Source organism: Abrus precatorius, unplaced genomic scaffold (assembly GCF_003935025.1).
Source record: "Abrus precatorius isolate BTA unplaced genomic scaffold, Abrus_2018 Scaffold10, whole genome shotgun sequence".
In the NCBI taxonomy this organism is placed as follows: Eukaryota; Viridiplantae; Streptophyta; class Magnoliopsida; order Fabales; family Fabaceae; genus Abrus; species Abrus precatorius.
Window position 1 is genome coordinate 3,464,057 of NW_020874292.1, and position 114,747 is coordinate 3,578,803.

The 114,747-nt window shown below is 30.6% G+C and overlaps 12 protein-coding genes and 2 non-coding genes across 23 annotated transcripts; 5 read left to right on the top strand and 9 right to left on the bottom strand.

The window, feature by feature from the left end:
- Nucleotides 1-1,470: 1,470 nt before the first annotated feature.
- LOC113849372 (TITAN-like protein) lies at nucleotides 1,471-4,949 on the top strand. 2 transcript variants are annotated; one of them, XM_027479257.1, is made up of 8 exons: nucleotides 1,471-1,780; nucleotides 1,861-1,987; nucleotides 2,107-2,188; nucleotides 2,318-2,422; nucleotides 2,543-2,616; nucleotides 2,980-3,025; nucleotides 3,303-3,721; nucleotides 4,521-4,949. In XM_027479257.1, exons 1-8 carry the CDS (start codon nucleotides 1,482-1,484, stop codon nucleotides 4,554-4,556), a joined length of 1,188 nt encoding a protein of 395 aa, XP_027335058.1. In that variant the 5' UTR covers nucleotides 1,471-1,481; the 3' UTR covers nucleotides 4,557-4,949. The 2 variants fall into 2 exon arrangements, with proteins under 2 accessions (XP_027335058.1, XP_027335049.1); XM_027479248.1 differs by having other exon boundaries at nucleotides 2,107-2,422.
- A 259-nt stretch (nucleotides 4,950-5,208) lies between these two features.
- Nucleotides 5,209-6,090, bottom strand: LOC113868417 (glucuronoxylan 4-O-methyltransferase 1). The gene has a single exon (XM_027503981.1). The coding sequence runs from the start codon at nucleotides 6,088-6,090 to the stop codon at nucleotides 5,209-5,211; it is 882 nt and encodes a 293-aa protein (XP_027359782.1).
- Nucleotides 6,091-15,961: 9,871 nt separating this feature from the next.
- Nucleotides 15,962-17,769, top strand: LOC113853174. Its single transcript, XM_027483672.1, has 3 exons — nucleotides 15,962-16,225; nucleotides 16,335-16,439; nucleotides 16,538-17,769. Exons 1-3 carry the CDS (start codon nucleotides 16,178-16,180, stop codon nucleotides 17,468-17,470), a joined length of 1,086 nt encoding a protein of 361 aa, XP_027339473.1. The 5' UTR covers nucleotides 15,962-16,177; the 3' UTR covers nucleotides 17,471-17,769.
- An 8,219-nt stretch (nucleotides 17,770-25,988) lies between these two features.
- LOC113871555 (acetolactate synthase 3, chloroplastic-like) lies at nucleotides 25,989-28,697 on the bottom strand. The gene has a single exon (XM_027508649.1). It carries the CDS (start codon nucleotides 28,409-28,411, stop codon nucleotides 26,450-26,452), a length of 1,962 nt encoding a protein of 653 aa, XP_027364450.1. The 5' UTR covers nucleotides 28,412-28,697; the 3' UTR covers nucleotides 25,989-26,449.
- Nucleotides 28,698-38,787: 10,090 nt separating this feature from the next.
- LOC113868429 (acetolactate synthase 2, chloroplastic-like) lies at nucleotides 38,788-40,746 on the bottom strand. Its single transcript, XM_027504006.1, has one exon. It carries the CDS (start codon nucleotides 40,744-40,746, stop codon nucleotides 38,788-38,790), a length of 1,959 nt encoding a protein of 652 aa, XP_027359807.1.
- A 3,922-nt stretch (nucleotides 40,747-44,668) lies between these two features.
- LOC113871566 (nuclear transcription factor Y subunit C-1-like) lies at nucleotides 44,669-49,069 on the bottom strand. Of its 5 annotated transcripts, none has more exons than XR_003505807.1 (3): nucleotides 48,209-49,003; nucleotides 47,858-48,031; nucleotides 44,847-45,153 (listed from the first exon to the last, which is right to left on the bottom strand). XR_003505807.1 is itself a non-coding variant. In XM_027508664.1 (2 exons), the coding sequence occupies exons 1-2, from the start codon at nucleotides 48,880-48,882 to the stop codon at nucleotides 45,150-45,152; spliced, it is 678 nt and encodes a 225-aa protein (XP_027364465.1). In that variant the 5' UTR covers nucleotides 48,883-49,069; the 3' UTR covers nucleotides 44,669-45,149. The 5 variants fall into 5 exon arrangements, 3 of the variants coding, with proteins under 3 accessions (XP_027364465.1, XP_027364474.1, XP_027364471.1); XR_003505808.1 differs by lacking the exon at nucleotides 47,858-48,031 and adding an exon at nucleotides 45,291-45,440 and having other exon boundaries at nucleotides 44,939-45,153; nucleotides 48,209-49,023; XM_027508664.1 differs by lacking the exon at nucleotides 47,858-48,031 and having other exon boundaries at nucleotides 44,669-45,153; nucleotides 48,209-49,069.
- A 2,026-nt stretch (nucleotides 49,070-51,095) lies between these two features.
- On the bottom strand, nucleotides 51,096-55,150 carry LOC113852399. Its single transcript, XM_027482624.1, has 2 exons — nucleotides 55,011-55,150; nucleotides 51,096-54,088 (listed from the first exon to the last, which is right to left on the bottom strand). The coding sequence occupies exon 2, from the start codon at nucleotides 53,913-53,915 to the stop codon at nucleotides 51,513-51,515; it is 2,403 nt and encodes an 800-aa protein (XP_027338425.1). The 5' UTR covers nucleotides 53,916-54,088; nucleotides 55,011-55,150; the 3' UTR covers nucleotides 51,096-51,512.
- A 10,908-nt stretch (nucleotides 55,151-66,058) lies between these two features.
- On the top strand, nucleotides 66,059-66,132 carry TRNAR-UCG. Its single transcript has one exon. It is a non-coding gene; the product is annotated as a tRNA-Arg (tRNA).
- Nucleotides 66,133-71,633: 5,501 nt separating this feature from the next.
- Nucleotides 71,634-75,582, bottom strand: LOC113872181 (protein NUCLEAR FUSION DEFECTIVE 4-like). 4 transcript variants are annotated; one of them, XM_027509526.1, is made up of 4 exons: nucleotides 75,012-75,430; nucleotides 73,249-73,726; nucleotides 72,786-73,104; nucleotides 71,758-72,526 (listed from the first exon to the last, which is right to left on the bottom strand). In XM_027509526.1, the coding sequence occupies exons 1-4, from the start codon at nucleotides 75,345-75,347 to the stop codon at nucleotides 72,013-72,015; spliced, it is 1,647 nt and encodes a 548-aa protein (XP_027365327.1). In that variant the 5' UTR covers nucleotides 75,348-75,430; the 3' UTR covers nucleotides 71,758-72,012. The 4 variants fall into 4 exon arrangements, with proteins under 4 accessions (XP_027365319.1, XP_027365344.1, XP_027365335.1 ...); XM_027509518.1 differs by having other exon boundaries at nucleotides 71,634-72,526; nucleotides 72,786-73,726; nucleotides 75,012-75,582; XM_027509543.1 differs by having other exon boundaries at nucleotides 71,746-72,526; nucleotides 72,786-73,740; nucleotides 75,015-75,424.
- A 4,733-nt stretch (nucleotides 75,583-80,315) lies between these two features.
- Nucleotides 80,316-82,297, bottom strand: LOC113852685 (thylakoid lumenal 17.9 kDa protein, chloroplastic). Its single transcript, XM_027483029.1, has 4 exons — nucleotides 81,965-82,297; nucleotides 81,622-81,736; nucleotides 81,377-81,446; nucleotides 80,316-80,986 (listed from the first exon to the last, which is right to left on the bottom strand). Exons 1-4 carry the CDS (start codon nucleotides 82,219-82,221, stop codon nucleotides 80,766-80,768), a joined length of 663 nt encoding a protein of 220 aa, XP_027338830.1. The 5' UTR covers nucleotides 82,222-82,297; the 3' UTR covers nucleotides 80,316-80,765.
- A 698-nt stretch (nucleotides 82,298-82,995) lies between these two features.
- Nucleotides 82,996-83,077, top strand: TRNAS-UGA. The gene has a single exon. It is a non-coding gene; the product is annotated as a tRNA-Ser (tRNA).
- Nucleotides 83,078-83,132: 55 nt separating this feature from the next.
- On the top strand, nucleotides 83,133-86,972 carry LOC113852746 (mediator of RNA polymerase II transcription subunit 30). The gene is made up of 3 exons (XM_027483106.1): nucleotides 83,133-83,623; nucleotides 85,731-85,820; nucleotides 86,260-86,972. Exons 1-3 carry the CDS (start codon nucleotides 83,246-83,248, stop codon nucleotides 86,356-86,358), a joined length of 567 nt encoding a protein of 188 aa, XP_027338907.1. The 5' UTR covers nucleotides 83,133-83,245; the 3' UTR covers nucleotides 86,359-86,972.
- Nucleotides 86,973-94,776: 7,804 nt separating this feature from the next.
- Nucleotides 94,777-97,549, bottom strand: LOC113852855 (non-specific phospholipase C6). Its single transcript, XM_027483242.1, has 3 exons — nucleotides 96,252-97,549; nucleotides 95,625-95,801; nucleotides 94,777-95,404 (listed from the first exon to the last, which is right to left on the bottom strand). The coding sequence occupies exons 1-3, from the start codon at nucleotides 97,336-97,338 to the stop codon at nucleotides 95,106-95,108; spliced, it is 1,563 nt and encodes a 520-aa protein (XP_027339043.1). The 5' UTR covers nucleotides 97,339-97,549; the 3' UTR covers nucleotides 94,777-95,105.
- Nucleotides 97,550-101,985: 4,436 nt separating this feature from the next.
- Nucleotides 101,986-108,129, bottom strand: LOC113865613 (CBS domain-containing protein CBSCBSPB1). Of its 2 annotated transcripts, none has more exons than XM_027500300.1 (15): nucleotides 107,873-108,129; nucleotides 107,650-107,789; nucleotides 106,477-106,645; nucleotides 106,225-106,357; nucleotides 105,967-106,137; nucleotides 105,749-105,830; nucleotides 105,524-105,637; nucleotides 105,311-105,377; nucleotides 104,998-105,103; nucleotides 104,849-104,916; nucleotides 103,860-103,954; nucleotides 103,648-103,781; nucleotides 103,079-103,164; nucleotides 102,895-102,984; nucleotides 101,986-102,548 (listed from the first exon to the last, which is right to left on the bottom strand). In XM_027500300.1, exons 2-15 carry the CDS (start codon nucleotides 107,760-107,762, stop codon nucleotides 102,381-102,383), a joined length of 1,596 nt encoding a protein of 531 aa, XP_027356101.1. In that variant the 5' UTR covers nucleotides 107,763-107,789; nucleotides 107,873-108,129; the 3' UTR covers nucleotides 101,986-102,380. The 2 variants fall into 2 exon arrangements, with proteins under 2 accessions (XP_027356101.1, XP_027356109.1); XM_027500308.1 differs by having other exon boundaries at nucleotides 102,100-102,548; nucleotides 105,982-106,137; nucleotides 107,873-108,083.
- Nucleotides 108,130-114,747: the final 6,618 nt, after the last annotated feature.

A 114,747-nucleotide genomic window follows, 5' to 3' on the forward strand; every position in this document is an offset into this window, starting at 1 on the left:
ATAAAAAAATTATAATCAAATTTAAATATCAAGAGGACAAAAAATACATTAATCAATCTTATAAAATAAAATAAAAACATTTTTTGTTTAGTCTTTACATAAATAAATTTTTTTATTAGTCCACTTAAAAAAATTAAATTAAAATGTTTATGTTAAGCTACATATATAGTTTGAGCCTAATATTATACAAAGAAATTTTTTTTAGTTGCAAATCCTATAGTAGTTATTATGGTATTTTAACTTTTGAGATGATAGTAATACTCTTCTTGTATGAACCAATAATATAGAATTATGCTTGTTATCACTAAACATATTATTTATGATTTTAAATATAGTAAAGAGGTCCTTTAGTACATTTTACTCTACAAAGTTATATCTTATATTACAAAGTTTGTTGAGCTTTTTAAGGGAAAAATCCAAATACAAGATTAAAAGGGGCATACATTTTTCATATCCCATAATTGATGGCCTATATTCTATCATTAGTGCTAATTAGTTTTGAGGAGGGACTTTCAAATGATTAGACTAAAAATATTATTAGTGACTGTTCTAGGGTGACTGTTGATTTAAAGCATAAAAATTATTACTGTTAGTGTCACTATCACTTTCTCCTTCCCTAGTATTTTTACCGTCTTCATCTTCTTTTATATCGTTGAATTCACAAGGTATTTCTATTGTTTCCATCTTTTTTTTGTATCGTTGAACCACTTATAGTATAATAACAATCGCATTTAACATGTCCTTTCACTCACATTTTTAGTCACATACACTATTTATGTTGATATACTTTATATACAGTACACTTGCTCACATTCATTCACATTACACTGCTCATATTTATTCGCGTTAACACAACAATTCCATACACACCACATTTTCAACATAATTCATATTCATCAATTTGTTCCATCATACACACTATTTAACATTCATTACTCTATACTTTATTCAATCTTTCTACCATAATCCCACTACAATTAACCAATTCCATTATAACATACATCTTCCTACATTTGAATTACTCATATCATAATACAAAATAAATTAACGAAGTTTTGTTCTTCAATCTTTTTTAACTATTGCATCTAATTCTTCACAATAAGCATCAATCTTTTCAAAATCACTTTTCCTCTGCCCCACTTTAAATATTTTACCTTAGTTTAACTCAAATTTTAGTTTGGTACATTTAACAAAATAACATTGTTTTGATGCTATATTATACAATAAACATTTTTCAATTATACGTGAATTTAAAGACCTAAGTCTGGTATTATAGATTAGTGGAACAATTAAAAAGGTAAAAAATTAATAATATCAACCATAACGGACTAATTTATTATTTTACTCTTAATAATTTGATCTAAAATTCTTTTTAATCAAAATAAATCCATTGAATCGAAATATTTTTTTTTAATAATTTGAAATTTTAATTACTGAATAAATTACCAGCATTGTATTGAAGGCATTGTTAATTGAGAAGGATGATGGGAGAGCAATCCGAAAGCGAGAGTAGGAGAACGGAAAGAAGGAAGCAGAAGAGTGAGTTCGAGTTCTGCAAGGCATGCAACATAAACCACAACCAAGGCCTCCGCCACAAGTACTTCCCTAACCACAAGAAATCCCTCTCCACCTTCCTCTCTCGCTTCCGAAACAAGCTCTCCGATGTTCGCTTCTTCCTCAACGCCCCTATCCCTCTCACTCCCCAACTCGCTTCTCGCAATCGCTTCTGGTGTGTTTTCTGTGACCAAGACATCAACGAGCTCTCTAGTTCCTTCGCCTGGTATCATTCCCCCCAAATTGAATATTTGTTTATTATTCTAGGTTTCCTTTATCTAAATCTCGTGTTGGTTCACGTGGCAGCGCTAACGCGATTCGTCACCTAGCCAGCGCTGATCATGTCAAGAATTTGAAGCACTTCTTCTGGAAATATGGCGGTGCTGTGGATCAGTTGGATGCGTTTATGGTTTCTGATGATGATGTAGCTAAGGTGCTTTATAAATTATATTTTGTATGCTTTGTGAAATTAAAGAAAAAAGGGAAAAGAAAAGGAAATCTCGTGATTTAGAATGTAATTGTTCATCGGTTGTTGTTTCTTCGCGAGTGCAGTGGGAGAAGCGATGCTTGGCTCGAAATGATGAAGCTGTGTTGCCTAGTGCAGGGCGTCGCCGAACGGTGTTTGGTCCTTCAAGTGATATCCATAATCAACTCGACAATGGAAATATTGATAGTTTTCAAAATGTTTATTCCCATTCTGTGAAATCAAATGCTGTTTTGCCTTTACAATGCTATACAAATGAGTATCAGGTATCGTGTTCAGGACTCTCAGGAGTTGGCAATACTGGCCTGTTAGAAATTGATACTACTTCTTTAGCTTCGGAAGAGTGCTATGGTGCTAATCCTCTTGCTTTGCAGGATTTTGCAGGTATGCTTATTGCATCTTTCAAAAATGTCTTTTCTTATTCTGTACAAGTATAGTGCACATGTGGGATTTGTCAATTTGATAATTTTCAGTCTTATTTTCAATGCTTTTGTTGTGTCTCAGTTGAAAGGAGAAGCCACTCTCTCCTACATGAAGGTAGACAATGTTCAACTGATGGTTATTCCTCTAATAAGCAGGTAAGTTTTGTGCTAACACACAGGTCTGTGTGTGTGTTTGGTCGCAGGCCTTAACTGTTTTTATTTAGTCATTAGAATCTAACTATTTTGAGTTTCAGACTTTCAGCAGTCATTGGTTGGTAACTCACTGATTAGCAAGACAATACATCCAGAATTTTTCCTAAATTTTATGTCACCTAAATTTCATGTCTCGGTGATCAAGGATTAGTTGGCTGCCTGCACTTTGTTCTTATACATTTTACAATATCTAATTTATTTTTTAACATTTTTCTGATTGTTATTCTCTTCCTGCATTGTAGTTGTCTAATCTAATGTGTAGTTCGGTACTGATAGAAAGTTTTGCATGTTGTATGAATGTCCCAGGTGCGTGACAATGGTAGAATAGTTAGCAGAGAGAGCAGTCATCAGGGTATTCATTTGTAATTATGAAAGTTTTGTTTTGCTTCTGTTCTTGTAATACTGTAAAGCTGCAAAGGATATGCCAATTCAATATGTTCACTTGGTCGCTTTGTTGCATTTCTACAGGCATGCAAAATATTTAAAATTAATGTGAATGCAAAAACGATTTTAAAATTTTACTATGCCTTTATAACTCATTCATGGATACATTAGCATATGGACGTTGAGTGTGGTGCTATACAAGTATGTTGATGCATTTTCTACTTATTATCCTTTTGCATTTTCAGGTCTACAGATGCTCACCCAGATCACTTCCGTGCCTACTGAAAGTGCTGGTGGAAATGTTCATTCTGGAGCACCTCCACCATGGTTGGAAGCAATTGAAGGAATTGAGATACATTGTAAGCCTGTTTTGGGAAGCCTTGTCTCCCATTCAAACAATTCAGGAAAATCCAAAAAGTTGAATCCAAAACGGGTGGGAGCAGCTTGGGCTGAAAAGAGAAAGATTGAAATGGAGATGGAAAAGAGGGGAGAGATTGTAAGGAATGAGTGTGATGCCAACTGGCTTCCTAATTTTGGCAGAGTCTGGCAATCTGGTAGCAGAAGAGAATCCAGAAAAGAATTTGAGAGGGAGAAAAAGAAGTTGAATGCTGAAACTCAGTCTGAGATGCCAATCAAGATACAGCCTTATGTCAGCAAGAGAATGGTGAGTTTTATTCTAAAACGTTTATTATAACTGGTCTAAAACTGTCAGCCAAAATCGGCTCTATCTGGACCCAGACTTATATTGCCAAACCCAACTGGCTTGTTTGATAATTGGGTTGCAAAAATAGGCTATGCCATGCCCAGTGTACCAATCTAGCTAAAATAGTGGGATGTACACATAAATGGACGGCAAATTTTCTTTTCTTTTGGGGACTCAAATGGTTTGTACATTTTTGTTGGGATTGACTTGTAAATGGATAGCACAGTTTTTGTAAATGAGGTTTCTGGCTAACGCATTGGCCACCCTACCAAGCTAACAAAAGCAAACTACATTTTTGTTTAAGAAATAAAAATTGGCAGTAAGGCAGGTAACAGTTTAAGTGGGCCTGGCATATAGCTTGTTTAACCCTCCAATTAACTATAAATTTAATTTTTCCCCTGCAAATTTTAAACTTAAATTAGTTTGTATTTATTTATTGAATAAAGATTTCTATGGATTTTTTAAAATCCATCCTTAAAAAATGTCTAAATATACTGGATGTTCAGATATTTACAAACTACTCTCAGTTTGTTGCTCATCTTTAGTGTGGCTTTTTGACCATAGAAAATAGTGTCCTAGCCCTGCCGAGGGTGAAATTCAAAGCAAATTGGCAAACTGAATGTATGATGTCATAGCACTAAGTTGAGTTGTTAATTTAGGCTTTTCCTTCTGCGATATACTTTAGAGCTATTGTCATATTGATATATCAGTCATCCATTTGTAAATGTTTAGATCTTTTCCTGTTGTTTGCTCTTTGCAGCGGATGGATAGCGGTGATGATTATTCAAATGGGTGAAATTTCTGGTGGCAAACATGTTCGGGGAGTCATCAGTATTGTAGATAAGCATGCTTTCGCTTTGGAGATGGAATGGAATTAACAAAATGTAACATGGTGCATGTGATAGCAATTTTTGTGCAAATATGGGTGCTTATTTTTGCCAACCGGCTTGCTTTTGCACATTGGGATGGTTACTATATTTTGGTGGGCTTCGCCTTCCAACATGTTGCTCTTTTCCACTGGAATGTGAAGAACTTATGCATTGTATTGTACAGAATACTGAGATTATTCTCGCTAGTTAGATAAGAGATCTTTTTATAATGTGTTTTTCTTTTATGTAACTTGTCAGCACGAGTGCAATTTTTGTGTACATTTGAATCTACTCAAGAAAGGCTCTCATAATCCACTTTAATGCTGTAAAGTCGTTTTTGCAGAGTTTGTTTGAATTATCAACAGACGGTTTAAAAATATAATTTGTTTGAGAATATCAATCTTTATCTGGCAGTTACTATCATATAAGCCACTTTGATGTAGTGTAGTTTGTGCAGAATTAACAGCGTTTGAACTATAGTTGTACGATGACACTTGTTTAGGTGAAAATTGCTAATCGACTAACATTTGCTGAGCTCTCTTACATATAATATCTGTAACCATAATGATGCTGCTCTATTCAGTCAGGGCAGAATATCGTAGAATTGGAGTGGCCTCTGATCCTGAAGTGCCATAATTTCCCTTTAGAATTCATCAAGTTCTCATGGCAGAGGAACTCCCAGGAATACCACTTCTCTATCGTACGATCTACATCATGTACCAGTACATCAGAAACATCTCCTGCTCTAGCTAGAACACTAGCAGTGTATATAGGAGCCATCTTGCCCGGTGACTCTGGTGAATCCCCGCTGGGCCCGTCTACCACAATTACATCCCAATTCTTTTCATACACTTCTTCCGGTAAACTTTTCAATGCCAGCTTGCATTTTGATCTTTGAAGCAATCTGTGGTTTGGTGCACAAGCTTGGCTCTGCCTTGCATGCCGGAGCTGATTGTAAGCTTCTTTTGCTGGCACATTATACCCGAGTTTGTATGTCCGAGTGCTGTTGGAGTTTATTGATGCTTTGCTAATCATATCATGGTCATCCTCAAGAAAGATAGTGGTTCCAGCTGCATTCATTGAAGAGAGGACAAGGTACTGGGGTTGAAACCCAAATATGAGGAGATTGCAAGGGGATTTAAGAGCAATGAGATTTGACAGAACTTTGAATTCTTTTCTTGTTAGGGTGGAATTTGGAGGCCTTCTAGGCTGCTTTGAGGACTCAGGTGCATGTTGGGCAACTTTGTTGTGTGTAGTCGATGGTGGAGAGCTGTGTTGGGGAGCTGGAGACAGAACAAATAGCCTAGGGGAAGAAGATGAAATACGGACAGTGATTCTCAGAAGCCTGAGTATTGATATGATTGATAGGATCAAAACAAGGATAGAAATTAGTTTCTTTTTGTTGAGATTCATTCCTTTGGGTCCTTGGCAATATTTGTGGCTAGAACGTTGTTTTTTCATGTGCCCGAAATCTTAATGGAGGAGAAAATTGAACTACAGGTGCTAAGGGAGGACGAAAATGAATTGCATCGGGGGGCATCTTTGTTTCCTTAATTTATCCCCCCACTATTATTATTCAACTGCCTTACTCCATCCTCTGTGCAAAACTGCTGTTACATTACATCCTTCTAATAGATGCTGTGGGCATATGATGATAACGTGCATCTTGTTGAGTAGGGAAGAAGGGATAATTTTACTTTTGTTACAGGTGTTACCTTTCTTTTCGTCGAGCCACAGCTTGTTACCTAATTGTTGTGGTTGCCTGGTTGAGCTGGAGAAATTAAATTGCATGTCTCTCTTTGAAGTTGTTCCTTTATTTAATGCTTTCCGGGGTGCTGACATGGGTCTAAAAGATTGGTTGATTGTCAAAATTTAATTGGGTCCCTGTGTGGTGATTGAGTAAGCTTGAAGAAGGTTTGTGGGCGGTTATTGTGTCTTTTTCAAATTTCAATCCATGTAACTCTCATTTCATATAGGTGTGCTTTTTGATTGATGATGAGCAATGATTGATGATTCGTTTTACTATTTCCCTTTCTAATATCAGATGTTTCATTTGCTAGCTGAATGCTAAACTGGCCACCCAGTTTGCAATGGAAAGTGACCTGGATACTGTAGATGCATTTTGCTTGTATAATGATAGACGTGTTATATATAATAAACGGAGTTAAAGTTTCGTTTGAATAATAATAATAATAATAATAATAATAATACCCTTGATGGGATTTTGTTTCCGCATTAAGCGGAGGAAAATAAAAAAAAACAGTATTGATGATTTTATTAAGAATTAACCAATGATTGATTCCAATGATAATTTTTCAGGTTATGAACAGAATGGTATGTATTTTAAACAATAGAAACATGAAACACCTCTGAACACCAGATAACTTAAGTCTAAGTCATTGGCAATCCACGATGTAAGAAATAATGCCATCTTCAATTAAAGATAGTACTCATGGAGTGATCAGCAGCTTTCAGAAATCTGAAAAGGGAGGATGTAGGTATTTATACAGTAGATTCTTCCATCCTCTCTTAAATTTAAAAAAGTAAGGTAAAAATATCTATTAGAAAAACTTGCAAACATTGTAAACCGTTGCTAGGAATTATATGATTAAAAATACAAGATAAAAAACTAAATTTATTAAAGGACATATTGATAATTTGATGTATATTTTCTTCTTCTTTTTCCTCTTCTTTCTTGTTCTCATTTACACGACATAAATTTATTCATTCTTTATCCTTCACTAGTGACTACACAAGCACTATTACTTTCTATTTCATTCCATGACTATAAATTTTGATTCACACCCTTTTCACACACACAAAAACACTAAAAAAATAAAATAGAAAACGTTGGAATTTTGAAGAAAAAAAAAAAGTTTGTCCAAACCACCTACAACTTCTTAAAAAATTGATTAGTCCCTCATCATACTTGACTCACTTGAGACTTAATCTAAATATTTACCTGTTATTATCCAAATATTTATCTAAAAATTATTAAATCATATTCATTCATTTAACATGAAATTAGATCAACAATTGATAATCAATTACATTTGCTGTAACATCCTCATTTCTATTACTACATATTTATTTTATTTTGATTTTTTTAATAGAAAATTTTGAAATTATGAAAACTTCAAGATGTCTCACTCAAGTAAGACTAGTCATTTTGGACCACTCACTACAGGGTATTCTTACTCATGCGAGATTGGATATTATTGTCCCATTTATCCTATCACCTAGACAAGAAGGTATTTCGCTCAAGCAAAATTATAAAAAAATTAGGTAACCTTCTGTCTGGTGTTCTTGCCTAGGTAAGAGGGGTCTCGCCCAGGTGAGAATACATCTCGCTCAAGCACGAATGCACGAGTTTAAAGAGGTATTTGAGGAACTTTCATTTTAAAAATTTGTATTAGAAGTCAAACAACATTTTCTCTCATTTCTCTTTGTTTTCTCATCTTTCCTTCTCAGAGAAACTTTTCTTAAACCCTGACTCTTTCTTGAATTTAGACTTGAATGTTCGTTCCAATCGACTCCAAGTAAGTTTCTTGGAGCTTAGTACTCCTATCTCTTTTCTATTTTCTCCATTCTCTTCTCTTCTCAAAGTGCTTTATTTTAAATATATAGAAAGATCTTGGTCTTTTTACGATATCTTCCATCAAAACGTTGCACCTTGTTTTAGATCTTGAGGAGGACTCAGCCATAGAGACATCGTCTCTCATCTCTTTAGTTTTAAGAAAACTATTTCCAGGTAAGAGAGGTTAATTTTGAACCATAAGCCTTATTTATGTGTTATAGTTTAAAAAACTCAAAATACCCCATTGAAAATAGTAGATCTGTACATTTTCTTGAAATTATAATGTCAAAAATAGATTCTTTAGGTACAAAAACCTATGGTTGAGTTTAAGATTCACCTAAAGTAGAATTTTGTAGAGAAGGCTATGAGTAAACCAATGTTTTAAGAATGTTTTCATGATTTATGTTATTGATTATAATAGATTTGAAATTGAGTGATGATTTATCTGTATTTGAATAATATGTTATAGTGATTGTGTAATTTTGAAAGTTTATGCATGTTGAAAATAATGAATTCATGTTATGACGAGAGAAAATTATAGAATGAGAATTGATATAATGGATGTGAATGAGATTTAAAGTTGTTTATGTTATCAAAGTGGAAAGAAAAATGTTAAGAAAATGCGTGTCATGAAAAAATGGCAAAAATGTGTATAAATAGTTGTAAAGATATATAGAGTTTGAAAACGATTTGAGAAATATGAAAGAAATGAAGGTAGTGAATGTTGTTTGTATTGGGTGCACATGAATTGCTAAAAGCGAAAGCATCACAGGCTTCACACCTATTTTTTTACTAGACTCCTAACTATACCTTTGTTAAAAAGAGTCATATGTGCACATGTTGTATCCGTGTTGTTCCGATTAACTAGCGACTATCTATACTTGTAGAACACCTCAGGGATCCCAAGAGCAATAGTAATAGAACTGTAATATATGTAATCATAATAAGTGAGTTATAATAGATTGATTGGTATGATAATATACATGTATTGTAATATATCGACGGGTGTAATTATAATAAATGTATTGTAATGTATTGATTAATGAGTATGATGCACATATTATGGTATGTTGATCGATGTAAGAATATATGAAATGACATGGTCTTAGTGTATGTTTTAGAATAGTAATGAAATGATTGTTATGATATTTGATCTACTGAAAACTCATTAATATAATATGCAAGCTAGCATTATTTTGTTGTATATTGTATGTTATGATGTTTCTATATTAATTGTTTCATACATAAAATAGAGGATTTAGTGGGACGATGAATACTAATCCTTATAATCATTTTTTAGGAATTGAAATGAAGAATGATTCGTTCTAGAATCATATTCTCATTGGTGTTGCAAGAAAGAATTTGCTCTTTTAGATTTAAGTGATATTAATGTTGAAATAAATTTTGATTAGGTTCTATTTAGAAATTGATTTTGGTATTTAAACCATTTTGTGTCGATCTTTTAAAAAATCTAAAAGATTGATAAAGTTTAATATGATTAATGATTTAGAAGTTTATTTGTAATATTTAGAAGTTAATTCTCTCGACCTACTTTTTACTTTAATGTTCAATTTAAATTGCAAAAATATTTCTATGATATGAGTGGGACTTATATGTAAAGTTTTAAAAGTTTGATAACTTCTATTATTTTAAATTTTAAATCAACGTAAACTTTTTTTAATTCATCTAAAATGTTACCTATTTTAATTAAGTTTTATCAAAATTATTGATAAAAAAGAATAGAAATATTGCATTTGCTTATCAAAAAACATTAATTTGTTAAAACCCTTTCTTATAGAGGACATAGGAATTCACCTGGAAGAAGAAGAGACATAAGAAATGAATAAGCATTACTTAAAATAACACATGACTTTTCGTCTTTCATTCTTTCTTCTTTTTTTTTATAATTTTTATACTCTTTTACTTAAATGCCATTTGGAATTCCCTTATTTTTTATTTTTTAAAAAATATTTTAATTTATGAATTCATTTAAATTTCTTAAAATATTATTGATTTCATCCTTATACTTCTAAACCTTTTAGTTTATTTTTCTTATTATTCTAGGTACTGAATAAATAATTTAATATTTTTTTAAGTAAGTTTTAATAATTTTTATCAAATATGTATGCAATATATACACTAACTTTGAAATTGGGCTAAAAGATTAGTTTATTCTTTAATTTACTAGGGCTGTGGTTATTGATAGTTTTAAATGCCTTAATTTATTGGATGATGACCGGAAAAAATGCTAGTATGCTAAAATGTATATATATTTGTAGTAGTATTTGTTATTTTTGTTAGTAATGTGTTTTTCAAATTATCTTTAATTATTTTTTATTGTTTCACTTTGTAATATTAGTATCATAGTTAACAGTAATTTTTATATTTTAGGAATATTTTAGTTTTTTTTTTCAAATTTATTATTAATCTTTCAGTTACATAATTAGTTTCTGTTTCTATGAATAATTATAAATATACTATTACTATTTTAAAAAGTTGAGTTTTTCCCGTTCATTCTTTCACAATTTTGCACATTTGTGATTCTTTATTTTTTTTTTGTCATAAAAAATCAACAACTGGTATATGTGAAAATAGATGTTGAATCAAATTTCTCATAATTTGTTCCACTTATCTTTGATGGAGAAACTATGAAATTTGGACTATCAAAATGGAGACTTACCAAAAGGTTTTGGATCTTTGAGAAGCTATTAAAGAGAATTACAAGCTTTTTTGCTGTCGCACAATCTTACCATGACCTAAATAAAAAATCACAAGGAGATAAAAATACGAAAGGTAAAGGAAAAATCATATCTTTTGGTTGGTGTTTCAACAAATTTGTTCACCATAATCATGACTTTAAAAATAGTAAAGACAATTTGAAATTATCTTAGGAAATAATATGCTGAAAATGAAAGAATTTAAGACATGCAAGTGCTAATTTATGTTAAAGCTTGTTTTGTACATTATGTATCAATTTTGCTTAGTCATTTAGTATGTAAATATCATGAAGTTTTTTTTAGCTCTTTAACAAACAAAACAAATGAAAGAAAAAGAGAAATCCTAACGACAAACTTTCTCTAGCTCACTCTACTATTAAAATTTATTAAAAATTATAAAAGTATAAGTGAGAAACATTAATTTAAAATTTAAAAATAAAAAAAATGAGTCACATAATTTTTATAGTTTTTAATAAATTTTAGTTAATAATAAAGAATGTGTCGTTGGCATTTTTTGTAAAAAAAATTATAAATAAATCATAACTTTTCAAAATAGAGGACCAAATAAAATAAAATATTATTATTTAAAGAAACAAAAATACATTTAAGATTGTTATTATTATTATTATATTTTAAAATTATATAATTATTGATTTTTTAAAAAATTTGAATTTATTATCTTTTTTAGTCAATATTACATGTATCTTTCATGAAAAATAATTATGTTCGAGTAAATATTGTTAACTATATTTATTGATAAGTCGTATTTTGACATACTTTTCTAGCATGTTCATATGCATTTATTATTGATTTGAACGGATTTTTATACTAATTACTCCATTAATTGTTGTAGATGAACATGTGTGAAGATTCAAAAGACTTATGGACATTTTGGATGCAAGTTCAAGAGAATTAGGCTATTAAGGATAAATTACGCTCAATCCCCAATTATCAGCACACTCATGCTTTGTTAGCATACACGACCGTTCTGTGAATCCAGTATAAGCACGGTCGTGCATTCATCTAGCATGGCCGTATTCACCTACACAAATCACACATTCAACATGATTTAGGGGCTTATAAACATATAAAAGAAGGCATGGGAGCAACGACTCAACATCCAATTTTTACACTTCACTTTTGAGTTTTTAAGTGACTCTCTCATCTCTTTCGCACGGGATCTGTGACACAGATTTGGAGTTTCAAGCGACCAGACTTGAAGAACGAGATTTTTCTTCTAGTTTACTTTTCATCTTTATTTATAGCATTGTTTACACTTGCTTTAGTTTCTTTCTTCAGCATGAGTAGTTAAATTCATAACTAGGGCTATGAGAATTATTGTTCATGAATTTATGAAATTTGAATGATTAAATCTAGGTTTAATTTTCATTTGTGATTAGTATTTACCTTAGTGTGTTTGATTATGTGTTGTGAAATGATCACTCGTAACATAACTTTAATTAATTACATTGTCAAGCGACCGTACCTCAATTAGTTAATGGATCTGTAGGATAAAATGAGATAAAGAATTAGGTGGATCAAATCAATCTTTTTCTTCGAGTCATTATTAGATTAACAAGTTTATAGGTTCTTCATGTTTTCTTTAATTGATATCTTACATGACCATTAGAGATGCTAATTTAAAGAAAAAATATTAATATTGCATGACCATTGAGTATTAATAATAATTGTATAAATGGTTAGTAATCACAAAAAAATCGAATTTAGAGTTAATTAGAAAAAGAATGTAAAGGATTAAATGAGAAAACTCCTTTACTCTAGGTTCCTCTTCTATAATTTCTAACAAGACGTGTATTGTGATACTTGTTTTAAGATCTGATGATAATTATTTTAAATCTTGAATTCTATAGTTTAATTTTGTATTTATTAAGTTCAAACAATTAAATAAGAAAATTCTTAGTAATTAGAAACCAGTCCTTGTGGGGCGACAATTTAAGAACTTAATTTAAGAATCTTTTATTACTTTTTGACAGATACACTTACTCACTGAACATTAATTTAAGTGAAAAATGGACATCTAAGATGTAATGAAAACAAACAAAAGTTTAATCAATTTTTGGCTTTTTTAAATAATAAATAAAATAAAAGTAAAATTATGTAAATGTTCTATTTTTAAAAAATTACATAAATGTATTTTTTAGCCTTGAAAAGAAGACAATTTAAGTTGATTATTTTTCAAAATAAAAAATAATTTGAATTGACTTCAGTATGCCCCATTTTGCTCCTACGAAAGTCAATTATAATAGGTTTTGGCTGTAGTTTCTGTTGTGTGGAAGTTGATTTCAATCAACTTTGGTAGAAGGGTGAGAGTTGGTTTGAATAAACTTTGGAAGATTTTAGGATTTGATTTTATTCGACTTCGGCATGCATATATCCACTGCAATGGCTAACTTGAAAGGAAGAAAAAGGCCCTCTCAGAAGAATTCCTTGAGGGAAAGGAAGAGAAAGAAGTTCAATGTTACTACAATGGAGATGAATAATGATCTAAACCAATTTAATTTTTTTAATTATATATATTGTAAGTAAATTGTTCATACAAATAAATGTTTAAAAATATTATTTAATTTTATTTGATTTTTTTATGTTAATCTTTTTTAAGTGTCTATTAACAGGAATTATAAAAATTAATTTAATTATTGTACATTTAATTATTTATCTGTTATATATTTATTTTTTATGGTAATGTATTATATGATGTATATTATATTTATAACACATAATGTCTGTTACGTACTTAATCAATTGTTGGTTAAAAAATTATTAGTATATTTTATATTAGAATTTTTACTATTTGTTAAAATAAATTAAATAATTATAGTTTTAGGCAAGTAAATATTTAGATTATATCTTGGTGAATTAGAATAAATTATTGTTTTTCTTTTACTTTTTCAATATTCAACTCTTCAACTATAGCAAAATAATTAGTGGACAGATAATCAATCAAACTTAATTGTTATTACAAAATGTCTCTCTCTAATGTGTGTACAATCTTATCATTATAATATTTAAGTACATGAACGTTATTATTTGTCATTTCATTAGAATTTTTACACTTAATCTCATGATTTTTTTAACAAAATCATGCAAAGTCAAAAAGTTGTGTATGTCTATTTATAGCATACGGATAACTTAATTTATATTAAAATATACTTTAATCGACTTATATTTTAAAATAAAATCTATTTAAATTAACTTCAAGAGTATGAAACAGACGAAAGTCAATTTAAATTAATTTTTATATAAAAAAATAAAAAGCTTTATTGTCAACTTTAGTATAAAGAAAAATTAAAGCATAAAGAAAATTAATTTAAATTAACTTCTTTATAAATAAAAATATTAAATGAAAGAAAGTTCACTGTAATCGAATTTTATTTTATTTGAATGTAAAATTTTAAGAAAAATCAATTAAAGTTTACTTCCATTATCATCAATTCAGGACACAATAGTAAACATATTATTAAATAAGGACATGTAAGTAATAAACATTTTAAATTAATTTATTTACGGAAAAAAATCTCAATTCTCACACTAATTTGCGCAATTACCTGTTGAAGCATTCAAGTCATTTCAGCATGGAACTTCAACAATTCCAACTAATGTCATTCCATTAAATTTATGTTAATGTTTGTTTAACTATATTAAATGCTTTATTGTGATCCCCTTGTCCTTGTCCATATCTACTATTCTTTTGAAGGCATCTCTAAACGGTATAATGCCCTCTTTCTCCCAATTAACAAATATTAATAATATATAATTGTATTGGTAGATTTCTTTGTTTAATTAGTTTTGAAAGACTCGTTGGTGTTTTCTACAGAAGGGAAACAAATAAAGGTCAAATCCCCTATAAGATACCATCATTAACTTAATATTTTCGTCTTTGTCATGGGTATGCGCAACCTGTAGCGTGACAGATGCAAGACTACCAAATTTTTCTTCCATTTTCCCATAAATCTTTCTGCCCCTTTATTAAATAGTTTTGGTTTTTCTTTGGTAAAGAATCTAAAATCCCATCTACTACATCACGGTGCTTGTTATTGCCAATTTTTTGTTTTTATTTCTCTTACTTGCATCAAATAACGATTGTCCAATCCTTCTTACCTGTGACACCAAAAATTTCTTCTTCTTTTTTTTTTATATTGAGTTTTCCTATTTCTTACAAATATATATACTATTTTTTAATTCTTAGCAAGCATGCAGCGAGTGTCACATTTTCTCGAGAATATTAGTAGCAATTGCATGAAATTTATCTGTTAATTTGATTCAGTTCTCTGTTGAAGTTAATTTCATGATGCATCTATGTTTTACCTGACCAAATTTCGGTCAGAGTCAATTCTGTGCAGGTTTTAGGGATCTCTTTTGAAGTCTTTAAAAGTAGCTATTAAAACTATTGCCTTTTCAAGAAGCTAATTCAACTAACTTACCCAGTGATTTGAAAAAAATGAGATGTTCACTCTGAAACCATGCTAGGAAAAAAAATATTCAAAATGATGCCATGGTTATTGTTGACATTCCACCAAGGTTCTCTAATGGTCATTTTCCATAAATAATATAAAATTCCCATAGTGACGTTGCATTAGCAATTAACAAATATGGTGATGTTACTGCCATTCGAAAGCTGCACCTCAAAAATCTCCTCCTAACGTGCTTGCTACCTCAATTAATAGAGTTAACAATAAAAGCTAGGTTCAGATTTTAATTAAGGTTCAGTTTGTGAATTTTGAAACCAATAATAATAGGTACAAGCGAATAATTCTGGGGAATATTGTGTAAACCATGGTTAACTTAAGGCAAGAGGAACATGTCACCAATTTCATCATCACCTCCTATTTTAAAGCCTTGCTATTGTCTTTGTTCGTGTAATCATCTGACTTTATTTGATTTCTTAATTACTTTGCCATAATAAGATTCACAGCTTCAACAAGAAATGTCGTCTTAGTAAGTTTGGCTATGCCAATTGCCAAGTCTTCTTTTCTAACATGCTTCCTTTCCTCTTTTTTTCCTTTCAATCTTCATTTTCCAAGTGACTTCTTTTAGTTCAAGATACCCCTTCTTAATTAGCCTGATACATCTCTAACCTAAGTCTTTCTCAACCTTCTGCTAGGGAATATTTCAGCATAACTTTTATACATAGAAACCTCTTTTTTTTTTCTGTGCCTTTTACCTAAGATTTTCTCAGGTATTGGACACTGAAATACAACAATCTTATGTTTCTGTAAGTGAGACAAATATTACTATGGGAACAAACAGACAGGAGCATGAAATTTCAGACGGAGGATCTGAGGTAAAGTTTCACAAATCAAAGCTATATTCAGTTCATATTTGTCCTTACATGTGATTTTTAGTTCAAATGCTAAAGCTTCAAAAATTCTAAAGTCTAGACCCTATGGCAGGTAACATATCAAGAGATGGTGGAAAATGAGGTGAAAGACACTCAGAAAAATCCAACGCACAGATTAATTGCAGAAAGCTGCAAATCAAACAGCATGGTCTTAAAGGTAATTTTAGTATTCCAAGTTTTACTTCTTTGTTTGTAGAGATTGTATATATCACATCCATTGAAGCCGAATAAATGGTTTGAATCGGTACAAAACAGAAACGGCACACGTTGATTCCTCCTCACATCATAGCTGAAGCCATATCAAATATCCGTGACATCGATCTTAGATGGTCAGGTCCAATCACACAGAAAGAAATGGAATATGTTGAACAGTATGTGCTTGCAAAGTATCCAGAATATGCAGGGCTAATTGAAGGAGATGGGAATGGAATTGACTTATCTAGCTTTATCATCAATGAGGAGCCTTCAGAACCTTTGTCAGATGATAGAGGCAAGTCACCTAGAGATTCTTCTGGATACTTGTTTGGTAGTAATCTCCCTGAAATGGATAGAGCCAAGATCCAGTTGGAGCCATCAAGATTACTAGACATTCTCAACAAGAAATCCTCATTCCCAGGAAGTTTCATTTCAATCCCAGAAATCCAAGCTAGAAATAAGGTTTTGAAGCATTATGGGTTACCTGATGATGAGTACCTTGTTCTCTTCACTCCAAGCTACAAGGATGCTATGATGTTGGTGGGAGAAAGTTACCCTTTTGTTAAGGGAAACTACTACATGACAATTCTAGATCAAGAAGAAGACTATATCAGGGAATTTGCTTCTTTTAAGGAGTCCAAGGTGATCTCAGCACCCAAGACTTGGCTAGATTTAAGGATCAGAGGGTCGCAGCTTAGCCAAAACTTTAGGAGGAGGTGTAAGATCAGTTCAAAAGGCTTGTTCTCTTATCCAGCAGATGCAAATGGAACAATGCATTGGATTTCTGAGGCTCATAGGAACAACTGGCATGTTCTACTTGATGCATCTGCTTTGGTAGTGGGAAAGGATAGGCTACCTCTCGCGCTTCACCGGCCAGACTTCGTGATATGTAGCCTTGACAACACTCATTCCAATCCTTCAAGAATCACTTGCCTGTTAGTAAGAAAGAAATCATTTGAGATCTCAGCTGCTTCATCCCAGGTAGTTGAATGAGTGACACGGGGTACTTGCCCATTATTTTAGACGACATTTAAACTGCAGAGCAATTAGTAAATTTGGTATCATGGACTCTGAGAAGCCATGAGTTTTTCCTGGCCCTACTTTGTAGATTGAATAAATTAACACATACATATAAAAGACTACTGAATACTGTTTTGGATGCATCTGCAATGGATTCCAAATCATGTGGGCTATTTGTATTTGTAAGTTATAATTAATTATCTTAGTTTGGTAAATTATTTTTGCCAAATCCATTTTTTTCATGACAATTAATTGGTTTTGGAGAATTTTGTCTTACTATAACTTCCAACATCAATTCGGAGAGTAACAAATGCATGTTCCCCTTGTTGCCTTAGCCAAAATCAATGACAGCATCTTCAATTACTGCCACAAAATCTCTTATCCCGTTTTGACATGCTTGCTAGATAGTCATTAAACCTTAGATTCCAAGAACTAGAAGTTGTCCAAGTAGCAAATCCTGGCCATTTTATACTTTATCTAGCAACATACAAAAGCAAATATCCAAGTGGTCATGGGCGTGCAAATTTTAGTTAATTGAGTGCTGTCACGAAATTCTGTGCTTGCATTTGGTAATATCTATATTTAGGGACATGTAGACCAAGACAATTCATTGGTATGTTTATGCAAACAGCTTAATTAATATCTTATTCAATTCATTCGTATTACAAAAGAACTTATGACATAAATGGAGCTTATTTTGATAAACAACATTAAAAAACTTATTGAAATAAGCTAAAAAGAGCTTATGAAAATTACAAATTATTTTCATATACTCTCCATAAAATTTTCGAAACGCTCCCTAAATAATTGAGTGGAAGCATGTCGAATGTCGAATCATGTTAGCAAGTTGTCTGTAGTGCAACGTCAAAAGGTTTGTTTTGTCCTTCCCCCGTTACTGCAAGACTTGCACTGTAGTTCGTTCTATGTTAGACATCAACATAAATGTCTTAAAACCATGTTCTACAATTCAGAAGGGCACCGAGGATATTGGACATTAGGATGGGAGTGGAGACTTGAAGTTATCTTGAAACATGATGCTGGTTGTTGAATTGGTCTTTCTTGATATCTATTGTGTTTCCATTTTCATACACAGTTTTTACTTGTGAAAACTATCCCTTGATTTCTTAATCACCCAATGAAGAAGAATGTTTTGTCATTGAAACTGTTAAGCTGAGAATATTTGTGACAAGTCCCAGTAACTGAAAACGGAGAGTTGGAAATGGAATGAGTTTACCATGATATCTACATCTCATTTTCAAAGTGCTTCATTACTTCTGATTCAGTTAAACATTGAAAACAATTGCATAGTTCATTCCAGCCAACAATACTTTGCCTCTAGATCTGTTATAAACCTTTTTATTTCGGTTCTAAGTTTGCTTTCCACGAGAGCCTTAAACTGCAGAAACTTGTAGAAAACTCGTGACTTGTGTAGTCTTGAACACCAACAAATTCTATGTATAAAGAAAACAAGAATATGAAAGATTTCAAGTTGGATCCATCAAATCCTACTGACTAATTTCAGTTCTGCTTTGCACCTTGAAATCTATCAATTGTGATAGTGTGACATACCACATTGGCAACCTTAAATAATCACTCAACCTCCTAAATTAGTTATTTTAGACACCTTTTACTTAATTCTTCTCCACCATAACTTTCAATTTTGGCATGTCAAGATTGTTCATGTCAAATAGATTAGAAGCTGATATGCCAATAAATCTAACCTTGATTTAACTTTTCTCATCTTAATATTTGAAGAATTTTAAAACAATGAATAGTTGTTTGCATTACCATCATTTAATACTGGAAAGGATTCCTTTGTACATAGGGAACATGGGAAACATTCTTATGTGTGCTGATTAGGTCATCTCACTTGCTCTTGATCTTCATACTCCCTCTTGTAGTTCCATTGAATGATTTGTGTTTATAGTTAAAATAATGCCACTATTTCAATAAGGAGAAAGACAAGTATCTTGGTTTTTATTGATTTGTTCGAAAACATATAGGTTTCTTAAACAACTCTAGACTCTAGACTTTATGCAAGACTTAAAATTAATAACAAATAAATGTTAGGTGATATATTGAAAATATTAAAAAAATGCATTTTATTAGTGAAATTAAAAAGCAACTTCGCCACTTACCGTATGAAGTTATCTAAAATCATGAAGCCTGTTAGTTAAGAGGTTTATTAATTTAAATATGGGATATAAAAATGATAATTATGATAATATGTTATTTGTGACAATTTTATGGAAGTATGAATTTTTAAAACTCGTAGGTGGCGATTTTTGAAGAATCAACAATAGTTAAATTCTCTAAATGTAATGAATAGTAGCTTTGAAATATTGACAAGAGCATAGCCTTATAGCGCTGAGTTTTGACAAATTTGCATTAAGAACGTGGCCTTAATGAAAAACCGCTAGCGGCGAGTTTTGACATATTGGCATGTTCAGCCTGGCTATTTGTCAGAAAAAGTAAAGCGTGAATGCTGAATACAAATTTTGCAGAATAAAAAATTGCCAATGGCAATTTTTGAAAGAATCTCTGCCACTGCCAGTTGCATTAGAGTGTAAATGGATTTTTTTCAAAGCGAGAAACTCGTCCCTGGAGAACCAAGATGGCAAAACTCATGCACAAAGAGAGCTCGTACCTATATAATGACCCTTTCAGTCATAAACTCATACGCAAAGAGAACGTAGAAGAGAGAATTAAGGTGGAAGACAAAAGATAGAATCGAAGATGAAGAAAAAGAAGAAGAGTGAAAATAAAAGAAAAAAAGAGTAAAAAAATAAGTAGTTGAAATTTTTTCAAAAATATTGTAGATTAACAAATTTCTTTAATATAGTTCGTGATACAACTATGGATTCGCAGAAGCACATCTCAGAATTAGTACGAGCTCAAAATGTAAGTAATTTTTATGATTTATGTTATTAAAAATATAATTTTCTAATTATGGCTAGTTATTAAATATTAGTATTTAGTGATTAAATATCTAATATGATTAAATAATATTTTAAAATATAATAATTTAAATAATGTATTTAATGATTAATTATTTTTTTATGTCAAGTAATGAAACTATTACGACCTCGTCACTTAGCCATATCACCGCCTAAACCTGAGATATATGACATTTTACAAAATGCTGGACTTTATCGTGTTGCACAAATATGTCAAATGCATATAAATGGTGGGCTTGTAAATGCACTTGTTGAAAGTTGGAGACCAGAAACACATATATTTTATCTTTCTTGTGGAGAATGCACAGTAATATTATAAGATGTTGCTATGTTGCTTGGACTGCAAATCAATGGTCTACCTGTTACTGGTTCTACTAATCCGAATACTATAGCATTGTAGGATATGTGTGAGCAATTACTAGGTAGTCGGCCTGGATTTCATGATGTTGAAGGTTCAGAAATAAGATTAAAGTGGATCACGCGACATTTTGGTTGGCTTCCTACTAATTCTGACCATAGGATAGCACAACATGCTCGTGGATACATACTTTCTTTGTTGGGACATGTTCTAATGTCAAATAAAAGTAATTCAGTAGTCCATGAAAAATTCATACAGTTGTTGGTGAATGTTGATGAAATTGGAATATACAGTTGGGGTTCGGCATGCCTTGCCTTTTTGTATAGAGGTCTAGATCGTGGTTCACGACAAGATGCTAAAGAAATTTATGGATGCCTAATACTGCTACAGGTATGGGCATAGCACCGGCTCCTGTGGTTTGCTCTAATACCTAGTGAACCAATAATATTTCCACTTGCACTTAGATGGTGACACATTCGATATCCAACCAACACTCCATATAGAGACCTTGGAAATGTTAGAGTGTCATTAGATAAAATGGGACTTCGTGAGGTATCAGTTCATATATGTTAACTGTTGTTAAATAATTTTGTACCTCTTTCACATTACTAAGGTATATATAATGTATTTTGTGTTAATGTAGTTTTTATGGCGACCATATGAGGATGAAGCTATTGACACAGTTATTCCAGATGACGTGAGAGGCGAACGTCTATTGTGGTCAACTATAAGTCCATTGATATGCTTTGAGGTTGTAGAGTGGCATGCAGCTGACCGTGTAATGCGTCAATATGGATTTGCTCAGTCTATTCCTCTTCCGCCCCAAAGTCTTGAGGGAGTCCATAACAAAGACTTGCGTGGTTTAAGAGAACCAAAGAATTGGAGATTAATACATGATGATTGGGTGACAATGTGGGAAAATCGACATCAACGTACATTAGAAGGAATGTCAATTGACAACTATAACCCTTCAAATGAGTATTGGAGTTGGTACACAATCTATGCAATTAATTGGTTTTGGTTGTCCCTACAAATGGAGCAGCCACAATCTCAACAATAACAGTGCCTGTTAGAGTAAAATTCCATGTCTCCACTCACGCAGCAACAAGGGATTCCCCCATCCTCTGTTCAACCAAATGAGGAATTTTATTGGTCACCGCATACGAACCAGTGGCATCCGTTTCAATGGGATGAACAACCCCAACCTTCAAGCATGTTTATGGATAGAAGAGATATTCGTCGTGGCTCCAAAAGTAGAGGATCACATGGAAGGAGATTTGTTGATTGTAGCACTGGAAGTGTCATGTCTCATGGGTTTCTATCCACATATGACTTTATCATTGATGATGACACACATTGTCAAGACATTCCTCACATTGGAATTGACCTTAATGAGAACGCAACCGTGGAAGAAGCAGCTATTGATGAAGAAGTTTATCGACCAGAACTAGTTACTCCAAGTGAACAATGCTCCATACCAATCATGTCTTGGGAGATGACACAACAGACATTTACAGGTGCATCTGAAAATGCTTTGGATGTAGAACCTACATCACATGAAGAAGAGACAAGCGAGGCCACAGATGAGCAGGGTGTGGAGGATGATGGACCTAGAGGAGGCAGACAAAGGGGCTTTTTTTCATGCATGTTACGTTCGTTTACTCATGCCCCTGATAGATATATCCCATCACTAATTAAGAAGAAAAAGGGAAAATGAGCATCAATACCAATAATTTAGGCTTATAATTAGTATCTATAGTTTGAATGTATTTTAAATTCCAAGTTTGTTAATCAATGTTATGTTTGTTATCAATGAAATTTCTATCTATATGTATAGTTATTATTTTCACTTTGATTTACTTCCATTTCCATGTTCCTTAATCAATGTTATGTTCTTCATCATTCGTCAAATAAATAGTTAATATTTTTAATGAAGTATTAATAATTTAAAAGTACCTAAATATAAGAATTAATAAAGGAACAACAACATTAATAAGAACATGAACATCAATAATAATAACACTACGAACATGAAGATCAACATTGAGTATATTAACTTTAACAACATCAACACTACCTTTGTAAAAATCAATACTGTGAACTAGACCCAGGAGCATTTGGACATCTCCTTCGACTGTGACTTTCACCTCGGCAAAGACTACACCTTCGTGGTCTTCTCATCTCACGCATGTCCATCTCATTAAGAAAATGTGTTGATTTCAGACGACTTTTAATTGTGCACTTTAAGGTCGGGTTTGGACAAAGTTTTGGACCTCTATATTTTCGCCATGTGTTTTCATTTCCAATCACCCCAAACTCCATTTTGTAAACTTTGCATATCTCATTGATCTTGTAAATATCATCAACATAAGCACGCCAATCAATATTTTGACTAGAGCAAGCAGCAATCACATGACAACATGGATATCGATCAGTTTGTATGTCACCATAGTCACAATACCTTTGCCTCAAATCGACTTTATATTCTTGACTGTTGGATACATCTTGAACGAGAAAAGTCTCATTCCTTCTGTCGAATACAGTCACACAAAGATTTCTAGAGGCCTATTCACATGATTGAACTCGAGTCATGACTGCTTCAGAGAAAATATGTCCAGCCTCTTTCCGTGCATGTGCCTCACGCCCTTTACGTGCAAATAGCTCAGCCAATCGAAAGTATGTTGCTCTAATCAGTGCTGTTACTGGAAGATTGTGAGCACTCTTTAACACTGAATTAATGCACTTAACAAGGTTAGTGGTCATATGACTCCATCGATGCCCACTGTCATATGCAAGAATCCACTTCTCTCGTGGAATTTCATCAAGCCAGTCTGTATAAATCTCTCCACGTTTCCGTAATTGCTCATAATGAATATTAAATTTATGTTCCTTTCTCAAATAACCTGCAAAACACCAACCCATCTATATAACCATTGCTAAATCCAAACAATATTTGCATATAATTTTAAAAGTACTGAAATAATATCAATTACCCATATAGACGACAAGTTTTTGCAAGTAAGATATCTTGAATTTTTGCAAAAAATTGGCAGCAATGTGGCTGATACAATACATATGGAATGCTTTTGGAGATTCCCACTGTCCATTGCTTCGTCTTATTACTGCATTAATTGACTCGTAACGATCAGAAATAATACCAACGTCATCTTACGTCACGACATATTTGCGTAAATTATCAAGAAAAAATTGTCAACCATCTGCAGTTTCTCCCTCAACAATAGCAAAGACAATTGGTAATATATTTTGATTGTCATCTTGTGCAACTGCCACTAATAGAGCTCCTTTGTATTTTCCATATAAATGTGTCCCATCGACCTGCACAAGTGGTTTGCAATGTCTAAATGCTCTAATGCAAAGACCAAAACTCTACGAAATATTTGAACATCAGGAACCTGGTTATCATTATGTTAAGCTTGAACAACATCCAACTGAACAACTGATCCTTGAACAACATCACACATTGCTATACACCATTGCAGTAGGGCTTCATATGAGGCTTCCCACTGACCAAATACATTTTCAATTGCTTTGTGCTTTGTCATCCATGCTTTTAGATATGTTGTTGAGTATCCATATCGAGCTTGAACTTTACTAATCACTAATTTTATCTTAAAAAAAGAGTCAGATTCAATCATTGGCTTAATACATTCTGCAATTGTCTCTACATCTAACTTTCTATGATCTTGTGAAATCCTTGCACAAGTACAACTATGTGGCCCATTATACTTTCTAATTTCTCAAAAATACTTGTTCTTCCTCAAACTAGCTCGAACAAGCCACTCACAATCTCTGTCATAACTGACACATTTACAATAAAACGTATTTGATTCAGACTCGAAAACTTTACAGTCTACTCCTTTTAATATACTATAACTCTTAATTTTTCGTACAACTTCTCTGTCATTGAATTGCATTCCAAAATACAATTCTCCGTCTATGTCACAATGACCTATAAAACACAAAAAAAAAAAAAAAAAAAAACTAACTAACTAAATATCATTCACACAACTAAAGATAAATTTATTACTACAAATATAATAAAACATGTCAACATACCTAAGTTAGCATACTCTGAAAATTTAGGAACTTGCATAGCATTAAGATCTAAAGCACGCATGAATGATGGAACCCCAGACATATGTTGGTCATTCACTGAGTTTGATAAATGAGAGTCCTCATCATCTGCATCGTCATCCAAACTATCATCATCACTATCCTCACTACTTTCATAATCTCCTTCAAAGTCGTCATCGTTGCTTTCGACAATGTTTTGTTCCCATTCAACATCTTTGTTAGGAACAACACTAGCATATGCAGCAATTGTAATTTGTTTAAAGATAACATATAACTCAATTGAAGGATTTTGGTCATGACGCTCGTAATAAATCTGAAACATTTGTTGAATATCATCATCATTGCTTATTGTCATCACTTGGTATTGCATGAAACCTCCAAAAATAGAGATTGGACACCTGTAAATTACTTTCTACTGTTTTTGGAGTCTCTACTTTAATATATTGATAAAGCCAATATTTAAGTGCTTCAAATGATATATTGTAAGGAATATAAATGTAAGTTAGCTTCTCACACGTAAATCTCACACCTTCACTCGTATTTGAAATAATCTCACCATTAAAGTAAACTATTGTATTTGCACTCATTTCAACTATAAAATATAAGGAAGAAGAATTCAGAAATATAGAATAAAAGATTTTCAAGATGCAATTCACTAAAAATACAAATAAATTATATATAGACAAATTTTTTGAAAACTCGCCAATGATAATTTTTTTTTTAAGATCGCAAATGGCAATTTTTGAATATATAAAAGCACTTTTCTGCTTTAAAATCGCCAATAGTAAAGTGTTTTTTACGTTAAACAAATTTTCATTCTTTAAAAATCACCGCATGCGATTTTTCAAATCCCATATACATGTAATATTCATTACAAGTCCATATTCAGGAACTTTCGTGATAAAAATGCCATAAACAAAAAAATGACCCTAGTTAAGAAGTCGTTTTCGGTATATATCTTACCATTTCTGACTTTTTAAAACCATCTCTGGATTTCGGATTCACTCGGTGAAGAACGAAGATACTGACGTTTTGTCAACAAAATGTCTCAAATCGTAACTACGCCAGCATAGTAGTCTCAATTTCCATTAAATGGAAATGGTGAGTTAAAATACGAACGTGCTTATAATGATTGCCTACACGAGTTCAAGATTCTGTTGAACCTGCTGCTATACATTAATCAATTGCTCAAAAAGGAAAAGAAACAGCTTGAATATGTAACCTGATATCTTCATCTCATTTTCAAGATGCTTCATTACATTAACTCTTGACTTCTTTAATAGATTCTATTTAGATGTCTAAGAACAGAAACATTACTTAACTTCATCTTCAGTCTCACTACTGCAAAAAGCGAAGGTACAAGCAACAGGTATAGGTGCCACTGGATAATATTAGTTAATAAAAGGAAACTACAAAGTCGTTCTACCAAAACTACTACAAACTAAGATTCTCACCACAGGTCTAATGCAGCAACTACGACAACATCATACTATATTGTACAAAAACAAAGCACCAAGGAATAAATATAATTGGCTTAGCCAATCAGTACCTCGTTCTACCATCACCCTCAGTTATGACATCCTTGAAACATCCATTACTTGGAATCATTGGCAAGACATGCTCCTGATGGGGTACAATGACGTCAAGAAGGTAAGGGCCGGGGGTGTCCAACATTTTCTGTATTGCTGCTCTTAAGTCTCCTTTGTGGGTCACACGTTCAGCAGGTATCCCACAAGCATCAGCAAACTTAAGCATGTTTGGGAATATCTCTGTCTCCCTAGAAGGGTCTCCCAGATAAGTGTGAGCTCTATTGGACTTATAGAACCGATCCTCCCACTGAACCACCATACCCAAATGCTGATTATTCAGCAACAATATCTTTACAGGGAGATTCTCCACTCTAATAGTTGCCAACTCCTGAACATTCATAATGAAACTACCATCTCCGTCAATATCAACCACAATTGCATCAGGGTTAGCAACAGCAGCACCAATAGCAGCAGGCAATCCAAACCCCATAGCACCAAGACCCCCTGATGTTAACCACTGCCTAGGCCTCTTGTACTTGTAAAACTGTGCAGCCCACATTTGATGCTGTCCAACACCAGTACTAATAATAGCATCTCCATTTGTCAACTCATCAAGAACCTCAATTGCATACTGAGGACAAATAACACCATCCTCAAACGTCTTATAACTCAATGGAAACTTTCGTTTCTGCACACTAATCTCCTCTCTCCAAGCTTCAAGGTCAAGCTTACCCTTCACACCCTTACTCTCCAAAATCCTATTGATACCCTCCAAAGCCATTTTCAAATCCGCACAAACCGACACGTGTGGCAGCTTATTCTTCCCAATCTCAGCAGAATCAATATCAATGTGAACAATCTTAGCCCTGCTGGCAAAAGCCTCTAGTTTCCCAGTGACGCGGTCATCAAACCTTACCCCAAAGGCAAGCAACAAATCACTGTTATCAACAGCATAGTTAGCAAAGACAGTGCCATGCATACCCAACATTTGAAGGGAATGTTCATCTCCAATAGGGTAAACCCCAAGACCCATCAACGTACTCGCAACAGGGATCCCAGTGAGTTCCACAAACCTCCTCAACTCAACGCTCGAGTTCAAACAACCACCCCCAACGTACAAAACCGGTTTCTTGGCCTCCATTATTAACCTCAGAATCTGATCCAATTGGGCCTCGCTGGGAACCTTGGGCAGCCTGGAAATATAGCCGGTGAGCTTAATGGGCTGGTCCCAGTTAGGAACAGCAAGCTGTTGTTGGATGTCTTTGGGGACGTCGATGAGAACTGGGCCGGGCCGTCCAGAAGTGGCCACGAAGAAGGCCTCGCTAACGACCTTAGGGATGTCATCCACGTCCAGAACGAGATAGTTATGTTTGGTGATGGATCTGGTAACTTCCACGATTGGGGTCTCTTGGAACGCGTCGGTGCCGATCATTCTCCGGGGAACTTGGCCGGTGATGGCGACGAGTGGGATGCTGTCCATCATGGCGTCGGCGAGGCCGCTAACGAGGTTGGTGGCACCGGGCCCGGAGGTTGCGATGCACACACCGGGAAGCCCGGTGGAGCGCGCGTAGCCCTCGGCGGCGAAGGCACCGCCCTGCTCGTGCCGAGGGAGGACGTTCCGGATGCTGTGGGAGCGCGTGAGAGCTTGGTGGATCTCCATCGACGCGCCGCCGGGGTACGCGAACACCGTCGTGACGCCCTGCCGCTCCAGCGCCTCCACGAGGATATCGGAGCCCTTGCGGGGCTCGGTGGCGGAAAAGCGCGAGACAAAGGGCTCGGCGGGGGGGGCGGCGGTGGAGGTGGTGGCGGATGCGGCGGGGGGTTTGGAGAGGGAGCATGAGATTCCGAGAGGGTGTGTGGGGTTGGGTTTGTTGAAGGTTGGAGAGAGTGGGAGAGTGAATCTGACATTGCGTTTTGGGAAGTTGGGGTATGAAGAGGAAGAAGAGAATGGGGTTCTCGAAGCGGTGGCCGCCATTGCTGAATGCAGAGATTGCTGTGTGTGGGAACTGTGTATGGTTGGAGAAGGAAAGAGGGAGATTTCGTTTTGTTGGTGCTTGTTTTACCTTTTTGGCCTTGGGTGTGTTTGTTTTTGTAGTTCTTGTGGGGGGTATAATAGTAAGGGGAAAATGAAAGAAAGCTGGTGGTGGTGGTGGTGGTGTAGTATGTGGTGTGTCTGGCATGTGAATGAGATGTAAGTGAAGTGGCTGCTTTGTTCCAAATGATAGTCACATTTGTGGCTTTGTTTCTTTCTGCGGCCCACCAACCCTACCACTGGACTCTTGCAATTATCATTTTTATATGTTTACAGTAATCCAGAAAACGTTTAGCCCCCCCCATCGGAAAACGTTTTCTTTTTCCACCAAATAAAAATAAACGTTTTGTTATTTTTTAGTAATTTTCACATGCTACTCTTTTTTTAATAATAGTGTTTACCTTAAGCATCTTATATTCTTATTAAATTCATTATTATAATTCTTTTAATATTTTAAAAATTAAAAAATATTTACACTATTTTTAAGATAACTATTAGCTTCACTATTTAACTCTAACATCACATGTAAATAGTATAGAATGTCCTTTTAATCTTTGAAGCATTATTAAAGTTACATTTGATAATAACTAGATTAGAGATTTCTCAAATTTATAAAATTTTTAAAAGCTTAAAAAATTAAATCATAAATTTAATCTTTTTTATTTGTCTTTACGTAAAAATTATTATACTTTTGTTTATAAATAAATAAATAAATATTTTTAAATTAATTCTTATAATTTAATATACATTAACAATATTAGATAAAAGACCAAGATGTAAGCATTATTCTCAATTTCATTTTCTTTGGTACTAAAATTAAAAGTAAGCATTATTCTTCAATTTAAATCACTTCAAATGACTAAAATGTTATATTTTCTCTCTTTTTTTAGTTAAAACTTCATTCTACATATGGACAATTATTTTTAAAAAATTAATTTCAAATTAATAATTTAATCATTTATTTAAATGTATGTTTGAAACATTTTGATTTAGCATCATGTAGAGTTATCGAATTAAGTTTTGAAAACTTTCCTTCCTATCTCAAATTTGTCCTAATGTCCATAAAGGTACGAATTGGAAGTTTATTATTAATTATATTCTTATCTAGAGTGATTTGTCTATGAATACTGAGTTTAGAATATAAATAAATAAAAATTTTAGAAATTGAAGTGTAAACTTTTAGTCTAATTTATTGAATTTGTAAATACAAGAAGATGTGAATAATTTAATTAGGTTGTATGCTCAAAAAGTGGTAGAAAAGAAAATATGAATTAGAGGATCGTTAATTTAACTATAAAAGAAAATAAATTTTCTATACAAAAGTAATGGAAGATAAATTTAAATTAAAAAATGTAGCAGAACTATACTAGAGAGAGTCTTTATACTCTATTTAATATTTAAAATTTTATTGTAAATATAATTAAATTGTACTTTTAGGATATATATATATATATATATATATATATACATATATAAAATACTATTTAGTTGATTGATTTATATTTGCATACAAAATGAAGTATTGATATATCTTGATCGTAATTGAGTGCTAATTTGAATGACTATATAATATAATATAATATAATATGACATACTATATATATTTAAAGGAAATAAATATTTAATTTTACAAATTTACTTAAAAGAATACTATAATTTAATATTTTTGGAAAAAAAACTGATTTAATATGTAATTACATTTCAATTTAAATGGGTATGCTTCTGAACTTCAAATTTTATTTATTTTATTATTATTATTATAAGTTTAGAAATTAATGCAGTATTATAGTTTCAAATATTTCTCATCTATAGTAGTCCTATTCAATTTAAGCATGGTTGTTTCTAGTGTAAGATACATGTTATTTAGATAATATAATTTTTAAGTTTATGTATATGGAACAGAATTGTTAGATATAAGTTAAATAAAAGGCTCAGATCGAATATAAGAGTTTTTAGACTTATATTAGTATAAGAAAATTATGTGTATGTGTGTGCGGGCACGCTAATTTTCTAAAAGAAATTATAAAAATTAAAATATATTAAGGTATATTTAATTTCTCTTTTAAAAAGAGTTTTCTATTTTTTTCTAAATATAGTATAAATTTATATTATATTTAAAAAAAACTCTTTTTAAAAGAAAAATCAAACATACTCTAAGTATTTAGCTTTCAATCGAAAAATATTTTAGCAACAAATTAGAAGTGTTTTAAGAATTTTTGTTGAAATTAGAAGTGTTTTAAGAATTTCCTAATTTTGCAGGGTGAAAAAAAATTAGAAATATTAAGTTTAGATGTTATTTTTCATTAGATTGTCACAACAAAACCAACCATGCTAAACTATTCAAGTTTGGGCTACTTTGAAAAAGCTAAAATGTATATGTGTAAATCTCCATGGAAGTGGGATAGAGTCCAAGATTGCTAATTTGCCAAAGGTGGTGTGACTTTTATCATGTACCGTGCTCAAACTTTTTTATCTTAAACTTTTAAAGATTATAACATTTTTTAATTCTAATTTATAAAAATTATATATTTATTTCATATATGTTTTTTAGATCTATTCATTAAACTCATTTAAATATATATAATACAAATCATCTAGGGATGGTGTGAGATCTATGTTAATATAAACAAGATATTTTAAAACGACTTCCAAGATCAGTTAATTTTTTATTAATAAGAAATGTTAATTTATATGAGGTTATCACCTTTAATAACCTACTAGTTTATAATTGAACAAAATACACATTAATTGAATAGATTTTAAAAAGTTATATAAAATAAACATATAATTTGCATGAATCAAAGTTTTGTGTAAAAGTTATGTTCTTTTAAAGTTTAACACTACAAAAGTTACAAAAATTCAACATGTGTTAACATAAATTGTAAACTTATGTTATATTTAGTGATTAGTATGGTTGTGCTCATTATAAACATAGTCGTGCTAGTCTATAATTCTCACAAGGGGTGTATGATTTATATGCAAATTACATGTTGCCTTACCCTAATGCAAATTACATGTTGCCTACATTTGAGCACACGAGTGCTCAATTGCAAATCACCTAGGCCCTATGCAACTTATGTACAAGTTATAATTTGTTCCACCCTAGTATAATTTTATGTATTAAGTACGATTAGGACATATTTCAATTTTTATTTGAAAATTAAGACTTTTTAAATACATTCTTTTTTATTTTAAATAAAAAGCCTATTTTATCGATTAAAAAGAACGATAGAACCATAAAATTATGTATGAATTATCATCAATTGAATAAGGCAACCATTAAAAACAAGTATCCATTTTCAAAAATAGATAATATAATTGATTAGTTGCAAGGATCGAGCATCTCTATTCTAAAAAATAGTGAGGATTCAGAAATTAGAATTAGAATTTATTTTGAAGAGTCTTAAGTTTGGGATGTCAAAAATTACTAATCACTTTTTAGAACAAAATCCAATGACTCAATAAAGAGATAAATTTATACAAAATACGAAAACATTAATGACTTAGGGAAAAGAAAAAGATTTTCAAGAAAGCACTTATGAGATTTTAATATTTTAAAGTACAATATGTATTTCACAAAATGAAGAACTTATTAAGGTGATTTTGGAAGAAACTCACAAAAGTAATTAAATTAATTATTCATTTAGACACTCAAAAAATGTATCAAGATTTGATGAATATTTAGTGCCTTGTTTGATGTTTCAAAAGGCAAAGGTTAAGCATCAATGACTCTTTGGAATGCTGCAATCTTTAGTTGTTATAGAATAGAATTGGATAGTATTGCTATGAATTTTGTAACTAGATTATCAAGAACACCTACAAGTTATAATATAATATAGGTAATATTTAATAGATTGGCTAAATCTTCTTATTTCTTACCCATTAATCTTTACTATTCATGGGAGAAGTTAACTCAATTGTATATAAAAAAATGACAAAGTTATATGGTGTGTCTTTAAGCATTGTATCTAACAGAGACCCTTGATTCACTTCTAGATTTTGGAGAAGTTTACAACAAACCTTGAAAAAAAAGCTTAGATTTAGTTCAATATATCATCCACAAATTAACAAATAATTGGAAAGAATAATTGAAGGATATTTTGAGAGCCTATGAGTTGAAATACAAAAGCAATTAGAATCAATTTTTGTATATGATTGAGTTCATATATATAAAAAATTTTCATTCAAGTATCAATAAGACACTGTTTGAAGCTCTGGATAAAAGAAAATGTAATTCTCTTATGTTGGTATGAAACAAAAAAAATTTAATTTTAGGACAAAAATGGTTAATGATAGACTACAGAAAAAGTTAAAATGATTCAAGAAAAAATGAAAGTAACACATAGTCACATACTACATGGAAAAACTATTATGATAGAAGAATGTTATTAGAATTTCAAGAATGAAATAATGTATTTTTTTAGAGTTACACCTAACACGAGTTGCTAGAGTCATAAAATCTCCAAATCTCGCACCTGAATTCATTAGTTCTTACTAAATTTTTTTTAAAAAAATTATCCTTTTAGCCTATCAAGTTACCTTACTCTTATTTTTTTTTCTAATTTTTGTCTTTCAAATCTTACAATTTAGAAAGTATATTCTTATTTCATCTTATATTATTGAACCTAAAATAATATAACAGAAGGATAATCTGATTTATGAAGTAGTATCTATCTATATTGTTGATCAATGAATTAAACAACTATTTAATAAAAATATTTCTTTAGTTAAAATAAAGTGGAGTAAAACTCAAGATAAAAATGCTACATGGAAGTTAGAGAGAAAAATAAAGAAATATTACCTCCAGTCTTTTCTCATAAGGTGGACAAATTTTCTTTAAAAAAAATGTTATAATGTCATATAAATAAATAGTAAAATGAATAATAAATTATTAATGAAAGAATCAAACGAAAATAATTTTTGAGAAATTAAATTAAAAATAATTATGAATTTTAAAAGGATCAAAATCTTATTTAAAAAATTAAATAAACAAATTTACTTCAATATTTAACAAATCGAATTTGAGTGGTTTAAGAGTAGTTGGACTTAGATACCTTTGTTCTAAATGTATTTGAATTTATGTGTTTCCTGTCACCTCCCATTAACATTTTCCCAACACATCTACAAGAACAAAAAGGGGTTACTTTTTGTCGATTTGACTTCCACCAACGACATTAAGTTCCAAATCATGCTTAAAATCGTGATTTGTGAAGGACAGGTTGAAATCAATCTTCATTGGTATCCCAAGACAAACGATAGACTCGTTGGAGTGGGACTCTCATGCTTTCAATTATCATCACGAAGAGCAAGTTGAGGTTACGATATATCATAAAGCACCTAATTTCTGAAGAAAAATAAAATCATGGGATCGGAGAAAAAGAAACAAATTATAATGACAGCCATAACTTCTGCCAAATAAAATTAAAAAAATTATCGTTGTTAATGAAACTCATCACAAGAATATAATGGCAATATCAGCTTTGATTACAATTGTCATAGGCATTATTATTAGCTATGTATGTATTCGTAGCTACTTGACGTTGTTGATATTGACTGAGATGATCACGAGTGGTCGTGCTCTTAGGATGAAATTCTTAGTTGGGATTAATAAAAAGATGATAGGGATGCATAAGGGGCAATAATTGGAGGAGGCTTAGGCTACACGGTGGCACTTTGATTTGTGCTCCCTACTCAACTTATCAAATGGTTGTCCATTTGCGAGACATGTCTAATCTCAGATGTCATGTGAAATTCACTGTGGATTGTTAAAAAAAAAAATTATAGATTGGGGCACTGATTTGTGACTCTGTGTGTATGCCAGCAACGGTGTTTTTTCTTTTTCTTAACTTCTTTTCAAAATAACTGTTGGGATAAAAAAATAAAACTGTTATAGCGAAAGTTTTAAAAGTTATAATATTTATAATTTAATTTAGAATAAATTTTGTAGATTAATTTTTTTTATATATTAGAATTTAAAATAAATTTTTTAAAAGTATTTTTTTAAATAAATATTTTCTAAAATATAATTATAATAGGTATAAAAATAAATTTTTTTCATTCACATAAAACTCAACTATATTTTTTTTAATTCACTTCTTTTTTATCTTTATTTTTTAAATTAGTTCAAATTTAAGTAATAAAAGTTTGAAATAAATATTCAAGATAAGAAATCAAATAAAATCAAGTAATGAAATAGTGTTATAGAAATTTTGTTCAGTTTTTCTTTATTTTCTACTCCTATTGACATGCCATGTCTTCCAAATCTAATAACTCTTTGCATTATCATACTTTGAATTGTATAATTTATAAATAGAATTAATTAAATTTGTAAACATCATATATTTATCCCAATTATTATAGAAATAAACAACTTGGCTAAATTGAAATAAAGATGACTAAAGAGATGTAGTTGAATACTAAAAAACGTAAGAAAATCATTTTCTATAATTTTTATACCACGTCAATATTTGTTTAAGCAATTATTTTTAACTTAAGTCAAGTTAATTTCGATTAAGCCATAATAATTTGGCTTAAGTGAAAATATGATACACAATTTTCATTTAAGTCAGACTTTATTTGCTTAAGCGAATATTAAAATATCATGTGTTATTTAAGAGAATTAATGATCACTTAAACAATATTTATTTAGTGAGCTCTTTTTTCCCCAGTAATTTTTGCTTAAATGAGGAAAATATGGCTTAAGTGAAATTTGTAGAAATTATGTGAAGCAAGTGAAATCCATATACAAAGAGGATATGAAGAAGATCTAAAATGATATTGAACAAATTATTAATACAAAAGCTGATTTTTAAAATGAATTGAGATTGTGAGAGTGGATGTGAAAGTCTTAATTATGAAAAGGCTTAATTATGTTTTTGTTCGCTATAAATATAGTACATTTTGTGATAAATTCTTATAAAACTTTTTATTAGGATTTAGTCCTTGAAATGTTAAGAAATTATGATTTAGTTTCTACCATCAACTTCCTTCCATTAGATGCTAAGCTGGTTGACAGAGAGTTAGCTAAGGATATCTCCAGTAGCCATTTTGTGGACGGTCTCTTAAAATGAGATGCAGATCATTGCATTTCTTCACCATTGGAGCAATCTAACATGGCATTTGCGGTTTCTTCAACAGAAAATGCGTTTCTAATATAAGGAACAGTTTATTCTCTGTGTGATCTCATCTCCATGGTGGCACCTTCGTCTGCTGCACCCAACTCTTAGGATTTCTTATCATTAGAGTGAATTTTTTGGAGTTTCTTACCATTGGAGTAAATTTGAGTGAGTTGCTTAATATTGACGTGACCGTATAGAGACTAAAAAACATATATTTCAATACAAAAAGAAATATTTTTAAAAAGTTTTCATTAGAAATATTCTAAGCAATCTCAGGTAACATGCCACATCATTTAATTTTATATTATTTTATTATTTAAAATTAATATTTGTAAATAAATCTTTAAACATATTTTTAATATTTGTAAAAGAAATTCTTCCCTTTTCCCTTCCTCTTTCCCATTACCTTACCCCCACCCCAACTCATTCCCCTCCTTCTCCCTCTACCTAAAGCCCCTCCCCACATAGCCCCTGCACTGACAAACAAACCCTTTATTTTCTCTCAACATTCTAACATTTTCAACAATATAAGCTAACCATCTCTTGTTACCATGATCTATTACAATTACTCAAACACTAAAATAAGGACATATCATGACATGCAATTCAAAAACTTTATCTATATCACTTATTTCAACTAAATTTTTCTCCTTAATGTGAAGAAGGAGAAAGGAAAGGAGTTGGGAGTGAGTTGTGGGGGAGGGAAGGGGTGGTGTGGTGTGGGGAAAGGAAGGGTGAAAAGGTGATGCAAGTTGGAATGTGGGAAAAGGGAGGGGTGTGAGGAGGGGGAGGGGGAAGAGGTGGTGGGGTGTAGGGAAGGAGAAAGAGAAAAGGAGAAGGTGGTGCAGGTAGAGGTGTGGTGGGAGGGGAGAAGAGAAAGAGAAAGGAATTTTTCGGCAATTATTAAAAATGTGTTAAAAAATTTATTTATAAATATTAATTTTAAATAAAATATTATAAAATTAAATGACGTAATATGCCACATTTAAGTGTTGAGTTGACTTTCTATTAGCCAATTCAACATTTAACAAAAAGGAGTTAATTATAGAAACTAAATTTTAACTTCTTAATATTTCAAGAACTAAATATAAAATTCTTACTATAATTAAAATAATTTTTTTAATAATATATATTATTTTAAAATAAACTTGATGAAGTCCATAAGATTTTGAATACCTTTGAAGAATTGTACAAATGTATGAATTCAAACTGTTAAAAGGTCAACAAATTTTAAAACTTTGCAGATATAAAAGTCTCATTCATAATAAAGTAAAGATATATTTTTATAACTTAAATTTATAATTAAAATGAAAACTAAGATTTTATATAATATATATATATATATAATTTAATTTTATAATATAAACAATACTATTTTGTAAGAAATTAAATTTTTAGTTAAGACTGAGTATAAATTAAAATTTAAATCGACTAATTATTAAGAATTAAATAAAAAAATTATAATATCATAAATTATAAAAAATATAAAGAATTATAAATATTAACATTCACTTATATAATAATTTATAATAATTATTTATTTATTTTTATTTTAACTCAGTTTCAGTTAAATATATTAATCATATTTTATATATATATATATATAATTTTATTATTTGAAGTTTTCACGATCTTTATAATAATATAGTCAGGTTTTGCAATAAACTTTCTTACGACTGACATTATAGATAATTCATTTAGTTTTGTTGACTTTTTATTTTACTCTTAACTAAAATTTTATTTATTTTAATTTAATTTTTTATTAAACAATAATTATCAGGATTAGTAACATTGTTTTATAAAGTGTTCAAAAAAGAATTAAACTTTCTTATCTAATAGAATGCATTGCTATAATTTTCTTAGAACTTTATTTTTTGAAGAAAAATTTATCTGTCAATTATCTAATAAACTATTATTCGTTTGTGAATTATTTGAATCGTTATGTTTTTCTTTTAAAACAATAGCTTTTAGAAACTATTTTTAAAATAAAAATAAAAAATGTTATCAATAATTTTTATTTAAAAAGCAAACGACTATTTTTAAAAGTATTAATTAAATGTATAAGGGCTCGTTCTAAAACTTCTTTTAAGAATTAATTTCTTAAAAAATAAGAAAAGAAAGAAAAGACTTTGACAATAACTATTAAATAAGAATTTTTAAAAAATTATAAAATCTCTTAAATTCATGTTTTCAGATTCCTCAAATTAATTTTTTTTCTTCTTCTCTTCTCTTATTTTTCTTTACCTCTTAAATACTTTTTTTTGTCTCACTTTAAACTTTCAAACAAAATTTAACATAAATAATATTAAAAATTAAATTAAAATTAATATTTTTATAAAATTATAAATTAATAATAATTTAAAATATTAAAAATTTAAATATATAATTATTCAATTTAAATTAATATAATAATTTTTTCTGAAAATTAAGTATCTCCATCTCAAGTGGAGACGACAGTGATGTCTTATTATAGTGTCAAATCCAATTCACTTTATTTTTATGGCGCATGACTTTATTATATATATAAAAAAAACACTTTTTTCACTTAATGCATTATTTGTTTATAACCTTTTTATTTTATTTTTTCTATACTTTTGAAAATATACTAGGTTGGGGAACCAAATGATTCTCACTTTGAGGGGAGTGGTTCCTCCGTTACTTTCACGGTATCTCAAACTCTGGATCTTTATATTTTTCTCCCTTTTGAGCGACAATTGGTAAACGGGGTAATAATTTTGAATATTTTTTATATATGCGATTTATAAATTATATATAATAAAATATGATATTTTTGAAAAATTATAAAAATATAATATTTTAAAAAATATTAAAAAATTATAAAAAATTAAAACTCTTTAATAATGATTTTTCAAAAAATAATAAAAATTTTAAAAGTACATCTAACAATTTTTCAATAGTTTCCAAATTTTCATAATTTTTTTCAAAATATCATATTTTGATATTTTTTCCGTATAAAAAAAGAAAGAGCCTAAATAATTTTTCACTAGCCCCTGTCAAAGTTTTATTTTAATTATTTTAACCCTTTGAAAAAGCAATTTTCTTGACAGATACTGCTGAGAATACATTTAAATAAATTATAAAAAATATTATACAAATAGTATAATCCGTGTCTTGAAAAGGGTGATAGTAAAATGAACATTTTTCTAGTATAGAATAAACCGCGAATCATTGACAAAGGAATCAACGACTCCTTTTGTCATTTTCCTGAGTTATGACATCTTTGAAACATCCATTACTTGGAATCATTGGCAAGACATGCTCCTGATGGGGTACAATGGCGTCAAGAAGGTAAGGGCCAGGGGTGTCCAACATTTTCTGTATTGCTGCTCTTAAGTCTCCTTTGTGGGTCACACGTTCAGCAGGTATCCCACAAGCATCAGCAAACTTAAGCATGTTTGGGAATATCTCTGTCTCCCTAGAAGGGTCTCCCAGATAAGTGTGAGCTCTATTGGACTTATAGAACCGATCCTCCCACTGAACCACCATACCCAAATGCTGATTATTCAGCAACAATATCTTTACAGGGAGATTCTCCACTCTAATAGTTGCCAACTCCTGAACATTCATAATGAAACTACCATATCCATCAATATCAACCACAATTGCATCAGGGTTAGCAACAGCAGCACCAATAGCAGCAGGCAATCCAAACCCCATAGCACCAAGACCCCCTGATGTTAACCACTGCCTAGGCCTCTTGTACTTGTAAAACTGTGCAGCCCACATTTGATGCTGTCCAACCCCAGTACTAATAATAGCATCTCCATTTGTCAACTCATCAAGAACCTCAATTGCATACTGAGGACAAATAACACCATCCTCAAACGTCTTATAACTCAATGGAAACTTTCGTTTCTGCACACTAATCTCCTCTCTCCAAGCTTCAAGGTCAAGCTTACCCTTCACACCCTTACTCTCCAAAATCCTATTGATACCCTCCAAAGCCATTTTCAAATCCGCACAAACCGACACGTGTGGCAGCTTATTCTTCCCAATCTCAGCAGAATCAATATCAATGTGAACAATCTTAGCCCTGCTGGCAAAAGCCTCTAGTTTCCCAGTGACGCGGTCATCAAACCTTACCCCAAAGGCAAGCAACAAATCACTGTTATCAACAGCATAGTTAGCAAAGACAGTGCCATGCATACCCAACATTTGAAGGGAATGTTCATCTCCAATAGGGTAAACCCCAAGACCCATCAACGTACTCGCAACAGGGATCCCAGTGAGTTCCACAAACCTCCTCAACTCAACGCTCGAGTTCAAACAACCACCCCCAACGTACAAAACCGGTTTCTTGGCCTCCATTATTAACCTCAGAATCTGATCCAATTGGGCCTCGCTGGGAACCTTGGGCAGCCTGGAAATATAGCCGGTGAGCTTAATGGGCTGGTCCCAGTTAGGAACAGCAAGCTGTTGTTGGATGTCTTTGGGGACGTCGATGAGAACTGGGCCGGGCCGTCCAGAAGTGGCCACGAAGAAGGCCTCGCTAACGACCTTAGGAATATCATTAGCATCCAAAACAAGATAATTATGCTTGGTAATAGATTTTGACATCTCAACAATAGGGGTCTCTTGAAATGAATCAGTGCCAATCATTCTTCGTTGGACTTGACCCGTGATTGCTATAAGAGGCACACTATCCATCTTAGCATTGGCGAGTCCAGTGACAAGGTTGGTGGCACCGGGTCCAGAGGTGGTGACACACACTCCAGGAAGGGCAGTGGAACGTGCATAACCTTCAGCTGCAAACACCCCACCTTGTTCATGGCGTGGGAGAATGGTTCTTATGATGTTGGAGCGCTTGAGAGCTTGGTGGATATCTATGGAACAACCACCTGGGTAGGCAAAGACATCGGTGACACCGTGGCGTTCGAGAGCCTCAACGAGTATGTCAGCACCTTTTTTGAGGTTGTCGGTTTTGATTGAGGGAAGGAAAGGTTGTGTTGTTGTTGGGGTGGTGGAAGGTTTGGCTGGTTCGAAAGTGGAGCTAGAGAGGGTGCTCGAGATTTGAAGGGGTTGAGGAAGTGTGTGTTTGTTGAGAAGATGGAAGGTGGGTTTGATGGTGTGCTTTGGCAAATTATTGGAGTATGAAGAGGAGGAAGGGGAGATGGAGAGTGTGCAAGCAATGATTGCCATGGTGCTTGGTGAGCAGAGGCACTAACCTTATATATAAAGAGAAAAACTTTGACTGGGTTGGAAAACCGAGTAATACACTATTTTTGTGCTATCCTTATCAAATTTAATTTAAAATTTAAAAAAAATAATTAATTAAATTAATTAAATTTGAGTTTATTTTTTTATTATATCTAATAGAATAATTTATTTAACACTCATAAAATTTATAATAATATATTAAATAATTTTATGTAAAATATTTAATATAAATATTAAATAAATTAATTTTTAAAATAAATAAATTTTTAAATTAAAAATTTTAACTTTTTTTTTTAAATTAAAGAGTGTCCTACTACATATTTTCTAAGAGAGTGTGTTGCTTGATAGAATCTTTTATATTACTGTTATTTAATTTATCTTATATGCATAAAATTAATTTATATTTATTTTGTTATATATTTATTTTTGATAAATTAATAATTTATTTTTGTAAAAAAAAAAATCAAATAACGTATTAGTAAAATTTGCTTATTTTATATAAACAAAATTTATCTTATAGTTTTATAGTCTTTTCATTACTATTAGTTAAATAAAATTTTGTGTTACTTTGCTGATCCATGACAATATTAAATATTAATTTTTTTATCAAAATAAAAAATTAATTTTAATTAATAAAAATATATTTTTTAAAAATTACATATAAATTTTTTTCATTTTCTTATTTCTTGAACATAAAAATTATACCTTAAAATATTTTGTCTTCTCCAAATTTAAGTAAAGTTTTTTTTATTTATTTTTGTAAATTTTTTTATTTAATTTAGTCCTCTAAATTTTATTTTTATTTACTCCACTTCGTTTTTTTCATTCAATCTAGTCTTCTAATTTTTTTAGTAAAATAATCCTTTAACTTTTTTATTTCATATTTTAACTTAAATTAAGTTTTTAAAATAATATTTTGAACATAAATTTTTCTTTTTTGCTATTAATATAGATTTTTTTTTTATATTTTTATGCTTTTTATTATTAAATTATTGTTCAAAAATTTATATAATCCTAAAACTCTCTTTAATTGTTTAAAATCATTTATAATTTACTACTTATTTTTACTCTTTTTGTTCTCTGCATTATGAATGCTTAACAATCTCTTTGATCCCAACATCTCATACATCTATAATTTTTATGGTTAATCATTTTTATTATTAACTCATATTTATAGCAGATATCAAAATTCTTCGAATCAATAAATTTGAAAGGTGAAGAAAAGTTACAAGAAAATGTTAACATGAAAATATAATTAAAAAAAACTAAATCAAATTTTAAAAAAATAAAAATAAAGCTAAAATTAAATAAATAGAAAGTAAGAATAGTAAGTTAAGCTCAAACTAACCAGAACTTCCATTTCCAAGAGTCAAGAGTGAGTTTCACATTGCTCATCTCTTTGAATTTAATTAGCTCATTCACACAAGCTGTTCTGTTTGATTTGGGAGAATAGAGAGTTAGCAATTGCCCCTCCTAATTTGGTCCCTTTTCCTTTAAAATTGAATTTCCTAGAATGATTAATTTTGGGCTGTTCCACCATAGTTATTGTGAAAAACTATTAAATATTTAAACTAATATATATACAACAAATTAAACATTATTTTAAAATGTTAACATGTATATTTTCAATTATATTTATAAACAAATTTATAATACTATATATTAAATTAATTCACTTTTGTCACAGAAAATACATATTTTATTATAAATTAAAATATTTTAAAAATAAATTTTCATATAAAAATGTTCTCTCCTTAAAAAAGGAAAAATAACTTAATCCTTTTCAAAATTCATCATAGCTGAAGATTCAATTTTTTTACACTATTCTTTAATCATAAATTGTCATATTAACAAGAATAATTAATTTTTGTATTAATTAATATAAAAATCATATCAACGGCATATTCTAATTAATTAACAATGTATAAATCTTTATGCCGATAATGCACAAAAAAAAAAACTCTTAAAAAATGGTATCTATTCAACATTAATAATTAATATATAGTACCTGTTATAAATTTATATACATGTATTATAATAAAATAATAATTGAGTGATTTTGTAAAATTTTTATAGACGTTAAATTTTATTAGTCTAATTGTTAACTTGAAAATTATACATGTTAACATCAACTAATATTTTATTAATAAATTATTTTAATGGATATTGTATTCTTTAAAACACAAATAAATATTAACTATAAATAAAATATTTAGTAATATTAAAATATTAAAATAAATTACATGTATAACAATTAAAATAATATTACATAATTAAATAATTTGATTAACAATTTACTAACCATAGTCAATTATTAAATGGAATAAGTTACGAAGACATGCTCTCTTATAATAAGTGGATCCACGCCCTTGTATTTTTAATTTTATGTATAGTTATTGAATAATATTATAATTAAAAAATATTTAAAAAATAGTGGTTAAAATTATTATATTAGATATACATAATTTATAATATTATTTTTATTATACTAAAGTAATATATCATAAAATATTATTTTATTATTGATTAGATGAAATAATTTATTATATTATATCAAATATTTTTTATCATATTGTAAATAAATAACTTATAATATTATTTAGTAATTTCAATATTATAATTTTATATTAATATTATAAAAATTATATTTATATGTAGGATAATTATACAATATATATTATAATCGAAAAGAAAGAAAAGAATGAAGTATACAAATAGTAGTTAAATATATTAATTTTATAATTTTAAAATAGAGATAAAAGAATTTTGTGTTTGATGTGTAAAATATTGAGTTAAAATTTTGTTATTCAACCAAACACTTAATAAATAAAAATTAACAACATGAAGTAATTCCATGTTCACTTAATTTATTAAAAATTAAATCTTAATAAAATTTATTTAGGGACTAATTCAAAAAGTTATAATTTTTATGAAGATAAACAAATTATTTTAATTTTTATTTTAAAATGTTATTTTAATTAAGATAAGAGTCTATCGTGTGTCTAACTTTAATAGTGATTTAAAACTGTTATGTTAGTTCTAAATGACGAGTTTTTGAAATGACTCTAAATTCACATTCCACAATGTATTGTACAACAATAATTGAAGCTCTGGCATTATGAGGGTGACTCAATAATCGCTTACAAAATTCTCATTGCACCAATAATAAATCTCAAATTGAATAGTAACTAAACCACAAATACTGCAATTCAAACCTTCTTTCAATTGAATAATTACCCTTATTGGAATAAAATTAAATGCTTTAAACTCGTAACATTTGTCCGTTTAGAATGAAATGAGAGTATTTTTGGATAAGATATTATTAGCTCACACCAATATAAATTAATTCCTTTTCATATTATAAATATATTATTGCCAGTTCAACTCATGAACTATTAAATGTGCTATCACAAGTTTATGATTCGCTGGTTTGATTTTAAAAGAATTGTTAAAATGAAGTGACTGTGAATAGTCGCTTAACATATTTTGAGGACCATCCATCAACAGAAGTAAACAAATTCATCTTATCTATTTTGTGTTCGAACTGTCTTATCTATTGTTCATATCTTTACCAATAATCCTACTCAACTTCTAACAAATTCATCCACTTAGTCTTATTGGGCTGCAAGCGCCTTGAGCGGGTAATTGGACAATTTTTAACGAATGATGTGACACACTGATACATAATTTGTTAAATACGATAATTTTAGTTTCTTTGGAAAAATGATAATTTCAGCTGTCTATTAGATTTGTTAACTAATATCATACTCTCCTTGCCCTCCGAAAAATGATTGAAACAAGCAAAATCTTATAGAATTAATAATAGCGAAACATTCGCATTTTTATTGACCATTGGAAACGATCTAGTCAACAAAACAAATTGAGTTATAAATCTTTCGATGAGAAAAATAGTGCTGTATATTTCTTTATCAATTCAATTTATAAGTTCTTAATCAGCAGCATTTAATTCAAGAAAACTGGTATGGTGAAAATTGTAATTACAGATAAAAATGGAAAATAAAAACATTTACTCATAACAGATAGAATAAAAAACTGCTACAGATATCAGACACCGGATATCAAAGACTGAGCGAAGCACATAGCCAAGTATACGAGTGGTATCCGCTCATGAGGAAATAAACAGTCTATTAGCTGATGATCAAACATGTTTCACACAGAAGGATCATTGATCAGTTTCAAATTTTTGTACATAAGTAGTCAAATCATACTGTTGTCCATCAAGTTAACAGGTTCGTACTGTCATCCCGTAAAAATTTAGTTAACAAAACCATTTCTAAATTGCAAGCAATCAAAATTCCAAGCAATATTGCAGAAGTCCAGCATCTTTAAAACTCCTGACAGTTCATCATCTGCATTATTGTCACTCAGCTGCAAAGAACGAAAAGGAAACCGCAGGAGACATCAGAACCATTTCCAGAGATTAGTGTGCATGATAAACAAACACAACTATGTAGACAAAAAAAAATAAAAATAAAAAATCAGAAGGGAATAGGATAAGTAGCTACCTGCACTTATTATAATTATAAATTCACATTTCAAACTGCAGTTCAGTATGAAGGACGATACTTGCATTTGTTTCACCAGTTGGTGTCTCATATGTATCTGATACCGATGCTTTTTAGGATACTTCACCAATACATACTTAGTATCTAAGCCTTTTTGAAAAATAAAAGTTATTAAAATTTGACATGGCCAGATATAAGACATTAGCGTGAAGACAGAAGCATTGTCTTCTGATGAAAAAGATATGGAAGCTGTCCACCTTAAGAATGATGCTTGAAGTGAGCATGATATTAATACCATTCATGTTTGCAGGGACCAGGGAATAGACATTGATTTATAATTTCTATCTTGTTTATTGTAATGTTCAAGAAATATGCTATTAGCTTGGACTTGCAGACATCATACACTTATTATGATTTTATAAATTTCCTATATATATATATATATCCCATATCTTATATGTCTCGTATATTTTAGTATTCATATCTCCATGTTGGATATGAATCATATCCAATAACATCACCTGTATGTGCTGAAGTAAATGTGTATTTGGGTCAACTGTTAGCTTATAACTCTCATACAGCGCAACAGTTTATAGTTTTTGAAGGTTGTATTTAAATTTTCACATTTGCATGTGCTAATGATAGAAATAAAGAGATCTAAAGGTGTGTCTATGTTTGCACTTAATACATGACAAAAATTTATGGGACCCGATCATTTGCCGTCAGAATTCATGCAGTGATTCCTGCAGTCGGAATTCATGCAATCATTCCTGCAGTCACCATCTTATGGCTCAACGTTTTTTTCTTATATTTTATTAATTTTGTTAAATTTTAAAAATAAAATAAAGGATAGATGCCTATATTCTATTCTCTCTCCAACTGTAAAAGATCCACGTTCAATTTTATGGTATCATATGATTCATGGAGCCGGCCAACCTACCAATCTAATGGAAAAAGGCTTAGTTTATTACATGTGCTAATGAGTAATCAAATATCCAAATGTCACAAAGGACATAAGCTAGTATACTTCAGATGGATGGCAATAAAGGAAGGTAACTAAAGAAACATTAAGATAGCAACTTGATTTAAGTTGAAGCCATATTTGCAATATTAAGCAGGTAGAAATGCTAATTGGTATGATTTATATAGGAAAAACAAATCCATCAATTAAGCCCTAAAACAACAGAGAGTTACCAATGAGCTACAGCCTACAGCCTTTCTGTTCATACAATTTGAAACTTCACAAATTCTCATATCACGTGCTAATTAGGAATAAAATATCCTGAACTGAAAGTAGTAATGGCCGAGATTTCACAAAGGACATAATCTAGTGTTGCATCAGACAAATGGGATTAAAGGAAGGAAATTAATGACACATTAGCATAGCAACTTGATTTAAGTTGAAGCCAATATTTACAAGATTAGGCGGGTAGAAATGTTAACTGATATGATTTAGTACTCAGAAAACAAAAAACAAACCCATCAATAACCCCAGCAAAAGCTTATCTGTTAAAAAAATTTGACCCCCGCTCCCCCCTCCCCAGAAGAAGAAATTAACAATTTGAGTCCATCCAGTTCCTTGAGTTCAAGGGCAGAAAGGAATGACAAATTCCTGATTTATATGCTTGCTAAATTTTGACAATTTGTGGGGCCTGACTGTACCTTCGTCTAATCAACCATACCAACATGCAACAAGAATAGTATCACAACAGCCTGGGGAATTCAGTAAACTAGTTAATGACTCTAGGACCTCCAACTACAACAGTTTGTCACAGCAAAGCACATTAAAATGAATGACACCTCATGCCACCAGATTGGATTCAATCAAGCAACATTACGGCCACAAAATATTACAACAAAACAAAGTGCATCATGCACCATCTCTAATTTTCTGAATCGGAATACTAAATATCTGTTGACAAACCAAACAATCTTCATATGAACCATGGTTACCAGATATCAATTTAATTGTGGCATTGGGTCAATAGGTCAACAAAGAGGAAACCAGTTCTAAAATTCAATAATCAAGCAAACATTAAATATACATATAGAAAGAATACATGATTGAAAAATATCAAAATTTGTTTCCTTATAGGCTGTCAGTAAATCACATATTGATTAAATATTCAACTTAGAAGATATCTTAAACCAATCATCATATGGAGGACATGGTCTTCATTTCCTGCTCTAAAAATGGAACTATTTTGGCCCCACTTTATATAAGCAACCTCCCACCCTCCCCCCCCGGCTCTCTCCCCAGCTATCCCCAACAACGTAACATTATCCCCAGTCCTTACTTTGGGCTCTAAAAGACTTTATGTGGCAGTGTCTCTCTCAAGTCTCAACTCTTAAATAGCAAAATTGATTTACCAAAAGAAAAAGGCCTGAGTGAAATTAAACAGTTCAGATTAGCAAAACACTGACCCGGTTGCAAGTCTGATAAATAAATTGGGTCAGGTTGGACTTAATAATTATATGGAATAATCCTACTCTCTATCAGACTATTACCATATTACAACACCAACTTGGACACATTCAAAAACCCTAAAGAGGTAACAAAAGCAAACCTTTACAATGCTAGAAATCTGAGCTCGTCAAGTATGTCTAAGTTCATTTAATCATAGTTTTCTTCCCTAGAGGGAACGAGAGAGGTCCATCTGCATACAAAATCTATATTTTCAAAAGTTTCTTTTTAAAAAAGCACCGATATTTCTTCTTAGTTGAACGATTCCAAGCTTTCCCTAAATTCAAACACTTCCTAGTTTCAGATATCATATCCAAATAGATACTCAATAACAGCATAAAATTCTCATGCACATTAAATTTCAAGAGTCTAACGGTAGTTTGAATAAAAAAGGCTATAAATGACGGCGAAATCATTTCATTACATTAGGTATTTGAGGAAACCTCAAAGTTACCTCTGGCCGTCGAGGTTACCCTGAGCACCACTTCCGCCGGTGGCGTAGGAGGCGTCCTCGGCAGCGGACTGCCAGACGGATTGCCACGCCTGAGACGGGGGCTGAACATAAACTCCGGTGGCGGGATCGACGGCGGGACGGCCAATCATGATGCCGGCGGGCTGGCCAATGGGAGGGTAATAGTAAGGAACGCCGCTGGCGGTGGCGGCGACGAGTGCGGCGTCGTCTTTGATGTCATCGCGAGGGACGATGTCGACGAGGAAGTCGAAGATGTCGGTGCGAGTGATGGCGGCGGCGATGTCGTTTTTCTGAAGGGTTCGCCGTTTATTCTCTTCGGCGTGGAGCCAGGAGCGGATGGTGAGTTCGAGGATGAAGAGTTCGCAAGCCTTGGCGAAGAGGATTGGAGCTTCGGCTGAGATCATGCGAACGTCTTCGTCGGCTTTCATGATCTTCTTGATGCGTGCGAGAGGGAGTTGGTGGTTCTTGAAGTCGTTGACGTGGTCGATCTCTTGGCGTTGGTAGGACCAGAACATCTGAAGCTGTTGCTGTTGCTGGTGCAGAAGGTGTTGAAATGAGGGTGCACCGGTTCCTGGTGTTCCTGCACCTCCCTGATACCCTCCCCCTTGTGTTTGGTTCTGCGTTTGGGGTTGGGTTCCTTGCTGGTTGCTGTCCATTCCCACCACCACTCCCCCAAGATCGATGATCCAACGATTCTATTTGATTTTGATCTGAGGGTGTGAGTGAGAGAGAGAAAGTGTGTGTTTCTGTTTCCCTTTGGGTAAGCCTCCAATTGATTGGAAATTCAATTATGTGGTGGGATAAGGTAAGGTATGGGATTATGGCATTATGGCTATGGGATTCAACTCACGCCAACCTCCACACTCTATTTTATTTGTATACTATTTGTTTCCACAATTAAATATTTTTTATTTTTAGAAGCTCTAAAATTCAATTCTCCTTTTCTAAGGTCAGCGGCTGCAAAGTATTTTTAAATATTAGTAATTCAAAATAATTCATTATTCATATTTTATTATTTTTCAAATTTTATTTATGTAAAATTAATTTTTATATAATATACTTTTTTATATTTTTAATATTAAAATTTTAATTTGATAACTTAAAATTTTATTTTAAAATGTGAAAAATATAATTTTATTAATAAAACATCCTTTAATATATTTTAATAAATTATATAGTAAATAAATAATAAAAATAATTTTATTTATTTATTTTATATATATTAAGCGGTTTCGTTTGAACTATTTGGCTAGATCTGAATGATTCTTTACTCTTGCATGTGATATCCAAGTTGACATTTGTCACTTTGTGCATGTAGTGTACTTTGTCATGATATACTCACTTAAAAAAAATCCATTTTGTAATCCATAGTCATACAAATATATTTTTAATATTATACTTTTTTTAAGCCTATTTACAATTCATATTGTAAAATATATGACATAAAAATGTTAAATTATATTATATTCACCAAAATATCATACTTTTTATTTAATTTCTCATTTTAAATGTTATAATTTCATTTTTTTCAAATGTCTTTATTTTCCATATAGTCTTTCTGTTATTTTTTTACTTTTTTATTTTTATAAATACCACAAATTTTTAATATATTCTGTTGAAGTATAGCAACATTCTCCCTTAATCTAACTTTTTTTTAAAAATAAACATATGGTCTTAACAAATAAAATGACTGAAAGCTCAGTAGAAGTACTATATTTACATTAAAATGAAAAAGAAAATCTTGAAGACTAAGGTTACGATCGGTTATTATTAACTTATCTATTAACTTATTGATAACCATTGAAACTCTATTAACTTATCACACTAAAATTAAAAGAATTATTTAAAAAAGTTTTAATTATATAGTAAAATTGTACAACTATTTATTTTATAAATTAGAGAAGCTAAAAGAAAAGAAAGAGAAAAAGAAAATAAAATAAGTGATGTAGTAAATATACAACAACAACTAAGTTTTATTTTATTAGATGAAGTTAATTATGGACAAAATATTATTGAGTTAGGTCAAAAATTAAATTTTTAAAAATATAGTTAATTAAAATATTTTTTTTAATAATTTTGTCTAAGATTCTTTTAAGTATTTCTTGACTCCTTTTTATCGGACTAAAAATTATTTAATTTACTTTCTTTACAGGTTCTTTAAAGATTTTTTTTTTACACGTGACTAAACTAACTTTAAATTATTTTCAATCATCTCTTTTATTGTAAGTTCTATTTTAATTTTTTTTATATACTATCATTTCTTATCTTATCCTTTCTCAAGCTGATTAGTCATTTTAACATTCTTATTTATGTTTATTTTCACTTTTTTTTTTACGTTTTTTATTTATAACATGAAGATAAATACTTTTTTTTATTAAAAAAATTGTTAAAAAAATGTTAAACTCTGTTTAAAAACAAAAACTACTTCCAGCTATATGAAATTTTGAAATATAACAGTTGTAGGTACATAGTTTTACAAGTCTATAATCTATTAAATTTGTTAAATATTATCTTAATTTAACAAAAATTAATTACCATTAAAGAAGAATTTATTTGAAAGATTTTGAAATATAGACATTTGTTTAAACATTCAGTGTAAGATTTATAGAATAATTTAACCATGTGATGACTGGCGAGTACTTTAACCATGTATTATTCAACTAAAAAGCTCCATATCTCAATCTCTTTACAAATAAGATTATTCTTCTGTCATGATTTTATGAGGCATTATTCTGGAAAGAAGTCAGCTTAAGAACTGCTTCCTAACGGGCTAGTGTTAAGCGGAGGTGTCAACTTCCTAATAATGGAAAGGTTCAAGACTTGTTCTAACTTGTGGGAGGAACTGAATTCATGAGGGGGACAACGAAGGAAATAGCAAAATTAATACTTTGATTCATAAGGTGCAAGCAAAAAGTTGCAGCTATAATGTACAATTTGACCAGCTCTATAGCTATGGTTAATTACAGGATGAAGAAAAAAGAACTAGAAAATAAAGATTAATGTTTCCAGTCGAAGGAGCTGAATGATGCTGAATTTTATTTTTGCCTTGCAGAAACTAGTAACTGGCGTACATTGGCATTTCAGACAGTCTTATAGATACAAGCCGAAATCATTCTTGAGGGCAACACCAACACTAAATGCAAAACTGTAGCCCCGCCAATATACAGCAAAAACAACAGAAGATGTTCTAATTTATGTTTAAATTGGTGACTGTAAGCTATGGAGTTGTTGACTATTCAAATCTGCTATCTCTGGCTAAATGGAACACACAATTTCTTAAGAGTCACTAGTCTTCATTGCTCTCTTTGTTTTTCCTAAAACGTTTCCGCTTATATACAAACAAAATCTCGGGCCTACTTCTCTTCTCTCTCAGTGCTGCATCAGAATTTTTTTCCTTGGTTGTCTGGGAACTCTCAACCAAACCATCCTCCCTCGAATTCTCTTTGTGCCTCAATTCATCTTCCAAAGATTTTTCAGTTGTCATTACCATTTCTGGCTGTGCATCTTCAGTGAACACCTGAAGAAGTTCCATAGGCGTAGCAGCAGGATCAAGCTCCAAGCAACCTTTTGGAGCATTCTGATCCTCTTCACCTGTAAGCAAGTATGAAGGAACCTGGTGTGAGAAACGAAACATCTCTTCCCTTGAAATATTCTTGATTTTTCTTGGATCGGCATTATGGCGGAACACTGTCTTGAAACCTGCAACCTTGACAAGTGGGGCAACATTCACACCTTGTTCTTCACTGTAGTCTTCAAGCACCTCCACCATGTCATATTTCTGTATGATTTCATCGTCAGTAAATTCATTCCAGTCAGTGGACCAGTTCCGATACAGAGCCCATATATCACCTTTCTTCGGATATATGTGGACAGCCCCTCTTGAACCTTTTGTCCACTTAACCCTGTGCGAGAAGGAATTAAATGTGCTATATAATCCTCGCTTTCCTATTCTGAAATCTCCAGAGGTCTTAGGAAAGCCAGAACTGACCCACTTTATTGGGGCCAATTCATCATTGCTTTTGGCGTTCAGCCAGCTAATCCTCATTTGGAAAGGATCCTTTGAGATTACATTGTGGATTAAGCAATAGTAGCGCGGCATGCCATCCTCATTATCATATACAGCCCACACCTGGTTCTCACCAAAAGCATTTTCAATACGGTCTCCATCAAAATCATGGAAATCTGGATCTGGAACATTCATTGAGAGAGAATCAGGCATCTCTGGCTCTGGATCAGTAGAGAAACACTTTTCGCTGATGGTTTCAGAATTGGCAAATTCCTGGGTACCAGGTTTTACACCATTTGTGGCATTTTCTCTGTCCTTCTCTCTGATGTCTGTATCAGTATTCTTTGACTGGCACAAATTCTTTGATACTGAAGAAGCCTTCCATTCATCAAGCTTTTTAAGAATCTCCTTCTGAGCCTTTTCCATCAATATTGTCCTCATTTGCAGCTGTGATACGTCCCTAATACCATTGCGCTTGTAACTTCCAGCAACATTAACCCTTCCTGTATCAGAACTGTATTTCTGAGATCCAAATTCATTGGTCAAGTTTGTTCCTTCTTTTTGAGATGTTGTATTAGCTTTCATATTTCTTCTATCGCTATCAACTTTACGTTCATCAATGCGCCTTCTTTTCTTTGGCTTGTCTCCTTTCAGAATAGAATTTGAACCAAGACAAGAGGACTGAAAAGCTGAACCAGCACCAGTTCTCTCAACAGCATGAGTTTTCCCAAAATGAACCTCCTCCTTCATGACAGGTGTCAAATCTTCGTGTCTTCTTTTCAAATTCTCAGATGACATCCTAAAAGCACCAGAAGCTTCAGCAGCAGTAGAAGCTGAGATTGGTACACTGGTAATACCACTGTGCATAGAGAAAGGACCTGACCCACGTGACAAGTTGACAGCAGAAATTGGTGTCCTACCTAAACCAGTAGAGGTGAAGTTGTGTTGCTCCATCTGAGAAATTCTTGAAATGGATGAAACATTTCTGCATGCAGTTGGGGGCAAAGCCTCAAAAGCAAAAAATGGCTTATGACAGGTGGTACAGACAAGATTGCAGTTGATATAAACAGTATAGTACTCAAACTTTGTCCTGCAGAAACTGCACATGGTCCAAAATGTCTGTTTGAATGTCACAGGAGGCACTGGACTGAGTGGAGTAGAATTGAGAGGAATAGCACTCCTATGATCTCTGTCCTTCCAATTAGCAGTATTGGACATATTATATAAACCATTCTGACTAGCTGGTATTGAAGGTTTCCCACCTGAATTTCCTTGATATATGCCCCATATACTGTAGTTTTGGTCATAGATGATTTTCCTGGCTTTATCAGATAATAAACTCCAAGCCTGTGAAATAAGGTTAAATGCCCCATTTGCCCCTACCGATTTATTTTTATCAGGGTGCAAAATAAGAGCCAGCTGCCTGTAATGTCTTCGAACTGTTTCATCATCAGCCAAGGGTTGCACACCAAGGATCTTGTACCAATCAACCTCTCCATTTACTCTTTTGTCAGCAGAGATATACACCTCAATAGTCGCCAGCAACTGACGAAGGCCATCAATATCGGGATATAACTTTTGAGCCTTCATTGCAAGAATTCTTGCGCCCCCAAGGTCCCTCTGTGAAAGCATCTTCTCTGCAAGCCTTTTAGCCCTCAAAGCTTCATCTTTATTACATTCCATGCTTGCTAGTATGCTTCTGCAAACGGCCGCTAATTACTCTTCTCTATTTCCTTCCTTCCTTAGAAGTATACACCAGCATGATAGATAACTTTGACAATTAATATATACACCCAGAACCCAACAATTCCGCTCACAATAAAGATGCTTCCATCAATTACAGAAGCCCAATAAACCTATAAATCGTCCAAAATGACAATGCTACATTAAAAACAAACCAATAACGGCTTAACAAAATCATAACAAATCAACTGAAATAAGATTAACGGGACAATGGAATTCTGTCCAGTGCTTATTTCATCCCATTAATTCCCAACATTTTACCACAACAATCAGATAACTACAAATTCAATGTACATACTCAAGAACCAAATTTCCGAAATAAGCATAATAATATCATGATATTAGATTTCCAATACATTTTCACATTGTCACTCCCTTGCAACATTTCCCAACCCCAATCCAGGGAACAACCAAACCAAACCCATGCTGCTCGTGGGGGGGAGGAATCGCAAAAGGAGAACAAGAACACCAAACAGTAGTTTCATCTTTCAATCACCTCCTTCAATGTGTGGGCAAGAAAACTAAGCATGCTCTTTATAGTTCTTAAAACAAAATTATTGCCCATGCAGCTCTTCGAATGAACAAATTTAACACACATCCACCATCAACAATAAATGGGGAAAAAAACTAAATTCAGGATTCAAGACTTTCACAAAACAAATATCAAGCATGCAGCCCTTTAAACGAACAAACAACATCAGAAAGAATGAACAATAAAAGAAATAAAAATTTTGAAGACTTATAATCATGAAAAATTAAAGGTTTTAAATTATACACAGTCATGCGGTTGCAACTCCGCATCGTTGCCATCGTAACAAATCACATTGTCGGTTCAGTTACAAATAAACAAAAAAATTAAAAAATAAAATAAAATCTCCTAAACGAAACCCAAAATCCCTTCATTTTTTTTTTCCAAATAGAACGATGGAATCAACATACCACTGCAGATTATAAGAATTAAAAACGAAACCAGTCACAGAAGAATTAAACGCACATTGATTGAAATTAAGAGGAAGCAAAGAGTGAATCGGATACCTGAAAAAACACGAATGAAGGTAGCGGGAAATTGAGTTGATGAAGTTCTTTGCTTTTTCTGAATGATTTGAAAACTGGTGGCTCAAGAGGAAAGAGAATTGGGCTCCGATCAGAGTTTCAAACCTTACTCTGTGCGGTGCATGTTAGGCCATCATGTTTTGAGGTTTTTATACTGCTTTCTCATTCACTTCTCTAATTTTTACAATAAGGTAAATAAATTTTGTTTAACCTAATATAAAAAATAGAAAAACTATAGTAAAGGTATTTGTAAGATATATAAAAATCTTAAAAGATTTTAGTTATGATTATACTAATACAATCTTGAAAAAAGGCTTGATAATTTAATCAAATACTAGTGTTATGGCTTTCTTTTACCGTTACTTGATCAATGCAGAGTTATATTTTATTAACTCTTTTACATGTTGGAACTTGTAAATGAATATTTAATTATAATATTACTCTCTGCGTTTAACTTCATATTTATTAAAAGACTGAAACGTTGTGTTTTTTTGTGAAATGAGACTTCAGTGAACTAAATAGTAAAGTTTTTATATTATTAAATTTCTTATACATGGTAAGTTTATTTATAGATATTTTCTTTTTCCAAAAGATACGAAACTTACTGCTTTTATTTAGTATAGTAGCTTTATATTTTCCTTTTTCTTTATTTATATAATAAGGAGAAATTTTTTTATATCTGACACTATGGTGGTCCCAATCAATCAAATATATATATATAAAATCTTTTTGACATATAGCAAGATGTAACTGGTTAGGACAATGTAGCCCTAGACTCCCTAATAAATTTTCCTGTATAAGAGGCTACTTAATAATTTTTCCTGTATAAGATATTATACAAAACATTAGGAGAATTCCCCCTCTATCAATGTATCTTGAATTAGTAACATTGAGGGTGCAATTTCATTTAACAAAAAAAAAAAAAAAGGAAAGATAGAAAAAAAAAACTTTTTATATTTGAGAGGAGAGAAAAATGAGGCAGCATATTTAGTTAACCTTCTTCTTTGTTGGAATTTCTTATTTTAAAAATTAAAAACTGCTTTTAAAAAGTAAATTAAACATACTCTTACTCTTTTGAAGTTGTAACTATCTGCAGTCCAATTGAAATTGTCCACTCTTTTATATTTCCATACTCATACTTCCTTATTAGTCCATTTGACCAGATTACTACAGAAATGCACCTATTAATATTTGTTCCTTTTATAAATGATTGGATTCTGAGGATTCTTTTACTAATGGATATCCAACTTAAATGCTGTAATTGGATTTTCTTCCAAAATTGGAGGCTACATATATGGTATGCAAGATTCTTACAAAAATAATGTTGTTAATTTGCCAGGATAGGGTATTATATAAGAGTATTCTTTCATAGATTCCATGCCAGTTAAATTACAGTAAATGCTATCTGTTCATGCTTGCAAACGAAAGATTGTGAATAAACAATTGCACATTACTTAAAAAGTATATAGATTGGCCTTATGATGCCTGTCTATAGCTTCCTACAGATTTCCTCAGACAAAAAGCATGCCGAAACACAGCATTGTAAAATTCTAAATATGCTGATTAATTTGGTGTATGTCAAATAATTCAGATTTTGAAATTCAAAATGAATAATTCCTACGGTTGCCTAATCAAATAATAACAGGAAAAATACATAAATGATTAACATATCGCCCCAAGTCATAATAGCCAGATATATTTTTCCCCCTCAGACGAAAATTGCAAAAGAAAACATAATGATTTAAATCCTAAAGACAAAGAAAGGGCATTTTTGTTTAACATATATAGTATCCAGCTGCCTATTACCAAAACTTGGATCATCCCAATTTACGATCATATTCCCAACAAAAGTTCCTTGGAGATTTTGATTTGTATTTTCTGATCTGTAGATCTTCTTCAAGTGATTTGCCAGCATTGCTCACCCCATCAATTTTTATAGATTGCAAAGACAAGCCAGAAATAAGATTATTATATTGTATTAACCAAGATGTTTTGTGTCTCTAATCATTATTTTCCCCTAGAATGAGAAATCTACAACACGGATGCCATTGTGTTAGTACTTGGGACTGGCCACACTTTATTCTAAAATAAAAAATATTCGAGTTATGATTAAATTAACCAAGCAATCGTAGGTATTGTCATAAACAAAGTTTATTTGAATTTTGAAGCTTACCAGCAACACTTAAACTTCTGGCTTTACTATTCGTTTCCCAGCAGAGTTTTGTACACACGGTGAAAATACTGAAATTCTTGACACACACATACCCTTTTCTACAAGAACCCTAAAACCATCACTACTTAAAATGTTGAGCACAAACCCCTCAAGTCTATATATGCAATGACCAAACCTTCTTAGGTAGGGAGTAGCTTAGGTAACCTTTTAAAACTAAGTGAATACACTTTAGAACATATATGCCGCGGCTGTGACACATGAAAATGATAAACATTCATCAGGACAAACAAATGTCAGAAAAATGGGCAAAAATAAAAGCCCAGAATTCTTCAAGCCAAAAATGATTGTAGTTGAAGGTGAAATTATTGTCCTATGTCACTGGTATTGGATGATAAGCTATTTTTCTTAAAGTAGCATGAAAAACAAATCAGGAGTAAAAACATACATAAGAAAAGGATTAACCAAAAGAATTTCAAACATAGTGTTATTTCATGCTTAAATATTAATTGAAATCTTACGACAGTCACGGAGATAATCATGGAAATTACAAATGCTGATCATTACTAAATTCATGTTTGCTTGGCGTTCGTTTCTTACATACGTTTATTTCGTTCAACAATTACACAATCAACTCGTTGAACGTGAGTTGCAGGGATATTGGGTGTGAATCCAAACATATAGTTAACTACATATACCTTCGAACATATATGTAAACATAGCACTATATTGGTGATTTACATATGTAGTTTGACCAATACGTTCAGTAGTTGTAAAACTCAATGTTGAAGTACGGACACCGCACACGACAACACGAATACAGATATTCTGATACGATTAATGTCCGAAAAATTAGATATTGTGGGAAACTACAGACATATCGATTTATAATATATAATATATATTTATGAGTTTATTCAGTAAGAAGTTTAGTGAGTGTCAAGTTCTCATGAAAAGTTTTTTGACACTCTTTCTCGTCCTTTCTATGTTAATAAAGTTTTTTAACGTGTTTGAGATGTGCCGTGGAGCCAAGTTCTTGTTTTCTGGGAGAGGTACTTGGTATTTTTCTCAAGAAAATTGTAAGTAAAAAATTTGATGTTATTTTTTGGTTGTGCATGCTTCCAATTTTTCTTTTCTTTCTTGAAGGCGATTTATTGAAGTGATTTGAGCTCTTGGAATATTTTTCACCAACCAAGCCTACCAACTTCATATCGATTATCGAAGAATCACCAAACCAAATAAAATATTAAAGGTTCTTCTTTTCTTTTTTTATTACATAAATTCTCATTTTGTGAAAATTTTAATAATTTGTCAAGCTCTTTCGAAAAAAAAAATCTTTAATACTTTTCTTCACCTTTTTTATTTTAGGATAAATTTTACTATAGTTTAATTCAATTTTATGAAAAATAATTATAAATAATAAATGATAACAAGTCTAACATGTGAAGAAATGAATTATTACAGTGAAATTCCCGAAATTACTACTCGTGCTAAACAGATGGTGCAGGTCGTTGGACCCTAAATTTATGTTTCTGAAAAATTGTCTATAATTTTTAGATTTTCGCCTATTTCAATTAATGCATGTATTATTATACCTTTAATTGTTATGTATTTTAAACTATTTATTATTATCATATTTTTAATAATAATTTAATTAATTTTATATATCCAACTGTTTGGTATCATTTTAATATTCACAATCGTTACCCTTTTTCGGCGGAAATATTCATGAAACAATGACAATGAGTGAAAGAGGAGGCAACGGCTAGAAACAATGAAAAATTCCCCACTTCGCTTCAATAGAAGAGGGCACCAGTGACGAAAGCTAAGTAGAATATATATATATATATATATATATATATATATATATATATATTTATTTTTATTTTTTCTCTAGCAATGATCTTTTCTATCATTTTTTTATTTGATTGTGCGCACCCAATTCTAACATAAATAAATAAAAATTTCGGGTATATTTATTTTCAATGTCTTGCCATTTTTATTTTTAACCCCATAAATAACCATCTTTACCCCCTTCTTTTTTTTGTTGCTCATCAATTTTCCTACAAGTCCCATTTTTTTCATCTAATTTTAGCTTTCTTCACAAGTAAAAGAAGAAAACAATAAGGAGTACCGGCAATAATGACACGCTTAAATGCTTAAAAAATTGGATAACTTGTCTAAAAACTATATATTATTATTTACTTTTTTAAAAAAAGAAAAAAATTACAAAAAGACAAATTTTAAAGTACGTAAATTGTCTAGAAAATGAAAGTTAAAAATTACATATAAAAGATCATAGAAATAAATCTTTATACAGGTGTTAATTGTCAACTATTAAATTAACTTTACAAACAACATAAAATATAAGTATACGAGAGAAAATTTGTATAAAATAATAAATATTATGTAGAATAAAACATATTTCAAAAGAAACTAATTTTAATTTCTTCATAAGAAAATTCATAACTATTAAGTAATTAGATTTTAAAATCACCTTATAATAACTTTTAATAAGACTTTAAAAGATTATTTTTAATTTAGTATAGAGAACAAACTTATTATCGTAAAAAATAAGTAAATCATGTTAGTCATTTACTACAGTAGTATCATATAACATTACTATAACTCATATGGTATATCCTACAACTACCATCCACATTAATTTTGTAATATTTGGAAAATTGTGGATCTCATGGCATCTCCTGAAAAGATGTGAGTTTGAAAACTAAATTGTTTGAAATTAACAAATAACAATCATTCTTAAATTGATTAATAAAATTTAAAACATGATTGATACTTCATTTCACTTTATCAAAGAACATATTATTCCTCTAATATTAAAACCACCAAAGAATGGATAAATAGGAAATACAATCTCTATGTTGAGGTAATGTAGCAATCTAAATAGCAGTAGAGTCATGGAAATTATAATGAGAAAATGACACCCCAAGCAAAATCAAACTTTTTTTAGAATATAGACAATCTCTAAGACAATAATTAATGTCTTCAAACCTATGAGAAAACCTAAGGCAAGAGCTTGAGGAAGCAACTCATTAATGGACAAATACCTATGACAAATAAGACAAATGAAAAATATAACTTTCTCTATTATTGACAACTTCCAAACCCAATGAAAATCTGAAATTGGTAAAACGTTGAATCTAAAATTATTGAACCACACATAATTTGTTTTTGCAGAATAAGCCTCTTTTGTATATTTCCAATGCCACTAGTCTTCATTATTTTTATCTGTTGACCTAAGAAGCTAGTGTATATATAGCTTTGATGTGTTGTAGGATACACATAGCGAGTTAATCCAATTTCCAAGTGCTATGGATAAACAACTCACTAACTTTGAAATTTGTATATGAGATGTAAACAAAATCAAATAAGTTACCAATTGGATCATAATTCAGCTAGAACTTAAAACCATATCTTAAAATGCTACAGACCTTTATAATGCTCTTCCAACTAGCAAAGTCTTTTGGGTTTGGTTTAATAGCCCATAGGGAAGCTCTTTCATATATTTATCCTTTCATAATTTGGATTTATTCTACAAAATATATCACACCAATTTACCTATATTAATCATTTATATATCACAAACACCCAAGTCGCCTTGTTTCTTTGTAGTGGTAATTTTGTCCTAGCCAACTAGATGAATGTCATGGTTTGAATTATTAGAAAAACAAATAAATTTTTTAACTACCTTATTAATATAATGATAAATAGACTAAGATAGCCACTAAATTTGTTTGGGATAAATAAGAATGAAAACTAGACAGTTTTTTCAAGCAAAATTTATTAGCTCTATTAAGTAATTTCTTTTTCTAATTTGTCATCCTTTTATGGATTTTGTTAAGTAAATGAGCAAAAGTTATTCTATTTAATCTATCTTTGGTCAATGAAAAGTCAAGGTAAGTTCTCAAAGCTAAAACAAAACAATTGGAAGTAAGACCATAGAAAGTATTATACTTTTGGTGAGAGACCCCTTTCAAACACATTGCCTTAGATTTGTCAAAGTTAGTCTTAGAGTCAAAGACATCACAAAATTCTTGCATCATTGTGATAACATTTTGGACCTGTGTGTTTTCAGATTTACAAAAAGGAAAAATATTGTCAGTAAGTAAAAGATGGGTAATATTAAGGTAATTTCTAGACAAATAAATAAGCTTCCATAACCTCTCCTCCACTATTTGATTTATCAATAGGAAAAAATTTCTCCATACAAAGAACAAAAAGATAAGATGATTCTATTGTTAGGACCTCTTGTTGGTTGAAAGTCTTCAAGTTAAACACCATTACATAGAATGGATAAGAAGAAATTGTGCATACATCACATGAAAAGAGACAAAATACAACCTAATATATCAAAGTCAACAAGAGTTTGTTGAAGAAATTTTTAACTAATATTATCATAGACCTTCTTTAGATCAATCTTAATGGCTATTATTCCTTTTTCCTTTTACTTATATGCATATAGTTCAAAATTTCTTGGGTAGCTGAAGCATTCTCTGTTATTCCTATTCTTCAGATGAAATTACTATGAATGAACATATCAAATTATCTAGAAAAAATCTAAAATGATTAATAAGGACTTTAATAATGACCTTATAAGTTATATTCCAAAAACTTCTAGGTCGAAAGTCCTTAAAATGTAGTGGACTATGAACTTTGTAAATGAGAACTACAGAAATATGCACCAAACGAGAGTCCTTAAAACCAAACTGAAAATCATATATTATCAACCTTTAAAGATCATCTCCAACCACTTCCTAATCATCTGGTCCAGGGGCCTTGAAAGTGTTCATACCAAAGATAACACTTTGAACTTTCTCCTTCAAGATGGGATTCAAAATAATTATTTTATATTTCTCTTGGAGTTTAGGAAAGAAAAATAGTGAAAGACTAGTATGCTAACTATTACGAGAAGCACAAAATGAATTCTTATAAAATTTTAAAGCTTCAAATTTGATAATGTCATTATCAGTTCATTAAACATCCTTAAGATATGAAGACCTATGATCCTATTACGATTTCATCAAACTATTTTTTATGCTTGAAAGAAACGAGTGTTACGATCTCCAAATTAGACTCATTGCTCTTGAAACTTTTGTAATCATATAAGTTCTTCTGGAAGAAGAACATCATTTAATTATTTTTATAATTTACTCTTCAAATAATCTAGTCTCATTCTGGAATTGTAAAATAGTTCTATTTGGTACCATATAGTCGAGAAAGACTGTGATTATTGTGACAAAAAATATTACTAAAGACTTTATCAATAAATTGAAGTGCATCATCCTTAAAGTGTGACAAACTATTTACTAAAAATGATTACTTTAATTCTAAGCCTCATGAACTACAAAAGCAAAATCTTTGTTAAGTAGCATAGGCTGCTAGAAATGAAAAGGGCATTATCGAAGCTTTAGGGAAAGGCACAATAGTAAAGGGTGGTGGACAAAATAAACATGATAAAGCATTAGGAAAAAAATATCTTTAGTCAACATCTATCAATATTCGATGTACTTTTTGAGATTTTGTGAAAGCTATTATTAACCTTTCTACATCAAGTAAAATGTGTTCCTTGAGATCTTAGGTCTAGAAGGCCGTATTCATGCATCATAGTAAAAACATAATTGGCTTAAAAAAACGAGTGATGTAAGGGACTCACCAACACTACCTTGAAATTTTTTATTCAAAGAAGATTTTAAAATTTTTTCTTATAGGGACTCTTAACGAAATAGTGATTGAGGAAGATACCATACAAAAATATAAATCCTTTGACATTGGTTTCATGATGGGACAACAAATGTTTAATCTCTCTATCTTATCTTCCTTCCCTCTCATTTGTTCCTGTGATAGAATTCAAAGATCTTAATATTTTATCAAAAAATATTAGGAGGCAAGAAATGCCCAAGGACAATGATATACCAAAGAATTAATATCTTGTTTCAAGCTTACTATTTGTTCCTCTATGAAAGGTATATATAATTTTTCAGACTACTTAAAAATTTTGTGATAAACTTAATAGGTTCCAACTGTGGTGGAGGAGGAACAAGACCATAGGGAGGAATTTGGTGTCTTATTCAAAAACAAGAAGAATTTTTTATTTATTTAAAAATCTAAAAAAAATTAGGTTAAATTTGGAGATAAAAATATCTTCTTTTTTTCTCTATGTTCAAATTGTTGTTCGAACAAGAAAATAAAATTCACAACTAGCATTTGGCTACTAGTATTTGGTGTATTGATTATTAGTTTTTACAAACTAAAACAATTTATTTTTCAAAAACCTCTTTTGCTCTAAAGGGAAAGTTGATATATAGATGTATACTCCTATTCTGCCCAACTCTCCCAAGATGCCATTTGCTGCCTTACTAATCCAATCTCCAAAGAAGTTATGTGGTTTGCCTTTAATTTAATGAAGTCTCTAAAAGGCCCAAGTTTTAATAGTTTTTAAGATTTCTTTTTAAAAATATTTTGACATTTTATTGGTGATGACGTTTGACATTTGGTTTAGCAAGCTTTTACAAATATCGAATTTGATTTCATTCAAGGAAAAAATTTATTGGTTCTTATTATTAAAGTTGATATACCAAGCAATTTTAAAGATTTTATGCTTATCCGTCTTCGCAATGTTTTTTTTTAAATTATTGGTAAGATTATTGATATTAGATTATAACATGTATTTACTAATTTTTAGAAAAAATGAAATTGTAACATTAATTCCTTTGTCTAAGTCTAGTTTGATCTCCTTGTTAAGTACTTGAAGCAATAACACAAATTGACTTACAAAATTTCATTATAAATTTAGATTTTATTATTTCAACAATTTTTTTTATGTAATTACTAATAAATTATTAAAAGGACAATATTAAATACTATTAATAACATAATTAAAAATAAAAAAATTAATTAATAATATATTATATATATAAACTCACATTTTGGAAGAAAAAAATATCTAACTAGAATCAAAAAATTAGTAGATCTATTCTGTTCAAAATGACGTTGCCATAAATAGATAAAATAATATTTTCATTTATTTATCAAAAGTGGTGTATTCTTTGAAATCAGAGTTGATTTTTTTTTATATATATCTAACATAATGGATGAAAGGATCCTTAAAGAATGATAAAGTATATGAAAAATTGTTAGCAATGACTTGTACAAGATATTCTATTTTTGCATAGAAAAAAATTCGTTAAAAAAATGTAAAATTTTTTTAATCATAAATGAGAAGATTTATTCTGTATAAAAAAAAGATAGATTTGTGTTCCCATGTAATTTATATGCATAGAAATTGATTATATTGTATTTCTAATAAGATTACTTGCTTGCAATCATGTTATTTAACTTTAATTCATACCTACCATGGGAGATTATATTTTAAAAAAAACCACTTGATTTGGTCTATTTAAATAAAATGTTTAATATCTCTATTTAAATAGTTTAATATATAAAGAAACTTTATGACCAATCAAAGATTTCAATACAAAGTAAATCATTAAGAAGGCTAATAAGTAAAAACAAACTTTTACATCAAAAAAATTAGACTAAACTTAATAAGAAGCCAATGACAGATCATAAATCTATTTTAAAGTTATTAAATAAGTGTTATTCATATAAAGTTTAACCTAACTTATTTTCATTCCTAACAAGCACTAAAAATCTTAAAACTAATAACTTTAAAAATATAACTGTCTCTAATTCTCTTAATTTCTGCCACACTATTTATTTATTTTTTTCAAATGTTATATAGAATGATATCTATTGTGTACCAAATTTTAAAACTAATAGTATTTTGCTCTTTAACCTTATTTGTTCATTTTATATCTCATAGACATAGTGATGTTAATTTTTCTATGAATCAATGTCCACTACTTTCAACAATTTTTTTTAAAAATATCAATATTCTATGTATCAAACTTAAACTTAAACCTGTATTCTTGAATTAACTTTTTTCCTCACATTTATCTAATTACGAAGAACTTTGCTCATTTAATACTACATTCATATGCCTATACAGTTACTCTAACTCATTTAACATATAACGCATTATATCTAAGTAATGATATAACATTAATATAATACTATTGTTTGCAATCTATCTAAAGAGTAATGATAAATTTTATATTAACTCAAAAGCTTCTTACAACTCTTCTTCTTTATTCGAATTTAATACTAGTTAGAAGATATAATATATACTAAAATATAAAATTTTTGAATAAATTATAGAAATATAAGATTAAAAAATGCTAACGACAATCTTGATTGCAGTACAAAGATTTAGACATAAAACTGTTAAAAATTAGAAATTGCCAAAAATTATTTGACAAATTTTTTTTAAAAAAATATTGCAAAATTTTAAAAAGTTAAAGCCGTCAGCAATATTTTTTTAAAAAAAAACTAAAAATTTAAAAATCAAGAATCACCAATATAATTTTTTTTAAAATAATAAAAATTTAAATTACAAAAGATCGTTAATAATAAATTTTTTTTAGCTTAAAAATCGTCTATCATAATTTTTTAAAATTTCTCATATTTCTATAGTTGTTTCTAAAATCTAATATTTTGGTATTTAAATTTTTTTCATATAAATAAAAAAGTAAAGTAAAAATGTGTTAAATATTTTGTTGTTATTTTAAAAATATTTTTATTACCAATCAATATCGATGACTTTGCTGTGATAATGTCAGTGGCTGAACTCAATATAATGATAAAATATAGAATTACAAAAGGCGATCAGAAATTCGGAATATCCAATGAAGCAGGCATAAGGGTGCTAATATCACTATTATATGTTTTAATTTGATTAGAATAATAATTAATTGAGTGAAGATTCCTTGTCATATAAGACCGCATAGCGCAGTGGATTAGCGCGTCTGACTTCGGATCAGAAGGTCGTGGGTTCGACTCCCACTGTGGTCGTTAAATGTATTATATATTCTAAAAGAATAGTTTTGTTTGTTTGATTTTTTTCATATCCTTGAAGGAAAGAAAATAAAAAATAATAACAAAAGTTAATTTGATTGTTTTGCCTTCCAAAATAAATGTGTCATAAAGAGTAAATGTTAAAAATTAAAAAATTAAATATAAATTTTTAATAAAGTAATTATTTAATGTTTGTCTAGTTAATATTTTAGTAAATATATTTATGTATTGCATAAATTTTTATAAATATATTTTTATTTTTATTATTTAATTTAAAATTAATTATAATTTAAATATAAAAATAATTAATTTTAATAAGATAAAAAATATTTAATGAAATTTTTAATTATTTTTAAAAATAAATATAATAGTTAAACTTAATTTATATGTGACTTTAAATATTATAAATTTTAATAATAATAATTTAATTATAAATTAGTAAATTTATTTGTGTGTTCTACAAATAATATTAAATATAATTATATTAAAAAATATTATATACATTTTTATATATAATTTTTTTTATATATTTTTTATTCTCTTCAATAATAATAATTTTTATTTTTTTAATTGATGTAAACATAAAAATAAATTAAAGGGACGTGAAAGTGAAATTAAACAGTAAATTTTTTTAATTATTTTCAAATATAAGTAATATAAATTTATTATATTATTATCGTCATAAAATATTTTAAAATAAAAATAAAAATACATAATATATATATATATATATATATATATATATAATATACCAATGAGTAGAAATATAACAAAAAATCTTTTTTAATAAATAATGAGATTTAATATTATACTAAAATAAGATTTATTTGAATGGAGTCTAATTTTTATTTCTCAAAAATTAAAATAAATATTAACATAAATTTAACTTGTAATAAGTAAATATATACTAATAATTAATAATTCTAATTTAAAATATTTTTTAAATTTTAAATAAGTATTAATTTTAAGAATATGATATTATAGATAATTATATTAATGTAAAAATATATATTCATGTTACTTTATATTTTATTGATAATTTAATTTATAACTAGAGAATGAAATGTAAATCTATTACATGATTGAATACTCCAAATAATTTTTTTAAAGTATTTAAAATTTATTTCTAATCTCAATTTTTTTAATAATTACATAATTAGAATATGAAATGGTAATAAATAAATATAATTTAAAATATTAATATTAAAAAAATTAAAAAAATTTATAATATTTTAAAAATTAATTCACATTTTTATTTGATTATTTTTTATAATTTTAAAATAAATATTTAAAATATGAAGAAAAATTAAAAAGTTGATAACTCTGATTCACTACTGAAATAAAATTATATATATAATAAAGTAAATATAACATCAAAACTTAATTTATATTTAAAATATTATAATTTATTTATTTATTCATTTATTATAATATAAAAATATTAAAAATGCAAATCCAACAATTACAATAAAGTTTTAATAACAACTTTACATGTTACTTTTTTATTATATTAATATTTAATACTATTTAATTGATTTTGATTATTATAATTAATTGTTTTTAATTTGACATTTAAATTAATAACCATTAATGTAACATTTAAAAACAAACAACATTACTCTTAAAATTTAATTAAAAAATAATTTTAGTTAAAGGACTAATAAAAAGAACAAAATGATAACAAAATTTAAATTACCATATCATTATTTGATTTTATCATAATCAAAATTTTATATAAATTTTTTAAAATTTTTATACTTAAAAAAATTACAAATCTTATAATATCAATATTTTTAAATGTATGTACATAATTTAAATCTCAATATAAAAATGACAATAAATAATTAAAAATTTAATTAAAAAAATAAAAGTATTATCAATAGTTATTATAATAGAAAAATTAATATAATTTCTATAACGAATGAATTTATAAAATGAATAACGTTTTGCTATGTCATATTGACATAAATCTTTGTTGATCTTGATGTAAAAATAAAAACATCACCTAAAATATAATACATGATACCACTTAAAAATAATGCAGTTTTATATTTACTTAATAAATAAAAAATACCTTTATATATATATATATATATATATATATATAGGAAATTAATTTCATAACAAACTCTTAACTCTAAGTTAGAGTCTAAAAATCTATAAAGGATAAATTTATTCCCTTTGCATATTCTTACTTTATAGATAACATTATAATTTTATGGTTTAGGAACTTAAAAAGATAGAAAATTATTATTTGAACTATCGAAGGGATTATTACAATCAGAATAATATCTATTAGTTAACTTTTAAGTAATTTTAATGAGTGTCTTAACTGTGATAGACACAATATGTTATATGTATATATCCAAAGTGTTTCATTGTTGAGATGTCCAACCCCAATGCTTTTAGATTTGATCAAGTAAGTATTATTTAAGTATACAATTAAAGAAATGTAGTGTGATATAAGAGTATATAGTCCCTCAAACTATGAGATAAAATTAGCAAAATAGATTAATAGCTTAGTAAAGGAGGCCATGCAAGTCTCTAAAGCATAGGTATGCTTCTTTCTTTGGAATACCAGTATTGGGTGCAGGTACGCTTGTGTATGTACTCAAAAAATTTGCAAAAAAAAACAAAAAAACTTGGGTATAGGAAGTGGGTACGCAAGTATGGCGTAAGTACGAGAGATATTTTTAGACAAAAATTTTAGAATTTTGAGCCCAAAAGTCTGACTCATTCCCTTTCTCCCCTCATACATGCAGTCTAGCATCCATCTTCCACATACTAGCACACCAGCCTCCATCCTCCCACGGCGACGTGCAACAGCAAGCTTGCAATGGCGACGTGTAGCTCCGTCTTTGCTCTCCATCTCTGCTCTCTATCTTAGCTCCATCTCTACTCTAAGGCAAGTTTCGAATATGAGATAAATCTTGTGTGGGGTGGGAGTGTGGTTCTAGGACATACATAAACATTCAATTTTTATCTATAAAGCATATTTTCATATTTGCTCTAAACATTTGTACATTTTAGGAACACTAAACTTATCTAAATTTTAAAATAAATTAGTGATTCAAGCTTATTAATTTATTCTATAATAGATGCAATCACAACATTCTAGTAGTAGGTCTGGTAGAGATTTTGAGATATCTTTGACTAGTAAATTTGTCAAGAGATCAATTGAGGGTGAAAATTCTCTTTGAAATTAAGTAATTTTACTATAAAATAAAAAAGATGGTAGAAAAAAAATGCAAATTTGCATTGCAACTTTTGTTAAGAAACTTACAATAGTTCTTATTTTACAGTGAAATCTCATTTATTGAAAGAAAATGGACATTAGATAGTTACTTGTTTATCTGTGTCAGATGAATTTTTGCAAGAGATGAAGCAACTTGAAAGAGAGGTTAGTAAAAAATCAAAGTTTGTGCAAGTTCCTTTGCCTATTGAAACTACAAGTTCAAACCCCCTATAGTTAATGTATCTATTGATGGGAGGAAGAGAAGAAGAATTGAAGGGCCATTGGGAAGGACATTTAATAATGAGGCAAGAGACCATTTATCATATGAAATAGCCAGAATATTTTATTCTGCTAGTTTGCCATTCAATATTGCAAGAAATTCTTATTTTATTAGTATATTCACATTTGCTATAAACACTTTTATTTCGAGATTTCTTCCTCCTTCTTATAATGCTATAAGGAGTAGTATGTTGCAAAAAAAAAAAAAAACTTGCATTCTAATGTTACTTCAACCTATAAAAGTTACTTAGTCATAAAAAGGTGTAAGTATAGTAATAGATGGTTGAACTGATGCACAGAGAAGATGATTGATCAATTTTATGGCATTTTCGGACTTGGGACCTATGTTCTTGAACGTTATTGATGGTTCAGGTGAATATAAGGACAAGCATTACGTTGCTAATTTAATTTTGACTACTATTGATAAGGTTAGACCACAAAATGATGTTCAAGTCATTACTGATAATGCTTATGTTTTTTGGACACCATGTGTTGTGCACACTTTAAATCTTGCCCTAAAAAATATTTGTGCACAAAAAAATACACCAACTAATGAGGTTGTTTACGGTAAGTGTAATTGGATTTGTAATGTTGCTGATGATGCTTATTTCATTAGAAATTTTATCATTGATCACTCTATGAGGCTAGTCATGTTTATTCAGTTTGTGCAATTGAAGCTACTTGTAATTGTAGAAACTAGATTTGCCTCAACCATTATTATGTTTAAAAGATTGAGAACTATTAAGCATGGTCTCTAATATATGGTTATTAGTGAAGAATGGTTTCACTGTAAGGAGGATAATATTCAAAAGATTGCGTTTGTGAAAGAAACAATTTTAAATGATAGTTGGTTGGATAAAGTTGATTATGTTCTAAGCTTTACAAAGCTCATTTATGATATGCTTCATTCTTGTGATATTGATAAGTCAAGTCTTCACTTAATTTATCATAAACGTGATTCTATGATTGAACAAGTGAAGTTAGCAATATATCAACAAGAGGGCAAAGAGTTGAATCAACATTCATCCTTTTATGATGTAGTTTATAACATCTTAATTGATAGATGGACTAAAAGCTATGCACATCTTCATTGTTTAACTCATTCACTCAATTCTTGGTAAAATTTAATTAATTAATTCCTTTTATTTTATTTTTTCTTTCAAATTCCAATTGACTTATTTATATACTTTATAATTTGCATAATATATTATTGTAGACAATGGCTTGAGGAAGCTCTAAATTGAGTTCCATCGCATAAGAATAATGAGGTTTGCATAGGAAAAAATAAGTGTCTAATAAGTTACTTTTCAAATTCGAAGGAAAGGTTAGAAGCAATTATTAAGTTTGTTAAATTCTCAAGTATTTTTAAAGAGTATGGCCAATTTAATTTTTTGCAAGATATGTGAAACTTGAAACCAAAGAAATGGTGGATTATGTATGGAGTTGCAATTCTCAAACTTCAGTCCATTGCTTTGAAGCTTCTTTCACAACTATGTTCTTCTTCTTATTGTGAAAGAAATTGGAGCATCTATTTCTTTATTCACTCTTTGAAAAGAAATAAGGTTATTCTTAAAAGAGCTGAAGATCTAGTATTTATACACATAAAACATTGTCTTCTCTCAAAAAAAAAAATTAAACTAAAAGTATGACTAAAATGTGAGATATTAGTAGAAATGAATGAGATCCTGGCAGGATTCTTGAAGCCACTAATCTTTCCCTTGATAATCCAGATTTAGAAACAGTTATTTTCATTGATAATGAGAATAGAAATAATAAGATTAATACTATTAGAGTTTGATTTAATATTTTTAAGTATATTTTATTATGTCATATCATATTGAATAATTTAAGTATTGTAATATTGTATTATAAATATTTTGGTATCTTCATGAATAAATATACATCTCTTTTATATTATATAATATGCTAAAATTTGTGGGCATTTATTTTATATATAATTTTTTAATCGACGTATCCTATTTTTAAAAAAATGTCGTATCCTTACCCCATACTGTAGGTGGGCATACAAGAGTATGCTTAGAGTAATATAAGGGTACAAATACAAAAATAAAACTTAAGAGACCAAAGGAGAGATGGGAGAACAGTGTATATAACATTGATTCAACACAGAATATTCAAACTACATTAGACTCTCCGGTCTCTACTCCCATGATGAATAATTCTAAATCATCTTACCTATTATGCCTACAAATTCTCTTAATTACAAAACGAAGAAATTAATAAATTATTTTCATATTTTAAGATAACAAATGAATGCACTTCTTTATTTAAGTTACAAAAAGAGGATTATTATATAGCAAAGTTCTTTAATGATTACAAGTGTTTCCTCTGCTATACCCCACTCAAGTTCGAGTCTTCCCATAAAGTTGACCATAGAACCTCTTAGTCCGGTGAACTATGATCAAGCTTAAAGCAGCAGCAAATAAGCAAACAAATGCTAAGACTGCACATGTTAGGGAGAAGCAAATGTTACCCTCACAAAGAAGCAACTCATTATTTCCAGTGACATAAGGCATTGCCAAGTTGGTTGAGGCACCATAAGTTTGCATCATACGGTGTTTGGCTTGCTGCTCCGCATAATAGTCGTATATTGTGCTTGCTACCACTCCAGATAAAAATAGAGACCCAGTTGGGCTTGCCACAGTAAGAAAATTGTACAAAGTTCCGAAGTTCTTCAACCCAAATAGTTCTGAAGCTGCAGCTAAGGCAATTGACCAGTGGGCACCATATCCAAAACCCGTAGATATAGCCACTACATAAATTTGTCCAACCAAGCCCAATGCATAATAGGAGAGTCCCAAAGACATCATTGCTTGAATCACTGCCAATGCAACAATTCTCGGGTACGCAAAATTTCTGTTTGAAAAACCACACAAAATGGTACACTTGAATTACTTTATACAACATATTGGATTATGCGCCCCAACGTGTGATATTCTAAGATGATTAATCTTCACTTTAACGCATGGAATTGCAAGTTTAGTTACTTTAGTTTTAAACATCGAAGATTTTGAAAAGTAAGAATTGAAGTGACTTGCTGTTATTATCTCAAATACTAAAATGGGGCTATACTAAGATACAAAAGAATTGTTTAAATAAAGAGTATATATTGTACCTTACTATAACCTCCGAGAAGTAGCCGCCAGCAACACGACCAAGGAAGTTCGATATGCTGATAACTGATATATACACATTGACATTGTCGTCTCCCAAGGATTGACATATCTGACCCATGTTGTTTATCACTGTCAACCCGGATCCTGCACCCATGACTAGAGAGAAGAACATGATCCAAAAATCAGCCTTGGCCATTGCTTGTGATAAGGTGAAATCCTCTCCTCTATGGGGGCCATTTTTTCGCTTGATTTTCTTCACAGCTGTGGTAACTGCTTGCCAAAGTCTAGCTTGAAATCGAAATACATCCCTTGGCCCTTCTGATAATGTATGCACCTCTAGATTTGGATGCTTCTCATTTACAACATGTTTAGCACTACTAGTAGTACTAATCTCCTCAACCACATGCATAGATTTAGTTGCTGCTAGCATTGGTGGTTCCAAGAGGGCTTCCTCATCAGGACTTTTGGGATCAGAGAATAAAACCAATAGAATAGGAACTATAATTGGAAGCAAGATGAGAATGATCAAGATAACAGGAAATAATGTGATGATGCTCTGGTCCAAATCAAGCATATTCTCTAGCAGCAAAACTCCCATCAAATAAGCAGCCAACAGAAGACAAATGCTGTAGATAAACATGAATCCTGAGTCATCGGAAGATCTAGATTGTCTATAACTCTCAACAGGTCTTATGATGAACATGAGAGCAAACGAAACCATTGCGGGTCCAACTGCAATAATGAAAATCAGTGATGCCTGATCAGGGATTTTGATCATGGCTATTATTTGAGTCCAAATTGCACCGCTTAGGCCAACGAAGCCTTTCAATATTCCCACCACGGGTCCTCTTCTTTCAGGGAAACTTTGCACGCAAGAAACGAGAGCAGCTGTGTTGTAATATGTTGATCCATTTTGCCCCACAAAGATTAGAATGCATAGCTGCAAATCATCGCCTGGTTAACAAATTTTACAAGCATGAATTGGGTTGAAGTTTCTCCAAATGTGAGAACGCGCAGCACAACCCAAGATATTATCAATCATGTTGAAAACTACCAAAATCTCAACTTAAACATTCTGCACATTCTAGCTTTTATGCATATCTTCTTAAGTGAACTTCATTTTAAGATGTGAATGGTGAACAAAATGTTAGTATTCACATGTAACTGACCCAATTGATATAGAAAAATAAGTATTCTCTGAGTTGTTTTCTTCCATTTTCAATGTGGATTGTCATAAGTTCCTACGCTAACTCTTTCAATAGTATCATAAGTTTTTAATGTAGAAAAAATTTAAAATCACTATCTTCCTGAGAGGCCACCCTTTTTTCTGAAGGAAAATATTTGCAAAAGTGGTAAAATAAAACCATCAGAATTCAGAAGTTGTGTTAACTTTTAAGAGTCAATTGGTAAATGCTACCTTAAACGGTTAAACCTTTGTTTCTCCTAACCATCATGATCATACAAAACATAGCAGGTAAAATGAAAAAAATAGCACCCAACTGTTTTTTTATTTTTCTCCTACTAGTATATATAGACACACACAACAAACTTGTACACAAAAAGGGACTTATTCATTTACAGTACGAAGTCAATAGAGGAAAAATTCTCCCTTCTGTTCCTAGTCCTTTGCTTCCCCTAGCAGCAAAGCATGGGAAAGTTGAAGGATATGACATTATACTTCTTCTGATCATTTTAACAAAAAATATATACTTTTTTTATTCTAATTATAAGAAATAAAAATGTGAGATTAGGCTTAATTGTTGCTGTATAAGAAGTAAAAATATATTTTCAGATGTATTAAGTATTAAAAAATTTATACTTTGTATTAATAAAATGCTCACTCATTATCTATATAAGTTTATTTAATACACAGTATAAATGCATAATATATAATTACTTTTTATTAGTCTTGATAAAATAATTGTTTATTTCTTCTTATAAAACTAATAGGAGGAACTACTAAGCAATAGGTGGTCTGATTCGTTTGAAAAAACTTAATCCTTTGTCTGGAAAACAGAACAGGAGGGATCAGGGGGAGACAGAGTATTAATGATCCAAAATTGTTCACAATCAACTGACTAGCAACTAGTTTTGATGTAGAGAGAGACACAGATATTTTCTTCTGTTTGGATTGCAGAGTACTTGTTAAAGAAAAGAAAAAGATAAAACGAAACAGAATATATAAATTGAATGATGAGAGAGCATGGTTATTGAATTGAACTTACCACCCACAAAGGCAAAGAAGGAAACCTGTGCGTGACGATGAGCCAAACAAGGCCATAACCAACAACATTCTGGAACACCCCAACAAGTATAACACCCCAAGTGGGACATGTCTCACTGATTTTCCCAGCTAGAAGTCCAACGTTGTCACCCAAATCCTTGGCCACACTCAAGAGAGCCACCTCCTTCTGGTTGAAACCCATGTTGCTCTTTATCACCGGCGATATGCTCCCAAACATGTAAGACGTTCCCGCAAACGACATGTCCCACATTGCACACACAAACACCATCCATCTGTGCCCCACGAATTTCTTCAATCTCTCGTGCACTGAAACCATCTCTGCAACTGATCCTGTAATTTATTGCCAATTCTAGTGCATACTCTGCTTCGAGTTCAGATATAATAGTCAACTATGTGAGAGTTCGCCTGAGAGTTTTATATAGGTACAGTCAATTATCTTGAACGGGTATAGTATTCTGTAACCTCACGTTTGTTTCGTCCCGTCAATATCCCTACGTTAAGTATTAGAAAATGATATATTGCCCATTCTTTCTTTCAGCAAATCACCATTTTAGATATTAATTTTTGGCTTATTTATATACAAAGAAGAATTGATTCTTTCGAAAGTAAAAAACAATCATTATTAGTAATAAATTTTAATGTTTGACCCAAAAAAAATTATGACCCTTTATTTTATGTTGAAAATTGACTACATACCGACAAAACAAACGGATCCTTGGTAGATCCCCTATAATTTTATTTTTAATTCTTAACTTATTAAAATAATTGCTGTAATAATCTCTGTCGTTAATAAACAATAATAATATTTAATAAAAGTCAAATGTTAACTTAATATCTTAAGTTTTAATAATATCGATATTCAAAGTTAAACAGCAAACATCAATAAAATTACAGGTAAATAAGAGAGAATTGATGAATTTGAAGGAAACTAACTTTTGATAGTTTCCTTTTAAGAGTAATACAAAACTCTTTTGAATTACGACATGCTACGTAGCACGTGTTTGAATGTTAACTGAAATTGCATGTGTACATTTGAGATGCTTACGGACACCGGACCAGATATGTCATTAATGTGTTAAGTGAAAATTTACTGTGTCAAATAAATAATTATACATTGACGTATTGTAAAGATTAGCTTAAAATATATTAAAATAATTTAAAAACGAAAAATGAAGTCTTTTTTTAAGTTAAAGATACAACTAAAAAAAATTGAAAACTAGACTTATTTATTTGCATAAAAACGTAAAAAGAAAAAATGTTGAGAAGAATGCTTTTTTCAATTTAATTAACTTGAAAATGATATAAAAATGGTCTTTCGAATATTGGTCCAAAGTTACGAATAAAATGACATGAATAATGAAGTTAGAGAGTGAAAAATAAAGTAGAAGTGGTTACGAGTCATCTTCGTGTTCTTAAGTTATAATAACGTGTACTTTTGGGCTCAAAAATATCGCACTTGTATGATCCATCGCCGTCAATATTTTATCCAAAGTTTTGAGGCTAAATTTTGAAAGGACGAAAATATCCGTGGTTTAAGAAAAATGACCTGGAAAATACTTTGAAACCATTGAATATGGTGATAACAAGGATGGTAGTTTTGTACTTTCAAAGAAGATATTTCAGGCATGAAATAGATATTATAGTTTATGATGAATAAGTTTGGAAGATATTATTAAAGGCGTTCCAATTTATAAAATATCTGCTCTTTTATATTTAAGATATCAAGACATCTGGCCCCCGAAAAACACTATTATGGTTATCATTTTTAAAAAATAATGTCTTATTCAATATGATTATCATAAGTTTCAAAGTTTTTTAAAACTAAAATTTTTATAATTTCAAATATTTTTAATTTTTAAAACTTTATATCAAGTCTTAAATTCGAATTCTCTATATTTGACGGAATAAATTATTAGTGTATCCTTTGGACATTAGTATGTTTTAGATTTATTATTTGTAACATAATATTTCTTTAATATAAAGTATTTTAATTTATTATATAACCTCTTTAAGAATACAATAAAGTTCTAAGAATGTTATTAAGTGGAAGACTTGATCGCAATATTTTATTGAGTATTATTTTTAAATGATTTTTTTAATCTGTTCAGAGACGTACCATAAAAAAAAGTTTAATTTCAATGTATTTTAGAATTTTTTACAATATCAATCAACTAAAATACATTCTGGATATAATTTTTATTTTAAGTATTATAAAAAGTAATCATTCTTATTAGTATGACAAGCCATGATTAGATGAATGTATAAAAATTTACTATACTGTTCATGTGTTTAATTAAATTTATAAAAAATAAAAAATTGATATATTTTTACTGAAAATTTATTATATATAGGTTCTTATGTGTGTCTTTATACACATTTTAGAAAATTCAAATTTTAAATGTTTCTAGTCAAATATTATAATTAAGGAAAAAAATGTTAATTAGTGTCCATAAAGCATTAATTTTGGTATCAAAAGTAAAAACTTTTTATTAAAAAATGTAAAAAGGGATTTCCTCTAATTATTTCAATGCATTCTAATGTGACTTTTAATAATAATAAATATTATTTATTAATTATTTAACCAGTAGGCTAAGGACAATAATTAACAAGACTATATTATTAATTATAACTATAATAGTGCGTCAATGCTTAGAATATGAATAAACTAACGGTGATATTTTACAAATCATAGATATGAAATTTCATATAATGTGAATATACAATAAAATAAAGATGTATTGACATTATAGTTTATTGCATAGCTTAATTAGGTGTACCCATTTAATAATTATGCTCCATTCCAATATCTACTTGATTAAATAAAAGCTCGGTCAAAAACAGGGAAAGTGGAGAATGAAATTTTTGGGTATTGACACAAATTTTATTTATTTATTATTATTATTATGAATGTGACATCCCTTCAATTTTTCATATGAAAAGAAATTTTAAATTATTATGAATCATGTTATTCTTGTAATTATGAATAAAAAACATATCATCTGAAAACAAAAACTAGTACAAATTCCAAGTGAACAATATCCACTGTGCTTTTTCAGTTTAAAATCAACCCATTGTTTTACATTTATCAAGCAAAACACAGACAATAAATCTGTTATCGTTGAAATTCAACGTACTTCTTTAGTTTCAGTTCAATGAATCAAATGGCAATATAAGAACTACTCCCAAGTTGAAGCTAAACTGTTAAGTGTTACTGTTAAAACTCAACATAAATCACATACTTTCAGTTTGAAGATTCAAATGATGATAGAATAACCACTCTGAAGATGAAGTTAACGTCAAATTCTTAAAGGAGCCAAATCATAAGAGGCGATGTTATATAAATATTGTATATGTTAAAAATATTATAGACACTGGTTCATATGATGAATAATTAAGATGGATTTGAAATGGAAAGAAAACAAATTCAATAATCAATATTGATTTTGTTTTTGAAGCTGCAATCCTTTTTTAAGTTTTAACTGCATATGATATCTACCAGGAGTAACAATGGCTAAGGCGCCATGTTTTTAGTATCTAATGCTACTCTGCTAGTCCTATGTCAAGACTCAAGTGTGTTTTAATGAGCTAAGAACTAATTCTTGAAGCATGAAGTTAATGCAATAACACCTCAACAATAATTTTATATGAATGGCATAATGCACCGACTAGTTTTTTACGTTATTTTTTAAGAGTAACATAGAATTAATAACTTCAAGTCAAAACAAGAATAGGAAACTCAGAAAGGGGCAATATTATTGATAGCCTTGCTTATGAATAAGTAGATTCAAGGTTGAAACTAAAATGAGCCTCAAACTACAGGGAGGTTCCATTGTTGAGCTCAACAAGAAGATTTGTGCGTGTAAATCAAAATTCCAAAAGTGGTTAAAAAGAATAATAATTCATGTCTAAGAAAACTAGATCTTGTATTGTAGGGGCACTCAACTGAAAAAGAACATTGACATTATATCGAGCGCAAAAAACCATGGGACAATAAGAAGATATGCCTAGGCTGCAACATATGGATAACATTAATGGATAACTGTAATAATCTTTCTACGTCCCTTCAAACTAGACATGCATTATGCAGCTTTTCCCAGTGAGACCTGCTCCAATTTTTGTAATACTTAAAAAGTCACAGAAATCATACTCAAAGCAGTGTATTTTTCTCACACTCAAGATTTACTCATACACTATTTTTCTCACTCTCGATCTCTCACTTTGCTCGGCAAGAATTTTTAGTTTCTACTTGAGATGGCCTCGTTCATCTCTCAAAGGATCTAATTATGTGGAATGCATCTGTAAATGTTAGATATTTAATGTGTGTGAATTGACATAAATTAATTTTTGTTATAACTTTAATTTAATTCTAAAATAATTAGATGTCAAAATATTAAATTATGTTGTTTAAGTTAAATTCTGATTGATTATAGTTATTGAACTTATTTATAATAACATTATTATTAGTGAATACGGTTTTGTGATTATTGTTATTGGATTAAACCATAATATTGGATAGACTTCTAAACAATTTATAGTAATTGTTATCTTACTAAGACTGAGACTACGTATATAAAGCATATGAAAGAGTGACAAGAAGAGTTTCTTTTTTTTTTATTACTATTTTCTCTTATTAATTAAGAAAGCATTTAATCGTTGACTCATTAATCTTTATGGTTCCAAGTAATTCTAATACTTAATATTATTATAACATTTGTTTATCATTTGTTTTAGATTAATTTTTTCCATTAGTGAATGCATAAAAAAATAACTACCCCAATTTTTCATTTTTGGTGCAATTTTTTTTAAAGATATACATATTAAGCTTTCCACCTCCCTCTATGTCAGACTTCCTTCATGGGGGAAAAATTTTCCACCACCATTTAGAGAGGTGCATTTAATAATTAATGCTTTCACTTTTGGTTCTACCCAAAAGGGATAACTAGGGTGTTTGTAGGTTGGATTAGGTTGAATTTGGCAAACCAAATTTACCTCACCCAATTAAAATATAATGTGTAGGATTGGATTAATTTTTCTCATTTTTTGATATTTGACCCAAACCAAGCCAATTGCCACTTAACTCGTTAGTTTGAGTTAGATAATCAAATCTATAGTTAAGATTTATTTATTTGTATTCTATAGAATTAAATTAAAAAAGTCCATCAATATTTATATAGAAAATTTTGATTTATACTCAAATAATAAATTATTAATAAAATATTACATTGAAAAATACACATCAAAATCTTAAGATGAACATATTATAAAATATTTTTTTTTTTTATATATATGTGTGAGTTCATCAACTTGCAAAAAGACAAACCTAATAACTTGACTAAAAAATGATTGGGTCTAATAATGTTAATTTGAGTTGAGTTGGTTGGGTTGATTAGATTTACCTTACCTAGTCCACGAACATCTGTAATGACAACTATGTTTTTCAATTTTCCTCCTAGGGACCTTTTTATCTCAAGTACATTTGGTGATTTAGAGGTAATTACCATATGATTAGGCTATAAGCGAAATGCAGCAAAGCTAGCACAAATGGTCTTAGTAGCTAAACAATAGAATAATTGTTAAAGAAATGTTTCTGCCAAGGTGAGTCTGAGACTATAGAGCATTCTTATAATTAGGTGCAAAGGCCACGAATTTGCACAAAATTAGGCAAAATATCACAACAAAAGCACTTAGCTAGACACCGATCAATTGACTAAGGCAACAAAGTCACAAAACAACACTATTCCATGGAATCAAAACTTGGAGCATACCATCCCAACTGGTAATTAATTTGCTTGAGTCTTGCTTCTTGACCCTTTGAATCTCCTAATGCAGTAGTGAAAGGGTACACGTAAGTTACTTTGGTTGCCACACACCTGTAAGCAACCACATCCCCTTTCACCAGAAACTCAAGAACATCTCTACCAAATCCTCCATCAATTTCAGCTTGTAGATATTGACCTGCACATTAATTTTAGTCCAAGTGAAGTTATACGCCATGGCTCGCAAGATCATACCTTTGTTAATCACTTCAAAAATGTCTCTGAGACTGACTTAGAAACAATCATTTAGAATCTAAAACCTAAGACTATGACCCTTTCTCTCCTCATTGCAGTTCCACAGTCTGATAAAAATGCAGGTCTCTAACATACTCTTTTTAATTGGTTAAAATTTATTGAAAGCTATAAAAATCATGCGGTCACTCTTTCTTACTTTGTAATTTAATGTTTCTCTAACAGTCCTCTTTCTTCTATTTATATCCCTGTATGTGTCTATTCTGTTGCTAATCAGCTATTATTTCTAAATTGATCTAAAAATTGAGCAAAGCATGTTACACTGAGCATGTATTACCATCTGGAGTATCTTCCACAAGCTGGAATTTCACATTTTTCTGGGTCTTCAGGATTGCTTCACGTAGTTTCTGGAACATAAAAAAAATAATGAAAAGGTAGAAAATACTGGAGAAATACCTCAGGAATGGCAAGACATAACTCACATGCGAACAAGCATACAAGGAAAGTTATAAAATATAAACAGTCATAATAGAGTAAATGAAAATATGGGTGCTATTGACTTCTGAATGGTGGTTTAGAAACCTGAATAGCATCATCCGAGGAATTCGCTGGAATCCGCCAAGGAAACGCAAAAGATGATGATTTGGGATTTGTTGATATACAACCTGGATTGATTGATGGACAAGGTCTAATTTTTCTGAAAAATAATGGTACACAAAATATCGGTGATAATAAACAATGGTATTATAATCAAGCATGCAATCCACTTCTGTAAGAAACAACAGTATGTATGACATAATATATATTAGAAAGTCATTATATGCTCTAAAATTAAGCATAATTCAGAAGCTGAGAAAATGCAGTTTAGTAAATGGGATTCTACAATTGAGGCAAAAGGGTAAGTCATGAAGAATATTTTACATACCCATTTTCTAGTCCAACCTCCAAGCTCTTGGATTGAGAAAAAGGAGTGGTTAGGGAGAGTGGAGGGGATTGAGAATTGAGGGAAGGGATTGCATGAGAAGGTAAAGGAGAGGTTAAGGTCAAAGCAAGGGCCAAAGAAAAGAGATTAGGTAGGACCCTTTGTCCAACTCCAAGGTTTGGAATTGGAATGTGAGTTTTCAGTTTAGGAATGGTGTTTGTGCAAGATGCAAGAGGAGATACAAGACTAATCAAGCTCATGATTTATGGTGTCCTCTGTCCACTGCATTCTCCACCCTCTATCAACTTGGCTCCATCATTCTCTTTTTCTAGTTTTAACTTCTCAAACACACCAGTTTATTTACTCCAGCCTTTCCCACATAACCATCAGAGAGTAAAAAGTGGTTTGAGAGGATAACATTGTACAATTTCACATTTTGGGTCACCAATGGAGAATTAATTAATTATCTTTGATTTTTAAATGGCGATATAGTATAATGATGTCAATGAAAAATTTTGGGACATCGAAAGTGAAAAATTAATCATGTCAACTCTGTTTTTAGTGGACTTTTATTAACTAATAAAGCTAAAATTTTAGTCTGTGCACGTTAGAGATATTTATTATCATTATTTATTAAAAGTGATTTTAAAACTTTTAAACTGAAAACCCTCACAAAAAAATAAAATAAAATGAAAGAACTATACATTTTTTTAAATCATTTAACTTATTTTTTAGAACAAGTTCCTTAGTATGAGATTATTTAATAGATATGTCAATTCAATTTTTACAAATATTTGTTTAAAATGTATATTAAGAATAAATTTAAAATATAATTAATTAAATATTTATATTTATCTTTTATATAAGACTTGTTTAATAAACTTAATTATAGTTTTTAAAAATAAATTTATAAATTTACAAGAGCTATAAATTATTCTTATAAATACTCGCTAGGCTAAATAATCTAGTTATTATATTTCTTTTTAAATTAAGTTATAATTTAAAAGCGGATGTTAATAAGCGTGGGCACCACCGTCGATATGTCCGAGTGGTTAAGGAGGCAGACTTGAAATCTGCTGGGTTTCGCCCGCGCAGGTTCGAATCCTGCTGTCGACGTTTTTTTTTATTACTTTTTATTTTTTAATTCTCCATTCTCTGTTTTTCAATCATTAGGTTTAGGTTTCGTAGTGTCTCCTCCATCACTCCCATCTGGGATTAGAGGTAGGGTTTTACAAATTCTCAATCTCATCGTTTTTGCGTACCAAAACATAGATTGGTATTTGAATGGAAGAACAGTCGGTGAACGGCGTGATGTCAAGGTCAAGTAGCCCCAAAACGACGCAAGAGCTAGCCATGGAAGGCCAGAAGTACCTCGAAGAAACCATTGAGTACGCTTTTCAGATTCTCTCTTCGATGAACGACGAGCTCTGCAACCCCGTCTTGTGGTCCACCTCTCCCTCCGCTACTTCACCCTCTCCCAATGCCCCATCCTCAAACGGCGTCGTTAACGGGGATGCCACCTCCGACACCTCCAACCACCACGCCGAAAGCGGCGCTGCCAGTGGCGGTGCTGGTGGCGCTCTGGAAGACGCTCGCTTTCGGTATAAGAACGCCGTAGCTGCGCTTCGGACTATTCTCACTGCCATTCCTAACTCTCCGAAGGTTATTTTCTTTCCATTGAATCTATGTTATGTTTGCTTCGTTCTGAAATATTTCGGTTCAGTTAAATGTGTTTTTGGTCAATGAATTCTTGTTGATTCGTCAATTTTGTGTAACCTTTAACTTCAGGGAGATCATGATTTATAATCGACGAGAGTTTTGGATGGAATATGTGCGAAAACTTAAGGCAATAAAATATATTGAACTGGGAAAGGGTAAGAACAGTGCTAAATGACTCTGCCCTGAATTGTGATGTTGATCGAAAAGGACAATATTTAGGATGGGGGAATGGGAGAAGTCCACCTCCTTGAATGGATATCTGAAAAGGCTTTAGTTTCAGAGTTCAGAGATATAATCATATAGAACTTAAGGAACTAGGAAGTCCCTTCTACTATTGGTCAATTGCAGACACTTCACTGTGGTTCAAAAATCAGCAACTCAACAACTTTAACTTACCCAATCGTGCTTACCGACTCCATACTGGGGGTTTTCTACACATGAACTAGAGATTAAATTTATGCCATGGTTTGTTCGTTTAGGGGGTCAAGTTGTTGAGATTTGAACCACATAAGTTTACCTCCTGGTGCTTCACCAATATCAAGTATGCAACTAAATGTCTCATAGCTGACTGTAGCATTGAGTGGTTTCATTAATGACTTGTCACTGACTACCTGACTATTTTATTCCTTAAACCCCTGAATAAATAAGTAACTATATTGTATTTTGCTCTCTAGATTTTAGCAAATGAATTGTGAATTTGAATTTCAATTCCTTGCATATCTTTCAGAGTTTATAAAGGCATTACAATTATCTCTATTCTAAGGTTCAATTTGTGTCCTTTTAAAAATGGTGGCTAAAAAAATTAGGAATGCATTTTACATCATAGTTGCTAATCTTGGATAGCAGCAAATAGTGATTGACCCCTAAAACGCTGTAGCGGAATAGTACATAGTGGGATGACTGCTATTTAAAAATTTATAATATGCATATATAATATGTTATGTACACAGAATTTTAACATAAATGCTCAAGAAATTCTCAAGAAATTCTCAAGATTATATAATCATCATTCCAAGTAACAGTGTAAAAGTGAAAAACACTACAACATGGATGTTATATTAAAAAAAAATGCTAAACAGAATTTGAACAGCAAAGCAAGAATGATCAGTGAACAGTAAAATAGAGCTCAAGTAGAAAAGCAAAACAGACGCTGGAAATGCTGATTTATCCGGTGAAATGGAGTCAGTGAGCCTTCAGAGAAGTTGATTTCTCCATTGAACAGAAAAGCAGAGGAGATGTCAGAAAATCTGATTTCTCTGGAGAAATAGAGTGGGGTGAGCCTCTGAACTAGCTGATTTTTCCAGTGAAATGGAACAGGTGAGGAGGGGAGAAACTGCAATGCTGAGGTCTTGACTTTTTGTGCAGAGAGGAAGAGTGTGGAGGAAGATGAAATCAATTTTATGAAATATATGTTTTATCAAGGGTAAGTGACCTTTAAATTAATCATTTCAGTAAAAACTGAAAAGGGTTTCTTCCTTTCCTCAATATTGCGCAATAGCACCCGTGACTTCTCCTCCCTGTTCTGGCCACAAACTACTGCGAGACAAACACCCTGCAATGTGGTGGCCAACTGCTGCTCCATGCCGACACGATAGTGCCGCTAGCATGCTATTAACAACTATGTTTTACATGGAAAACTTTTTGACAAACCCATATTGAAATATTACCCACAATTTTAAGGGGATATCAAAATTACTGGGAGGACAAATCACTTGCTATAAATTCCTAGTTCGAAAGCATGTTTTTGCTATATTATTTTGCCATTGACTAGAATTGAAGTTATTACTTTGGAAAAGACGATATAGTAAAAGAAAGTTCTATTCAGAAATCACAATTTCTCCCTTATACATTGAATTCATACTATGTGAGATGATACTTATTACTTAAGAAAATATCAGTACACAGATTCATATCTTATATAAATATATATATCACTGGTTCATTGTTTTGCTTGAATATTTATTTCTATGCATCCTATTGTTAGCTTTACAACTATTATTTTGTCCAGTGAAATATTTTCCCATTTAAACTAATTTGCTTAGTATTATAGGCAAAAGCGTTTGACACTGGTTCAGCAGCTAGCCCTGCAGATGAAGCTGAAATTGAGAAGTTGGAAGAGCAAGCCTCTTCTCTAAGAAGGGTAGGTTGGAATAATGTTTTAATAAAATTTATTAACCCCTCTCTATCCTCGGTCATGTTATTTACAAATCCTGAACTTCGAAATTATTGTTTTAGGCTCATATTTTATAGTTTGTTGTGATTCAGAAACATAGTTTTCAACTTGTAATGTCACCAACAGTTAACAGAATCTAATGAGATTCTTATAAGTTTTGGATTTTTAGCCTATCACTGAAGCAATTTATGGCTCGTTAGTTTTAGGAGCTTTAAAAAAGTGATTATATAATACTTTATTTTAGAGCTTTTTTTACAATGCTACTATTTTCAGCTTTAGAAAAACAGGGCAGTTTTTTTTTTAAGGTTTTTACTTCGAAAAAATACAGAATTTTGGTTCTGGACTGAAGTTGTTGACAGACTGTATATTAGTTTTTTAAACGTTGAACTTCTGTTCATAAATGCAGGAACTTGCAGGCAAGAACTTGCACTTGAAGATACTCATAAATCAATTGCGTGATCTTATCACTGATATTTCTACATGGCAAAGTCCTTTATCAACCTGAAGTGTATGGTTGAGTGCTTAAATTTGTAAAGTGGTACTTAAAAATGGAAACCTGATCCAGGGTACAGTAAATGGTAATAATGCTTCTTGATATTTTACAACTGGAAGTTGCATCATTTGATCTCAACATGTTCTTATTCTGAAACTATGGCTTCTGAGATGCCCAAGAGCCTCCTCACATGAGCAAATCACCCGCATGTGCCCAAGCTTCGCGGTCAGTTTCTTCACTAGATGAGGATGAGGAAAACTCAGAGAGATTGTCTGAAACTGTTTGTTCAATGGGCTTGTATTTTGTAGATTTTTTCTCGTTAGTTTTATAAAATAGCAATCTGCTGCCAATCTTTGACAATTTGATTGAATACTTCATTTGATTGTTGTCAGAAATTGTAAACAGTTTTGTCTTGAAGTTAGAGAATACACTGCATTTTATGTTTCCGATCTCTTCATTTGGATTTGAAAAATATTTGGAGAAGGAACTGGAAGGTAGTTACATAGTTTAATGTGAAAAGTATCTTCCACTTCTTTATTTTGGGGTTAAAGATTGAAGGATAAGGAAATAGAGCAGTATCTCGTACAAGATTTTCTTTCAAAAGTTTGTATGCCAAATGGATTCTCTACGTCACGGTTTTGTCACCGTTCACTTTTACTATCTTTGCCATGCAAAAATTGCCTCCACCATCAGCATGCACGACTACCCTCAATTCCATGCGCACTGCCAGCCCACGAACTCGTTGTTGGGCGCCCCATTTGGGCTCACTATGTCCTCCCGATCCTCTAAACCAAGGCACCCTCATCGTTTTCAACTTGGACCCCGACTCATAGGACTGGTATAGAATACAGAAAAATAGTTCTTGAAATCTTATTGAAGAATCCTAATTCCGAAACCAACAGGTAGACAGAGATTTAGAACTTAGGCAGAATTTGTACACTAACTATTCCTGAGTCATTTGAGAGAGCTCTACTTTCCTAACCTTTCCCAAGGATAATTACTAAAAAACATATCTTATACTAATTTCATCACACACAATTTATACAGAAAATTGCAAATTACTGCTGCTCTATCCCTCAACGGCTATTTATTCAATTTCCCACCAATTCCCTTCCATTTCTTCCTATGATATACCTTTCTGAACATATCGTGATATCAATACTCCTCTTCCCCCCTATCCCCTCCCTAAAGAGCCACCTTATAGAAACCTATTGGATTATGGTAGCAGATTCCTAGTTATTTTCACACTCTAGGAACTGTTTTCATCTGAGAACTTCTAACTCTCCTTGGCAGGTAATCCTTATATCAGTTAGCTAGTATGGGGTTACATCTAGAACATGCTCCTTGAATAACATGGGAAGCAAAGGTTGTGGTGTGGGGGCATTATGCATTGTTAGTTTGAGGAGAGACACATGAAAAACATGGTATATCTGGCTATGCTCACTTAACTGAAACTTATATGCAACTTGGTCAATGACGATCTAAAATCTGAAAGGGCTCATAGAACTTAGGATTTAGCTTAGCATTTGCTTTCTTAGCTAGTAATCGCAATATGAATGGTTGCAACTTCAAGAAAAACCAATCACCCACTTTGTAAATCACCTAACCCCTAAGTTTGTTGGCCTACACCCGATTTTGATCCTATGCCTTACATAGATTTTGATCTTATGGGCATGAAATGTGTCACCTTGTAGAGTCCAATTTAATTTTCTTGATACCTGAGAAAATTGTTTCAAACAAATATCTTATTTTTATTTTACTGAGCATGGTCATGCATTTTGTAATTTAACTTTATCAAAAGACCTTATTAGGGTGTTAAATTATGTTTAGTTCGATAGATCAACTGTCTAGCTTGCTAAAAATAGCAATGGGCTGAATGTTTTGGACCCATTCACCCGCCCCATTTTAGTCTACCAAAAAATAGGTCATGGCAAAACATATCACACATCATGTAGGAATCTCAATATATATATATATATATAAGAACCATTTATAACACTCATAAAACGACCCATGCAATGTTCTCATGGTGGATCAATCTAATACATCATTACTCTTAATGTGTATCTATGTGATGACTTGATATCTATATTTATGATATATGAGATTTGATTATTAGCTCATTCATGTAACACCCTCATTTTTATTCTCTTGTTTTTGAGGAAAAATAAGAAGGTGGGTGCAGAGTTTCTCACTTAAGCGAAACAAATATTTTTAGAATTGAACTTTTTGGAGCATTCTCGCTTAAGTAAGAGAAGATCGAGTCACCCCAACTGTTCTCTCGCTCATATGAGAAGAGGTCTCGCTTAAGCAAGAAGCAGCTTGCCTAGGCGAGCTACGCCTAGGCAAGGAGTCATAGAAAAAATAGGAAGTTCTCGGGATCTATTCTTGCTCAGGCAAGAATATCAGAAAAACTATTATCTAATTTTCTCGCTCAAGCGAGGAAGAATTTTCTCAAACTAGAATGATCTTGCTTAAGCAAGAATGCGTAGGTTTGAATGATATTTAAGGAATTTAGCATTGAGAAATTTTATTTCTCACTAAAATCACTTCTCCCTCTCTGCTTTCTCTGTTCTCTCTCTCCCTAGAGAAAGCCTCCTATCACTCAAGGTCTCTCTTAGATATGAGCTCCAACGTCTATTGCACTTAAGTAGCTTGCCTTACGATATTACGAAGAACTATAGTCTTTAGGTAGTATTCTTAGAAAAGACGTGAAGTTTCCTTTTAGAGCTCACAAAGAACGTAGTCTCTGGGATCTATTTCTAGGTAAGGGGAGCTAACCTTAAACCCTAAGTTCTAGTTGTATGATTAGCCTAAGAAATTTAGAATACTCTATTTTGATTAATAAATTTGAAGTATTTTCTAAAAATTATAATGTTAGAAATGGATTTTTGGCGTGAAAAATTTATGATTGATTTTAGAACTATTTAAATGTGATTTTACACAAAATTCTGGACTGAATTGTTTGAAGAAGTATTATAACTCGTTATTGAATATTAATTGTATATAACAAAGGTTCTATATGATATTTTAGGTAATAGATATATTTTAAATATTATATGATGCCACACTTTAGGGTAGAAGACCTATTGAAGACTGAGAGAGTATGATTTTAGACAAGATATTTTCTGAATTGCGTAATTGGTCAAAGTTCGGAGGTGTCCAACCTTTGGCGCGTTGTATTGAGGTTGTGTGATATTTTCCTGGTTTATAATTATATGGGGATTGAGAAACTTGACTGCATATGAATGATTTGAGTGTTTTTGAATGATAGAAGATATTTTATTTGATATGTGTTAAAATTGAATTAAGCCTAAATGTATGTATTGTGGACATGAGTCAATAAAAATGAATAAAGTGAAAGAGATGAAGGAAGTTTGATTGACAGTGAAAGTAATTAATGAGAATGATGTGAATATCTGCGAATTGCTAAGAAAGTGTAAAGTAAAAGAAATTGTAGGAAAAGATGTTACTAGTGGAAATTGATGAAAAGTGTGATGTGTAAAAATACTAGAAAAGTATAAGCAAAGAGAAAAAAGAAGTAATTGATATGTGTCACAAGAACACTGATTGATGTGATTATAATATATGTGCTATAATACATCGACGTGTGAGATTGTAACACATACGTTGTAATACATTGATTAGCGTAATTGCAACACGTGTATTGGAACAATATGATTGTGATGTGCCATGTTTGAGTTACCGCATCGATTGTTTAGAGATATAATAGAGGTATAGAATCTGGAGGTGATTTGGGATATCTAGAGAAAATGAGGGTGATGAATGCTAATAGCTTAAGTGTACACGATTGATAGTGAAACTATTCATAGACCTTATGCTCATTTCTTGATTGATCTTCTGACTATATCTTTGCTATGAATATCTAATAAAGCACACGCTGTATCCGTGTGTGGCGGTGAACAACAAATATCTATGATAGCATAAGTCCATCATAACTAGGAAAAATATATTGGCAACGATTTAAAGGCCCGGGAGTAGCTAGAAGTACTCTTATTTGATAAATATTTTGGAATTAAAGTGATTAAAGTGGCATGAATTGAGAAATTAAATGACCATGTTGATAAAGCAAGAAATTGATTATGTTAAATAAAGGAAAAATAGATGTTATTTGATTGAGTGATGAATGATGTATATGAACGTTTCCTATTTGATTTAGAATGATTTTATAAATAAATTCTAATTTGATGTTTAATGTACTAAAAAATATTTTCTATGTCAGTAAAATTTTAATATTAAAATGAAAGTTTAATCGGCAAAAAAGCTCATCCTTACGAACATTTTTAAGTAAAAGACAGATCCAATCTAAGATCATACTCGCAAATGATTGTGTAAAAAGAAGTATTCTATCAGGATTAATTTATTTAGAGCATTGTAGTAGTATTAATTGGATTTCTATTTAGAACTTATGACATTTCAATAATTTTTATTATAACAATGGTTTAAGTTTTATATGTAATATTCAATAACTCCATCATTAATGAGACTTTTACTCCAATCAAGTTTTAAAAATTGCTAACCTTCATCAGTTTATATTCACATATCTGCAAAATTTTTCTAAAGGTATTCAAAACCTTTACAAATTTTATCAAGTATATTTCAAGATATTATAGAATATTAAGAAAAAGAATTGGAATTTTAATAAGGATGTTACAATTCACATACTAGTCTTAACGCATTATATTGTCCTAATAATAATACTTGACTAGGGATATTTAAGAATATTATTAAGAAATATCTTACAATCAAGTCATGTACTTGATATCATATAATGCACTATTTTAAGGACATCAACATATTCTTATAAAAATAATTTAATTTGAAATAGCTCATTTATTAAAATAAACTTGTGATAGAAAGAAAGTATATTCATAACTAAATGCTTATAGTATATGTACATTAACAACATGTTGCATTAGAATTTGTTTATAACTTTTTCATATGTCAGCACCACAAATGGTAAAGTTTGTAGCTTGTAGGCCATCTTTCAACCTTTCTCTATTCCTCACTAAATCTAGGTTGATATCGCAACGGACTTTGTGAAAGGCCTTCTAAAGACTCTGGGTAAAACAATCCTTATGGCGATGGTTGACAAGCTTTCAAAGTATGCCCGGTTTTTACCTTTGACTCATCCATTTAGTGTTATATTTATTGCTACAGTTTTCTTCGTCAAAGTATTTTATTTTCATGGTTTTTCTAAAACTATAGTTTTATATCATGACAAGATTTTCCTTAGTCTTTTATGAAAAGAATTGTTTAGCCTTCGTAGATCCAAGTTAGCTTTCTCTTCCACTTACTACCCCCAATTTGATGGCCAAACAAAAGCACTCAATCATAGAATTAAAGTGTACCTTCTTTGCCTCTGATAGGAATTCCTTTACTGGAATTCTAGAATAGGACCTTTGTAGGTTGAGAAATGCAAAAGAGTTTGAGAATTTCGTTGACAAACTCATAACTGTATCTCAAGTTGTAGAACTCATAATTGAACGGGACCAAAACGGGTGAATCCTCACAGTTTTTTAAGTAGTTTTGACCCAAGAATCATTGAAAAAGGAGTTGTAGAATGGAAGTTATAATCAGGACATATTTTTGGACAAAAATTGGAAAGTTTAAAGTTTTGAAGGAAAGGTGGTAGTGATAATAGGTGGCGCCACTTTCAGGAAGAAAGATAAGCCACAAAGACGCCACAAGAAGAATGGAAAGTTTTTGATAAGTCTAAGAATTGGTTTAGCCAAGAACCTAGGAGAATTACTCTCACACAAAGTTTTTGATTGATAATCCAAGCCCCCTTTCATTGATGTAAATGTGAATACCAGTGGCGGCTCAAGAGTTTTTAGGCCTAAAGCAAATTTAAAAATGAAGTGTTTTTTATTAATAAAATAATTTATTATTATTAATTGAGAATTATAGTTAATTAAATATTATTTGTAATATCAATAAAAATTTAATTAAATTAAATATTTGAATTAAAAAAAATTAAATTAATTTTTTTAATTTTTAGAGGTATATTAAAACTAAAAAAAAATTGGGGGGCCTAAAGCCCTTGCCTTACTTGCCTAGGCCTTAGGCCGCCCCTGGCCAACCCATTTAAAACATAGTGAAAATAAAAAAAAATAACAACAACAAAAAATTATTGGACTAAATTTGTATGCCTATATGGCAACTTATTTAAACTTATGACAAACTTTATTTAGTAGCATATAATATTTTTTTTCTTAAAAACAATAAAAATTAAAAATACTAGCAAACCTTCTAGCATCATGGGTCTTCAATTGGAACAATGCAATGAACCAATTTAGGCTCCAAGTTTTTCAATTTAAGGGTAGCTTAAAAAATTATTGCTACTACTTGCTTTAAAGTCTCCTTAGCCTTCTTAGTTCTTGTTATAGTTATAGGTCCTTCAAGTTCTTTAAGTACATTGTTTCTCTTGTCCTTAATCGTGTCCTCATGAGCCTCACTAGCAATCATCTATGACAATGGATTGCTGGGTCCTTTTGGATGAGTACTACAACAATACTTTGGTATCACTGCTTTCTAGTTGGTCTATGATAGAGAACCTCTTTGATTGTTGTCTTATTCCATAGGGTCTACTTGACTTGAAGTTATTGGTACAACATTCTACGAAAGAGATGTGGTGCTTTGTGATGCTTGTACTAAACATTGTCAAGCCTAACAATGAATTAAAGCTACTTATGATTATCAACATAGAGAGTTGACCTTTGCAGTTGGAGATTAGGTATGGCTGGGCCTTTAACTATATCACTAACTCACAGTTATGAAACATGAACATCACAAATTCTTGTCCAAATACTTTGATCCTTTCAAAATCATTGTTCGAGTCAAAATTATTTATTATAAGATTGTACTTCCAATAGACAATTGCACCCAAGATGTATTTCAATTTTTTTCCTCTCAAAAGAGTACAAAATCCCAACCTACTTATTGCAAATACATTACCATCGCTATGTGACCACAAAACCTTACCAACCCTTGAATCTATTTGTCATAGCAAATTGAAGCAAGACAATCGTGAACTCTTAGTACATTGATGCAACATGGAAATTACTTAATAACTTCTAATAAGTTTTCCAAAATTGAACTTTAGGACAAGCTTAAAGTTGAGTAGGGTAGTAACTATGTGTTCTTGTGAACACATTTGTGGGTCAACAAAATAAAAAAAAAAAAAAAAAAAAAAGGAAGACAACAATAGCAAATGCAACACCAAGATAGTATATTTAAGTTTCATTTACTTTCAAGATTTCTTTTCTTTATTTAAGATTTGTTTTCTTTTAATGGATAATATCATCATTTAAGATTTGTTTTCTTTTATTAGATACAATCATATTATTAACATGGTTTAAGATTTATTTCTTTTTTAATTGCTACAAAACCATATTAATTAGATTGCTCTCCCTTGTATTAACAGTTTATAAAAAGACTGCTAATATTCAAGGATTAGTCTATTTTCTAAATTTTATATTCACTATAGGTCACATGAAGAATTTGTCCACATCCAGGCTTAATAGACAACAATATTAATAATAGCACTAACAATAATTGAGAACAATATTTTATTTATTTTAATTAATAAATTTATATAAATAAAAATATAATAATTAATATTATATTGAATTTGATATGAATATAAATAAAAATGTATTTTGACTCATAAAATACTAATTCTAATTTTAATCTTGTGAGCTTTTTTTTATTTATAGGACTTTTAATTTAATAGGTTTTTTTTTGGTGCACAACTTTTTGACCCTAACCCATCTAAGAATTAGATTGAATCCTTTGAACATAACACTGGTATACCATTATCATAGTGTTACCTATGCTGAATAAGTGGAAATTTACTTTGCAAATGGAAATCCCATTCTGTCTAATACCAATAAATTCAAAACACTGTTATTTAATCAGCGGTCAATTTCATGTTATTTAATGAATCGAATATTACAAATTGTTCATCTTTTTATTAAATGATAGTCTAAATTTGAGTTATAGTATTTTTATAATAAATTCTTATAAAAAATTATAATTTAATTTTTTTCATTATTTTATTCATTCTATTTCACATTTTTCTTTTCCTTCCTACCACTTTTTCATTGTAGAATAAATTATACAACTTAATTATGCAAAAGTATTTCTTTTATTTGTACTTTATATGCATTTACTCTTAATCAGTGAGTGAAATTTTTTGATTGGTGCTTTATCGAGTACGACCAGCACAGGTTTCTTGCATAGGTAAAGAATTTTTAAATTGTCTCGAATACTTTTGTTGGATTTGGTTCGTGGTTCATGCAGACTGTATTACAATTTAAACCAGCTGAAATGAATTTATACAAAATTAACTTCCCATCGCTATTGATTAGTTGAATCATTAACATCAGTCAGTAAAAGAGTATGCTTATCATTTGTCTATTCTTCCATAATCATATGGGTTTGTACTTTGTACAAAAGCATTGGAATTTATATTTAAAAATTACTTACTAATCAACCCATCACCCTCTTCATTTTGTTTCTTTAAATTCTTTCAAACACAGACTTTAAGAGACTTCTCGTCCTTTCACGAGACCTACTCATAAGCATTCTAGGAAACACCTTCCCCTTCTTTTGCATTTTACATTCACAACCCTATCAAAATCTAACATACCAACTATCAAATAACCAAAAAACTATAATAATTAGATACAGTGATAGCCACAACTTTCTTTTTCATTTTTGAGTTTTGTTTTCTGTTAATTATGAACTGAAGATCTAGTAGTAAGAGAGGATCTCATATCCACAATAGCAGACTCATCAGCCCCTAACTTAATGGCCTCTTTGCTAGCTCTTATGAACCTTGAAACAGCTCCACGCACGTACTCGTGAGCTTCCTTCACACTCATCTTCTTGCTCATTTCATCTGGGAAACTGCTCAAGAAATGATCACCATTAAGAACAGCTGCCAATTGAACTACCTCACTCTGAAACTCGGATAGGCCTGCATTTTCTTTTGCTTCTGTGCTCCTCAGAGGTGTCACATCCGGCAAAGTCACTGGAAAACACATATTAAACTGTCTTAAAACTATGTTTTGATGACATAATAAATAAGGTTTTTATTGAGGAAGTTTCCTTGTCAAAGTTGATTTCTTTCTTGTCCTAGTTTACAGGCCATTCCTCTTTTAAGTTTATCATGTTGTAATTCATATTCAAATGTATTACCATTGAGGAATTCAAATAATTGACATGAAAAAAAAAAAAGGGTGAATGGATACCTGGACAATCCGTTCTAGGTGAACTTAACTCCCCAACAACATGCTCAAATGTTGCAGCCCATGCATCTCTGTGAGTCAAAAAGTTTGAGGAAAGGTTGAACATCTTTTTTATGGTGGCAGGAATAGAAGAGTGCTCAAACTCAGAGTTTGCGGCAGGTCCAATGCCGCCACTTATCACTGAGAAACCAGATCAAGTAGTAAATTAGTAGGCATGTCAAACCAATCAAAATCAGGTTGAAGTTTCAGAATCTAACATTTGCAGCCAAAGAGATTAGCTAAGCCAAAGTCATTTTAACCACATTACTCAAAATCAATGTCAAGTATGTCCACTTAATATGACTACAGAACAACATACCTTAATCCTTACTCTACTCAAAACACAAGGAAAAGGACAAGCACGTCCTGTAGGCTCTAGAAAAAAACTCAACTAACTAAATGCAACAGAAAGGACAATGGTCCCGGAAAAGTTAATGTTGCATCCAATAGAATAAAAACCTGCCATTGTCCTCATGATAGAACTATTAGTAGGACACAATTATCTGACATCTCTATCATAAAAAAATATGAATGCCTTTGACCAAAGAGTAGAAGCTAAAAAGGGATAAACTATGAGGATTTTCAGCTTACCAGTCCCTTTCTTGATCCAAGGAGAGACCATAATAGTGGGAACTCGAACGCCTAACCTATCGAACTTGAAGAAATAGGGAGCAGGTCCTGTGTTCCCATCTGGATTAGGAATGTTAACAAAAGGAGTCTTCACATGATCGAAAAATCCACCATGTTCATCATATGTAATGATCAGAAGAGTTTGATTCCACTGAGGGCTTGCTCTTAGAGCCTCATAAACCTCCTTAACCAGCATTTGTCCATTTGCAACATCATGAGATGGGTGGTCATCATTGGCGGGCACGCCCTTCAAGTCAAAGTACCTAGGCTCAATCACAGTCAAGGGTGGAAGCTTCCCATCTCTAGCATCTCTCTTGAACTTCAAATCAAACTGATGGAATTTGAATATGTATTTCAATTTCCTCAGATTCCTATAGAACAGAGTTGTGGGTATGTTTTGAAAATAAATCCCAAAGTCTAAGTGATTCTCATGCAGAGAGTCAAAGATGGTTTTTTGAGGATACCCTTTTGCTAATTGCCTCTTGACATGACTTGTTGAACCATGAGAAGTTGCAGAGTACACAAAAAGCCTATTGGGTTGTGTTGGACCCGGAATTGAAGAAAACCACCTATCAAAAACCGCAAATTCATTAACCAAAGCGGCATAAACTGGCACAGACTCAGGTTTAAACCCTTTCATTACTGTCTCGGAGAGGTTCTGAGACAGAGACAATGCTTGTTCCACAAATCCATTCATGGAAGGAATGGAACCACTACCAGAACCGAATACCTGTTGCAACACATCCTCAAATGAATGCCCTGGATCCGGATCCACGAACTCTGCATCATCAGTGAAGCAAATTGAATCTTGCCTTGGATTTTTAGTAGAAACCGGGTTGCATTCATCTCCTGTGACCCCATTGATTAATGGGTTGATGGCTTTTTTCATCCACCCCAACATGTGATCAAAGGAACGGTTCTCCATAACCAAAACAACAACGTTTTTTATAGGTTGCTCCTGTTGTGCCGTTACAAAAACACAAAGGAACACACTTGACAGTGTGAGAAGGAGCAAGAGAATGGAGGATCTGGGTTTGCTACTTCCCATTATTGACCTCAAAGATGGGTCTTTTGGCAAATGGGTTGGTAACTCTATGCAGAAGTGAATCCAAAAGCTTTTGAACACTGAATATGGAAGAAGTGAATGGAGTATATATATGTGAATCAAAATTCCAAATGTCAAAGTTCAGTGCAGTGGCAACAAGATATTTTGTGTAGTGAAGGCAATGTTTTCAGTCACTGTGTGTTAGAATATAGATATATAGATAGATAGGTAGATAGCAGTAGCAGAGTACAGTAAAGGAAAGCGAAGGCTCAGGTTCTGGTTTTGTGCTTTGCCTCACGCACTCACTCACTCACCTTTAATGGAAATGAAAAAGTAACGCAATTAATGGAATGTGAATGGTGGAAAGTGTCGTTTTGTGATTATTTTGCGTCGATACTTGACGACGAGCTTCTTACGTGCTCCTTTTTCGCGCAGTCAATTTACTTTTCTTTTATTCAGAATACTTCTTCCTTTTTTTAGTGCTTACACATTCCGCAGGAGTGAGACACTCAGACTACCATACCAATTTCTCTCAATAATTATATTTTAATAATTAATTTTTAAAAAATATACATAATATTTTTAAGTAAATATATAATTTTTAACTTATAATATTTTATTTAAATTTCACAAAAAAAGTATTATTAAATACTCGAGTCCACTTTATTACTCATAATAATTTTGCTTGGATCAAATAAAATTATTTCAAGCTTTAAGTGGTGTAAAAAAAATGAGTATATAATTTTTAACATTATTATCGATATAAAATTCTAGAATTTAAGTTTTTATTTTTAAAATAAAATCTGTTTTCATTAATTATATATATATATATATATATATATATTGAATTAATAAAAAAAATATAACACGTTTAAGATATACCAAGATAACATTTTATTTTATTTTATTTTATTTCATTGTGACACGTTGGTTTTGGGGAATAGTTTATGCAAAGCCACCACTTTTGCTATTATGACAGATTAACATGATATCCACTTGTGTTGGGTTTTCTCTTTGGGACATCATAACGATGGTTTAAGATTTTGTAATCACGAAAATGCTTCTTACAACAACAAAAATTGATTCATAATTTGGCAATTTGCGAATGATATGGTCAATTGTCAGAGCTTGAACCTCTTAGTTGTCATTGTATACTTTTCCTGTCTTATATTAGACCAGACGTTATTTAAGCATTTTTTATTTATTTCATATTATTTATTATTTTAAAAATATTTTTAATTTATGATTATTATTTTTAAATTATAAAAAATAAATACTTGTTTTAAAAATATCAATTATTAAAAAATTTATGTCTTAGTTTATTATACAATTTACGTTAACAAAATCACATATTATTTAGTAATATAATAATAACTTTTCTAGCCTGTTGAAGTATACACAATAGTAACTGATATATAATATTTTTTTATTGAAAATTATATTAAATTATTAATTATATGCATTGATAACTTTAATTGTTATATTATTATTTATTAATTTTTTTATCACATCTTTTCGAGAGAATATTACATAAATTATTTTTTAATATTCCTTCTAGTCTTTTTTTTATAAAAAATAACTATTCTTATTTTTTGTCCTAAATATAAAAAAATAAAAATTTATTTTAAAATATATTAATTATTAAATTATTTTCATATTTTTATTTATTATGAGATTTGTGTTAATAATGCACTTACCTTTGACCTATATAAATTAATATAATTTTTTGATAATTTTTATGGTATCTTATAAATTAAGAAAATATTTTATATTCTCTTTAAAATGATTATTACAATTGATTTTATAGTAATAGACAGTAAAATTAGTTATTTATTTAAAAAAATATTAATATTTTTAAATTTTAAAAAATTGAATGAATTTTAATAATTTGAATAGAGTATATAATATCTTCTCAAATTTATAAGTATCGTATCAAACACATTTTCATTTATTTAATATATTAATTATCAATTTAACTATTTATTATTGTATATATTTTTAAAATATATATTAAATGTATCACATATAACTAATTTTTTATTAATATTAATATATTATTTTTATAAATGCAATCACACATAATATTGAATAAACATTAATTTTTAAATAATATATTTATTTAATAGAAATTATTTTTTCAACTAGTTACTATAATAAGATTCAATCTCGGTAAATTTTTATATAAATCTATATAAGAGAAAAACTCAGTATAAAAAATAATAAATTAAAAATAAATTAAAAATAAATTATTTTATTATATTTAAAAAAATTAAATATGAAATATTTAAAAAGAATAGAAAAACATAAATTATTTTTAATTTATAAAAAATATTTTATGAATTTTTTATATTATTTTTTTCTCTTACAATAATTTCTCTAGAAGTTTACTCAAATTAGTTTTAACTCTATTATTTACTCGTTGTATTTGGATAGAGTAATTTTAAATTATTAAATTACTTCTATTTGCATCTAAGAGAAAGATTTTTAAAAATATTATAAAATTTTAATTGAATAATTTTTATATTAAATTGAAGTAATTTAAAATGACACCTATTTATAAAAAAAAAAAGATAAAAATTCATATATTATACTTAATGCTTTTTGAATGATTGTTAACAACTTTTCTCGTACTTTATTTTAAATTATCTTTCATTGTTAATTTTACATTTTCTAAAATTTTATCAAACCTAAATAAAAACAATTGTTATCAACTAACTATTACGATAATTTTCAATGATAGTTTTAATAGAAATATTTTTGTAAAATTATAATATTTTAAAAAAATTAATTATTTCTAAAAATATGTATATCAATACAAGTGACCTTTAACATGAGATATAGAATAATTGACAAATGGAGGTTTAGCTTTGTAATTATACTTGTTTTTGGTAAATTTAAATTATATGTTGTTTTGTTACATTTTAAGCAGTCTATTAATTTCATGGATGTGATTGGAGAATAATTTTGTCGCGTAGTAGAGTGAGTTGTGTTCACGAGACCAAGAACAAACAATGACGTGCGTTAGAATCCTAAGATCGTAGTAGTTTGAAGGACGTGAATCTTGAATGGCTTCTTCATATTTTATTTTATTTTTGTTTTCTTTGTCCTTTTTTAACTTATATTTTCTCGTGAAAAAAAAAATCGTTTTGTACAAATAAGTGATATAATCATAATCAAATAATTAAGTTATCTGGATATTAAATTAAATAATGTATACAATTGTCTGTATAAATATAATATTCTCGTGACGAAGGAAGTCGATTTCTGCCTAGTTGGTATTGAAATATATTTCAATTTAAATGATGATATTCAAGTGTGAAAGCCGAAATCAACCTGAAATTTATCACCATGGATTAATAAAAGAGAGAGAAGGAATTAAATATTAAATAACATTTTCGAATGAAAAGTAATATTTATATATTAAATTTGCATACCTTTTTTATAAATTAGAAAAATAAAAATAAAAAACTGTTGCTAAAACAGCATAATTGTTTCAGAATAAAGGTAAGCCCAAAACAAAAACGAAACTTTATTCCCTGCCCATATCAGATTGAATGTACTGCTTTCTTTTATATTAAGATAAAATAATTAAAATAAAAAAAGGGAGGCTGTGGAAAGTGGAAACGGGCAACATGGAAGCGTTTGAGGGGACGAATGAAGAAATTGTATAGACTGCAGGGACCCCTCGCATTTTATATTATATTTGAGGCAAATCGGTGGGCAATTGAGTAAGCACAAAGGGTTGCATGTGAAGAGAAACTGTAAATTTTTATTTTATTTTTTAGTGTTGGGAGCCCGTGAGACGAGAAAATAACAAAAGAAAATGTCAATTTTCATACTTAACGACCAAGGCTGTGCCTGGGAATGGGATGCTGTCGGTGCTGGTTCTCAAAGATGTGTGATATTACTGTGTCTGTGACACGCTATGCCTTTTACTTTTGATTTTTTTATGTTCTTAAAAAGAAAGGTGGATGAAAAAGGGGAGAGGCATTTCTTTTTTTGTGTGAGAGAAGAGATATCATTAAAATTACGATGTGAGGACGGGCCAACAGGGCCCAGAAACCGAGGAGACTGCAAATTAGAGGGTGAGATGGGCCACACTCTATTTTATGATGGAGAGTTCCAGGCCTAACAATGTTGTGCTGTCAGTCCTCACGGTCACCAAATGTTCCGCTCACTCTCAGGCTCTGCCTCCACACATTACATAATACCTACACGTACGTATACTACTATATAGCACAAAAAGAATTTTATAAAAAAAGACTGATTAAAACAACAATTGACTCAATCTAGATAATTTTTTTAATGAACGCTTCTATCGATAAAAAATACAAAATAAAAAATAATCAAATTAAACTTGAATAAATAAATTAAAATTTATTTATAACACTTGTAAAACTTTTTACATGTTTGGAATCGAATACTTATATTAATTAATGAAAAGATTTCATAAATTTGAAACTAATCTAAGCTGACCCATAATCTTATAAACCAAACTTGCATATGCACTAATTCAGCGTATGGTTTTCATGAGTAACTCTTTCAAGAAGAAACTGGACCTTGTAATGTGTTCCAAAACCTGTTCTGTAATCTCCTTTATTTTCATATTATACACATTGACTCTTATCAGTTGTTAATAACTCAGCAGTACTGCAAATTACTCAAATTTTTATTGATAAATTACAAACATCATCATCACAAAAATCATTATTCCCGATGAGCTCAATCCTGATCAATTGATTTATGAGCTATAATTTCTGGAAAAAATGGATAGCAACTTTGCTATATGCCGTTTGTTCTTGTACACAATCTCCAGGGTTGATGACACTGCAAAACCTAAAATTACAAGCAGCGAGGGATGACCCCATCCCAATTTTCAGAAAGCGCAATACCAAAACGCTAAAATGCTTTTTAACATTTTCCTCGTATATATAAATGTAGTTGTAAAAAATTTCAGAAGATAAACATGCCAAGCGGTGCCCTCCAAAATTTCAATTGACTTCAGCTTGGCCTCTAAACTAAAAAAGTCTGGCTTCTTCCTCTAATCAAACTCGCTTCAAGTACGTTAGTAAGCCTAAGCCAGCAACAAGTGCAGCTCCTGCAGCAACGGCACTATATGCTGAGGCCCATGCATCTGAAGTAGCATAATTTCCGGAACGAGAACCTCTCGCTTTACCAGCGGCTCCTACGGAGTCTAAATGCAATTTCAATCCCTACAAAATTCATCAATTTGAAGTTAAACTCCCTTTGAGGCCCATAATATAAATACCTTTACCATAAATGTCAAGTTCAAAATCTACAAACGGCCCTTCTGTAAACAAAAGTTTTAAGGCAGGGCCCCTTGCACCATAAGTCCAATTTTGGTAAGCCTAAAGTTTGCTATTCCCTTTTGATATTTGTGATCCTATATAAAACTAAAATTAAAACCAAAAAAGAAAGACCCATCATATCCTATCATGCACTAAATGAAGATTTCCTTCAGATCAACAAATCTACACCCTCTTCAAAAAATTAAAAAGAAAATTCAGGATACAGGCCTAGCAAACATATCTACTATACCTTCAAACCAGCTGTCCTTGCGTGATCCACAGCTGCTGCAAGATCACTGTCTGAAGCCAATACAACTTTATCATGATCTTCGTCTTCGTACTACAAAGACAAATATTGGCCAGCTTTTCTTAGGAGAAGCGGGTAACACATCAACTAAACCTCAACAGTATAAATATAATGTCTTTAGAAGTACCAGAATTTGGGGAAGGTTGGTAGGGTCAATATCATCACCAAGTCTCTGAAGGATTGAAGTCATAACGTCAGTCATGCTCCGGGTATCTGAAATTGCAAGCAACCACTCAACTGATAGTTTTCTACTTATATTTTGTGAAATAAGGTAACTCCATGCAAGAATAAGTTACATAGAGAAAATATAGAAGTGCTGTTATTCTATCCTCTTTTTCTTGATTGAGAATAAATAGAAGGAAAAATAAGAAACCTTCTTAAAAAGAAAACCAGCAATCCAAGAAAAAAGAAGAAAACAATACAGAACACCCCCCCCCCCCCTCTCTCTCTCTTTCCAAAAACAAAAATCCATTACTTATTTAAGACAAAAGCCCAAGCAAGCAGACGAGTATGCCTATTCAATACTACTATAGTCTACCATCCACAGCCCTACCTATCAATGCACATGCAACCCAATCATTTCAGAGACTCAAAGACTGGGTATAAGCATTTACTGAAACCATCATTATATGCTGTCAGATAGTAGGAAAAAAAGAAGATAAAAATCTGATAAGTAGCATGTGATAGTGTGCATACCACACGTAAATCTATGCATTCTGCCCTTCTTATCTTGTATTTTGAAGGAAAATGTATTGGGCATGCTTGATGTAAGATATGGAATGGATCTCCCTGTTTCTCCTCCCTCAGAAGCCACTTTCAAGGAACTGTCACTGATATATAATCAAAGTCTGTGTTAGTACATAAAAAATTGGAAATATTTTTTCAAATAACTTCAATGCATATATAACCTTCGTGTATCATCGTCATCATCATTTGGATTTAGGGCCATGGCTGAATCCCAAAATCTTTGCATCAAGGTGGTAGCAGCTTCATTGTTCCCAACCTAATTAGTGGGGGAAAAGGCACCATCATTAAAAAACAGAGAAATTATATATAAAAGGAATTCTGGCAGCACAGTGTTTTCCCTTTAACAACTAACATCAGCATTTCGTTCTAACTTTTGTTAGTAAAAGAATCAAGGATAGAATGATATACTTTTCAGGAAAAATAGTTGAATCTTGTTCAATTTTATCTTTGGCTATGATGCACAAATACATGGTTTTATGAAAAGAAGCTTCATATTTACCGGAGAAAGAAAAGATGTTTTTCCCACCCCTTGGGTTTGAGCTAGATGACTTCACCATTATATTTTTCAAGTTGAAAGCTACAATTTGGAGGCCACACCACACCCTTCATTGGTGCATTAAAATGCAGCAATCATCATGTTATTAAATTTGTTGGTCCTAAACTGTTGGGAACTGCAGATGTTTTGGTCCATCATATTTCAGTTTCACATTCCTTTCTCTTCTTATCATCCAATCATGTACTCTTAAGAAAATCTTATATATGAAACAACAGGGATTTAAATTAGTTGCCTTAGATTAATCATTTGTAGTAGGGGAATAATAAATTAATAACGCTTTCGGATTCATAATTCCCAAAGACCTAAAATACATGGGTGATGACCAAAACAGAAGTAGGATCTTGCCAGATTTAGAACAAAATGCATATTCTAGAACTACACATCATTTATGTTGAAATATTAACCGTTCAGAAAGTGTAGTTTCAAACTTGCATCTGGTTTAACAATATCAAAAAAACCAAACCAAGGACAAGGAAAGTTACAAAATTTTGTCAACAAGAATCATGCTAAAAGCTATGTTAAATTATCCCATTTTCATAGAACAAAGATTCAACCACAGTAGGGCGTCAACACAGTCCAAGATAGATAGCACACCTGACTTACTGTCGCCACAGCAGCATGAGTGACATGAATCACATCAACCACAGCAACTACACTGCCATCTGTTTTCAACCACCCAACCCAAGTCAAAAGAAATATTGATACACAAACTTCTTCAGTCTTCCCCATATATCATTCATTACCTCTATCAACCACAGGAAGATGCAAAAATTTTCCATCATGCATAGTGTGAAGTGCATCAACAATTGGTGTATCAATTACTACGCATTCTGGATTTGGAGTCATGACCTGCATGTTTTGTTGCGTATATATCAAATAAGAGCAACAAGAAAAGGATGAACACTCAGACTGACCAATGTTTTTTTTTTTTAAAACATGATAGGAAATATATGATCTTAAACATTACTAGATCTAGATGTTACAAAATCAAAGAATGGAAAAGGGAGACAAAAGTAAACTATTTCTTCTAAACAATGTAAATATAAAACAAGGTACCTTCTCCACAGGAGTTGACTCTGGAGGAAGATTTTGTGCAATTACCCGCATCAAGATATCCTTTGAACTGAAAATGTGTATGCAGACATCAAAATTGATCTAAGCATACATAACAACAATTTGACAATTGGGGGTAAAGCAAAAGGAACATTCCAGCAAAAGGGATTGCGAGACTGCCAGCAATGTCAAATTTGTAAATGGCTATAAACTTACGTAAAGATGCCACGGGGTTTACTGTCAACTGCCACAACAGCACAACTTGTGCGGTGTTCAACCATCTTCTTTGTTGTTGTCAGAACTGAGTCTGTTGGTGAAACTGTTACAAGCCTAAAAAGTGCCACTATCTGTTAAAGTAACTTGGACAGTATCGAATCATGCAGACAGATTTCGATTTAAGTAATATTTTCTTCAACTCAAAAAACAGAAGGTATTACCTACTTTGAATTCTCAGGAATGATTGTAGACAGTGATGGCTTGAATATCTGCTCCCTAAGAGTCTCAATGAATGATGTATTGGACTCTGTGCAAAGATCAAATTAGTATGAAATAAAACCTAGGCGTAAAAACTATTAAGCTAACTACACCCGTGACAATTTCCAAGTATGCTATCATAGAAATCAAAGAGCCAAGAGTGACAAAGGAAATACTCTACAAACCAGAACCAGATGTTCCCCAATGTTTTTCAACTCCTTCAACGGCTGCTGCAATTGCTTTTCCTTTCTCCGCTGCCCTTTCCATACGGGCAATAGCATCATACAAACACTTTGCTATGTCAAGTAAAGCCAAAACTTCTCCATTCTCCACCACAGGTAAATGTCTGAATTTCCCTGTCAACAGTTGCTCCGTATTCAAAAGGCAAGATACAGACTAGCAACAAAATTGAAAAGTTGAGTGTCTCTATATACACTACCAACCTTGCACCATTTTTTGGAGGGCTTCCACAGCAAGAGTTTCAGAAAGGACAAATACCGGATTCCTTGTCATAACTTTGGAAACAGGTGTATCTTCAAGATTAACCTCTTTGGCAATAACTCTTGTTGCAATATCCTTTAATCACAAAATAGGACAGGAAGCTATGTAAGAGACAACTGCAGAAATCCAGGAAAAGTCTCAATACTTTCCTTTCTTTCTGGTTAATTTGAGAGAAAAACAAGTTTGCGTCATACCTTGTCTGTGAGGATTCCGCAGAGCAAAGCATTAGAATCAGTTAGTAATAAAGCATCCACTCTGCGGGCAGCCATCCGACGGCAAGCTTCATAGACAGTTGTTGTTTCAGGTACAGTCAGGGCCTTTGTAAGTCGCAATGATTTCACTGTTCGCTCACCTGTTAATACCCTGTTCCAAATCCAAGTACAAACCAGGCAACAGCCCATGATTTAAATTGATAAACCCTTCACTGTTTTATCTTCTCTTCTTAGACACTTTATCATAAATTTGCAAAAATAATAATCTAATTGAGTGCATTTAAGAACTCATGAAATGAATTCAAGCTTCTCTAGTCAACCCTTTAGAAGTCAACTAATTTGTTATAAAAATATGTGATTAAAGAATGAAGATTCTTATATAGATACTCAGGTCATGAATCATGATCATATACTTCTGTAGCGGACAACTGAATCAAAATTATAAGGGAGAAGAGGAAAATTCTTGGATAGATAGAGTCCATATTTGCTTTGAGGCTCAACAGCTCATATTTTCTGTGCAGTCCACAAACACAGTGTTATTATGGACTATGAGCGCATTTGAAAGACGCTGATGGACATAGTTTATAGCTCCCATATGCTCTTTTCAGCTTATTGCAAGAAAGTTTACTGTCAAAATTTATGGCATAAGCCCTCATGTAAAGAGAACTTATATTAGGAAAATGATATTAAAAGAAGAGTTCCAATCAAGTTAAGTCGACGATTGCAGCATAGAAACTGATCCCAACCACTACGCCATCAAAGTCAAAGCCCTTTATTAACATTATTGTCAACCAAACCAATCAGGCAAGACTTTTGCAATTATGGCACTGTATACTATAACCTGAATAGCTGCTCCCAAAAGTGAAAAACATAATAAGACCACAAGAATAGCTTCTGTTACAAATTCATAATATTTCAAATTATCATGATTAAATAATAAACAGAGAGTAGATGAAATCATCAAACGTATACAAGATAAAAGGATTTTGGATTCTTAAAAATAGTAAAATACACTGCTCAATCTGGATTAAATAAAAAAGAATTTTAAAAAGGTTTAAGAATCAAATTAAATGTTCAGCAATTTAAGCGCGGAAGCACAAGGAAAGATTCTATCAGAGAATATCAACAATTTGGAATAACGATAGAGCAACATACATGGGTCGCGAAGACGAAATAGATTTTCGAGCATTAGAGTGAAGCGCTCCTGATTCAGAGGGTTTCTTCGAAGACGAAATACTCTTTCGTGAGAGGTTAGTTTGACTTGCCATATTCCCTTCCTTTCCGTTCCAATACCGCTGCAACAAAAGCAGAGTGATGAGTTCACGAGAAATCGAATAGAGAAACAAAAAGTGAAAATCAAAGTCTAAGAGAGTCATACAAGCTAGGTTACTACAGCTCCGATTTGAAACAGAATGACTTGGAAGGAGAATCGGTGAATATGGTCGGAAAATAGGATTCCGGTGATCGACGGTAGCGAGCGGGAAAGAGGAGAAAGGAGAGAGAAGCAAGGGAACCCTAGAGAGAGAGAGAGAGAGAGAGAGGAGAAGAGAAGAAAAGAAGAATTTCAACACTTTACAGATGGGGCAATTGCAAGCGTGCATGTCGGCTATTCCTTTTATGTTGGAATACGTAAATAAAAGAAGGAAACATCAGGTGAATGATATATGAACTTTTCACGTGTCACTGTAAAATGTGAGCCGTCAAAATTTCAAGTCGCTATGAGAAGTAAGAATAACCATTTCTGTTGCTTCGGGTAAGAAGGAATAAACAAGATGAAGATTTAAAAGTAGATTAAAATGGTACATACCTACATATTGGTCTCTTACATGTTCGGGAGGTAGTTGTTGTCTGCCTCGGAATATACTACCTCTCGTCGTGTGTTGTAAATATAAATACTTAAAAAGGTCCAATAAATTGAGATTTTCCTGTTAGGTTAGGTCATTTCGAGTTCAAATTAATATATTATAAATGAATGTATTTACTTTCGTGGATAAAGAAAAAGTATTTGTTAACACAAATCTTATACTACAATTCAATCTTAGTTATAAAAAATAAGAATTTAATTCATTTAAATTAATAAAAAAAAGTTATATGTTATAAATTTATATATAATTACAGAAATTTTCATATAATTTTTATATAATTAATGGTCAAGTTAATATCTTATATGTTAAATGAATACTCTACTTTTATAGGTAAAGGTTGAATATTTTATTAACACAAACTTACAATAAATAAAGGTATAAAAAGAACTTAATAATTAATGCATTTGAAAATTAGTTTTTTATTTCTTATATTAAGGATAAAAAATATTAGTAGTTATTTCTTATAAATAAAATTAGATATAATAATAAATATAGAGTACAAAAAGAATTTAACAATTAATACATTTAAAATTTTATCTTTATTTTTTATATTTAATAAAAAATATTGAAAGTTGTTTGTTATAAATCGAATGAGAGGTAGCAAAGCTTTCTATCCTATTCAATGTTATACAACTTGAAAATTTTTATCTTTATTTATTGTGAAATTTTTGTTGATAAAACACTTATTCGTAAGTGTATATATTCATTTATTTAATGCATGAGTCAATAATTTGACCATTTATTATTATTATTATTTTTGGATGTCTATTGTTATCTTTGTATATTTATTGCTATTCCAATTTAAGAAAGTTTTAGGAAAAAAATCTATATATCCTCTGTAACGACATTGTCAATGATTTATTTTCAATAACTTGATTTAGAACAATAACTTGATTTAGATGTTCTTCTCTATAACGACATTGTCAATGATTTATTTTCAAAGCTACATGGTGGATTTTCTTTAAAAAATGAGGATTTGAGGCTCTTACTTCAGTTAGTGCAAGATTCAATTTTGCTTTATCAAAACCAGAACAAGTATGCCTTTTACTAGAACTGGATATGATGGCTTAGTGGCTTGAATTAGTATTATGGAGATATTTGGTCTAATTGATGACATATTTGACAGCAATGGTTATGCTTGACCTAATTAATGACATATTTGATAGCAATGGTTATAACTGTGACAGTAGAGGATATACTTCTACTCGTGAAAAAAAGGAAGATTAGAGATTTAGAAAATAAATTTAAAATAAGAGTATTTTTTATCCAAGAAAATGTTCACGTGAGAAAACACATGGAGCATTATAATCTTGTAATTATCCCGAATTAATAATGATTGTAAGTCACAAATTTAAAAATGATTTGGTAGTGTAGTCATGTCAGGATGAGTGAGGCAATTGGGTGAGAAGGAGTGTGTCGAATTCTGATTGGTCCCTTGTGATGAAAAGTTCATTGGATCAAATATAAATATATTCATATTAACCAGAATTCAGAAGCAACATAGAAATGGAAAGAGGGAAAGTGAAGCTGAAGAGAATTGAGAACCCAACAAGCAGGAAAGTAACGTTCTCAAAGAGGAAAGTGGGTTGATGAAGAAGGCCTTCGAGCTCTCTGTTTTGTGTGATGCTGAAATTGCCCTTCTTCTCTTCTCTTCCTCAGGAAAACCTTACCATTTTGCTAGCCACCAGTAATCATAATTTATCATATTATGTTGATTAATGTTCATTTTCGATGTTCCTATAACAATCTTTTGATGATGATGATGTTCGCTACTCTGATTGGTGCAGCATGCATAGGACCATTTCCACTCTACAATCTATCGCATTGGAACTGTAGAGGTATAATTGTTCTATCGGTTTTCCTCAGCGTAAGATTAAGAAATTAATAGATAGTAAATTTTTATTATAAGTTGTAACCTTTAACGTTATTAATGTATAGAATTCAATGTTATGTTATTATGTGATTTCTAATAAAAAAAAATATTATACATAAGTTCTTCTTGTGTTTTTAGGCACACAATAGAAAATTTATTGTTTTATTTTTTTAATTTTTTTAATTTGTGTAATAGTTGTATATAGTAAATTTTTATTAAAAGTTTTAGAATTCAAGGCTATTAAGTGTATGAATACTATTAAATCCTATATTTTTTTTAATAAAAATGTATTATGTATAAGTAATATTGCATATATTAAAAAATTATTTGTTTAGCAACCAGTTGTAAATCTTTGTCTACAAATTTTTTAATTGTTAAATAAATGAATTATTCAATATATTTTTATTTTCAAGGTAATAAATAAATGCACTTTTTATTTATGATATTTTAAACATACATTAAAAACACATGTTAAGAAATTAAAAGAATATTTTTTATTAAAAATTACAGCAGTTATTAATATATTGAATTTTGTGATATTGTATTATTTTTAATAAAAAATTTACTATAATTATTATTTTTTTGTGTCTTCAGCACATGTTAAAAAAAATTATTTTACTTAATACTTAAAAGAACTCTAGAAAGATACAACAAAGGTTTGGTTTAGCTCATCATGCATGCATTGCTCATTTTCTGACTGCATACAATTTTTTTATTTGAAGATGGGTTCTTTGTTATTCAATGAGGGCTTATATCATAGCTAAGCAGTGCAAATTTTTTAAATGCTATACATGCTTAAGGCCTCATAATCTGCATGTTAGTAGTTTATGAAAATAATTTATTATTTATATAAAATTTTTATATTTTTTTGGGGGTTAATTACTTGCCAAATAAATTCTTTACAATTTATTTTAAAAAATTATGATCAAATTTTTATATAAAAAATTATTAAATAAATACTGCTAACTAGAACACTCAATATTTTAAGTTTTTAACGTAACAAGGTAATATTTAAAAAAAAATTTATCACTTTTAATGAACATGAAATTTGAATTTGACGAATTTGACCTGATTTAAAATAATATAGCAAAAAGTAAAATATTAAAAATTATTGAAAAATAATTTATAGAAATAAAAATAATAAGATAAGACTGATATAAAATATTGAAAGAAAGATTATAAAAGATTTAAAAAGTGAGTTTCTTAAGCTTAGAAAATTTTAAAGGGTTATAAATTTGAGAATTCGTTAATGGTCTCTTCTTCAAAGTAATGACTTATATAGGAAAAAATCTTTTCTATAGAGAGATTCTTCCTCATTTCTTTTCCTTGATAATAAAATTTTAAGGTCAAATCTTATTTGTTATACTTATTTTATTGATATTTTTTTTTTAAACTCATCTTTGTATGAAGATACTTTTTACTTTTTTTTTTGGGTTTTGTCTTGTTTATACTTTTGGTTTACGTATGATGAAACGGAAGGTAGATTCTGTAACAATCATTTTCATTTTCATTTCTTAAACCTCCATGTCTTGTAGTAAATTTGACTTAGAGCTTAAATTACTTTGAACTTGTCTTTTTTAGAGACTGTTTTTGAAATTTTTAGTGACATTAACTATATAATTTTATATTTAAATATCTCAGCATAGATAAAATAAAATTGGATGAGAAAGAAGGAAAAGAATAAAATAAGATAATTTTGTTCTTAAATTATTAATGAAATAAAATAAATAGAATAAATTTATCTTCAAATTAATTAAATATTTTATGACAGTAGATGGTTCCATCTTATACCCCAAGTTGAAAGGAAAGAAATCAAGTGTATAAGATGAAATCGAAAGAAATATATTCTATTAGGTTCAATTCTATTTCATTGTAGTTTAAACAATTCGAACAACGGGACATAACCCTAATTTCATTCAATTTCACTTGATACCTTTCCTTTTACACCAATCTAAGCATAGGTATTGATTTTTGGAATGCACATCAGTCATCTGCTGCGTGTTTTTGAATCATATACACATGTTCATCGTTAAAAACCGATGAGAGGAGTGCAATCGACTGAAGTATACATTGATTGCTAGTTTGAATTGTTAATTTTCACTATCCATATTTTTCCAATTTTTGTATGAAGAAAGTTTAAATGCTGTTTTATTGGTGTTGTCTGTACTGTTTACCAATTAATAAATTTGATTTTTTCAATAAAACATTTACATTTAATAAAAGTCTAAAATTGATTGACAAATAACATCATCAAGACTTAGTAATTACACTTAAGTTTTGTCTTTTTTGAATTCCTCTAGTATTAATTGCTGAATGTTTTTACTGTTGAAAGACATGGAGGATTGAAATTGATGAACTAAGAAGATCGATAGAGAACACGGAAGCAAGATTAAAGTACGTTTCAATGCAAAAGGAATTATCATTCCATGATCTTATTATTATCATCATCATTATTTACCACTGCATCTTCTTATTAGGCATTTAGCAGGAGAGGATTTGTCAGCACTGGGCATGAAAGAATTGAATCAATTAGAGCGACAACTGAGTATTGGAATTCAACGCATCAACTCCAAAATGGTACATATATGGATGAAAGCTTCCTGTTACATAATTACATGATATTTAGAAAGGTAAAAAAAGTAGTTTGGTATATGAATTGTGTTCTCCATTTCTAATCAACGATACCCGGTTTCACAGAAGGAATGGATAATGAATTAAAATGGAAAAGCAGTTTATCATTGAGAAAAGATCAAAGTAATATGATTATTGCTACTTCATTCACATTTGTCTAACTTGAATTAATTTGTTTTTCCCGGACAGAGACACGTCAATGCTGAGAACAAGACCATGCTTAAGAAAAGGGTAAGATTATAAGGAAAATTAGTCCGAACTTTAACCTGATAAATGTGTAAATGAGGGAATACCCATTACTGAACAAATTTTAAAACTTGAATTATTATATATATCTACTAAGTTTAGAATTAACTTCACGCATATTTAAATTGTAAAATGTTCATGCATAAAAATTAATATTTGCTTTGTCTTGATCCAGATTAGAGCCCTACATGAGTATAACAATCATCTTCAGGAAAAAGTGAGCTTCGGTAACACTAGTAAATTTTATTTTATTATTTATTGAGCTGATTAATTTAGGCTTTCTATTTTTATTTATTTATTTATTTTACATTATTGTGTGCACTGTCCAAATTTGACATTTGGTTCTGTTTCTATTGTATAATTACAGTTGCATGGCTTGGAATATCCCAATGGCAGGCGATGCATTTCCAAGGTCAGCTAGCAAATCATTTAGTTAAACGAAATTGGGGTGCATAAATCATTAAGTATTATAGTTGGTAGGACAAAAGTTCAAAACATATTCATTTAATCTCTTTGTAACTTATTTGAACGCCTTAGAACCCTGCACTGAATTGCAGGATCCAAGACTGAGCTTTGAATGAAAGAGTCATGAACTGATCTACCTACTAAAAGTATTTCCTTCCCACAGCTTGAATATTGCGGGTATGTAAAAGATCGACGAGAAGGTTGTGACAACTGTTTCTGCTTTTCCTTTTTCTAATCTTCTTTTTTATATTCTTATTTTCCATCTTTTTGGTAAGTGTGGGAGTTGAATTGATGTATGGACGGTTTTGAAGCACTTCTCACTAAAGTGATACTATTCGTAATTTCATTTTAAAGCTAATATTGTAACTTAAAACTACCAATCAAGCATTCTTCTTTATTACTCCCTCTTATATATTTGATAAAACAGTGGCTAAATTATGTGTGGTTTTTCTTGTAGTTACTTTTTTATGAAGTGTTTATTTGTTAGTAAAAACATAAATTAAATTTAACGAGAGCAAATAGTGATAGTGAGATTAATTTTAATAGTATTAAATAATAATAAAGTGAAATGTGATATTTTTAACAAAATAAAAATATTAAGTTTAAACATGCCAATGTTGTCCATCAAGTTTTATCACTTCTTTATTGCAGCCATAATTAATGTCATTGACCGACAAACTCCATGACGCACAAATCATATATGAAATTTTGGGATCGAATATCAGTTTTGTCTTTTTACAATTAAATGAAGTTCATCCAACCCAATCTAATATATTACAAAATATTTATATTTTAATATTTTGATGTGTTTTTTGTTAAATGTGATTTCTGATGAATCATATTATTTGAATATAAATCAAGATTTTCTAAATTTTTAAATTTAATTTAACAATTGTTTAATTTTATATGTAACGTATTTTAACCCAATTACGTAACTTGAACGAACTCATTCTTGATCAAGTTAAGTAAATACTAACAACACACCCTCTACACTTTTTTTTAACACACTTATAACTATTGATTAACATATATTACAAACTACAAAATTATGTTAAGCTCCATTCTCACTCATAATTAATACATGGCCTGTGAACAGAATTCAAAGGATGAGGCTATATAATACATTCATGAATATAAATTGCAAAAACAAACTTCATGGAGTTAAATTATATT

Excerpts from the sequence above, each read along its gene's own strand:
- LOC113849372 (XM_027479248.1), top strand. The coding sequence starts at position 1,482 with ATGATGGGAGAGCAATCCGAAAGCGAGAGTAGGAGAACGGAAAGAAGG. Across the intron at positions 1,781-1,860 it reads CTCTCTAGTTCCTTCGCCTG|CGCTAACGCGATTCGTCACC; the intron begins GTATCATTCCCC and ends TTCACGTGGCAG. Across the intron at positions 3,722-4,520 it reads CTTATGTCAGCAAGAGAATG|CGGATGGATAGCGGTGATGA; the intron begins GTGAGTTTTATT and ends TGCTCTTTGCAG.
- LOC113868417 (XM_027503981.1), bottom strand. The coding sequence starts at position 6,090 with ATGAAAAAACAACGTTCTAGCCACAAATATTGCCAAGGACCCAAAGGA.
- LOC113853174 (XM_027483672.1), top strand. The coding sequence starts at position 16,178 with ATGGGAACAAACAGACAGGAGCATGAAATTTCAGACGGAGGATCTGAG. Across the intron at positions 16,226-16,334 it reads TTTCAGACGGAGGATCTGAG|GTAACATATCAAGAGATGGT; the intron begins GTAAAGTTTCAC and ends ACCCTATGGCAG. Across the intron at positions 16,440-16,537 it reads CAAACAGCATGGTCTTAAAG|AAACGGCACACGTTGATTCC; the intron begins GTAATTTTAGTA and ends GGTACAAAACAG.
- LOC113871555 (XM_027508649.1), bottom strand. The coding sequence starts at position 28,411 with ATGGCGGCCACCGCTTCGAGAACCCCATTCTCTTCTTCCTCTTCATAC.
- LOC113868429 (XM_027504006.1), bottom strand. The coding sequence starts at position 40,746 with ATGGCAATCATTGCTTGCACACTCTCCATCTCCCCTTCCTCCTCTTCA.
- LOC113871566 (XM_027508664.1), bottom strand. The coding sequence starts at position 48,882 with ATGGACAGCAACCAGCAAGGAACCCAACCCCAAACGCAGAACCAAACA.
- LOC113852399 (XM_027482624.1), bottom strand. The coding sequence starts at position 53,915 with ATGGAATGTAATAAAGATGAAGCTTTGAGGGCTAAAAGGCTTGCAGAG.
- LOC113872181 (XM_027509518.1), bottom strand. The coding sequence starts at position 75,347 with ATGGTTTCAGTGCACGAGAGATTGAAGAAATTCGTGGGGCACAGATGG. Across the intron at positions 73,727-75,011 it reads CTTCTTTGCCTTTGTGGGTG|CTATGCATTCTAATCTTTGT; the intron begins GTAAGTTCAATT and ends GATGATTTGCAG. Across the intron at positions 72,527-72,785 it reads TTCTCGGAGGTTATAGTAAG|AAATTTTGCGTACCCGAGAA; the intron begins GTACAATATATA and ends TTTTTCAAACAG.
- LOC113852685 (XM_027483029.1), bottom strand. The coding sequence starts at position 82,221 with ATGAGCTTGATTAGTCTTGTATCTCCTCTTGCATCTTGCACAAACACC. Across the intron at positions 81,737-81,964 it reads GAGGTTGGACTAGAAAATGG|AAAAATTAGACCTTGTCCAT; the intron begins GTATGTAAAATA and ends ATTATTTTTCAG. Across the intron at positions 81,447-81,621 it reads CCTCGGATGATGCTATTCAG|AAACTACGTGAAGCAATCCT; the intron begins GTTTCTAAACCA and ends TTTATGTTCCAG.
- LOC113852746 (XM_027483106.1), top strand. The coding sequence starts at position 83,246 with ATGGAAGAACAGTCGGTGAACGGCGTGATGTCAAGGTCAAGTAGCCCC. Across the intron at positions 83,624-85,730 it reads CCATTCCTAACTCTCCGAAG|GCAAAAGCGTTTGACACTGG; the intron begins GTTATTTTCTTT and ends TTAGTATTATAG. Across the intron at positions 85,821-86,259 it reads AAGCCTCTTCTCTAAGAAGG|GAACTTGCAGGCAAGAACTT; the intron begins GTAGGTTGGAAT and ends TCATAAATGCAG.
- LOC113852855 (XM_027483242.1), bottom strand. The coding sequence starts at position 97,338 with ATGGGAAGTAGCAAACCCAGATCCTCCATTCTCTTGCTCCTTCTCACA. Across the intron at positions 95,802-96,251 it reads TTGGATCAAGAAAGGGACTG|TGATAAGTGGCGGCATTGGA; the intron begins GTAAGCTGAAAA and ends CTGGTTTCTCAG. Across the intron at positions 95,405-95,624 it reads ACCTAGAACGGATTGTCCAG|TGACTTTGCCGGATGTGACA; the intron begins GTATCCATTCAC and ends TGTGTTTTCCAG.
- LOC113865613 (XM_027500300.1), bottom strand. The coding sequence starts at position 107,762 with ATGGCAAGTCAAACTAACCTCTCACGAAAGAGTATTTCGTCTTCGAAG. Across the intron at positions 106,646-107,649 it reads ATTTCGTCTTCGCGACCCAT|GGTATTAACAGGTGAGCGAA; the intron begins GTATGTTGCTCT and ends GATTTGGAACAG. Across the intron at positions 106,358-106,476 it reads GCGGAATCCTCACAGACAAG|GATATTGCAACAAGAGTTAT; the intron begins GTATGACGCAAA and ends TTGTGATTAAAG.